The sequence below is a fragment of the Cryptomeria japonica genome, chromosome 3, assembly GCF_030272615.1.
Source record: "Cryptomeria japonica chromosome 3, Sugi_1.0, whole genome shotgun sequence".
Lineage (NCBI taxonomy): Eukaryota > Viridiplantae > Streptophyta > Pinopsida > Cupressales > Cupressaceae > Cryptomeria > Cryptomeria japonica.
Window position 1 is genome coordinate 848,621,565 of NC_081407.1, and position 144,179 is coordinate 848,765,743.

The 144,179-nt window shown below is 36.5% G+C and overlaps 1 protein-coding gene across 5 annotated transcripts; it reads left to right on the forward strand.

Moving 5' to 3' along the window:
- Positions 1 to 19,825: 19,825 nt before the first annotated feature.
- On the forward strand, positions 19,826 to 85,072 carry LOC131033633 (folate-biopterin transporter 1, chloroplastic). 5 transcript variants are annotated; one of them, XM_057964883.2, is made up of 10 exons: positions 19,826 to 20,250; positions 20,350 to 20,645; positions 65,062 to 65,321; positions 66,978 to 67,042; positions 67,147 to 67,309; positions 67,546 to 67,694; positions 67,903 to 68,163; positions 76,801 to 76,969; positions 77,094 to 77,186; positions 84,404 to 85,072. In XM_057964883.2, the coding sequence occupies exons 1-10, from the start codon at positions 20,201 to 20,203 to the stop codon at positions 84,719 to 84,721; spliced, it is 1,824 nt and encodes a 607-aa protein (XP_057820866.2). In that variant the 5' UTR covers positions 19,826 to 20,200; the 3' UTR covers positions 84,722 to 85,072. The 5 variants fall into 5 exon arrangements, with proteins under 5 accessions (XP_057820866.2, XP_057820867.1, XP_057820868.1 ...); XM_057964884.2 differs by having other exon boundaries at positions 19,826 to 20,228; XM_057964885.2 differs by having other exon boundaries at positions 19,826 to 20,224.
- Positions 85,073 to 144,179: the final 59,107 nt, after the last annotated feature.

The following is a 144,179-nucleotide window of genomic DNA, read 5'->3' on the forward strand; positions in this document are numbered from 1 at the left end:
GACCGGTAAAGAAGGACAAAGCAAGCAAGCAAAGAAGAACAAAAGGATGTAAACCAATATACATAGAGAAGTTTAATGCTACTGGTAAATGGACTTAGTAGATGGACTAGCATGTTTGATGGAAGGCCAAGTTGATCCACCAACAGAGAAGAGGTCAACAAGTATGAAGGTCCACCGATAAAGGTAGGTTATACCAGTAAGGTGAGTTGAATCAATAGTTAATCTTGGTTGGTGAATGATGTCTAATCGACATAGCAGACTGAAGATGATGCCAAACCAACATAGAAAACCGAGCATAGGTGGATGGCAACAAGGATGACGGGTGGAAACCAGGTGGCGAGCACGCAAAGGTCAGTGAAGTATTCATCGACATAGTAGTTTACAAGTAGGTCTACTTTAATGAAGAACCCACAAATCTTGGGAGGATGGCAGAATGTTGCGGCTCGAGGAAGACAAGGTGGCAAGGTGATTGAATTGACCTTGTAAGATGATCTGATCTTTGTACTCATTTGCCGAAGGAAAAAACCAAGCTATTAATGGCGATTGACAAAGCAACGCAAAAAAGCATGTCGTAGACATCCAAAAATAGAAAACACACATTGAAAAGCGAGGAGATGGCGGTGTTGTTTGGTATGATGCATATCATTGTTCCAAAAAAGCAGATCTGATCAGATTTGATACAGATTGAGTTGGTGAAGGTAAAACCTAACATGACACCGTTTGAATGCTGCTTGTGGCAGGAACCCTCACAAATAAATATGTCAACTTGAGACTAAAATTAGTTGATGCTAGATGCAAGGTGTGAGAGGAAAGAGAGCCTGAGCAAGAAGAAAGACTATCTACCTAAGAGTTATTTCTTAGAGAGTTAGAGTGTGTGTTAGCAGGTTGAATCGGTGAGAGGGTCTAACTGGTAGAGACAGAGTAACCGACAAACTGTTAAAATCTTAACAGTCAAGTGTACTAGTAAGGAGTGATTGGTTAGGAAGGCATCCAAGTGTGACACCGTGAAGTGTGAGGCTTAGAGAGAGATAAGAAAGGCTAGGGGTAACCGTTAAGTGATCAAAAAGAGTAATATGACAACCGACAGTGTGAGAACTAGTGAAGAAGAAGAGGTTGTTAACCGACATACATTCGTTGATCAAGTGTTGCAGAACTCATTTGCAACTAGGTGCTATCATTGTATTAAAAGTGTATTGCATTATATTACACCGAGTTGGTGCTTAGTGCAGGGGTTGGTGCTCCTTGGGTTGATACCCTAGATCAGTAGGGGTTGATGCTCTTTGGGTTGGTGCCCTAAATAATTGTAATATGTTGTTTCATTGTGATGTTGGATTGGAGAAGTAGAGTCCATCAACATTTCTCACCGAGGTTTTTCCCATATTGGGTTTTCCTCGTACATCTGGTATTGCGGGTTATGCATTTGTGTGTTTGGCTCTTTTGATATCCACTCTTATCTGACTGGTTTGATTGTTTAGTGTTTAAGTTGTTAACCGGTACTCAAGGATTGGTTTAAAAGGAAAAGATTTTAGGAACCACTGATTCACCCCCCTCTCAATGGTACATTGTGTTCAACAATTGGTATCGGATCCTAGGTTCCCAGTTGAACAAATATTTCTCTAGCTTGAATAGATTTTGGTCAAGGAACACAATGGCAAGGAATAAGTCTGCCTCCTCAAAAGCTCCCATGTTTGATGGATCTAACTATGCCTTCTGGAGTAGAATAATGCAGACCTATATTTCCTCTCTTGGTTTTGATGTGTGGATGTCTGTCAAGAATGGGTATACTATCCCTATTGTTCCTCCCACTGATTCGAATGCTAAGAAGGAGTATGAGAATAATGCAAAGGCTAAACATGTTATCTTAAGCGGGTTGTCAGATAATAAGTTTGTCATGGTTATGCACTGTGCATCTGCCAATGAGACTTGGGATAAATTGTAGAGATTATTTGAAGGAGATACCAAAGTCAAAGAGGCCAAGCTACAATCATTAAGAGGTCATCTTGAAGGCATCAAGATGAAAGATGAAGAAAAGATTGCAGGCTACCTTCACAGAGTAGATGAAACTGTGAACACCATCAAAGGACGTGGAGAAGAAATTGTTGATGAGATTATTGTCAACAAGGTACTTAGATCTCTCACATCTAAGTATGATACTAAGTTTTCTGCCATAAAGGAAGACAAGGATCTTAAGACCTTCACAATGGATGAGATGTTTGGATCTCTAACAACCTATGAAATGAGAACAATCAATGAAGCATCTTCAAGGAAAGAGGCAGTGCTCAACTCGACCAAAAAGGGCAAGGAAGAGGTTTCTCATAAAGGATCCAGTGAAGACTCGGATGCAGAGGTAGAAAAAAATGTTAGAAAGCTCAAGAGAGGATCCAACAAGTATAAAGGAAAGTTACCACTCAAATGCTTCAATTGTGGTAAAGTTGGACACTTTGCTGCAAAATGTCCTTATAATGAAATCGATGGAGATGAGCAAAGAAGTTTTGGCAGACTAACCGGTAAAGACAAAGAAAGGAATGTTTACCGGCAAGGAAGAAGAGGCTACCGGAAGCAGAACAACCTATATACTATTGAAGATGATGCCACAAACGAAGAAAGTGCATCAGAAGATGACTACCATGAGAATGAAAGAGAAGTTAATCTCTTTATGGCACTAGATGAACCGGTTGGTGAAGATGAGGAAGAAGAAGACATTGAAGTCGAAGTGGATCTAGAAGGTGAGCTCATAAGTGATCTTGAGGAGTTAAGTAAGACAAGAAGAGAACTCAAGAAGGTTAAGCTTGTTGCAGCAGAAGAACAAGGTCTCTTGAAGCTATCCTTGGATAAGTCCAATCAAGTTATCTCTGACTTAAAACTCCAGTTGGAAGAAGCCAAGAGGATATGTGAAGTTACATCCTCTAATCTGTTAAAGAAGGAATAGGAGCATCAGGATCTGGAAGCAGAAATAGTGAATCTCAAAAAAGAGCTTGAAAAGAGAAAGGATGAACTAAAAGTGAGAAGCAAATATGAGGGTAGCACAAAAGCAATCTAAAGATACCGGTGGCTTAGGATTTGAAGAAGGACAAAGTTCAAACAACAAAGATACATTCGGTAAGGAGATACAGTTCACTTCTTCAAGTGAAGGTGAAGAGAAGAAGACATTCACAATAAGAAAGGATAGCGGTAAGAAGACTCATGCAGAAGCTGTTAGAAACCGCCACACAAACCGCTATACACAATCAATGAATCGAAGGCCACACTCAATGTACCAGAATGTAGATCTGAGAAGAAATGCAAGGGTTGATCATGAAGGATTAACTAGAGTTAGAAGAATGAAAGGAAGACCCCCGGTGAGACAGACGTTTGCAGGACCAAGGCTGCTAAATTTTGTAATGTCGATCGTACTATTTCATGCTTCCGATATATATATAAATTTTTACACCGTTCATGGTATCGGGTGGTAAAGCGATTCTCAAACAAGTTGCACTCCTTCCGATCGAGTAAGTAAATGGTGACTAGTCTATATACTGTGGTGAGAGGTACGTAGGGAAGAGATGTGTCTTCCCACGTGGGAAGACATATCTCTTCACTACGTAACCCCTCATCCACTTATATAGCATGCTGACATTAAGAAGGATGGACACACCGAAATTAATAAGTGTTGTGCATCTTCAAAACACGCTATAACAAATAAAATACAACTTTCAGATCATATCTCCATCTCTTCTATTTTGATCACGGAATTTTGAAAGAATGTAACATGGTATCAGAGCCAAGTTAAGGAAGATCATATTAAAATTTTGTAACGATCTCATAAACTTTCACCAGGCTCTTACTAAGATCACATTCCCATAATTCTAATGGCAACCGGAGTTAGGTTTGAATATAGATTAGATGGAGCATCAAATTTTGTATCTTGGAAATTTAGGATCATGCTTGTTTTGAAAGAAAATAAATTTGACTCCCATGTCAAAAGTGAAATTCTTGAACCCTCCGATGATACAGAGAAAATTCAGTGGAGCAAAGACAGTGAGAAGGCCCTTAAGATAATTGTGGATTCAGTAAGAGACCACATTGTACCAGTTATTTCTAAATATCAGACGGCCTTTTAGATGTTCAAAGCACTAGCTGACATTTATGAAATCAACAACACTAGCAGGGCTCTCACCCTAAAGAATCAACTACACCATATAAAGATGAATAAAGGAGAAATAGTTACATACTATTTCTTGAGGATCACTGAGCTTAGGGATCAACTATCCACTATTGGACATCTAGTAGACAACAAAGAACTTGCTATGATGGCCCTAAATGGACTTCCTACCTCATGGGAATCGTTCATTCAAGGAATCAGTGCTCATTCTAAATTTCCCAAGTTTGATAGATTGAAAACCGATTGCATTCAAGAGGAATCTCGGCTTGTCACAAGAGGAATAAAACAAAACAATGGTAATGAAGATATTCAAGTTCTAAACTCTAATTCCCACGAGAAAGGAAAGAAGAACTTTAAGAGAAAGAGGGACAACAACTCAAATGGGAAGAGGTCTTCAAAGAAGCAGAGAGACATTTCTGAAGTATAATGTTTCAGATGTGACCAATATGGGCACTATGCAATGAAGTGTCCAGTCAGGATCAAACAACAAGCTTCAATGGCAGAAATTAAGAAAGGGACTAATTCTAAGAAGCTAGTCTTCTACTCAGCCCTCTCTAGTCAAGTCACCTCCAGTTTCAACACATGGGTGATTGACAGCGAAGCATCTTGACACATCACTGGATTTCGTGAGCACCTAGATACACTTATGGAAATTTCAAATGAAGAAGTGACTATTGGTGATGACTCAAATTATCCAGTTATGGGAATAGGAACCTGCAATATCAACCTAAAGTCAAGCATATCCCTACAACTAACTGGAGTTCTATTTGTACCTGGTATAAAGAGAAACCTTGTCTTAGTTTCGGCACTTGAAGATAAGGGTTACAGATTAACCTTCATGGAAGGAAAGGTACTTGCTTGGCCAAAGAACTCCACCATCAAGAAAGCCCACTCCATTGGAGTAAGACAAGGGAGTCTCTACAGACTTTGCACCACTCCACCTCTACCCTTGATTCATGAGATTCCAAATTCGAATGAACTTTGGCATAGAAGATTAGGGCACCTTCATTTCCATGCCCTACCTAAGATAGAGAAGATGGTGATCAGCTTACCCAAGCTAAGTCAAAAATCTTAAGGAGCTTGCAAAGGGTGTGCCTTGGGAAAGAATACTAAAGGGTCTTTTAATTCTAGCAACAGAAAATCCAAAAAATGTATTAGAATTAGTTCATTCTGATTTATGTGGACCCATGTCTGTACCCTCATTAGAGGGATTTTTATATTATGTAATATTTGTAGATGATTATTCTAGGAAGACCTAGATATATTTTCTGAGGTACAAAGAGTCTGAAGAAATCCTTTCTGAATTTAAGGAGTTCAAAGCTCTTGCAGAAAATATGACAGGTAAGAAAATCATAACCGGAATACACTTCTGATATGTTTAAATATTATTGTATAAATGCTGGGATTAAGAGGGATTTAACCGTACCTTATAACCCACAACAAAATGGGGTAGTTGAAAGAAAGAATAGGACTATAGTAGGAGTTGTTAGGGCTATGTTGTTTGACCAAAATATAGAAACCTCATTTTGGGCTAAAGCATCTAGGACAACTGTGTACATTCAAAATAGATGTCCTCATTCTCTTCTTGACAATAAAACCCCTGAATAAGCCTTTACTGGCAACAAACCTGACATAAGTCATTTCTTGATCTTTGGGTGTCCAGTCTATATTCGTGTCCCCAAAGAAAAGAGGTCAAAGTTAGAACCTTCTAGAAAGAAAGGATTATTTGTTGGGTATGGTGAAACCTCTAAAGCCTACAGAATATACATACCTGTTCAAAGACAAATTGAACTAAACAGAGATGTCATCTTTTAGGAAGACATAACATTCAGGAGGTCCAAAAGCTCTAATGAATTAGAACACCAAGATCCTCCTACAAGCTTGGATGAGGATTCCACCCCTGAGATTCAGAGGGAGACCCCTGAAGATGCTGAGCATGAAGTTCAAGGCTTACCTTTAGAAGAAAATTATCCCGAAACTAGGAAGAGACCACTTTGGGCTAAAAAGATGCTTTAAGAAGCTGAAAATTATGTTGCTCCAAAGGGGACCTTCAGAGAAAGTAAGAGACCTAACCTATTTTCCATTTATACTGCCTTGATGAGTGAGATCATTGATGCAGAACCTTCCTGTGTTGGAGATGCGCTCAAGCATCAAGTTTGGAAAGATGCTATGTCAAAAGAGTATCAGTCAATTCTAAAAAATGATGTCTGGGATATTGTGCCTAGGCCTAAAGGCAAATCTGTGGTATCTTCTGTAGTCACATAAATCTGTCCACTTAATTAAATGAATATTTAATATTTATTTGATTATTTAACCATCAATTAATAATTAATTAAATTAATATTTAATTAATTCATCTTAACCCTCTTCTCCTATTAATTAAATAAATTATTCAATTTATTTGATTTAATTCACTTAACCAAATTCATACCATTAATTAAATAAATAAATCATATTTGTTTAATTAAATCTTCTCTCATATTTAAATAAATTAATATTTATTTAAATCCCCCAAAATCTCACCTCTCACATTTAAATAAATTAATATTTATTTAAATCCCACCTCTCACATTTAAATAAATAAATCATTTATTTAAATCACCTTTATCCTCCACCCACTTGTATTTTCCTACAAAAGCAAGTTGCACAATTATTTTAAATAAATAATTTATTTAAATCACTTTTATCCTCCACCCACTTGTATTTTCCTACAAAAGCAAGTTGCACAACTATTTTAAATAAATTATTTATTTAAAATCCTATTTATCCTCACCCACTTGAAACCTTTAATGGTTTCCCTTAAAGTATTCAAACTTGATGGCTTTAAAGTATTCAAACTTGATGGCTTCCTTCTATAGTCTTCTTAAGACTTTAATGGTTTTCCTTAAAGTCTTCAAGCCTTTAATGGTTCCCCTCAAAGTCTCCAAGCATTTTAATGCTTTATCTTCCTTTTTCTCATTTAAATAAATTAATATTTATTTGAATATTTATCCAAATACAACTTGCACACATTTATTGAAATAAATGAATTTTTATTTTTATAAAATCCTATTTTCCCTCACCCACCAAATCCACTTGCAAAATCTAATCCCCTTCTAGATTCTTCTAACTCCTTCCTAATTAGCCTAATCCATCCCCTAATTATTGTCACATTCCTAAGCAAAATGGAGTCACTTCTCAAAGCCTAAAAGTCTTTGATAACCATTAAAAGCTTCCAACCTTCAACCACTAAATGGCTCAAAGTCTTTGATAACCATTGAAGGCTTTCAACCTTCAACCACTTAATCCCCAAAGTCTTCAAAAACCATTAATGGTTAACCCAAACCCTCCTACGTGGTTAAAACATTTGTTTTGACTCAACCTCTACCCAACCCAAGGGTCTCATCAAGCCTTTAATGCTTTGACCATGATTATCTCTTAATCATTTGCACAAAGGTTTATCCTTGCATTAACTCCTAATCCAGTGGGTAATCCTAATTTAGGCTTGACCCTTACCTTCTAGATAACCATGAGGTCTCCTCAGGCATTTAATGCCTCCAACCTCTTCTCTCAACCCAATCTTATGTTGACACTTGTCATCATGTTATTGGTGCCAATTGTGCACATGGATCCCCAACTTTCAAGCTTGACCCTTGATTAAACCTTTCAATCCTGGCCATCCATTGCTCCATTTTTCCTATAAATAGAGCCCATTCCTTCATAATCCAGATCCTGAAAACTTGTAAGCATTTAGACTATAGCCATTTTAGAGAGCATTTAGCATAGCATAACTAAATCTTGTCTTTTTGGTAAAATCAATCATTTTAGCATTAAAAATAGCTTTTCATTTCATGTTTGGAGCTATTCTACAAATCTCAATCCTCCATAAGCATCCATAGTGCAAAAAGCTGCTGAGAGCTACACTATTTTGGAACTTGGAGAGGAGAGGAACAAGGGAGAAAGGAGCTAATATCATGTTAAGAGATAGTTGGAGATATCTCATTGTCTTACTTCTTTAGTTAGATTCATTAGCATGTGTTTTTAGTATCTCTCTTGGAATGCCTTCATTTGTGTTTAGTTTTTGATTGACTAACGCTAACGTCTTGTGTGTTTTGTGTTCTTTGATCATAAACTAACCTTGTGCCATTTAGGAGGGCATCATCTTCTAAATGGCTCTTCAAAATCAAACATGCAGCAGATGGCAACATTGAGAAGCACAAAGCAAGGTTTGTTGCTAGAGGTTTCTCACAGAAAGAAGGTATTGACTATGAAGAGACATTTTCTCTTGTTGCCAGATACACTTCTATCCGAGCAGTTTTGTCTATTGCAGCATCTAAAGGATGGAAAGTCCATCAAATGGATGTTAAGACTGCTTTTCTGAATGGTAAGATTGAAGAAGAAGTTTATTTGTAGCAACCTGAAGGTTTTGTAATTCATAAGGTTGAATCACATATCTGCAGATTAAAGAAAGCTCTATATGGATTGAAACAGGCCCCTAGAGCATGGTATGAAAGAATTGATCACTATCTCTTGGAATTAGGGAGAATGAAGCAAATCCAAATCTCTACTACAAGGTAATCAATGGTGAATTATTAATTATTATTCTTTATGTTGATGATCTACTAATCACAGGAGAGGATAATTGTATTTCTCAATGTAAGAAAGAATTAGCCTCTGAGTTTGATATGAAAGATTTAGGAATTCTTCACTACTTCCTTGGATTGGAAGTTTGGTAGCAGGCATATGGTATAATCCTTAATCAAGGAAAATACACCATTGATATACTCAAGAGATTTGGAATGATGGATTGTAGATCCATGACCACACCTATGGAGACAAATCTGCACAAACTAAAGGAAGCAGCTGCAGAATCAGAGTTTGCAGATCCTACCCTCTACAGACAGATTATTGGATCTCTGATGTATTTGGTAAAAATAAGACTTGATATATGTTATGTTGTTAATGCACTAATTCAGTTCATGTGTGAACCTAGGGAAATACATCTTGTTGCTGCAAAACATATTCTGAGATATCTTCAAGGAACTATTGGTTTTGGTCTTAAGTATAAACATGTAGACCTTGACCTACATGGATTCACTGATTCTGATTAGGCTGGAAGCGTAGTTGACAGGAAAAGTACATCAAGATGTTGCTTCAGTTTAGGATCAAGAATGATCTCATGGATATGTAGAAAACAGTCTTCAGTTGCTCAGAGTTCTACAGAAGTTGAATACATTGCAACCTCCATGGGAGCAAGAGAAGTAGTATGGCTTAAGAAACTGCTTGTGGGACTGTTTGGTCAGCCCTTAAATCCTACCATCATCTACTGTGACAATCAGAGTTGCATCAAGCTTTCAATGAATCCAGTATTTCATGATAGGTCTAAACACATTGAGATTCCTTATCACTATGCTCGAGATATGGTGGAAAGGAATGTGATCCGATTTAATTATATTGGTATAGGTGATCAGATTGCAGACATTCTTACCAAGCCTCTCTCCAAGATCAAGATTGAACACTTTAAAGATAAACTTGGTATGGTTGAAAATGTTATTTAATTTTGAGATAGAGTCTCATTTATTCTGATATACTACTATATTTAAAGATGTTTAGTGTGTAAACTCTTTTATTTGTCATGTGTGTGACTCCATGACTGCATGGGCCTTCTGTGAACATTATTGAAGGGTGATGACTTTTTCAATAATGAACACTTGTTTCAAATTGATATTGTAAGGTGACGATTTTACAATTATCAATTTAACTATCTTGATGGATATCATGTGACTTGATATCTGTGGACATGTCATGATAGTATATATATCTCTAAGACATTATGGTAGATATTTGTTGGTTGATATCACTAAATAAACCATAATTATGATAGAGATCTTCATGATGAATATTATAAACATAATATTCGTGGACATGCCATGAAATCATTATCAGTATGGTAGGCATCATGTGACTTGATGCCAGTGCACATACCTTACTTGATAACTATGAGTTATGGTGAGTATCATGAGACTTGATATTCATTGTTGAACCATATCTCTGAATATCACTATGGTGTGATATCTCCTCTCTTCACAATCAATGGATGAATTGTGATGTTTTCTCTAAAATTTTGTAACGTCAGTCATACTATTTCATGCTTCCAATATATATATATATATACATCGTTCATGGTATCGGGTGGTAAAGCGATGCTCAAACAAGTCGCACTCCTTCCGATCGGGTAAGTAAATGGTGACTAGTTTATATATTGTGGTGACAGGTACGTAGGGAAGAGTTGTGTCTTCCCACATGGGAAGACACATCTCTTCACTACGTAACCCCTCATCCACTTATATAGCATGCTTACATTGAGGAGGATGGACACACCAAAATTAATAAGTGTTGTGCATCTTCAAAACACGCTATAACAAATAAAATATAACTTTCGGATCATATCTCCATCTCTTCTATTTTGATCACAAAATTTTGAAAGAACGTAACAAAGGCAACCTAACCAGTATGTTCCAAACTTTCATGGTTATTGTTACTGGTGTAACAAATTTGGACATAGGTTAGCTGATTGTAGATTAACAAATAAGCCCACTATGAGTTATGAAAGTAAAAATCCATTTAATGCACTCTGGGATATGAATGTTGTTTGTTATCAGTGCAATGGATTTGGTCATAAGAGTTTTGAATGTAGGAAGACTAAACTAATGTCCTACAATAGTTTTAAGGATTCATCTTTCAATGTAAATATGAAATGCTATAACTGTCAAGAGTTTGGACATATAGAAAAGCTTTGTAAGAACAGGAAAATCAAATAGAAGAGGATAAATCCTTATCAAGAACCAGTAGCTAAATTGGAGCACAAAATTGCAGCTGATAAGAAGAAGAAAACTCAACCGATTTGGGTTGAGAAATAAAAAGACAAAGCCTACAAGCTAAAAGAAGAAATATATGGGTTGTAGACAGTGGTTGTTCCAACCACATGACTGGTGATAAAAAGAAATTCATCAAACTTGAAGACTGGAATGGTGGCTTAGTAAGGTTTGGAGACGACTCATCTATCAAGATAAAGGGGAAAGGTACTCTAAATATTGATGGGAAACTAAAAGCACGTGATGTGTATTATGTGGAAGGTATGAACCACAATTTGCTAAGTGTGAGTCAGATGTGTGACAAAGGTTATAAATTCACCTTTGACTCTACTGGCTACCAGATAAAGAAAGAGATTTTTAGTCAGATGGTAATGTATACAATCTGAAAGAATGTTTTGAATCCCAATGCATGTTGGGACAAGTGGATGAAAGCTGGTTGTGGCACAAAAGATTAGGCCACATAAATTTTGATAATCTAGTTGCAGTAAGCAAAAAGGGGTATGTAAGAAATATACCACTAATTATCAAACTGGTGAGCACATTTTATGATGAATGTGTGAAAGGGAAGCAGAATAAAGTGAGCTTCAAGACAAAAGAACACAACACCTCAAGATCAACTAAAATTGTACATACAGATCTGTGTGGTCCGACTAGGACAAGAGCTCTTGCCAATGAAAGATATTTTATGCTCTTCATTGATGACTATTCAAGAATGACATGGGTCACTTTCCTACAAGATAAATCACAAGCATTTGACAGATTCAAGATCTTTCGGAAGATGGTAGAGAAGGAAAGTAGGTGCAAGTTGAAATGCCTAAGATCAAACCGGGGTGGAGAGTTCACATCAAATGAGTTTGAAGGTTACTATGAAAGACATGGAATCAAAAGGCAATACTTAGTCCCCAAGACACCACAACAAAATGGTGTGGTAGAAAGGAAGAACAAGACAGCCAAGGAGATAGCCAGAACCAAGTTAAATAAGGCAAGTTTGTCGGACATGTATTGGAAGGAAGTGGTTCATACTGTTGCATATACCTTGAACCGGGTTCAACTAAGAAGAAACAACATAATGACACCTTATGAGCTATGGTATGACCAGAAACCATCAGTCAAGTATTTCAAGGTGTTTGGAAGCAAGTGTTTAATCAAGAGAGATATGGATGGTTTAGGTAGTTTTGATTCCAGGAGTGATGAATGAATCTTCCTTGGTTACTCAATTGACAACAATGCCTATAAAATCTATAACAAAAGACTAAAATGAGTCATTGAGAGTGTGCATGTAAGAGTTGATGAGGATATGCACAAAGGAAGACAAGCACAAGTGAATTGGTATGATGATTCTGATGATGAAGAAGAAGAAGCTCAGTCAGACAATGAACCCGAAGAAGCTGCATCCAAAAAGGTCCCTAACTGATATGTGTAGATAAACCACCCGGAAGAGCAGATTTTAGGTAATAAGAGTGATGGTGTGTAGACTAGGAGAAGACTTTCCCGGAATGATGAACAAGTCAATTTCTGCCTCATGATTGAAGTAGAACCTAAAACATTCAATGAGGCTAGCGAAAGTTAGAAATGGATGGATGCCATGGAAGAAGAGTTGCAGTTGATTGAGAAGAACAAGACTTGGGAATTAGTCCCTAGACTGGAAGAGAAGAATATCATTGGCACCAAATGGATCGACCGAAACAAGATGAATAAACAAGGTAAAATTGTTAGGCATGAAGCTAGACTTGTGTGCAAGGGTTACTCTCAAGTAGAGGGTATTGATTTTGAAGAAACATTTGCACCGGTAGCTAGATTATAAGCAATTAAGATGTTTCTAGCTTTTCGGCCTACAAGGGTTATAAGGTATATCAAATGGATGTAAAATCTGTCTTCCTAAATGGAAATTTGGAAGAAGTGTACATGAAGCAACCAGAAGGGTTTCTATTACATGATGATGAAACCTTTGTGTGCCAGTTGAAGAAAGCCCTGTATGGTTTAAAGCAGGCTCCTAGAGCATGGTATTCAAGGCTGGAATAGTATTTGAAGGAGAAAGGATTTAAAAAGGGGAGTGCTGACAAGAATCTATACATCAAGGCAGATGGAAATCACATGATCATTGTGGTTGTGTATGTAGATGACATCATTTTTGGAGGCAATAAGGACACTCTTTGCAAAGATTTTACTGATAAGATGCAGTCAGAATTTGAGATGTCAACGCTTTGAGAATTGACATACTTCCTTGGTTTGCAAATATCACAGCTAGATAAGGGAATCTTTATCTCACAAACCAAGTATGCAAAGGATATGCTAAATAAGTTTCAAATGGAGGACTACAAACCGGTGAGTACCCCCATGGTGATCGAAAGAAAATTAAGCAAGAATGATGAATCATCGGTGGTAGAACAAACATTGTATAGATCCATGATAAGCAGCTTATTGTATCTTATTGCTTTTAGACCAGATATAGTGCAGGTAGTGTGTATGGTGGCTAGATTTCAAGCAACACCTAAGCAGTCACATATGAATGTCGTAAGCAGAATTTTAAGGTACCTGCAAGGGACACTCAATTATGGATTATGGTACCCTAAACAAGGGAAATTCATCTTGAAAGCATATATTGATGCTGATTGGGCAGGTTGCATTGATGACCGGAAGAGAACAAGTGGTGGTGAATTCTTCCTAGGCGACTGGTTGGTCTCATGGCAAAACAAGAAGCAGGATTTTGTCTCCCTATCAACTGCCGAAGCATAATACATTGTTGTTGCTACATGCTGCTCTCAGGTGCTTTGGATGAGGTAAACTCTCAAGGGCATACAGGTGGGCATCTCCGATCCTATTCCCATCCGGTGTGATAATTTAAGTGCCATCGACATATCAAAGAACCAGATGATGCATTCAAGGACAAAGCATATAGCCATCAAGTATCATTTTCTCAGAGAGAAGGTTGAAGGACATGAAGTAAAGATGGAATATGTCCCTACAGGAGAACAAGTGGAAAACTCTTTACCAAACCATTATCGATAAGCACTTTTGAGTACTTAAGACTCAAGTTGGGAGTTGTATCACCTGCCTCATGCACTTAAGTTTGTAAGGAGAAATATGGTTCATGGGGAGTTCATAGCATTATCTATATCTCTTGAACCACATGCTGATCATAGGGAAATTTTAGGGTTGTATGTCTCAATATCGACTGTAATCACTAAGAGAAGATTTGACTAAGGGGGAGATAAGTATGAATCAAAGGGGGAGAATGAAATACCCTGACCCTTTTTCATTGTGTCAAAGGGGGAGAAATCTACTGGTGTGAAGATTTGCAGTGAGTTGACATCAATGCCAAAGGGGGAGATTGTTGGCATTAGGTTGTCATTGATGTCAACTGGTATTGCATGGTCATCGGTGAGTAAGTAGTGGTGACCGGTATGGGTGAAGTAAGACATGATGATGTCAATCTATATGTGTAAGTAGACATAAAGGTATGTTATCAGTACATATGAAATGCATCATTGACAGGTAAAACAGGACAAAGCAAGCAAGCAAAGAAGAACAAAAAGATGTAAACCGGTATACACAGAGAAGGTTAATGCTACCGATAAATGGACTTAGTAGATGGACCAACATGTTTGATGGAAGGCCAAGTTGATCCACCGATAGAGAAGAGGTAAGCAGGTATGAAGGTCCACCGGTGAAGGTAGGTTATACCGGCAAGGTGAGTTGAACTGGTAGTTAGTCTTGGTCGGTGAAGGATGTCTAATCGACATAGCAGATCGAAGATGATGCCAAACCGACATAAAAAATCGAGCATAGGTGGATGTTGACAGGTGGAAACCAGGTGGCGAGCACACAAAGGTTGGTGAAGTATTCATCGACATAGTAGTTTACAAGCAGGTCGACTTTAATGAAGAACCCGCAAATCATGGGAGGATGGCAGAATGTTGCAGCTCAAGGAAGACAAGGTGGCAAGGTGATTGAAATGACCTTGTAAGACGATCTGATCTTTGTACCCGTTTGTCGAAGGAAACAACCAAGCCATTAATGGAGATTGACAGAGCAACGCAGAAAAGCATGTTGTAGACATCCAAAAATAGAAAATGCACATTGAAAAACGAGGAGATGGCGATGTTGTTTGGTGTGATGCAAATCATTGTTCCAGAAAAAAGATCCGATCAGATTTGATATGGATTGAGTTGGCGAAGGTAAAACCTAACACAACACTGTTTGAATGCTACTTGTGGTGGGAACCCTCATAGATAAATGTGTCAACTCTAGACTAAAATTAGTTGATGCTAGATGCGAGGTGTGGGAGGAAAGAGAGTCTGAGCAAGAAGAAAGACTATCTGCCTAAGTGTTATTTCTCAGAGAGTTAGAGTGTGTGTTAACAGGTTGAACTAGTGAGAGAGTCTAATCGGTAGAGACAGAGTAACCGACAAACTATTACAGTCTTAACAGTCAAGCGTACTGGTAAGGAGTGATTGGTTAGGAATGCATCCAAGTGTGACACTGTGAAGTGTGAGGCTTAGAGAGAGATAGAAGAAAGGCTAGGGGTAATCGATAAGTGATCAAAAAGAGTAATCTGATAACCGATAGTATGAGAACCAGTGAAGAAGAGGAGGTTGTTAACCGACAGACATCCGTTGATCAAGCGTTGCATAACTCATTTGCAACTAGGTGCTATCATTGCATTAAAATTGTACTACATTATATTACATCGAGTTGGTGCTTGGTGCCCTAAATCAGTAGGGGTTGGTGCCCTAAATCATTATTATCTGTTGTTTTATTGTGAGGCAGTATTGGAGCAATAGAATCCAACAACATTTCTCACCGAGGTTTTTCCCATATTGGGTTTTCCTCATACATCTGGTGTTGTGGGTCATGCATTTGTGTATTTGACTCTTTTGATATCCGCTCTTATCTGATCGGTTTGATTGTTTAGTGTTTAAGTTGTTAACCGATACTCAAGGATTGGTTTAAAAGGAAAAGATTTTAGGAACCATTGATTCACCCTCCTCTTAGTGATACATCGTGTTCGACAGAATGTATCACCTTCAAAGCCTTTCACAATTTGACTTTCACACATTAACAGTCTCAAATTTGCACATATCATTCACATTCGATTCTCATCAATTCACACACTACCCCATACACAACTCACACATTCTGACTCCTTAAATATGTGATAGATCATCAAAAATCTGATTGAGGGTCGACCATGAACAAAATAAAGATTATTACACAAAATAAGTCACCTAGACCAAAAATACTTAAAGTGGTCCACTCCAATAGAAAGAGGGGACCTTAAAGCACCATAATACATTCTTCCACGTCGAATCCAATGAATTGCACACACCAACACATCTTCCAAAGTCACCATTAAACAATAAGGCTTAACACTCAGTCCGTCAAAATACATCTTCCAATGCAAATTACCTAACATGGATCTCTACCCAACATGGTATGACTCATAGCAATGTTCTAACTCAACCTTGAATGCATATCCAGACCAAAAAGGTATGATCCAAATAAGATAATCCAATCAGACACATCAAACCATAACATAATTGAATATACCAAGCATAATCCAACACAACTCACTTCCAGAATAGAAACACCACCAAAAAATGAACTGAGAAACACTGCATGAACCACACAATCATGTCCATGAAACAACAACACAAGGTTCAACATATTTGGAGGCCACCAAAGACTTTTCAAACTAGTTTGATAGACACCCTTATTGCCAGAGAATGATAACAATCAACTTCTGCACTCCATAAATCATAATCTTTATTATCCAAAGGAATGCAAAACATTCTACCAATGAGACATTAAATATTATTTCCTACATATGTTAAGTACTCTTTCCTGCATATTGAACTTGGCACAACCAACACCAAAGCATCAAACTCAATAGCAACACCAAACACTAGACAACGAAACCTACAATACTACAGGATCATATCCAGACCAAACTCCATCTAGACAACCAAGTTTGACATCAATGACAACCAAACTTAGATCCAAACTCAGATGTCAACCAAATAGCTCAAATTTCCAACACATCTCATGAACCTAATATATAAGAAATATAATTCATGAAACTATCAAACATTATTACAAAACCATGAGCTAAAATCACCTAAAAAAGTGGCACCCAACTTATCTCCAATTCAAGATGTCATATGATTGTCAAAGTACAAACCAACATGTGTAACTCCTTTTTACAACTCATTTATGTATCCACATTTTTATATCTCCCATTTTTGGAGACCCAACTTCCAAAGGCCATAACTTTTGATTTGGGAGTTTGACTAATGAACCGTTTAAAGTGTCGAGGAAAGCTCATGAAGTGCTCTATCAAGCCATAACCCACTACATTGGTCATGACTACTTTTAGGCCCCAAAAATGCCTCTAAGACCTTCAAAATTGACCTTGAAACATTCAAAAATAAAAATGTTAATATCTTCGAATCTAGACATGATCTTGCAACTAAACTTTTCCAACATACTTATTATCCAATTTGTAGCTTTGGGGAAAATTCTGGATCAATCTGTGCTCAAATGTAAACTTACTATAAATAGTAACCTTATGTAAATGCAAGGTTGATACACCATTTTCCTAACATATGCAATGATCAATTGTAGAGTGTTTTGGCCTAAATTTTGCCCACCCTTTTGCTCTTTTCCCTCATCTTCTGCCTAGTTGCTAATTTTACATTATATCATGCTTCCAAAAATCTTGCCAAGAAGAGGATTGATCATAATAGTATGGTAGTTAGATGGGTTATTGATATTACCACTTTTAAAGAGAGGGATGACCACACTGGTTGTCCACTCCACTGGAAAGTCATCTTGATTGACGTAATTGAATATTCTTTTAATGTGAGGGGCAGAGGTCTCAACTCCCCATTTAAAAAAAATTAGCTTGTAGCCCATCTAAGTCATGTGCTTTACCACTCGCTAAATTCTTTATTCCTTGTTTGATATCATCCATTGTGAAGAGTTCCATTGATGTTTTAACTATGGGAGGGTATTCTTTCTTGTGTATTTGCTTATATAGGAGCCTTGCATATTCTAACCATTGAACATCTATGATATTATGTTCAATATGCTATAGATTTTATCGTAGTTCCTTCCAAAAACCTTTGGGATTATGTTTTCTAAGAGAGATTAGCTCCTTCCTTCTTTCATTTGTACACACTCTACTTTTTTGATTGCACCAATCTTCCACATTTCTTCTTGTTTTCTTTGTTAATCCTCTCTCTTTTAGTGATCTCTTGGCTGCTTGATATTCTTCTTTGTACCATGGGTTTGCTGGTAAAGTGTTTGCAAATCCCTTATTGGTATGAGGCCTTTTGCATACATTTAAAGCCTTGTAAATTATTGAATCAACGAATTGCTACAAATATGACCACCCATCTCATTGATTGCTTTATCCTCTATGTTATTTTTTATACCATGAAATTGTTGCTTAAGAGCAACACTAAAACCATTTTCTTTATTCATGAGGATTTTACCCTTGAGAAGGGTTTTCTTTTGTGTGTGGTGAACTTGTTTGTTGTGTTGACTTATTGGAGAATTGCCTAACTTAACAAGAAGAGGCAAATGGTTAGATTTCATCTCGCAGTCCCTAGTATCCAACTCCAGCAATCTAGAAATAAAACCCTGGGAGCAAATTATAGTCATCACACTTTGACCATTATAAGTTTTGCATTTAATATCCCTTGAAGTTGGCCAATCTCTCATGCCATTACAAATGACCATTCTAAACACACTACAAAGCCCTAATAATTGTGCTCCAAAGTGTGCCACACTTCCATTGCCATACTATGATGTTCTTTCCCAAAATTGATATCCATTTTCCTTCAACCATAAAAGATTGTTTTCCTTTTTTTCTTCATTATTCACTGCAAAGATTGATTGTTAATGGTTCTTGCATTAAAGTAACCCATTAACACTATTTCTTGAGATGTAATTAATATAAATATATTTTTTTAGTAAGACGTGAATCTTCATTTTCTAAATTTCTCATCAAAATAAAATAATGAAAGTTACTCCATTCTCTTTATTTTCAGCTATCTCTATTGTTTATTTTTTATTTGAGTCTTCTTTTCAAGTTTTACCAATTTCATACTTTCATTTACTAACTTAAGGGAAAAGACCGAGTAGTTGAGCGCGTTCCAATTCTTGTGATAGAAGTTGTTGATTTAATACCCCATACTTGCTGATTTAATGTCCAACTTTTGTACACATTGCACCAATAGTTGTATGATAAGTACCAATAATTGAATGAAATATACTATTTGTTGTGAAAAGTAACCAATCATGTGATGCCACATCAGTTGCACAAGTATTGGGGCCCTTTTGCACACCTATTGGTCTCACTTTTTTTTTGGGCTGTTGTGGACACCTTGGCAAAAAGCATGCTAATGTGGCATTACATTTGATGATGTGACCCTCAAACCTTAGTTATAAGCATGGGACTTGCCAAGTAAGCTGCTGTAAAAAAATTGGAGTGATTTGAAATTTCCACGCAAGATTTTGAGAAGCACGAAGTTAGGATGCACAACTAGTGGATCCTTTCCCCTAGAAAGACACGGACCAATCTGAAAGTTACCCCATTCCAGCCATTTCTATTGTTTATTTGAATCCTCTTTTCAACTTTTACCAATTCCATACTTTCATTTACTAACTTAGAAAGGCAAAATTTGCTAAATTTGCTATTATTAGCCTTGTATCAACATGACATAGCAGCTGATTGTTATATTTGATTTTGTTTGTTGTCTGGAACAATCTACAATCTGCTCCTCCTGTTGAATTCTATTCTTGCAATTTGCATCTTTTTTCAATAAAAAAAAATGGTTGACATTGACTGGTATCCAAGCCACTCGGTTTTTTCCCAGAGTAAAATTTAGTTTACCACAAAATGGAATATGAAGGGCAACTAGGTAGACACATAAAAACAAGCCAAATCCCTAAGAAATAGTCTGTCGCGGCGATCTGGCAGAGTTGTTGTCAACGAAAGATAGTCCCAAGTACGATGAAACTTTCTTATTACTTCAGGGAGTTGAACACGGGACCACTCACTACTCAAATTGCAATGTTTTCGGCAGAAAGGCTGAATTTTGTTTGGGGTTTGGGTCCTTTAACGAGAAAACCATGACCAATCGTTTTGTGATAGATCAAATGTTGTATTGCTGGCTGCAATGTTGAACACGTACTCGACATGCATGCATTCCATGTAAACACCGTGGGTATGCTGCTATGTTTGATTTGGTAATAATTTGTTTATGTATGTTGCACCATGACACCGTGGCTCTGCAATCCAAATCCTAAATGTCGTCCTTATTTTCCTCTCTTGTGTGGGTTTTGCAGTGAGGCAGGAGGATGCCCAAAGACTAAAAATCCAATTTTGGGTGTCCGTAGATGTCAGGAAATTGGAAGTTATTTAAAGATATTTAAAGTAATTGATGGTAATAAGATTTACTCAGTTAAAAGAAATTTACTCCGGAGGTTGGAATCGGCCATGGCCGTCCATATTCAAATGCCCCTTAACAGCGCTAGTAATAAATTTCTGAAAGTAGAAGAATATGATAGCTCGGTTCAGATTGATGTTGATGCTCGTGCTCCTGGAACTTCGTCGAAAGGGAATTCGAGGCTTCATAGAAATGGTAAGTTTACGGTGGATTGTTTTGAGATGACTTTTAAAAAGAATAAAAAGATCTTTTTCCAAAGATGTTTTTGTTTTCTGTGGGTTTGAAATTCATACATGAAAGAATCCGGGATGGAAAATTATATAAAGTTAAAGGAAATAAATTTCCTCGTGGGTTTTTAGACCAAATCGGCGTCTGGCTTCGCAGCGAACTAAACAACACCTATTATCCTTTTATTGTGGCTGCCGTGGGTTGCATTATTGTTGTTTGACAGCAAGGTGTGGATTGGCTTAGTCCGGAGCGGGTTTATTACTACGCGCGATCACTCAACTCGGAACAAACCCCTATATTCTTAGAAAGACAACCCTCTGAACAAATTTTTTGATTTTGCTTTAATAATAACTATGGGATGAAATCTCTTTGAATTTACAAGCCAATTTATGTATCCCTTGGTGACTGCACTCAACTGCAGCTAATAAAATGCACTTATATTGTCTCATGATTTTCCAGAATATATTCTACATGTAATATCCTGCAACCTCACTGAGTCATATTTCCTTTTGTATTGGTAAATTCTCTTTACATAAGTTCTTCGGTTTAGATGACACTCGGGTATTTCTTATGTCGAATTCACCAAGGAATTACACCCGGCCTTGCCTGTTAGGTAAGCCACACTCAGAGTTGGATGTGATAATTTTAATTAATTTAAAAACTCAACAACATTTATACATTAATGATATCAACTGTCCACAATTCATAATGTTTGTCTTGCTTTGGCGCATCAATGTTTCGGATGTGATCCATCATCAGAATGTAAGAGAGCTAAAGCAAGAAACATTGATGAAAAATGGCTTTAAAATATTACTAATTCTGAAGCATTTCCTTATTGATTTTTTTTTTTTGGAGTCAGCTTCATGATTCTCATTACAGAGAGTGAACATAATATTTTGTTGTTAGAGCACCCGAAAGGATGTGACTGCTACATGAGCATTATCCAAGTTTCTTAGAAAACAACTGCTACAGGAGAATTATCAGAGTTTGTGTTAGAAAATGACTCTTCTATGCAATCATCATTCATATATACAGACCTTAAATGCACAGAATTAAGTGCTGAAACTGGAAAAATCGACAAAAGGTTTGACATTCTAAAGACTTTTTGACATTTTGTTGCTTAGAGATAAATTAAAATTGGTCTCTGGATATGTTGGGGCCGGTTGCCACCATGGGCCTACCCAGAGCAGTGCAATGCATTTCTAGCAGTAGCATAGGACTGTGTATCTATAGATGCCAAACTCTGGGCCACAACTAGTTTATGACATTACGTATCAGATTCATTAATGATGAGATTGAACCAGTGTATTCATTCTATCATGTAATACATTTAATTTCGTATAAGTTCGTCAGTGTATTCATTCTATCATGGAATACATTGAATTTTGTATGAGGTCGTCAGTGTATTCATTCTATCATGAAGTATATTGAAGTTTGTATAAGTTTGTAAAATTCTAAGGCGCTGTTTCATATGACAGACCCCAATATGTAACTTAGATTCTGTAGAAATTTAGTTCAGGTCTCATTTAGATTAGTTGACCTTGTGAATCATTATGTTATAAATACAATCTAACTTAAATATTTATATTTTTTTGTGGGATATTTAACTATGTATTCAGTAATCAGACCCATATCCTAGAATGGGCAAGGCGAGAGCATATAGATCTTATGATTGTAATCTGTCATGAACTGTTCCTCATTAACTACTTTTCTTGATCGATATGATAGTAATACAATGATTTATATGATAACTTTGTAAGCATCTTATTTGAAGCATAGTGTTCGATTTATGGTTGATATAACAACCTCTTTATCTATACTGCTGATCTAACTTAAACATGAACATATCGATTTGAATTTTGTAACATAACTTGGTTAATTATAATTGCGTTTTAAGGTTAATCTTACTTGTTAATAATTCCTGAACGGCTTAGTAGAAGGGCAGCGATCTCCTCATGAAGGTTCATATCCCTTTTAATCATCATGTCCCTCTTGAAAGACACAGCCCTTGGATATTTTTAAATAGGGTCGATCCTACCTTGCAAGGGCATCAAGGAATAAACTGGATCGATGATTGAATCAATCAACAACACTTCAAGAGCAAAGAAACACTGCATATTGTTGAACAATTGTTGAAGCATTCAGTCAACCATTCGAAGGCATAATGATAAGTCTGCAGTTAGACAGTAAAAGGGAAGGTGACATGCATGCATATAATACTCTATTAGCTTGACAGCATTTCTGTAGCATTATGGTTATTTCCATACAGCATATTTTGGATGAGCATTAATCATGTCCTCAGCATTGTTAGTATTATCTTATATAAACCTCAGCGATAGTCCCAACTACATCTCTATAACATTATCTTCATGCTAGTAGTAATGTGTACATTTTCCTAAGAACATCACCTTCCTCACAGCAATACTGTTAAAGCGATATGGGCTCGGTATCTTAGTGTCATTGTCTGAAATCATTCTCCCATTACTTTGATAGCATCTAACATCTTGTTGAGGCTATAGGATTACAAATCGGTTTCAGCCGTAATCTATTAGAGATAACAAACATAAAGTGTCAACATCTCTGCATTCTTAATATCATAATATTCTGTATGAATAGATTCTCAGCACCATTATTAATCACAGCATTAGGGCTGGGTATGCATTATGGAACAGTCCATCTCTAATATATTTTAGATGTAAGCAAATGTTGAACCTCATCATGGATGGAAGGGGGAGAGATAGATAAGAGGGTATATAAGGTTGCCATCTAAGTAGGATGCCTTGGGTGGATGTCAAAAGTACTGCCACTGAGGCCAAGAGGGTCAAAGCTTCGCCCTTGGGCTTGGATTGGACAAGTTGAGAACCCCACTACGATCTCTATGCCATTCCTATCAGATGAGCTATTAACTATAAGAGATGGGGCATGGATAGGGAAGCAAGACAAGCACCCTACTAAGTAGTATATCTCGGGTGGATGTCTAAGTCTTGCCACCGGGCCAAGAGGGCCAAAGATCTACTCTCGGGCTTAGTATGGGTTGGCTTGGTCAAGCCTACCATGTCGCTATCTCTATGCTCAAAATATGTTTGATAGTAATAGTAACATAGGATATATATTTATATACTTTAGCTAACTATAACAATGTCATTAGTTTTATATGTATATATGTATGCACTTGTGTTTTCTATGTGATGGTTGGAGGATTTATATTCAGGAGCATAATGAAGAAATAACTACTTGTAAGTCATTTCCCTGACCCTAATTTATGGTAATTGTGATTGTAGGGTTTCATCTAGGGTAAAAACTAGAAGGGGACATTACAAAGCTAGATAGTATGGCTTGCTGATTGAACATCTCTCTTGAATATTAGCTACTTGCAAATGAAGGAGAGGTGATTCTCAAATAGTCATACAAGAAGAACTAAGCTCATGAATAATTTGCCGCATGTTGCCATGTAGTAATCAGAAAAGGGATGGTCTGGAAATGGGAAGTACAGCCAGCAATATTTCTTCCAATCATCCTCAAGCTCTTCAACAAAACTTTTTGCAAAATGATAACAAGCACTCCTAAAAATCCACACTTCAAAGCATGTCAAACATCTTCATCTTTGCAACACCAAATTGAAACTTTGATTGAAGCACAATGGTGATCTTTGAATGAAATTACTCAAGTAGCTAGGGGGTTTTTATTCGTGAAACCTACATCTCCAAATGGGTATTTGTCCTCAAAAGCTATGGAAGAACTTAGGTTCATTCCAACAAATGTTAGCATTCACAAGTCTATCTGCAAAATCGAAATGAGGCTGCTCAGCCTCCTTTTATAGCTTTTTGGAGGGAAGAATACAATTACAAATTATAATAATTCATTTCTACACACACAAAGGCATGTTTGAAACAAGAATAACATTTTATGTGCAAAAGGCTCCCTTATCTCTTGTAGTTGGCCACTTTTGAAGCAAATAATCTTTTTTTATTTTCAAACTAAGTTATTGGGTTCGACGTTGGGAGCCTGGATGCAGGTCCGGGTTTGACCCAGGTTTGGGTCCGCTCTCGGTTCGGGGTCTGGTTCGTTGCGTTCGACAGTCATAAATTTTGAACAGTAAAAAAATTCATTGATCGGCAATTTATTAATAGCAAACACCTTGCTCCTTACCGAAGCCTTCTATGGTGGAGGATATGCTGTACACTACTCATAATGTGGGTGGGAGGGTGTAGGAGTTTCTGTCCCCGTCCAACTATTATTTCGCGTCGTCACATAAATCCTCATCAATCGCTCGGGTTCCGCTGGCCATTTTATATTATATCATATCTAAGTTACCAATTCAGGTTTGGATTCGGGTACGGATTCGGCAAAAAAATAAAATTCTTGGGTACGGGTTCGTCCGTACACACACACACACACATATATATATTTTAATTATATATATATATACACATATTATATATATGTTCAATATATACAATCCATACAAAAATAAAATATACAATGTGACTTTCCATACATAAATGATAAATCCATAATTGCCAATGCCAATAAATATTCATATATTGCAAATGTAATCAGTAAACTAATAACTAAAGTCTAATATCATATTCATAATTTGCAAAGAAGATAATATTCAAGTTTCAAGTCTTTTTTAAAAAGTCATCAAGGGGCGAATTAGAGTTTTATTATAAAAAAACTATTTTAAAAAGTTTTTTTTTATTGTTTTTTTGACGCGTGGGCCCTGTTTTTGGGAACCCATGGGCTTGGGTTCATGCGGGAACTCCTCTCCTGGGTTCGACCTGGGTTCCACCCGGGTCCTTCCTAGGTGGCCGGGTTCCCTGTGGGTCCTGCGTTGCAGAACCCACAGGGAACCTGACCACTTGGGAAGGACCTGGGAGGAACCCAGGGAGAACCTGGGGAGAACCAGGACCGGGCAAGAACCAGGACCGCAGGACCCACAGGGAACCCGACCACCCGGGAAGGACCTGGGTGGAACCCAGGTCGAACCTGGGGAGAACCAGGACCCGGACCCAGGCCAAAAGGGGAAGAACCGGTATCTTAGTATCATATTATATAATAATATTGTATATTATTATATAATATACCATATATTATATATATAAGAATATTATTATATAATATTATATTATATAATAATTTTCTTGTATATTAATGTATATATAATATTATTAAATAATAATATTGCATATCTTTATATATATATATATAATATCTTTATATATATATATATTGATTTTGTACTAGCTAACCCAAAACGAACCCAAACCCCTTTTCAAAATTTTGTCGAACCGACGAACCAGGTTCTTGAACCCAAACCAGTGCTCAAACCCGAACCGGCAACTTTTTAAATGATATTACAATTAAGTTATCACTTAATAATATAACATCATAGTCACTAGGAGACGAGTGTACTTTTGGAGATGCCAGAGATTGGTACTAGTATTGGTACGGCTAATTTTCAAAAATAGGAAAGGGGGTGCTTGGAGATGCCATTTTTTTAATATAATCTAATAATTTGCAGAAAATATCATGACATAGATCTTTGAAAACAAGAATAGTAAATAGTAAAGGCAATTTCTGTCTAGACCATTACAATGATAGGAAATCAGTCATACAATTGTTTTTGCCCCTCTCAGAAAGTCTACGTTTTCAGTAGATCCAATCACTACAATTTTGCATGGATTTTTGTATCATCCAAAACATCAGCATGAAACATTATGCATTCTTATTTTATTTATTTGCCTTCCTTTTTTGCCTTTGAATGTGTTTTGCCCTAAGTTTTTTGGCAGGAGACATCAATTTTGGGTTGGGAGACTTCAGAGATGGTGACCAAAAGAACCTTGTGCGTTGGGAAGTTTTTGGTACTGGAGACATGTCTTTGGGTTGCCATGTGTAACATTAAAAACTTAAGTGAACAATTAATTTTTTTCACCCGAGTTGTGGAAAGCATTGAAATAACATTAGAATCCAACCTTGGCCACACCAAGATGAAACCGAAGGAGGGTGATGATGATTGGAGCCAATTAGGTGACTTACTAGAAATAGATGGCCTCTGTAAGAAGTTAGGAGAACACCCCAAATGTCAGAAAACACTTCTGAAAGTGTTGTGATGCTCCACATTGCCAACTGAGCTAATTGCCATAAATAGCAACCCTGAAATATTGAATTTTTGCCCTACAAGAACTTTGGACTTCCCTTTTCCTTACTAATTAGACTATGGGAACTTAGAAAATAAGCTGTCACCAAACTGAGTATGCTTGAGAAGGGGACATTACAAGACTAACTATTTTGAATAGGCAATTACCAAATTTACATCTACTATGATTCCCTTAGCCTTACAGTGCGCAACAAAAAAGGAAACCTATTTTAAATGATCGACAGTGCAAGTGAACCACAAATTAACTATTATACTTCATAAGATTTTCTACATGACAGTTTTGTATCCGATAAAAGCAATAGAGGTACTTCGTAACATAATATTATTTTGGCCTTTGGGACTTTGCATCTTTCACTTTTTGGTATTCCATATTTTGGTTATACTTATTTTTGGTCTAAAGACCAAATTCTTAGTGATAGTAAGTTATATTCCTCCATATTTGGGGGAATAGTAAATTATAGATGACAAAGGAACCAGACCCTTGGTGCAATCATATCTGCTGTATAGCAAGACTAGGGTTATTTTACAGGGATTAACCAGTTTTAAAATACCGAATGACAAGAAAAGAACATTAAGTTCAAGAGTCCTACAATTAAGCTCCTCTTCTTCAAAATTTTTCTGTTGCCCCAACCGAACTAAGTAAACTTATTCAATCACTGTGGGGGCAGAAACACCCTTTTAGATACTGAAACAAAATGCCCCTTGGAGCCATTTGAAACATTACGCTTTCCAATTTGGCATGTTTCCATTTGGGTCAGATCTCTCAACAGAATCTAAGGAGGAAGACCCATTAAACTTCCAATTGCAAAAGGCTTTCTTATTCTATTGTGGTGGGGGAGGGGCTTTCAATTTATAGATAATGCCAAGGTGGAAGGTTTAAATGGAAGAGTTCTACCCATTTATGTCCAAATATAATAATTCATGATCAGAGGGAAGGTGGCACTTTCCCCTATTGAATCGTGCATTGTTGGGGCTTGGGCTTCATTTTTCAAATATAAATAATTATTTAGAAGGGTGTGGGTTATGTAATTTTAAACCCTAGGTATGTTAATCAGATTTATATAATTGATTATGCCCTAGGTTGTAATCAGATTTGCAGTATTTTATTAGGCCAACATAAATTAAATATGCCCTAGATTGTAATCAGATTTGCAGTATTTAATAAGCCAACATAAATCAGAAGTAAAACAGTAGACAAACAAGCATACCCTGGGAAAACCTCCAAGGAGGAAAAACCCAGCATGAAAGACCCACAGGTCAGATTATATATTCTCCTCTTAAATGCACAATTACAATACTTAGCTTCTCTGTCAGATCTGATCTATTTGTGTAGCAGATCTGCTCTTTCTATGTCCTTCAAGTTGTACAACACCACCTATGTCATCTTGCACAAATTCGCACAAGTCTGGATGAATTCGCCTCCTTCCTTATTAATTCGCACCTTATTAGCAGAGCTGTTTTCTCATTTGCTTGTAGAAAATGGATGAATGTGTATTGACTTGCAAAATGTCACTTATTTATACACATCTTTTACTCCTTGAATGCAAGTCGGCCTCCTTGGGTTTTTGGCGCCAGTAAATTAGATGGCGTGTATTTAGCATAGCGTGGGTATTGGGTTGTGCATATGATAGGGTCACGTTACCCTAGGATAGGGCCCGGTCCTAAAGGGGGTTCGGATTTTGCCTTAAGGCAATCCGAACCCATACATAACCCTAGTTACAAACAACAGGTTACAGTGATCTATCTGGATGGGTTTTACCTCTCCCATTAATCAATGATTTTTCCCCACTATCATCATCTCAAAGCCTTCCATTTGCCTTAAACCTACCTAGAGCAATTATTTATAACTAATTAGAGTCTTGAACCTTTTCACATTATGAGAGAAATAGAGCGAGCTAGGTGTAACACATGAAGTATTTAGTTTGACACCGTTCATAGGTATATTCTTATTTAACTGGAGCGTTGCAATTGAGATTATATTTTTGTGTAATTGATATGTTAAAACAAAATGAGTTAGCACTCTATTTACTTTGAAGACTATACAAATGACATAAAATTATCTAAAATGGGATAATTACACCTCTCTATAAAGAATGGCCTTGACATCAGCATTGCATAATTACTAATTTGAACATAAAAGGATATCAGTTCCTTTAGCATCCTCCAAAATCACTGCTGTGAGCAGATCCAAATTTCTGTGTACTTATTTATGGTCCTCATGACTCTGCACATCTTTTGCATTGTGTAATGTATATTGAGCCATGTTGGCCTCTCTCTTTTTCCAGCAATTCAAATGTGTATATACACATGCTAAGATTATTGTTTGTATCTGATTCTACTCTATTATATTTAAAGTGATTCTTGTAGTGTACAGGCACCAATATAGCATTTTGTTTCTCTTATTTTTGTGTGCTCTACTTGCTTTGAGTTGTTTCTTTTGGTTCTCAACTTATGTTTCATTTGTTCCTTTGCAATAATCTTCATAATTTCCACATGGTATCAATAATTAAAGTATGACTGACTAAGATTTTAGTCAAAAGGAGGAGAAAATTGTGATTCCAACATCACAACACTTTCATATCAATTCTGTGGAATTTCGGTCTACAGATTGCATATGGTCGGAATTGTCGAAGTCTAATTATAGATTTGCAAAATTAGCAAAAAAATAGCAAGGGTTCATTTTTTTGTTCATTGCAAATCTAGATCAAAGGATTTCTGAAGATTGGAGGGTTATGGATGTATATCAATTGTGGCAACCTATGCCCAAAAATCTTAGCCAAGTTGAAAATCAAAGGGAGACAAAATAGAGAGAAACCATGGTATTCTCACTCTTGCAGTGGTTGATCAGTTAAGATACCATTTCATAGAAGAAAGTGATCCCACCAAACCATGGAATAGGTTCAAGAACTCATTTGGCCCCAACAACACTTCTCAAATCAACTTCATATCCTGTTGCTTGATGAGTATAATAGTGTTGAAGAATATATCTCATGTCAATAGAATATATGCTGATATTTAATTTTCCAGAGGACATGATAAGGACTTGAGTGTGCAAACACTTTTCTCAATAATCTTTTGCTTAAATATGAAACTGTGTATGCAATTTTCATGTGTCATGTTTATATTGAGAGGCCTATTGAGCCCTTGGAAGCTTGATTGCATAACCTGTAGCTTGTTGAGTATAACGGTGTTGAAGAACGTGTCTCATTTCAATAGAATATATGTTGATATCCAATTTTTTCTGGAGGACATTACAAGGACTTTAGTGCGTAAACGCTATTTTCAATAACCTTTCTCTTGAATATGAAAACATTGTATATGTGTTGCCTTTATATTGAGATGTCTACTGAGCCTTTAGCAAATTTGTTAAACTCTCAATTCTGTTACAATCTTAACCATGGAGCTTTGGGAAGTTGTGTTTAGCCAGTTGGGCCCATGTAGTGTGGCCGTTTGAAATACTTATAGGTACCTCTTAGAAGGACTTAGATTCAAGAGTCAAGGCTTAGGGAAGTATTGCCCTAAGAAGAAAAGGTGTGGCATTGCAGCAAAGATCATGATGAGAGAGAGTGCTGATAGAGAATTTGGGTTCTAGAGTGGCACGTTAAGCAAATCAGTGGAGATAAGTTTCTGGTTAGAATTGACACCACCTTTCTTGCTATTTCCCATCCCTGGATTTCTATAGAGTGGCTGATTGAGTTAGAATCAAGTTGACATATGACTAGCCACAAGAATTGCTCTTCAGTTACTCTTGTCTTCATTAGTGTGAACACATCACAATTGGAGATGATTCAACACTCACTGCCTCTGGTAGTGGGTAATTCTCCATTGGCAACACAACTTTCAATGAGGTATGTCAAATTCTAGCTATTGGTCCTAACTCATTTTTTGGTATCACATAACACTTATCAATGAAAAGGCTGACTTCTGGCTGGGCAAATGGGTTATCAAGGATATAGATAATGGTTACAAGGTCATATCCGCAGGATGTTGCAATAAAGTAGAATAGATGTACAGACTAGGGGGAAAATCCTTTGTGTAAAACATTAGAGTATGCAATCATGGTTGCAAGGATGTATGACATAAGCTCTCTTTGGCATCATAGGTTGTAACACATCAAGTTTGGATCTATGTAGTGTTGTGACGTTTTCACACATTGCCCCATTGCAAATGGGGGACCCCCACTTATTTGCCTTTTAGGGTAGATGTTTTCCCTGGTTGCCTTGGTTTAACAATTATTCCCTAGTGTTTGCCTTTGCTAATGAGAGAGTGTCATGTCAAAATGTTGAAAGGATTTTAATTAAAATGGTCCTAATTGTCAAGTTGCCTTAGAGTTTTGATTTATTCTTGCTAAGTGTTGAGTTTCAATTTTGCCTTGAAATGCGAGCGAAGATATTAAAAATGTTGCAATTTGGTGTGAATTTTGTGCATAGGTGCTAAAACTCCCTATAGGAGCTGTTTTTCCACTCCTAGGAGGTGAATTAGGTCAGATGTGCACAAAGTCTTGATGGACTCCTGTTTTCCCACTCAAATCCACTTAAAATGATGAATGTCCTGATGCATAATGATGAAATTTGATAAGTCCAGGCATTTTCAGTGCGAAAATCATCATAGTCTTGATGGAAAACATGAAATTAAAGTCCATAAATGATGTGTCCTGATGGAGGATGTTTTTCCCTTGAGTTTTAGGACTTTGCCCCGTTGGAGCGTGATTTTCCCCACTATTTGTCTTGATGAAGGTCATTTTTCCTCAAGAGTCCTGAACTGTGTCTTGATTGACCACATTTTTCCACTTGAGGGCCCAAAATTTGACTAAGTGCTGGAGTTTGTCCCGATGAGGTACGGATTTCCCCGAGGATGGAAAGTGAAGTGTGATGAAGTTTTGTGTGGACAAAATTCCTTGTCCAGACAGGGATTGTTTTTCCCCAATGCCAATTTATGGAATAAATGGAATTCTTGTGTCCAGATGGGGATTAAATTTCCCCAAAATGAGATATGTGGACAAAAGTGACGAAATGAACATGATTTTGGTGTGTAGATGATCCACGTTTTTCCCCAAGGTGATTTTTTCAGGACAATGCAAGTAAAATGACGAATTCTAACTGTCTTGATGGGGGTCGATTTTCCTCAAAGTGGAATTTTGGGACAAAGTTAATGAAATGAAGTGATTTTGTGTGTCCAGATGGGGGTCATTTTTCCCCAAGTGCCTCCTATGATGAGTTATGGTGAAATTTAATGGAAATTATTGTCCCAATATGGATCGATTTTACCCAGCTGGCTCAAATTTAATGCAAGTGAAAAGGATTTAATGCCAAGTGTGCCCAAATCTAATTGTTTTTGCCTTGTTACAAATTATTTAATACCCAACAACAGTTATTTAATGATAAATATGTGATCCCAAGGCAAATTGATTTTCCTCCAGGCAGTATAAAGGCAAGTTTTTATCCCACATTGCTTGTGTGGTGAAATATCAAGGCAAAAGCATGAATAAGTATGCCCAACTAGCATTAAAATAATATTATAAGTGTGCTGATGTGACAGTTTGAAGTGTGATTGGGGGCAGATTGAAGATTCCAGCTGGGCGATTTTTGCTTAAGTGTCATTTTGATACCATTGTTGAAGGAGAGTTGCAGATTGAAGAGGGTGATTTGCCCAATCATGCCTAGCGCCACCATTGGGGAGGAGTGACAATGATTTTGTGTGGCTGATTGTGCCACAATTTTTGGCGATTTGGAGGAACTCCATGTTTGGTGCCATTGCTGGGAATCATTGCAATTTTGTTTAAGTGTTTGCTGGGTGCTATTGTTAGAGAGTTTGAACACCACTTTTGGGTGCCATTGCTAGTCATTGCTGGAACATCGCATTTCCAGACTTATACTTCATTTCCAGCCATCCTTGGTGAAGGGTGATTTTGTCTAGACACTATTTTTGAAGAATTTGAGGGTGTTTTGTTTGGACACCATTGATGGTGTAGGTCTGAAGCATCATTTTCAGAACTATTTTTAAACTGATACAACATTCCCAGCCACTTGTTAGTGCCTAGGCGTGGCCATTTCTGAGCTTGGAGGGGTGAAAAAACTTAAGTGCAAGTGTATGGCATGGCTGTGACCATTTCCAGCCATTAATATCAATCATTTTCTGAGTATTTTCAGACTTTTAGAAGGCATTTTCAGACATTTGGAGGGCGTATTCAGACTTTGTCCTCAGAAAACTAGACTTTGTTATAACTTTGATATCTGAGATTTGTCATTTTCTGAGTGTTTTCAGACCTCCAAACTCAGAATTCAGACCTGAAATGTGTTGGGGCAGCCAAGATCATCCATTTTCGGGGTGTATTCAGACTTCAATATCAGAAAATCAGATTTTGATACACCATTTTCAGAGTGTATTTAGACCTGGGTATAATTTTTTGAGCTTCAAATCAGTCATTTTCTGAGTATACCAGGGTGTCTTCAGACTTGGTACTCAGAAATTCAAATCTGAGACAACTTTCCAGCACCAAAATCAACCATTTCCAGGGGTGTCCTCAGACTTTATATTCAGAAATCAGACCTGAGATTGCATCAAACAGGCCATTTTCTGAGTTTACATGGGTCTCTTGAAACTTATTTATTGCAATCAGACTTATCCTAAGTCTGAAAATCAGGTTTTCTGAGGACAAGTTTTCCATATTTTGATCAAATCTCTTTTAAGATTATTTGAAATCAAGACCTTAATTGATTTTGGAAGATTATTTGTGAGGACAAAGTGAGGTACATTAAAGTGTCCTGGTGGGGTTCAAATTTCTATTCCATCAAGTGGTGATCAAATCGAACAAAATTTCAAGGACAATGAGTCCTGATGGGGGTCGGATTTCCACTTGAGGACAAATTTACGAAGGAAGAGACAAAGCAATTCGAATGAAGATCAATAACAAAGTTGTTCAGATAGGCATCAAATTTCCACCAAGTGAAGGAATGGATAGGGATAATGCAGATGTTTTGAGAACTGATATGTCCGTATGAGGATGGATTTCCCACCAAGGTTGAAATAAAGTTTATCACGTGTGTTTGATTTAATGTTTGTTTGTTCTTGCAGGTTTGCTCAAGGAAGGAAAGCACGATGATCAAGGTTTGAGGTGAAAGAGGATGCAACTTGCAGGGATACCAAGGGCTCAACACTTAAAGGCAACAAATGCGGATGGGAAGACCAACATTTCAAGGATTGGAAGAGGATTTCAAGACAAGGATTTCCACAGGTAAAGATGTGGACTAAATCAAACATGAAGAGGACTTCACCTTGATGGCGAGCAAATGAAGGAGGGCAAGTTCAAAACATGAGCACAGGGGATTCCACATTATGAAGAAGGAATAACATCAAGGAATCTCAAAGTCAAAGAATGTTAAGGATGAAATGCAAAATATCACAAGGAATTCCAAGCATCATGAGGAATGTTCAAGGATAAGTTAATCAAATCTACAATGCAAGCTGAGGTGGTATTCCAGTCACCATTCGTTCAATCAAAGGGTACCAAGTCAACTTTCATTCAAGGAGGGAATAAGTGACACATGGCACTGCATCAAATATTATTTATCTTACTTACCCTCATCTCTCATTGGTCATTGTAATGGTGGTTGTAACAAACCCTAATAAAGGGTTTCTATCTTTCAATCTTGGCCATTGATTGTGAGTCAATCTGAGCCATTCATTGTAACGAGCTATCTATATAAGGCTTAGTACTCTCATTTGTAAAGGTTAATAGAAGAATAGTTAGCAGTAGAAGAGTAGAAGATAGTTAGTAGTTAGATCATTGGAAGTTAGAGTAGAGTAGAGTAGGAGAAGAAGAAATTGTTGCTTAGGCTTGTAAATGAATATACTCTTTTCATTGAAGATATGGTGAAATGTGTTCAACAAGTTGCATGGTTTCCAATTCTCATTTGCTTTCATGTTGATTAGATGAATGAAAGGAATTGTGAATGACTAATGGTGAAATTCGTTTATCCATAGATTCCATACCACTAGCTTCTTGCTGATTGTAAGTTCGCCTTGTGTGGTCAATTGGAATTTTATGTGAACTTAACTCCAATTATTGCCTGTCCATTGGTATGCATTGTCTTGATGGTATTGATGTTGATGTAATAATTTGAACATCATACATTTACCTTAGAAGATTGCACTAGCTTTGTGGAGTTGTTCAATGATGTCAAAGCAAAGCCTAGTAGAGTCTCACCAAGTCATCCACTACATCCAACATTCCTAGGATTAGATTAGACTCTCTAAACCCTTTCCTTTTGATCTTTCTTTGTTAGATGAGTTAATCCCACGTTCTTGCAACGTCCAAGTATTCAAGCATTCATGTACAACGTAAGTCCCCTTGTGATTCCAACATTATACATCAACCATTGAGCTTATCCACACGTCAAGACTTGACATTTCAGAACCTTGGAGTTGTCTCATTTGATCGCGAAGCATAGCATTTGAGAGACTTTGTTCAAGAGAGGATAAGATACCTTCGTATTTTATTCTGTGTTCGATTGCGCATAAAAAACACATCAACATGTAGCACGTAAGCATGTATGAAATGGTTTGAAGTATTCTCTCCATCCAACCTTCAAGTGGAGTAGACAAGCAATGCATTTTGGAGAAACACCATAGAGGAGAGTTTCCAGAGATCTTAGCTCATAGAACCTCTACTCCACTTGAGCTCATTCATATAATGTTTGTGGATAGATGAAGATACCTAAATTCTTTCAAGCCACATGTTTTTTGACAGTCACTGATGATGGCTCTAGATTCCTATGGATCTATTACATTAAGACCAAGGTTGAAGCCTCTCGTAGGTTTAAGGACTTCAAGGCCATGGAGAACCTATCAGATAGGATAATAAAATGTCTTAGATAAGATGGGGAGAGTATATTAGCATAGAGTTTGAACCATTCCTTATTGACCATGACATAACTCACTAATACATGGTATGCTACACCCCACAACAAGATGGGTGTCTAAGATGAATACTACATTACAAAGGAGGCAGTGCGTGAACTCATGTAGCTTTGGACACTTACTTCACAGATTGGTTTTCCTTAGTCAGCACCAACGATCATCCAAAGTGATAGTTTGAGTGCCCATTCAAATGATTTGCAATATGTCAAGCACTTATTTCAGGATGCATATTTCCTTTGCTAAGCAGCTTGTTGACATCTTCACAAGGCTCTTTGTAAATATTTGTTCCTGAATCTTTATGCTAAAATTGGACTTTGAAGTTCTTTTCTGGGGGGACGATTCAGAGTAAGGTAACAATAGACCAACAATCAATCTTGAGAGGGATGTTGGAGTGTATAATGTTGACCCAGATTTTCTCGTAAGGGCTACCTATCTCTATGTACTTAATTATGGTACATACGACCTTGCATTTTGTAATCTAGATTGAGCCTTGTCAGCTTCTTTTTCTTTTGACTGATGTAGATGTGTATATATAAACATGCTAGGATCATTGTTTGTATCTCATTCCATTCCACTCTATTCAAAGCAACATCTTTTAGCCCGTAGTTACTAATGCAACATCTTATGTTGCCTTCTTGTTTAGCATTGTTTCTTAAGGTTCGTAGCTTATGTTGCATGCATTTTTTCTGCAATAATCTTCATAATTTCCTGAGACCTTACCTTGCTGAGTCATGCGACATTTGTTTACTCCTTTATGTATCAAAGACTATTGCATGCATAAATGAATATAAATAACATTGTGTTATAGATAATGTAATAGAAGTATATGAAGTTTCTACACGAAAGTAGATGAGAGGTGATCAGCCAAGGATCAGTCAACTTGCCTTGACTACAAGAAAGCTTGTTTAAACTTTAAAGCACTTGAGAGTTACCAAGTAGAACACAATCATTGACAAGTACTAACAATTGACTCTCTAACAATTACACACAAGCTAACAAGTAAATATACATAGTTTGACACAATCAAATTAACAAAGCCTTACAAAGGTATTTTATGCTAACCACATCATCCCCCCAAAAACAAAAATCAAATTTTTAGTCAACAAGCATAGAAAAACAATATATCAAGTAATGTCAAGTAAACTTTTCTAAACTTCTGATGGTACTATAGAGGAAGGGCCTTTGGGTTGATGATTCCCTTGTGCAACCACGCCAACCTGATTATAATTGTACCTTCCACAACGAATGAATGTTCCATAATGAAGAATGGATTGGTTTCTTCAGCTGGAAGTAGAAAGAAAAAAATATGAAGTATACCCTGATCATCAACATTGTATTGGTTTCTTCAATTGGAATTAGGAAGGAAGAAATATGAAGTATACTCTGACCATCAGCATATCTAGAATGCAGGTTATTGTATGGAATATGGATATTGAACCTGCCAGCAGCCATGCAACTGAATGGATTGTGCTGGAGGACCATACAAACAAGTAGTCAAGTCTGAATGTTCACATAACTTCGAAAAGGCTTCAGTAGGTTGATGACTGTTCTGGTACTTTTGGCATTGCAGATATATCCCATTAAGACAACCTTATTCAATACTCCCATATTCCATAAATGTGCCTTTTCCCAACTTACCAGCTTGTTGCAAGGATTCCTTGTTTTTGCCAAATGTATAAGAGAGAGTATTCGGCTGAAATAGGAGATTCATATGTTATTTCAACACTAACAGACAAGGGCTATACATCAGCAGTAAAGTGGTGGAATCTCCAGACTGTATAACAGGAACAGATAGAGCATATTTCACAATGGTCCTCTGAAGGCTAGAGGACCATACAACAGACTAGAGAAGAGTGTATGATAAATAATTCTTTTCTAGAATTTGTACACCACAATTCTCTAGCAGGAGTCATACAGTCCAAGACTGAATTGTCTTCAATGACTCTACAATGAAGAGACTTTGCTGCGTTTGATGTATGGTGAGTCCAATTGAGTGCTAAGTGTATGACAGAAGAATAAGCTTCTATCTCAATCATTTTTAGCATGTTGTATGGTGGAGTCCTTTTTAGCCTGCCATATGATGCGGAAACTTGGGAATTAACTATCATAAATTTTAATTATCTCTTCCCATGATTTTTGTATGGTAAAGCTATAAAACTTGGCCATACTGTAGAAAATGAAAAAATTGTTTGCCATGCTTTTGGAGACCATACGGTGGAAAGAATAGTTAGGTTGGAGTAGCACATGGTTGAATATTTTACTTTTTTTTTGATCTTTTTGAACTTTATAATTTATTTTTGATGCACTCAATTGGTTGTACGTTTTGGAAGGAACTTTATGATAATTATTTAATTTCTGTCATTGCTTGTAAATAGTGTAGAAATTAGGAACTTTATTTACTTTCTATGTTTTCCTTTTTTCCCAATGTGGGTCCCATATTTTATTGTTCTCTCCAACTTCATTTCTTTTCTTTTCAATTCTTTTCTTTTCAACCCGTTGTACAATACTTTCCCTTTTTTGCTATTTTCCTTAGAAACTTGTTTTGTTCTACTTCAATGGTGTGTCCTACTGAGTTCTTGTTGCTATCATATAGGAATAAATGTCTGAATGGGACAGGAACTTTGTTTTAGTTGCTACCATGTATTTTGGGGAGAACCAGCTAGCTCTAGGTTTGAGTGGTGTTTCACTCCTAACTACGACTTCTTGATTTTTCAACATTAGTTTGTTTGGATCTTTACTTAGCTTCACCCATTCTGTAACATTCATTACTATTAGCACAAGTAATTGTAGGCGTCAACTCACATTTTTTTAATTTCATTGCTTTGAGTCATGTGTTCATTAATTTTGTGATCTTTGCTTTGAGTCATGTGTTCATTAATTTTGTGATCTTTGCTTTGAGTCATGTGCCTTTTTTGGAACATTGAAGTGAATTATTTTTGTCTTTCGACTTTTGAGAATCAATTGGTAAGAGTGGACCATGTACATCCAACACACATGAACTGCTCAACTTTTTTGAATTGCTCATGTTGCTTCAACATCAAATGGTTGCTTGTTGTCATCTCATAGTCTTTGTTCCTCATCATTTATCTCTGTAGATTCAATAAAATTGCTGTTTGATAAAAATATTTTGTAGTCCTTTATTTGCTAGCAAAACAAGCTATAAAGTGAGTTTGTTTCATCATCCAAACACAATTGCAATTCCAAGATTCTTTTAGTGCTTGGTTCCATGAGACCGTGATCATATTCATAGTTCCATGGGGTTTTGGAATGGAGGGATTGGAGAGATGAAGGACCTTGGTGTGGGGGTGGTAGTTGTTGGTGGTTTGGGGGCTCTAATAGCAATCTCTAATAGCAAAGGTTGGGTAATTTCATTCTCTATCCAAATAATCAATTTATGACTTTAATGGATGGGGTACAATGCTTGGACTAATACAATATGAAAATTTGAAACTTATATGCAATTCTGAAATCAAGTTGCCTTAATATGGACTCACCCTGATTAGATTCATTTCTTTATGATGCTGAAATTCAGCTATCATATCATGCTTAACAATAGTACCTTATGTGAACTTATAAGAGCAATAATTAAAGCATAACATCATCAGAGAGATAGCAGCAAAGAAGCACAAATTAGCAACATAATAGCATCACATAACATAGGATTTAAGTGGAGAAACCCTTGCAGGGAAAAAAAGCCACCAAGAAGAGAGGCCAAGTATGCATTATTGTCAAATAAATGAGATTACAATATATATACTTCCATTCTCCTTTTTGCTTCCAACATGGCATTATCTGTGTACTTGTGAACAACCTCTTTGTGCCTCAACCTGTCCTTCTTGTAGAGTATCTCTACATTCAGCCGTTCCTCTTCAATTCTACGTCAAAGGAGCTGTTTATATAGACTTGCCAAGAGCTCTAAAGCACCCAAAAAGGCACCCAAAGATGGCTTTTCATACCAATCTTCTCCAACCCCAGGATTGCTTCCTTGGAATGTGAAAAGGCATTGGTTTTGACTTCAATACTTCCTTTCAACTTGGGTGCCCAAATATGGAAGATAAACATTATATTAAATGCAATAAATCATGAAATACGGAGCGACACTTGTTGCCTCTTCCAAATGCCCACTTGGAGAAGCCCAACAATCACTCATTTTTCCTCTTCACATGTCATTGACCTTTTCACACATCGCCACATTGCTAACAGGGACCCCCTCTTTTTTCCTGCTTTCTGCATTGTTAGGTTAGGGTTTTGGCTGCTTAGTGGGCAATTTTGTGTTTCTCGTGCCTGAGTCTCGGAGTTTTGATCATGTCTAGTGCCGTTTAGAGTTTTTGAGGTTATAGGATCAAGTGCATGAAAATTGAGATTTCTAAATGGTCCTAGTTTTGTATAAGTGTTGACCCTTTTGGAGTGTTAACGTGTTTTTAAATGTCATCGGTGATTTTAAGTGCTAAGGTGTTTTCAGACCTTTTGGAGTTGTTTTCTCGCTTCTAGAGAATTATTCAAGTTGACTTCACACTTTATCCCGATAATGTTTCTTGTGTTACACTCTAATTTTTGATAAATTTGCCCAAGTCCAGTTGAGTTTTATTGAAATTTGAAGTTTCCTAGTGATTTTGAGTGGAAAAATCATCATTTTCCGGATGAAAATCCATATTCTAAGGGTTAAAAGGTCAAAATTCCATACTAGAGGTGCTTTTCCCTTCATATTCCTGACTACCCATGGTTTTCCCCTCTCAGAATCTAGATTGGACATGGATTTCCCCTGAAATCCATACTTGCTCCATTTTCCCACCACTGTGAATCCATACTAGGGTCATTTTTCCCCTGGAAGCAATAAAATTTGACTAAATGTTAGACCCACGTTTTTCCACCTGGGAGGTATGGATACGTTGCGGATGACGTTTGCATTGATTCCACACCTAGGTCGATTTTCCACTAGGTCTTTTGTGACAAGTTTTTGAGGATTTTTGTCCGGATTTTCATCTAGACTCGACGATTTTCCACTGTGAGCATTTTGATGATTTTGAGTCCGGATTTTCATCCAGACTGAGGTCGTTTTTCCACCAGAGGGGTATTTTTGTGTGATGACTTAATTTTAAGTAGAATTTTTGATTCCACACTTATATCGATTTCCCCCTAGCCCCATTTTTATGCACGTTTGATAATTTTGAGTCTGTATTTTCATCTAGGCTGGGATCGATTTTCCCCTAAGGGGATATTTGATGAGTTTTAAGTGATTTTGTGAGGATTTTTAATCCTTCCTGGATCGATTTTCCCCAATTGGCCCATTTTTGATTTAAATTGAAATATTTTAATAAATGAGCCCCATTTAATTGTTTTTAATAAAAGGCGATGATTATTTAAAAAATGAAAAACAATTAATAAATGATTTGCAATAAGCATTTAATGTTTTCAACCTTCTAGAAGCAAATCAGTTTTACCCAAGCAAGTATAAGAGCAAGTGTTTTATCCCACATTGCTTGTGTGGTAAAGTTGATGATTAAAGCAAGTTTAAAGGGAGGAGTCCAGCATTATTTTATTATTTGAGTTTGCCAAGTGTGTTTGTGCAAAGGTGATTTTCTCCATAGTTGGCGATTTTGGAGCAAGTGTTCAAGTAAAGTGATTGATTGAAGACTCTTCTTGCTGCCATTTTTTCCCATTGCCATTCCATTTTCCAGCTAGGCGACATGATTGGTGGCTGCCATTGTTGATTGAGTGCCACGATTTTTGGTAAAGATAGCGATTTTGTGCAAGAGCGATTTTTGTGTTTGGAGCTTCTACCTCCAACTTGGACAATTTTTATTGATGCCGCCATCCTTACTTGCTGTTCTCAGACCTAAGTTGGCAGATTTGAAGGCCATTGTTGACATTTTCAGACTTGTGTGAGGTGATGCCATAGCTGGAAAATTTCGATTTTGGTTTGGTGCCATATTTTGGTGGATCCCTTCACACTTGGTGGCTGCCATTGTTCCTACTTGCTGTGATTACTGCAGATATTAATTCTGACGCCATTGCTTCAACTAGTTCGACCTCCATTGTTGGCTGATCATCAATTTTCAGACCTAACTTCTATTGCCCAGCCAACCACAACTATAGCAATTTGCATTTGGAGACATTTTGGAGACATTTTGGGATCAATTTTCAGACCATTGGAGGGCTGTCTCAGGTCTGCAACTTTGTTATTGGCTGCTTGTCCTCAGAAACTTATCTTTTACCAGCCATACCTATGCTCCCAAGTTTGATTGTTTTCGTCATCAAGACTGATTTTTATCAAGTTTGTGCATATTTTTGAATGATTGCAACTTGTTTTGAGAGGTTAATTTATTAGTTGCAGGTTGTCCTCAGATTTGTGACCTCCATTGTTGACTGCGAAAGGTGTCTTCAGACATAATTCTTTGTGAAAACACAACCTTTCACACCTTTCCCTAATCACTCTTGATCCGGTATACTCCTTTGCACTATAATTTATGCAAAATTTCTAAGTATAGGGAGGTGTTGATTTCATGAGGGTTTCGTACCCTAATCGTGTCACATTTTGTATTTAAATTGTTAAGATATACTTAAGAGTGTGGACTATTTTCCTGATTTCATACCCTAATTAGCCTAAATCATTAAGAAGGCAGGAATCCTATTAAGAATATTACATTTTTCCTAAGTTCTAACTTCAAGCTTCGTACAGGTGTGATGTCGAAGTCCGGATTTAAGGAAAGAAGAGAACAACATAAGATACTAGAGACTAGATTCTATCTAGAATCCAAGATGTCATCCAGATGGAAGGAGATTACGGATACAAACATGCATTTCTTGAGCCTGAACCTGATGCGACAGTGGATGTTCGGAGTCGGAAATCAGATTCCTTCCCCAGCGTATGTAAACATTATGAAGAGTGGTATTTTTCAAGCCGCTGGATTTCCATAGTCCATACAATGCAGATGCAGAGAGCTTATCCTAGAGTGCGCATGATGTTATGATCCTTGCTCGTGAATGATCAAGACCCGTAAGGGCGTTGTCATTGCCTACCTTGCCGAGGATGCGATTGCTGAAGTGTTTGGAATCCCACGTGGAGCAGATATGAAGAATGCAACTAAGGATGAATATGAATAGCGGTACACGAAGAAGATGGATGCATGTAGGAATATAATAAACAAAGAGTGGATGATCGAGCCTAGGCTTCATCATTCCAAGGCTCCCAAGACACCCATGTGCACAGACTTCAAAGAGGAATATAATGACTTAGTATTCCTTCTTAACTGAGTGATGGAGATGCCGTAGGGTGCAATATACGATGGATGGATGTTCTACTTCATCCAGGATTGTCTTAGAGGGACGTTGATAAATTGGTCTAGAATCATAAGTGACAATCTGGACTTTCAGCTGAGGAGTGTAGAGCGGTCCCAGTCATTTGCCATGACTTCCTACTTGGTATACCTACTTGCACGGTTTGTTACATACAAAGGATTGATATGCAGAGGTGAAGTCGGGAATGGACAAGGACAATTCAGGAGTCATGAGTGCTATCCCCAGCTGAACATATATAGAATTAAAGACTATAAGAGAGTGAATGACGTATTCAGAATGTACATCACGTGGATGCCGCGAGGCGGAATCCACAGAAGGTTGTACAAGGAGGCAACAGAGCTAATAGAGAAATATGGATCGTGGTATATTCAGTTTCCCACTTTCACGTACCTTAGGATTCATGGGTTTCAATCCGAACCCTACAGGCTTCCTAGGTATCCTTCCGACAGAATGATCTTGTTGGAAGTGGTGAGACAACTTCTAGAGTTTGATTCCATTCAGAGAGAGAAGCATAGGACAGGCATGACATTCCCTATTTTAGTTGGGAAGATGTTGGAGGTTTGCCAGTTTGCCTTAGCCGCCAGCACTGTGAGTGAGGAGCTTGCATTCTATCGATTTGCAACCTTCAAGAAAAGAGAAAGATTTGATCCAGATAAGAAAGTTGGAAGGATCGGGGGGAGAAGTTCATCCACAAGGTAGACATAGAAGATTATTGGGCCAACCTGATGGACGAGCAGGTAGTGAAGAGACGAATGTGGTCCAGAATGTCAGTGGATTTCATGAGGAAGTGTGGACTTATCCTCATTCCTGATCAGGTGTTAGATGACAGTGATCATACACATCCACAGTATGAAAATGAAATGAAGAAGGCAATCTTATTGCCTAATTGGTCAGAATCAGAAGATATTGATTTGAATGTATTGATGAGAGAGGTCTTGAGTTTCTCCCGTACATGGGTGGATATTCAGATGAATAAGTTAGTTGATATGGGTGTTTCCTTCACTTATGAAAAGATGAAGCCGGAAGAATCTACTTCCGAAGATGATCAGAGGACTATTAGTGATGTCAGGATTCATGCAGATGAAGAGAGTCAAGCTTCCAAGAGAAGGAAAAACACGCTAGGAGGAGTCAAGGCCAGAGGGAAGAAGATTGAGGAGGTCAAGAAGAAGAAACAAAAGACTATCATTCCTTCACCACCTCTCAGTGTCTCATCAATTAAGGAAATTGAAATAACAGAATAGAATAAGGAGACCCAACAATGTTCCAACACAGTGATACTACTAGAGAATATTCAGGAGTTACATGCCACAGTGACATCTACTCCACCAAATGAGAATGATGATCAGCCGGGATCCCCTACTGTCCTTTTGGAGGTTAGTTTGGGAAATGAGATATATGATTTGACTAGGAGTAATCCTGATGATGATGATGATGTTATCTCAGCATTGAGAGGACTTGATTGAGATACGTGTCTCGATGATGGTATGGAGATGGCCGCTATTCCTGATTGGCTGATGAAAAGTATGGAAAAAAGTAAGAAAATGATAGAGGTACAGCCTATTGATAACATTGATGACTACTTAGCTAGGAGTAATAAGGAGAAAGAACCTAAGAGAGTTGAGATCTTGTCACACATAGCTAGAGATGAGACGGGAATGCGGATTGCACAGGTGACTGTTCCTATTGAAGGTGTGACAGTGGACATTGCTACTCGTATGGATTTCCAGATTACTTCAGTTGCCCTTGGCCGTACTACAAGAGAGCAAGAGTTTCAGGAGGTTGGTGATAAACTTAAGGCGATTAGAGGTTAGATAGAGAAATTGAAGAGAAGGAGAAGTACAGAGAAGAGAATATCAAACTTAGAGAGTATATTGCGGGGATAAGGCGTGAGAATCCCACCCTTATTTCCCTTATTGCGGTTGATCATGGACTACATTCACACTATGAGGCAGCGAGAGATACGCTCTCGGAGGTGGAGAAGTGGATTGAGAGTGCAAGAAAACAGGTGGATGATTTCCTTACTTAGTTCGTCCAGGCATATGATAGGACAACAGGGCTCATGTTTAGAATCCAGTATTTGGAGGGAGTTCGGGAAGAATTCCGGCCTATTCAGGAAAAGACTATTCCACGCCTCAGAGCTTTGAAGAAGATTCCCAAGTCCACGTTGATCAGCGAGAACATTGTGCACAGTGAAGACAGATACGATTTCCATGGCTGGTATTGTTCATTGGCCGTGAAGAAATCAACTTATGAGAACGCCCAACTGAGTTGTATAGAGATGGAAGGATTGATTCAGGACATACAGATGAAGATCCTTGCCTCAATTGAGGAGTTATTGGGTGTTGATGTTAGTGATGCTAGTGGTTTACACTTAGCCGAATTAAGAGACAAGATGAAACTTATGTATTTTTGTCAGTTGGACTCTTTGAAGAAGAGCCAGATAGATGATTTGGTCTCTTTGTTGATTCATGTTCATACTTCGCAGAATCTCATGCTTGATTGGGAGAACACTTTGGACGCTTGCTCGACGTGATTGATTTGCAGCAGGATACCTTGCCCAACATTTCCATGGAGGAGTTAGATTCTGTATTGGCTAGATTCTTGGAGTATGCTAGGAGAGAGAGGGAGATGCAAGGAGGAATCCTCTAGAAGATTCCCTATTTGATGACCAGGTATCTTTTTATTGGGCCATATGTTGGTGGCACCATTTTTGATGTAAACCCTAATTAGGACAATTCTAGGGTTTTGTTGGCATGATCTTGGCCCTGGATTTAGTTTTAATCTTGGCCATCCATTTTGTAAGAGACTCTATATATACCTCCTTGTCTCTCATTTGTAAGAGAGAGTTTTTGTAGAATTGTTGGTATATGCTGCAGCTATTTGAATGTAAATCATTGTTCAATTGTTGGTGATTTTGCTCTTCAAATGTTGTCTTTGCATTCATGGTTCTCAATTCCTCCAAGTTAGATTAGAATTTGTTTTCATGTTTATTAGATTGAGTGAAAGATTTGTTGAATATATTTGTGTGGAATCCTTAATCCATACCACTAGCCTCTTGCTGCTGGTAAGTGCGGCCTGTGTGGTTGACTGGAAATTTGAGTAAGCTTAACTTCAACTATTATGCGTCCCTTGACAAGCATCAACCCTGATGGTGTCAACGTTTGATGGTGATAGTCTGAAAATCCTTGAGTATACCTTAGACGATTGCACTAAGCTTGTGTCAATACCTGTTTGTGAGACCTTGCCTAGTTTGGTTCCACTAAACTTGTTCATCATTTCCTACATTCTTAGGCTTAGAATAGATTTCATGAACCCTATTCCTTTTGCCCATTTTTTAGTAAGAACCAAGTCCAGAACTACATTGCTAAATCCTAAGTTGTCAGCATACCTATTTTGCATATTTCATGATCAAAGAAGATAATGCTAACATTTGTGTAAGTCCCCAAGTGAACACAACAATTCACATCGACCATTGAGTTACCCACTCATGAAGACCCGACATGTAGAAACCTTGGAATCATTTTAGTTGATCTTACCCTTAGCATCTGAGGTGATTTTGTTCAAGAGAGGGTAAATTAATTTGGTATTTTATTCTGAAATGTTATGTGCATAAAACACACATCAACAGGACCATGCCATAGGATTTACAAGGTAGATGGCTCCTTAGTCCTAACATTTTTCCACTTGACGTCAGATAATGCAAATACACCCATAGGAATCTCAAACAAGGGAAAAACATTCCTTAGCCAATCATGTACCACTTGAATCTGTAAATTGATCAAGGCAAACAAAGTCTACCTATAGTACTTCACATAGAGGATGTGGCTAAATCCTCTATTACATAGTATCAAGGAAACATGCAATGATATGCAAATCTTACAAACAAATATGCTTCAATACCTATCACCACTAGTCTCCATAGCTCTCCAAGTTCTTCACACTCAATAATGTGAATACAAATGTCTAGGAAGAAGAACAAGGCCAAAGAGATAACTTATAAATCAAATCACATCCTTGTTCCACACTAACATGTATGTGTAATGTAAGATCTCTTCACTACCCCAACTTGAAAGGATGTCAACATCTAACATTCAAAAAAAATGAAAACATGGCAGTGAGAGATATAAACCTTTCATACTGAAGGTAGATTAAACAAACCAATCATTCCCACAACAAAAGAAATATGCCTAAAGCCACAAACCATTTCTTTTACCTCTCCAAATCAGTTCTCAGAACTAGATCTATAGCTTAAGACCAACAAGGAGAACAACGAAAATCCATATAACCATGCATCTTCTTCTTAAGAGGTCCTCAAAATGTCTATATTTAGGACTAACTCATATGAGAAGACATGGTATGAAATAAAGAATTCAGATGGGCAATACCTTTCAGATCATTCACCTGCCGTGGAGACCAAGAGTGGGATACAACATTATCATGTGCGTACAACACCAAGCAATACAAGCTTACAATAAAAGAGAATATTATCATCAGGTCCATAATGGATTCACATCTATAATTAAGTGTAGGCTCCTCGGTCTCTTTGCTAAAATGCTCATCAAAGAGTAACCATCTCAACATACGATCTCATTAATAAGAGATTTCTCAACTTCACCCAAGTCTCTCTAGTCTCCATGAGCATCCACTAATCAATTGATGTTAACTTCAAATGCAACCATGCAAAATCATGAAGCTCCAAGCAAATGATTAATACTCAACCAAAGAGAAAAAAAAGACCATTGCCAAAGTTCCAATTGCAGAATTAGGAAATATCATGACATCATGATCTAACATCGCCTCTTAGGAGATTGTATGCTTCAAATGAACATATCATAAACCAACACCTCATCAAAGACTCAAGAATCCTTCATGGCAAACCAATATGTCAACATCTCCAATTACAAGAAGATAACCATCCATTACTAAATGATGAATCCACATCATTACCAAAGCTCCTAGTGAATCATGTAATCAAGGTTTCCAAGCATCGTGATAACCATCTCCTAAATGAAGATCCTTCATGGCCCCAACACACTCAAAGAACTCAACAACAAGAGCTCCCGAAGGGAAGAGTACAAACATGATATCCAAATCAAGAAGATACAACTGCCATACATCCTTTGTCAATAGAACCAAAGATGTCATTAAACTCTCACCGCAATTTGAAGGTAGAATCCAAGAGCTCCCTATGACACCAACAACCATTGCAAAAGACCATCCATCTTCTAATCAAATATCTTAGATTATCCATGGATCGCTACACATTGCAACAACATTTTAGAACCAAGATCTTGAAACAAAGAAGATAGAACACATTATGTAACTGCATAAAGCTCCCACTGAAAGTGATACCAAGTTATATATGGCATCATGACCAATATCATTCCTAGAACTCCAATGAAAGTGAACGAAGCTCTCATGTACTAGAAACTATTGCTAAAGATTCAAATGAATTTTATTAGGTACTCCCACAAAATCCTTTTATCATTGCAATCAACATACCAATGTAATAATGATGACCAACAATAAGGCCCACCAAACATAATTCTCATTAGACAATTTTATAAGATCTGCACATATGCAATATATCAAAGGAGAAGTACATAATTGGTGCTTTAATCTCAAATGACCGAAAAAAGAATCAACCCCACATCAGTATCATGTAGTATGAGATAATCAGACATAACATGTGGATTTCCAAGACTCCAACACCAAGATCAACGCTATATCTGATTAGCCAAACAAACTCACATAGGACTAACCATTGTTCATTAAGAACCCTTCTAGCAACCATGCAAGCTTGTAACCGTCTTCATCCAAAACACCTTGAATGTAGACTTACCATAGATCTACATACCATAGATTTTAGTTAACATGTAAAACTTGTAAACCATCTCTGTAAATTTGAAATTGGCTTAAACATCCAAACATCTATTGGAACACATTTGCTGTTATGCCAAAAGATCGACTTGTTACCACGAGAGGCTATTAGTCGATGTCCCAAATCCAAAGGGGGATGCTAGCGATTAGTCCATCAAACCCCCCCCCCCCCCCAGTATTATCCGAGGGGATTTGAACTCGCAACCTTGCTCTAATACCAATTGTTGGAACACGTTTGCCGTTATGCCAAAAGATCAACCTTTGAACACCCAATACATATGCCGGGGATAAATGGATCCTGAGGAGGCTATTAGTCCATGCCCCAAATTCGAAGGGGGATGGTGGTGATTAGTTGAACAACATCCACATCAAACATGCCACTGGAATGGAATAGGCACAATTCTACAAACCAACATCCGAAAAACAAGAGAAAAGTGCAATCCAACACAAAAACCAAGTTGTATAGGAATTTATAACATGTGAAACATATTAGCTCCACAACTCACAAAGAGGTAAGTGGATCATCTTCCAGTGCTTTCATGTAACCAAGGGCTGAAACCATGAACCTAATATAGGCACTCCATTCTGTTGTCCAAATAGCCGGTGTTTCTCCATGTGACTAGGATGTCACAGATACCCCTCCAACACGAACACCTTCTGACTACACATGACCACAAGGTAAAGGAACAAAACCACCAAACAAGAGGATACCCATATTGTAAAACAAGAGCTTTGTGCTGCTAAAGCATAACTAACTCCATAAAGATCCACAATCATGAGCTTCCAATGTCCGACATAGATTACATTGACAATATACATGGCTTCCAATGTCACAGATTTGTAATACAAAGTTAACTCACTGAACATCCATTGCAGCCTCATAAGCCTCCGACAACTCTTAATTCTTTCTAACAAATTCCCATAAGCTTGCCAAGCTAAGAAATGAAAAATAGAGGAATACCTAGAACCAAGTTAACCTTTAGCATTGATACCAAATGTTGTGAAATATATAGGCAATACCAAAGGTTGGTAAATTTCAATCTCTACCCAAATAATCAACTCATGACTTTAATGGATGAGATACAAGGCTTGGACTACTACAATATGAGAATCTGAAACTTATATGGAAATTTGAAAATTGAGTTGTTTCAATACGGAATTACGATGATGAGATCTATTTTGTTATAATGCTAAAATTCTGCCACCATATCGCCCTTAACAACACTACCTTATGTGAACTTATAACAGCAATAAAGAAAGCATAACGTCATCATAAGAGAGCAACAAAGAGGCACAAATCAGCAACATAAGAGCATCACATAACATAGGATTTATGTGGAGAAATCTTTGTGGGAAAAAAATCTACCAAGAGAGGCCAAGTACGCATTATCATCAAATCAATGAGATTGCAATACATTCACTTCTATTCTTCTCTTTGCCTCCAACATGACAACACCTATGTGTTTGTGAACCTCTTTATGCCTCACCCTATCCTTGTCCAATAGAGTAACTCTACATTCAATTGTTCCTGTTCGATTCTACATCCAAGAAGCTATTTATATAGACTTTCCAAGAGCTCTAAAGCACCAAAAAAGGCACCCAAGGATGGCTTTTCTTTCTAAATGTCTCCAACCTATTGTGACCATTTCACACATCGCCCCATTGCAAATGGGGACCCCCACTTTTTTCCACAGCTTTCTAGGTTAGTTGTGGAGTCTTCTAGCTATTAGCCTTTCATTTGAAAGAGGTGTAGTATCTTAAGTGGCTAAGAGGTAATCAAGTCGGGCTCTCTCTTTAGATGAAGTGAGGTTGGTTAGTTTTCAAGGCTTACAAAGTGAATGTTTTCTTGATGATCATTTCTTTTGATCATCATCTTGCAAAATCAGAAATGAAATGCTAAATTTTGCTTAGGCAAATTATTTTCAATGCTTGGGAAGATTGGCAGGAAGTCCGAATCATCTCACGAAAAAGCTCAAGAAAATGAGTAAGTTATCAAAGTTAAGCATTTTGGTCATTTCCTTTGACCCCCCAAATGTGTCACTTAAGATTTCCTTTGATTGCCTAGATCAGCGACTTAAGCATTTCCTTTGCCCTTCCAAGGCACTGACAACATTTCCTTTGCCCTTCCAAGGCATTGACAACGCTTCCTTTGCCCAGCCAAGGCATTGACACCACTTCCTTTGATTGAGTTACTTCCTTCGACATTGGAAATGTTGCAACCTAAGGCATAATCACTTCAACTTCTCCCAGCACTGCCAGTGGCTTCTCAAGCCCAATCACTCCCATTTCTATCTCCCTCCATTTCCATTCCCTTCCATCTTTCCATCTCACTCCACATCCCTTCTATCTTCTCTTCCTTCCCTTCGCCACCTTCTACTTCCTTCCTTCCACCCCCCTATGCCTTCACCACATTCTTCTCCTCTCCATCTCCCCTTCCATTTCTACTTCCTATCTTCCATTTCCATCTCATTCCACTACCTTTCTTCCCTTTCATTTCGACTTCCTCTCACCTCCTCACATTCACCCCCACTTCCTACCTCTCTTCCATCCCTTATACCTCCCAACTTCTCTTCCCTCTAACCCACATCTCACATCTTTTTACCCCTTTTACTTCCCCTCATACCCTTACACTACCCACCTTCTTTACTACCCTTCATAAACCGATCATATCCTAGTCTATCCCCCATAATTCCCTTCTTGCCACAGAATCCCCTTTATCCCTTATGCCTCCCCATTCCCCGACACCTCCTTCATCACCTTCCCTTAGCACTTCCCTTTCCTAACCCCTACCTACCATGCCACTTATCCTACCTCCACATCCCTTCCACCTTACCCTTGTGGCTTCTCCTTACCATTCCCTTCTTCGCGCGACACCCTTCTACCTCATTGCCTTCAACCTCCCTTTCTACTACCATGCCACATTAGTTTGGGCCCCACAAACTTTGGAGTGGAGAGTGAAAGTTATTAAAGACATTTACAATGCCACCATAGGGGCCAAATCATTGACATCAGCACTTCCTTTGGTCACCAAAAGGAGCGACAAGCATTTGTGTGATTTCCATTGCCATGTCAAAAGTGTGACATAAGGAATTTGATTATTTCCTTTGACATATGACAAGTGCGACTTAAGGGATTTGTTTACTTCCTTTGCTATTTCAAAAGAGTGACTTAAGAGTGAGCGACTTCTTTGACTATCCAAATCAGCGACATAAGAGATGAATCATTTCCTTTGCCAATGGAAAAGAGCGATTTAATATTGTGCGATTTCCTTTGCCCCTTGAAAAGTGCAACTTAAGAGATTGGACATTTCCTTTGCTATGCTGAACGTGCGACGTAAGGTTTTGAGGCTTTCTTTGCTATATCAAATGTGCGATTTAAGGAGGTGAGATTTCATTTAGGCAAGGAAGAGGTGCGATTCATGTAACAGAGGTGCTAAGTTGCATTCAAATTTGTTTCAAAGTAATTTAAGGGGCAGATTGGAGTGCGAATTGAAGGAGCAGACATGAAAATCAGGTCTTAAGCGATGGAAATCAGACATGAAGTGATAAAATTTAGACATAAGAACGGCAATTAGAACATCATTTCACACCATTTTAGCATGTATGTTAGATTAGAAAATAAAAAAGGGGTGAAATTAGTATATGTCAAATATTTCTAGTGTGTTTGATTGTATCTCTGTTTGCGTTGCAGGTGACTGACAAAGAGAGTGAAATGGCAGGCTGCAAGCAACATCAAGGCAAAAAGTGGTGATCAACATCAAGCATTCAAGGAAAGACTTTTACATAATCTTGAATTTCCTCTGGAAATCCAAGAAGCATCTCTAATACAAAGAAGTGATCAAGAAAAGGGAAAGAGGATCAAAGACAATCAAGACGAAGGATTCCAAGGTTGGAAAGTGAAGCATATCCGAGACAAAGGAGTTTCCACACAAGAGAGGAGAATGCAAGTGATCAAGACATGATATAGTTTGAGAAGACTTAATCAAAGTTAGATGATCGACTTGAGTAAAGTCATCATCACATCAGGTGATTGGAAATGTTGAGTATCAAGAGATATGCCTCATTCATTTACAACGTGTGATGAGTTACAAAGAACAAGCTAAGGTGGCACCCAGTTATCACTTATCCAATTATGTTATTTCAAGCTAAGGCGTCTAGGTTCAATGTGTTAGTTCCCCTTTAAATTTAAATTCAAAGGTGTTGTTTTAATGTTTGTTTTCCCTTTTGAACTTAAGTAATTGAACCTTGAAAAGTTCAAAGTTCAAGTTCATTACTCGTCTTTAGTTTTGCTTGTCCCCGCGGCTTTGTTTTATGATAGAGGTGAGCGCTCATGTTAGAAAATTCTTGTTGAACCTGAACCTTTGAACCATTTTGGTTCAAGGTTCAAGGTTCGTTGTGCGTCAGTCCTGTCTTGCTTGTTCCCTGCTTTAAGACCATTGAGGCTGTTGTGTATTACAATTGTTTTCTTTCTCGTTGAACTTGAACCGTTGAACCTTTTCAAACTCAAAGTTCAAGGTTCAAGGTTCACAGTTCACCAGGTTCAGCAAGGTTCAAGGTTCACAGTTCACCAGGTTCAGCGAGGTTCACCAGGTTCAAACAGTTCAATCAGGTACGAAGATGCAGGTTCAATAGTCAAGTTCAAAATATGAGCAGCACATATGATTTTCAAATTCTTTTGTTCTGATGAATACAGAAAGGACAGTAAAATGGCCATAACATATGTTTCTGTCATCACAGAGGTTATGTAGCAATTGGGCAGTGTATAATTTGAATATTTCTATACAAAACGATGCTCAAATTGTGTGACGGAGTGTTTACACCAATAATGACGAACTCCAGTAGTTTGTGGGAAAAGATTTGTTTGAAGCATAGGCATTGTTCAGTCGATCTTTTCATGGCAGTTTTGATAATACTCAATTCTGTTAATCATAACTTTCGAACTAATCATTATTCTGTCAATCGCTCCGGTCAAAACGTGAAGAACTAGGTTTGCGAAAACATATCAAAAATTGAGCCGAATCCAACGGTGAAATTGTGATTTATGGTTCTCGTATTGAGACCCATTTTAACTGTCAATGGTTAATGCTCGATTTATGATGACATCCTCAGGTTGTGACAAAAGACATTATTTGGAATAAGTGATAGTGGGCTCAAAGAGGGAAGATTAAACTTTATCTTTCATCTCCGCTATTCATATAGTTCTAATTATTAATTTGCTTTCATAATACTATGGAAAAATATTTATAAGCAACATTATAATGAAAGTAAATCTTCAAAAAGAGGGAGTTATCAGGAGAGAAAGAAAAGATTAAATAAAAAGGAGATTAATCAATGATATTTTCAAGAAACGGTTATGTAAACCGAAACGGAGTCTTTAAAAAGGAGATTTTCAGTGGTAAAGGGGGTTCTTCTTTTTTCCGGAAGTCTGGGTGCTGAAGGGAAGGAGGAAATATTTTATATGAATGTAGCAGGGATAGAGGAAAAGATTGGTTTTTCTTTTTTTTAATTCTGCATAGCTTGATTTTAGGTGCAGGGATAGAGTGATAAGTTGGTCACCTTTATTTATGTATTTGGAATAAGGATAAATATATTTTCAGATCTATTGGTATGGACATTTTTTTTTTTTTGATTGAGATTGATCTGTTGGTCACTTCAATCACATTCCTTGTATTGTTCCGTTCTTTCTTGTCAAGTATATGTGTGTATTGCAAAATCTGTAGGTTTTGTACATTCATATATGTAGAATGAAATGTTAAATTTTCCTTTGTTCCTACGCATATGAGAAGATCAAATAGATGGTCTGTGTGCTATTTATTTGTTTCTCTCTTTGTTATTTAAATCCTGAATCGCATTCATGCCATGTTGATGGATGAGTGTTAACATGTCTTCGTGTCTTTTGGTCAAAGACATTCATATTTTTAATTCATTGTAAATATTTTAAGGAGGGAGCTGTACCTCTCAATTCAGAGGAAGATTATCAATTCAATGATAATCTATCCAACTGTTCGTGCTCTTTGTCCTTTATCCCGGGCATTTGGAGTTAGTATGTGTATGTATTTGTTGAAGGACAAATCTGTTCACTAACAGATTTTTGGCAACTCTGCTGGGGAAATCGGAATCAAAAATTAGTGCATTTTCTTTCCTCAGATTTTTAGATTTATCTTTGATGCTCTGCAAAATGGACAAGGTTAGCAAATGACAAACAACACAAGACACAAGAAATCGTTAGTGTTAGTCAATCAAAAACTAATCTAAACAGGCATATCAAAAGAGATGCCAAAAACATGAGAGAATATTTAACTACAAAAGTAAATATTATGAGGCATCTCCAAATGTCTCCTAACATGCTCTTGGCTCCTTCTCCCTTGTTCCTCTCCTCTCCAGGTTCCAAAATAGTGTAGCTCTCAGCAGCTTTTTGCACTATGGATGCTTATGGAGGATTGAGATTTTAGTATTTTGCTCCAAATGTAAAATGAAAAGCTAAAATACTAGATGCTATTAAAATGATTGATTTTAACCAAAATAACAAGATTTTAGTTTGCTATGCTAAATGCTCTCTAAAATGCCTATAGGTTAAATGCATACAAGTTTTTAGGATCTGGATTATGAAGAAATGGGCTCTATTTATAGGGAAAATGGAGCAATAGATGGTTGAGATTGAGCAATCTCAACAAGGGTCAGGATTGAATGATTTTAAATCCATGTGAGGGCTTTCATCCCAATCTCAGGATGACAAGTGTCAATGTGAGATAGGTTGAGAGGAGAGGGAATAAACATTAAATGCTTGATATGACCTTGGGAGTTAAAGTCAAGGTTAGTTGAATGAATAAACTCTTTATTCAAAGAATAAAGCTTTTATCCAATGGATAAACTCTTGTGCAAATGTAAAAAGGGATAAACATGGTCAAAACAATAAATGTTTGGGGAGACAAGTTTGAAATAACCATAAATGGTCATGTAAGAGCCATTAGTGGTCTTGGAAGACTTTGGGGGTTAATTTGTTGAACACACAAAGCATTAAATGCTTTTCAAAGACTTTTGAAGTCTTTGAGAAGTGACTCCATTTTGCTTAGGAATGTGACAATAATTAGGGGATGGATTAGGCTAATTAGGAAGGGGTTAGAAGAATCTAGAAGGGGATTTAGGAATGCAATTGGATTTGGTGGGTGAGGGAAAATAGGATTTTTATTAAAATAAAAATTCATTTATTTCAATAAATGTGTGCAAGTTGCATTTGTAGGAAAATGCAAGTGGGGGGGGGATAATGATTTAAATAAATGTTTTTATTTAATTTATTTAAAAGAGGAAAAGGGGATTTAATTAAATAAATAGATTTTATTTATTTAATTGATTGTGAATTTGGTTTAATGAATTAATTAAAATAAATTGAATAATTTATTTAATTAATAGGAGAATATTTGGAGATGAATTAATTAAATATTTATTTAATTAACTGATGGCTAGTGGATTTTTAATCAAATAAATAGCGAATATTTATTTAATTAAGCTGGACAGATTTGTGTGACTACAATCTCAGTGCAGGAGATTGGCGACTCTGTATATAAACATCATGCTCAAAACAAGAGCGATGAGAAAAGGGAAAAGACCAGATCCTTCGATCTTGGAAATTATTGAAATAGATGATAAAGTACTGTATGACTTCTTGGAGCATTACAAAGAAAGTATTTCTCGTGCTGTTAGAAACAATATAAGTGTGGAAGATGATCATGCATCCACTCTTCTATGGAGAAGTCTTTGCGTCAGATTTCACAAATTAAAAGAATTGAAAGAAAAGACAAGAGTTTTGCAAGTTTATGCAAGGAAAATATTGCAGCTGGAAGAGGAGTTAAGGGATAATGATGATGAAGAAGCTCTTGTTGCTCAAAAGTCATTCCATTCACAAAATTGCACAGTCTTGAGCGATCAAAAAATCCAACCAAGAGAGCAATTGAGAAAGAAACCTACTATTGAAGAAATAATGGCTGAAAATGACCCAATGCTGCAATACCTCTGGAATGCTTATAAGAAAAGTATCTATGAAGCTAAAAAGAGTAAAATAGATCCTGCTAAAGATCACAAATTTGCCTTGCTGCTAAAAAGTGTGTATCAGAGGTATCACAACCTCAAAAATCATGAGAAAAAGACTATATCTGTTGTAGAAAGATTAAAAGAAAAATCAGAAAATGAAGAGTCAATTTCTTATATCTTCTCGAAAAGAGATCTTGAGCCAACCTTGGTCAAGACGTCAAAGGCTTGGAATCATGATCAACAGCAAAGAGAAAGGTTACGGCAAGCTGAAAGTGAAAAGCATGAAATTTCTTTGTCAAGTATCCGTAACGGGGAAAACGAATCATCATGAACACCCGTTACAAAGCAAGCTTTAGCAGACAAAGATGATCAAGAAAACAATAGAGAAGTTGTGAGCCTGGAAGGTGAAGATATGTTGGAATCTTTCTCTTCGCCAGAAATGGAGACTTTCAATTTTGAGGCCAGTGAAAGTGGACTTGTCCCAGAAAATTGTAAAGATGATGATTTTCAGATTAACTTGCAGCCAGAATATACAACTTTCAGTTTTGCACAAGAAAGCAGTAAGAATGATTCTTCACATTCAGAAGTTCTGAATGAATGTATGTTAGAATCATTTCATTTTGATTTATCAGTTGAAGCTTGTAACGAAGATAAAGAAAGATCATGCTTGGTTAAAGATTTGTCAAAATCTGAAAATGAAGGTATAACAGAAATATTTGATGTAAATGTGGGACAAAATGATGGTCAGATCGATAGAATATTGCAGCTTCAAGCATTGTTGAATGGTTTGGTTGACACTTCTTTTTGTGAAGAAGTCATAGATCAATTTTTATCCTCCCTTGAGCAAGAAGACTTCGCTGCAAAAGACTCAGGTATAAATTCTTGCTGTGCTTCTGTCCTGGATAGAGAGTTTTCAGATTTGATGAATTTTAAAAAGGATGAAGTCTTTCAAACTTATGCTGATCCTATGCTTGATGAAGTTTCCCTTTATACCAAAGGTGATGCAAATGTTGAAACTCCCTTTGAGTATGATGATTTTCACATTGAGAATAGTAAGAATAATGCAGCCATTTCTTTAGAAGTTTCTCAGCATTTTAATGTACAATTAAAGGTGGAGCATTCCTTGAATAGTACTATACAAGGTAGCTGAGAGAATTCAGAAATTTTTGATGAAAGGTGGCTTTTTGGCAATGAGCATTTGCACAGGTTATTCCTGCACACTATTGGTTTGACTGCTGAAAATTACTTTAAGAATGATGGTCTTAGCAGTGCAAATTTTAAAGAAGCTGCTCCCCTTTTTCTAGAAAATCGTGGTCATTTTTTTTATCAATTAGAAGGAGAAAATTGCTTGAGTAATAATATGCAAGGAGCTCAGGATGATTCAGCAATTTTTGATGATAAGTGGTTATTTGGATCTGAATACGCCTACATGTTATTACTGCACTCCATAAATCTGAGGTCCAACGTTAAGAGAGTCGCAGAATGGCAGGTATCTCTAGCTGCATCAAATGGCTACAATCCATTATTTCGGAAAGGTGCCTTTTTCTCACAACCGGTTAATGGATTTGCATGATTAGTCTTGTACATAATCTGATAAGGTCTTGTGACCATGTACATATTTAGTCTTTTTGTTGTGCCGTAGGCTTAGATGTTTTGGCTTGTGGGTTTGCCTTGCTCCCCTCCGCCCTCTGCAATTGTCTCTTTGTGCTCTTCTTTGTTTTGACTCTGTTGCCCAATTGCTAGGCACTAATCTCTCCCAGAGACATTCTGGATTCTCCTAGTCCTTTACAGTTCTGGTCCCCAGTCAGAGCCAATGTTAGTTCCCCTTTAAATTTAAATTCAAAGGTGTTGTTTTAATGTTTGTTTTCCCCTTTGAACTTAAGTAATTGAACCTTGAAAAGTTCAAAGTTCAAGTTCATTACTCGTCTTTAGTTTTGCTTGTCCCCGCGGCTTTGTTTTATGATAGAGGTGAGCGCTCATGTTAGAAAGTTCTTGTTGAACCTGAACCTTTGAACCGTTTTGGTTCAAGGTTCAAGGTTCGTTGTGTGTCAGTCCTGTCTTGCTTGTTCCCTGCTTTAAGACCATTGAGGCTGTTGTGTATTACAATTGTTTTCTTTCTCGTTGAACTTGAACCGTTGAACCTTTTCAAACTCAAAGTTCAAGGTTCAAGGTTCACAGTTCACCAGGATCAGCAAGGTTCAAGGTTCAAACAGTTCAATCAGGTACGAAGATGCAGGTTCAACAGTCAAGTTCAAAATATGAGCAGCACATATGATTTTCAAATTCTTTTGTTCTGATAAATACAGAAAGGACAATAAAATGGCCATAACATATGTTTTTGTCATCACAGAGGTTATGTAGCAATTGGGCAGTATATAATTTGAATATTTCTATACAAAACGATGCTCAAATTGTGTGACGGAGTGTTTACACCAATAATGACGAACTCCAACAGTTTGTGGGAAAAGATTTGTTTGAAGCATAGGCATTGTTCAGTCGATCTTTTCATGGCAGTTTTGATAATACTCAATTCTGTTAATCATAACTTTCGAACCAATCATTATTCTGTCAATCGCTTCGGTCAAAACGTGAAGAACTAGGTTTGCGAAAACATATCAAAAATTGAGCCGAATCCAACGGTGAAATTGTGATTTATGGTTCTCGTATTGAGACCCATTTTAACTGTCAATGGTTAATGCCCGATTTATGATGACATCCTCAGGTTGTGACAAAAGACATTATTTGGAACAGGTGATAGTGGGCTCAAAGAGGGAAGATTAAACTTTATCTTTCATCCCCGCTATTCATATAGTTCTAATTATTAATTTGCTTTCATAATACTATGGGAAAATATTTATAAGCAACATTATAATGAAAGTAAATCTTCAAAAAGAGGGAGTTATCGGGAGAGAAAGGAAAGATTAAATAAAAAGGAGATTAATCAATGATATTTTCAAGAAACGGTTATGTAAACCGAAACGGAGTCTTTAAAAAGGAGATTTTCAGTGGTAAAGGGGGTTCTTCTTTTTTCCGGAAGTCTGGGTGTTGAAGGGAAGGAGGAAATATTTAATATGAATGTAGCAGGGATAGAGGAAAAGATTGGTTTTTCTTTTTTTAATTCTACATAGCTTGATTTTAGGTGCAGGGATAGAGTGATCAGTTGGTCACCTTTATTTATGTATTTGGAATATGGATAAATATATTTTCAGATCTATTGGTATGGACATTTATTTTTCTGATTGAGATTGATTTGTTGGTCACTTCAATCACATTCCTTGTATTGTTCCGTTCTATCTTGTCAAGTATATGTGTGTATTGCAAAATTTGTAGGTTTTGTACATTCATATATGTAGAATGAAATGTTAAATTTTCTTTTGTTCCTGCGCATATGAGAAGATCAAATAGATGGTCTGTGTGCTATTTATTTGTTTCTCTCTTTGTTATTTAAATCTTGAATCGCATCCATGCCATGTTGATGGATGAGTGTTAACATGCCTTCGTGTCTTCTGGTCAAAGACATTCATATTTTTAATTCATTGTAAATATTTTAAGGAGGGAGCTGTACCTCTCAATTCAGAGGAAGATTATCAATTCAATGATAATCTATCCAATTGTTGGTGCTCTTTGTCCTTTATCCCGGGCATTTGGAGTTAGTATGTGTATGTATTTGTTGAAGGACAAATCTGTTCGCTAACACAATGTACCTAAACTCATCCAACAAAGAGATAACTACCACATGGGCACACAATCCTTTGCACTTACTGTCGTCATCTATTGTTCAATTATTTAAGGAAGGACTTGTGTCCCATCAAATTGTAATTCTATCATTGGTCAAGCATTAAATGCTTTGTAATGGGTGTAACAAACCCTAATTAGGGTTTTTATCTTTCGGTCTTGGCCATTGATTGTGAATCAATATGAGCCACTCAATTGTAATAAGAGCACTATGTAAGGCTCCACTTCTTCATTTGTAATGGTTAATAGTGAGTAGTCAATGGTTGCCAAGACATTGTTGTAAGAAGCATGTAAACTTCATTGAAGATATGGTGAACTCCATGTGTTGATTCAACACATGATCTCTACTTCTTATTTGTTTTAATGTTGGTTAATTGAATGAAAGACTTTGTGTATGATCAATGGTGGAATTCATATATACATACTACTAACACCTTGCCAAAGGTAAAGTGCCTTGCATAGTCAATTGGATCCATCTTAACCAAATTTAACTTCAATTATCATTCCTTCATTGATATGCTTCACCTTGAGGGTATCTATGCTTGTGGTGATTTGAAAATCACAAGCTATCCCTAGAAGATCGCACTAGCCTTGTGGAGATGTTCGTTGCATTTCAAAGCAAAGCGTAGTTGAATTTCATCAAAGATTGTCCATTGCTCATACATTCCTAGAGTTAGATTAGCTTTCTCAACCCTCATCCTTTTTTCCTTTGTTTTAGTTAAAGTGAAATTCCACATTCCAACGACATTCAAAGCATTCAAGCATTCAACATAAGTCCACCTTGGGATTCCAGCAATATCACATCAAACAACTAAGTCTATCCAAGATCACATCAAGACTTGACATTTGAGAACCTTGGAGTCGTCCCATTTAATGACGCAGCTTAGCATTTGGGGAACCTTTGTTCAAGAGAGGATAGAATACTTAGTATTTTATTCTGTGTTGCATAGTGTGTAAAAACACCATCAACACAACCATTGCCTCCTTGCAATGCGAGTGGACACCAGTTTTGGCTCCAATACTTTCCCTCCAACTTGGGCGCCCAAACACAGAAGATAAACATTACACTAAATATAATATGATACAAAGAGACACTTGCTGCCTCTTCCAAGTGCCCACTTGGAGAAGCCCAATGGTCACCCATTTATCCTCTTCACATGTAATTGATAATCCTATTCTAGAAGTCCACATGTGGAAAAAATAATATTAAATAGTCATGTCCACAAGTTACCTTTACTGTTGCTAGTGGAACCCTTCACCCCTTATGAATGTATTACAAACAATAGTGAGAATAAATATTACCAATTATTTTCCCAGTTTCACCCCTTATGAATGTATTACAAACAATAGTGAGAATAAATATTACAAATTATTTTCCAAGTACACTTTAAGCGCATAAGGACACTTTTCAAGGATGTTGGAACCATGACATAGGATTTACGAGGTGGATGGCACCGTAATCCTAGCAAGTGTGGCTAGAAAGCACTTTAATTGATATCTTTGGTTTGTTTGCTTGTTTGTCATCCATACTAATACAATCTTTGCAATGCCTTAAAGGATCTTTGAATCCATCTCCACCAAATGCTGGCAATTTTTTTCTTTTGACATTGGGAATTGTTGTTGGGGTCACCATCGCTTGATGTAACTGTTGTGTCTAAAACTCTATCCTTAGGAACTTTGATTAGGATGTTCCTTTTCTCCTTGGGTAGTTTTGAACATGTCTGAACTCTCAACCCTTACAAATATTTTAGAAGTTCGAACAACTTTAGTCCGACCTTCAAACTCTATTATTTCTACTACAACCTTCATTCTAGGCATCTTAGGCCTGAGTCATCTTTGATCTACCGTTCTTTGATACCTCAATGCTAGCTGTCATATGCTTCTTGGTCTTTGTTTGCCAAAAAGTCATTAGATTCCATTTCACTTTTAGGAGATTTAGTTATTTCCTCCAACCGAACTTGGTTTGCTATATTGATGCACACTTCTTGAGGTTAGGGGAAGATGTCTAGTTATCTTCACTCACTCTTCCTTCATATTGCTGTTTGACTTTGACTTTTGCTTTGAGTCGGGTTTTGGCTTTGAATTTGCAGTGATGGAGCCTCTTCGGTTGCCTCTTGTAGTCTTCTTCACTATATTCGTTCTACCCATCGTCTTATCTTTTGGTATTGATAATGTTATGCTCTATTCTCACCTTTTTTGGGATCTAAGGGCATTAATGACTTAAATCTTCTTTAATGCAATAGTGCCAATATTTACTCCTTTATTTGATAAGATTAGTACATACACAAATGAATATAAAGAACAATGCATACAGAACTAAATGATATCTTTATGCATATGTAGTTTTTACACAAAAGTAGACCAGATATGATTAGCATAGGATAAAACTTCTTTCCTTGACCATGAGAGGCCTATTTAAAGTACGTGATGGTTGGCAACCAAAACAGAACCATTGACAACTACTAACAACTGACTCCTAATAATTACTCACAAGCTAACAAGTAAATGATACATAGTCATATACAAACAAATTAACAAAACATTACAAAGACAGTTTATGCTAACAACAAAATTGAGGTCTATTTGTCTAGGGCAAGTATGCCCAATTTGAAGTCCTAAGGGTTCCACTTAGAACATAAATTAATCAAGGATATGGTTAGGAATCTAGGATTGTGCATGTTAGTTTGCAGTAAAACAACAGGAAAGCATCATGTATTGTCATGCTAGGTAGAAATGCAAAATTATATGTAATCTGACCAAATTTCTTGAAAATCTCTAATTTTTCTAGTATCTAGGTAATGGCCTGAATTTAGTGATTTTTCTTTCAAATTAACCCATAAGAAACAGGCCACTGCCAACTGTTTCTTTGTTTAGCAATCTTCTATTTAGTTTTTTCAGTCTAATCTAGCTCAATCATGATTTTATCCTTGGGATTGTTTAAAATCGATGAAGTTTTATTGTCTTTCTTATATGGTCTATATAGGGCTCATGCTAATGATGTATGCGAGCTATTCCTGCTAATGAACTCGGGAGATTCTTCACTCTATTTTTGTTTTATTGGCACATTGAGAGCAGTAGGACCCTCAACCCTCAGCCTTTGGGACACAAACAGGGGCCTGAGTCTCTAGATAGGAAGTATTACACTCTCACATGGGACAAATGGGGGACCACTCTCTAGAAAGGAAGTATTGCATTTGCGTATAGAAGCTTGCTCACTGATTCTTAGGGGGGCGTTGGAACCTGGGTTATCATTGTGGTAGTGCTCCAACTTGACCACTTAGCCACTCTTGGACTGAAATACTCCTCTCTTGAATGCCCCATCATATATACATGATGTTTAGTATTTAACATCCCACTTAACTATCCATATATATATATACAAAATTTTTTATTTTACCATCGGACTTAAGCACCTGCACATGACAATAAGATGCAAGGCCACAATTTAATCATATGCACACAAGCTAGTAGCGGAGACAAAGTCAATCCAGAATGAGTGTAGATCATCAGCAAACTATGTCCTGTGGACAGGTGTCTCTTAATGTCCGTTACTGCTAGGCATCATCAATATTGGAATCTAACTAACTTTATCTTCATTTCAAAACTTTTATACGAGATTGTATGTAATTTATATTTACAAATTTCTAATCTTGCAGGTGTCTTGTGCATTCAGTTTGTAACCGGGTGACAGAATATAAACATTCTACTGACAAAATCAAGAAATGAATATGAATGCTTATTATTATATTATTCAAATTCTTATTTGAGTGTAGCTCCAGGCAGGATCTAACACGAGAGACATTGTGAGACTGCTTTTAGCCAATCACCATATCATTGCTGTGAATACAGAGAAATTTATTCAGGTGGTTGCACTACCAAACCATTGACAGTAATAGTAATAAGCTACATATCTCCTACTAACAATAATAACCACATGACTAATCATCAGCTGTTCGCTTCTAATTCCATACATAAATATAATTATATGTTGTATAAACATTGTAAGTATCCTTCAACAAGTAGTATTCAACATTGTTTATGATTATACAATGTGCAAATAACAAAAAAAAGGTACCATAAAAGACTCAGCAGAAATTCTGAGCACTGTCTTTGTGGAGGTGACATTTCAGGATTGTCTTATATGTTCTGTTTGCAGCTAACTCAGAAGGAGCCATGTGAAGCATTTGGTTACTAAAAAGTTATATTTTGCAATGCTGTTGTAATGCATAATGTTTTGTGTGGATAGAGTTTCTTAATGAAATTGCAGTAAAATTATCATATCCTGGTTGCAAATATGCTTAGGTTCATTTATTTTTCAAAATATGGAACATGCTTTTAATATGTTTATTGTTTTGATGTATAGGTCTAAATGGCTCAAGGAGTCAGCTTAGTTTGAAAAATGAAGCCATGGGGACAGAAACTCATTGTGAACTTGGTTCCTGTGATGAAAATATTTCACACAAAAAAAGAAATGTTTTCAGGGCAATTAAGCTCTTTGGTGTGGATATGTCACCTGATAACATTGCTATTGCCATGGTCTATTTTGTTCAAGGTGTCTTGGGCCTTTCACGTCTTGCTGTGACCTTCTTTCTGAAAGATCATCTCCATCTTGATCCAGCAGAGGTATGTCATGACTTCCAAGTTTCCCGACTCTGATGTATGCCTTTGTATATGGGTTATATGGGTTGTATGTGTTGCATTTTTTCTTTTGTGATTCTCTCAACCACGGGGAAGATATGGTCAAAATCTTGTTTAGCTGAACACGGCTGTCTTATATTTCTGTTATCAGTGTTCATATATGAAATTATGTTGTCAAATAAATGACATGGACACTTTGTGTGTTGGCCTAGAACTCATTTTTTAAAATGTGATAATACTTGAGATCTTGCTTCTTTAAATTGGATGATCATGCAATATACTTGTTTAATTGTGAAAATAGACGTACAGTATAATTTACTACTGTTTGGACAATTTATAATGTCGAGTATAAGCTGCATTTCAAGCTAGATTAATTTCACATAAAGCTTTTAATTAATGTCTAAAAGTTTTATCTACCTAAAGATACCATCCTATACAGTATCCTTCTAAAGGGGTAAATTCCTGTTGATTGTGATAAATAAATGGTAAAACGCAATGTTTGCACTTTGCAATACATTTGGAGCCTAATATGCCAATATTTTGAAAGTTCTTTAATGTCTAATAATAGTTAGCCCAGGTAGCAGCTGAAAAATTCCTGTGGAAACTAAATCATCAAATTCATTCTCCTTTAGTTGTTTCCCTTTTAGCATATTTAATATTGAAGATGCAATTTAAAGATTTTTTTTGAGTTTTTTTAACATCAAATCAAAAGGTAAAGAACAAAATATTTTACAGGCTGCATGATTGAACTGTAATGATGGATTATTCTCTCAAATGCTCAAAGTACTATGCAAACGACTTTGATATTGCTTTCAATTCCATTGCAGGAATAAAAATCATCATTCTGTTAAACAAGTAATTTTAGGGACAAATGTATAAAAGCTTTAGAGTGTTACAGATGGCACCATGGTTGCTAGTCTTTTGGTCCACTTTCTGTCTGGGAAGGGTTGCTGGGTATGCAGACATGATGGAGAAGTGAGGTTTTACTTTCATAGACAGGAAATGTTTTATCTAATGGTCGAACCCTATCTCTTATCTGTGATGGCAATTACCTGGGTTTGCAGGACTGCATTCATTCTGGGTGCAGCTGCTTTGGTAGCACACACTGGGTGTGGTATCATATGGCAGGAGTTGAAAAGCTAACCTGGTGGTTTAGGTTCACACTTGGAGTACTTAGAAATTGGGCCAAGTGTTTGAGCTCTGAGTGTCACTAGCTCAATTATAAAAACTTTTAAGAATCTTTTCTAATTTTCTGATTACTAGCTAAATTATCAACTGTACATGGCAAAATGTTGCAAATACTTAAATTTCCCATAATATGTGTGAGGATAATAATTTTTGGCTGTACGATTGCATTATTACAAAAAATGATATTGCACTGATGATAGGATTTACTTTTAGGTTTTTTTTGACAAATCATTTTTGTATGTTTGTTATGTCAGTATGTTTTGGCAACTGGCAAAACTATGTTTGTCTGATGATAACCTTTTGTTTTGAGTTCTTAACTGCAAATAGCAATAAGAGGATAAAAATTAAATATTTCTTTATATCTGATTTAAATTTTTTAATAATTAATTATGCATGTTTTAGTGTAATATTTTGCCACATTTGACAGTTTGCTTGCTATTTATCAACCTGCAGACAGCGGTTATATCAGGAATATCTGCTGCACCATGGCTAATCAAACCTCTCTATGGATTTGTCAGGTCTACCAAATTCAATAATTGCTTTCCTATTCATCTGTAATTTGGCTTATATATTTTTGAATATTTGGTGCTGAGTTGTCTTACAAACTTTGAGCTTGATGCAGTGACTCCTTCCCACTGTTTGGCTATCGAAGAAGGTCATATCTTATATTGGCTGGGCTTTTAGGAGCATTCTCCTGGGGTCTAATGGCTACCTTTGTTGATGACATGTTTGGAGCTGCAGCTTCTATTTTCCTTGGTTCATTGTCGGTCGCCTTTTCAGATGTTGTAAGTACTAAATCTAGGCAATGCCAATGAGTGTCTCATTTTGATTGATAGTGCAGATTTCTAAATTCACCTTTCATGCCTGCAACTGAGAGACTATATCATGATTTCAGGTTCTGTCAATGATTTTTTATTTGATTTATGTGAATTTTTCCTTTAGAAAATAACAGGTGTGCATGTGCTTCCCAGAACATTTGTGCTTATTTAATTTTCCTATGAAATTAAATTACTTATTTCAGGTTGTGGATTCAATGGTTGTAGAAAGAGCCCGTGGTGAATCACAGAATACCTCAGGTTCTCTTCAGTCTTTATGTTGGGGTTCTTCTGCTGTTGGGGGTATAGTGAGTGCTTACTTCAGTGGCTCACTTGTGGAGGCATATGGTGTAAGGTGAGCCTGGTAAATTTTATGAAGCATTTATTTGGGGCAAAAAATGCGCTAGAGCCCATCAAGATATTTAATAAGATTGTCATTTGTTAAGCATCAAGACATCTCTTCTACATCCTATGGAAGGGAAGAGTGTTTTGCAGATTTTTATTGGTATTATCAGAAGACCAAACAATCAAAATCTTCAAAATTAAGAATGTGTTTTTTGCAGGTTTGTTTTTGGTGTTACGGCATTTATGCCTTTAATGACTTCTGGTGTTGCTGTTCTTGTCCGTGAACAACCATTTTCAAGTTCAATGCTATTTACAGGCCCAGAAAATCCTAGAATCAATCTGGGTGTTCTTGAAAGTGCGAAAAAGCTTGTTCTTCAATTGTGGGGCACTGTCAGACAACCAAACATCTTTTTGCCTACTTTGTTCATATTTTTATGGCAGGCAACTCCACAATCAGATACTGCTATGTTCTTCTTTACGTAAGTTGTCAAGGTGATTAGAATATGCTTTTGGAATTGACACTGATGTAAAGTTTAAATTTTTTACAGATCTCTTTGGTTTCTTCCTTCCTGTACTTCTCCTTCTAAACCCTTTTTGCCATAAGCTTAGGATTGGAGATCCTATACTTGGATGGGGATTGATTTATAAGCCACAATCTATACCTCCTATCTAATATTGAAACTTGTTTACCATAAAAATGACACGATTTATGCAGATTACTATAGTTCTCTAAAGTCTGCAGCTTTGAAACTACATTGCATTTTAGAAGAATTTACCTGACTGCAATAACATCCTCAGAACAAAGCGGAAATATTTAACAACCAAAAGGTCTGTTCTCTAATATTTTTCTGATGAATTTTTTGTACCAGATTGCTAAGAGATTACTTTTCATGCAAGACGGGCAATCTTAACGCAACTATGTCACTTTAAGCTAAGGATATGGCAATGGGACCTCAAGCTATCAAAAAACTCCACTTTTGAAAGCTGAAAATATCACAAGAACAATACCCATTTAAACAATTCTATGATATCTGTTTCTAAGTTAAGAAATTTAAAGAAAAAGGGGTCCAACTTGTCACCAAAATATTTGTCAATAGACATTAGACCATATCAATTCTTTTTTTAATACCCAATTAATGCCAATTTCAAGCCTCCTGGTGTCCCTTGAGTCCCATAATTTATCCATATCACCAAGAAGCACATGCCAATGCTGAATGCCCAAAATAAATAATTTCTGAACAAGTTTTGGCAGAGAGACCTCAAGCTACAGAGAAAATTCTAGAACTCTAGAAAATTCAAAATTCAAGAATGTCAGCTAATAAAAAAAATCTAAAACAATTCGACGTAGTCTGATATCTTCTCCTAAAAGAAAAGAACATGGTGTCCAGCTTGTCCCCATAATATCTGTACAAAATTTTCTAGACATCTAAAACTGATCTCAGGCTGCTTGATATCATTAACAATCCATCAAACATCCACTGCATTGACCAGCATGGTCCAGAACATTTCAATGAATGAATCACTTCATCTTTGAAAAAATGAAAATTTCAAGAGAAGAATTTCGTTGATGTTTCAGTTCTGGATTATGGGCTTCAAAGGAGACCTGGAACATTCAAGTTTTCTCAATACATCCTTTATTACAATTATTGACTGTGAATGCTTAAAATATTTAATCGTTTCTCGCTTATAACAATTCTGGTTATACCCAGGTATTATTAGAATATTTAATTATATTTTAGTCACCTATATTTAGTTCCTTGTTTAATGGTCATTTAGCTTTTCAGTTAATTAGCTTTTAAGCTTTATTTAGCATTTAGCTTTTTCTTTTTAGTTAATTAGCTTTTAAGCTTTATTTAGTGTTTAGCTTTTTAGTAGTTCACTTTAAACGACTTGTTCTTAATTTAGAATGTCGTCTTTGTAATCTCTTTGTATACGCTTGTATATTGTTGAATAGATTATCTGATTATTGAATCATTCATTCAATTTATTTTTCATGGTATCAAAGCGGGTCAATGGGATTCTTTAAAGTGGTGCGAAATTCATGGCCTTCATTCTGGAATATTTTCTAGATTTTTTTTTTTGTTTTTTTAATAAAAAAAACGATTTTGCTTTTTTGAAGGCTTTTTGAGAGTTTTTGGTTTGTGGGCAAATTTCTTTGTGCTGGGCAGCAGTCTGAAAAATCTGATGATGACCCAGTTGAGGTCTCGAAAGACCCACCAATAATCTGCAACCAAAATAAAATTTCGACTTGAACTGAAGGGTCAAAACCCTAGTCGAAAATTGCAGAAACCCTAGGAAAATTTTCAATCTGCAAAAAAAACTCCAGGTTGCAGGCCCAAAAATCTCCATAACTCTAAAAAAAACATGAACTGCTGCCCAACACAGAAATTCGCCCACAAACCAGAAACCCTCAAAAAAATTTCTAAAAAGCAAAATTGTTTTTTTTATAAAAAAACAATAAAAAAAAATCTGGAAAATATTCCAGAAAGAAGGGCATGAATTTTTATTAAAAAATTCGCCAAACTTTAAAAAATCCCATTGACCCGCTTTGATACCATGAAAAATAAATTGAATGAATGATTCAATAATTGGATAATCTATTCAACAATATACAAGCGTATATAAAGAGATTACAAGGACGATGTTCTAAATTAAGAACAAGTCGTTTAAAGTGAATTACTAAAAAGCTAAACGCTAAATAAAGCTTAAAAGCTAATTAACTAAAAAGCTAAATGACCATTAAACAAGGAACTAAATATAGGTGACTAAAATATAATTAAATATTCTAATACCCTCCCTTAATGGTCATTCTATCTACTAACTACCCTACAGAAGACACTGTAGGTCTTTTGATCACAAATGAAAAGAACACTCTACTGCAGTGGAGACCCTCTTTGGATCTGAAAAGTGTTAATGACCAAGAATACCAGAATCCATCCAACCTGACTTTGGGTAACCAAATTGAAACCTGAAAACATGATTTTGAGGAAAATTGGCAAACCCTTTTGTAGAAGAGTATCAACTCCAAAACTGACTGCAAGATACCACCTAAGTTGCCGGTACGGGTACGGGTACGGGTACGGGTACGTGGGTACGGTACGCTGGTACTGCTTTTTTTTTAGGGGGGGCCTGGGTACGTCCGGGTACGTCCGTACAAAAAAATGTAAAAATCATAAATATATACATATATACACTCTAATAAGTAGAAACAAAAATTAAATTTAGAATCCCACATATCATCCATATGCTAAACAAAACTTGGAACTATCATATATGATTCATATTGATATAACTATAAGTCTATAACAAAATTACAAACTTTGAATGTTATGATAGATATCGAATTCATTGTTCACTGGCTCAACCGTTCAACAATAAAATAACGCAACTAATAATCAGCAATAGCATCATATGGGTCACTAGGAAGATCAAGATCAACATCATCATTGACATTAGATGATGTAGGTAGAGTACTGGAACCACATGCAGCCTCACTGCCACTTGCACTAGCAGCACATTGGCTATCAGACTCCCCAGAAAGTAAAGATTGTGTGGCAGCTGAAAAATCCAAATCAGTTCGCTCTGGATCTACATCCCAAAACTTTGTGCTCCCATCCTTATACTCATTTTGTTTATGAGTAAGAAGGCGCAAGTTTGAATGCACATAAATGAGCTCTTCTGCCTTACTTGCTGCCAGTCGGTTGCGTTTCACTGAGTGGATAAAGGAGTATGTGCTCCAATTTCGCTCAGATGAAGAGGAACTAGCAACCTATTGAATAATTGACACAAAGTGAGAGGGTGACAATTATAAAATAGTAAAAAATCTAAATTTAGAGAGCAATAAAAATTAAGAAACTTACTTGCGATAAAACTTTGATTGCAAGAGTTTGAAGGTTTGGTGATGTATGGCCATTGAGGTACCACCAAGCATGAGAATCCTTTTTATACTTGTCACGGAGAGCGGAAACACTTTGACCATTGGAGGCTACAAAATCAGCAAACTCACTTGTCATTAAATCCTCCATTTCAGAATCTGGGAAGAGTTTAGTAAGTGCTGTCCTACACCCTTCACTGACTTCTGAATCTCTATATGGTGGTACCCTTGATGGCTTAGCAAGCATTTCATCACTATAAAATTTGGGAGTCAATGCAAATGCAAGAAGATGTAGTGGGGTGGTCATTTTGTTCCACCGCTCAACACAAATTGATTGAACCTCTTTGAAGAAAGTTTCTTCGGGATCTTGCTCTTTTGCATTGATGATGGCTTTCATTTTCTCAATCATCGAGTCAATGCCATCATATACCTCTCCCAAACATGGGTGATCCATGTCAGTATAACGGATCATACTCATGATGGGCTCAGTGAAACTCAAAAGATATTCCACTCGATCCCACCAAATGTCATCTAGGATCATGCGCTTTACATTTGCTGCCCTTTCAGTATTGGATTGCCTCCATAGGGACCAACTTTGACTAATTACCATGCTAGCAAGTGGCTGTCGCACCTTCACAAGTCGCCTCAAGACGATTGTGTTGGATGCAAATCGGGTCTCGGCAACCTATTCAAAAATTAAAAATAAAAATTAGAATACAAAGAAGACATGATAAAAAAATAAAAATTAAGTAACCATCAAAGTGAAATGTAGATTTTAAAAATTGAAGTGTTTCAATTACCTTTAGCAACTCCAACTGTGAAAATGATCTGAAAATGGCCTGTGACATGTTATGGTTTGTGATGAACATTTGGATCTCTTCAGCCTCAACATAAATTTGTTTGATCCAATCTATTTTCCTGCCTATCTTTTGTAGCATGAGGTTGAGAGAGTGGACAGCACAAGGTGTCCAAAATATGTGTTCAAACCGTGTCTCAATCAACATACCTGCAGCTCTACAATTCTTTGCATTGTCCGTTATTACTTGGACAACATTTTGAGGTCCCACATCCTGAATGCATTGTATAAGGATGTTAGCAATAAATTGTGCATCCTTCACCTGTCCCTCACAATCCACAGCTTTCAGAAACATTGCCCCTTTAGGGCACACTGCAATTACATTAATTAATGGCCGATTTTTGGTATCCTTCCATCCATCTGAAATGATGGACACCCCTGTTTGTTTCCATGAATTTCTAATGGGAGCCAATGCATTGTCTATGTTTTTTACCTCCTTTGCTAGTAAGGTGCTACGCACCTTCTCATAACCTGGCCCTGTGTACCCTTGTGGAGCCTCATTTACCTTTTTCAACATATCCTGCCAATATGGTGATCGTACCACATTAAATGACAAACCGTTTGCATATAGACATCTTCCAACGGATTGATCTGCAATCTCTCTAGCATCATTCTTAAATGCTCTCTCTAATGGTCCCTTGCTTCTCTTCACAATAACAGGGTCTTCACTAATTGGGTCCAAGAATGGGTGGCTCTCTACCACGATATCAGGAAAATCGCTATAAGATGGAGAAGTAGGGGGCCTCTTTGATTTACTTCCTCTTCCTGTCAACAAAGGATGGTTTGAGGCACGACCAACTCTTGCATCTGCTTCCTCTTGCTCTCTAATATATCCTGCTATTTCTTGAGGTGACATCCCATTTCCATTCTTTCCTAGACATGGTTTGATTCCTTGTTGGGGAATGGCACAAAAATGGGCTTTGACACGACTGTAGGAGCTAGTTTTTTTCGTACTACAGAAGTTGCATATCCATAAAAATGTTCCACCACCTTTTACTTGGTCTATTATTTTGACATATTTCCATAAAGGTGAATTTGGGTCAGTTTTGAAAGTCCGTTGAGGAGTAGAGCTACTAGTCGTTGCCATTATGATTTCTACAACAAATTAAAAAAAAAAATATTAATATTTAATATTATATATTTAACATTTAGCAAAATAGTTTTATAATTTATTATTATAGTTTGAACTTTGTTTATTTTAAATCACTTAATAGTTTGTTAAATTAAAAGTTAAAAAAAAAAACCTAATATAAATTAAAAATTACAATTTTCGATTTTTAATTTTAAATAATAAAAGTTATAAAACTATTTTAATAGGTTCATAATTTATTAATTATTATTATTTTAAATATGAATAATTCATATTTAAAATAATAATAATTAATAAATTATTAACCATTAAAATAGTTTTATAGTTTTTAGTCTTTTATTATTTAATATTAAAAATCGAAAATTGTAATTTTTAATTTATATTAGGTTTTTTTTTTAACTTTTAATTTAACAAACTATTAATTGATTTAAAATTAATAAATTCAAACTATAATAAAAATAAAAAATTTAACAAACTATTATAAAAATTTCGAAATTAACAACCTACCTGCAAGCTCGAAATGGCGCCTCCCGTCTTGGCTCCTTCGCGCGTCCTCTGCCGTGGCTCCTTCGCGCGTCCTCTGCCGTGGCTCCTCCTGTGCAACCCGCAACCCGTGGCGGCCTCCTCCTGTGCAACCCGCAACCCGTGGCGGCCTCCTCCTCCTGTGCAACCCGCAACCCGTGGCGGCCTCCTTCTGTGCAACCCGTGGCGGCGGCCTCCTCCTTCTGTGCAACCCGTGGCGGCCTCCTATGTTTTCGTGGCTCCCGTGCCCTCCTCCTGCGCTTTCGTGGGATGTTTCTTCTTTTTTTTTTAACTTTCGGGTTTAAAACGATGTGAAAAAACCTTCGACATTTTTGCACGTGCAGATTCGGCAAAAAAACCCTACGGAATCGCCACGTCTACATCGGATGTGTCGGGGTTCGTGTCTAAAAACGCGGATACGTTTCAGGTTAAAAAAAACAGTACCCTGTTCGAATCCACAGGGATTCCATGGCGAATCCGAATCCGGTACGTATCGTATCCGGATTTGGGAGCAAACTAGGAAGTACCGGTAACTTAGGATACCACGATTGCAGATGTTCGCCCTGGCAGGTGCGACCCAAACTAACTGCAACAAAGCACGATTTTGAGGAAAAAACCGTCAAACCCTGAAATAGGAACCCTCGGAAAGGGAATTTACGATTTTGAGGAGAAAATCGAAAAACCAAGAAATCTGAGGTTACAAATCATCGTTTTTGTGGAAAAAAACGGTAAAACCCAGATAACTAAAATCTTACGCAAATATCGCGGATTACAGATGAGATAATTTTTAAGGGAAAATTATAAACCCTGTGAACAATTTTTGAGGAAAAAATCATGAAAACCCTCCCATGATTTTTTGTGGAAATAATCAGAAAACCGATAGACAATTTTTCAAGAAAAAATCGCGAAAACCTTGGGACCTGTAAGACGAGGTCTGGCCTAAATCAATCTAATCAAGGCAACAATATTCAGATATCGTGAACATGCATTGTTTCCAGGTGTTGTGGCAGCTGTTGAACTTTCGTTTGTGTTCCAACATGATGCTGGTCAAAGATGCCATCACGGAAATCGAGGTTGATCGAGGTCAACCTAGTGAAAGCATTAGATAGAAGAATCTGATTCAAAAATCAGAATAGAAGCAGCTGCACAAAAAATTTGAAACCCTGGAGGAGAATGCTGGCACAAAATTCGAGGCACAGAAAACGAAGCACCCCCAAAAAATCTGAGACCAACCCAGAAAAGGTCTCAGGGTTTTCATGATTTTTTCTTGAAAAATTGTTTGTCGGTTTTCTGAATTTTTCCACAAAAAATCATGGGAGGGTTTTCACGATTGTTTCCTCAAAAATTGTTCGCAGGGTTTATAATTTTCCCTTAAAAATTATCTCATCTGTAATCCGTGATATTCGTGTAAGATTTTAATTATCTGGGTTTTACCTTTTTTTCCACAAAAACGATGATTTGTAACCTCAGATTTCTTGGTGTTTCGATTTTCTCCTCAAAATCGTAAATTCTCTTTTCGAGGGTTCCTATTTCAGGGTTTGATGGTTTTTTCCTCAAAATCGTGCTTTGTTGCAATTAGTTTGGGTCGCACCTGCCAGGGCGAACATCTGCAACCTTGGTATCTTGCAGTCAGTTTTGAAGTTGATACTCTTCTGCAAAAGGGTTTGCCGATTTTCCTCAAAATCATGGTTTCAGTTTTCAGTTTGGTTACTTAACGTTAGGTTGGATGGATTCTGGTATTCTTGGTCATTAACACTTTTCAGATCCAGGGAGGGTCTCCACTGCAGCAAAGTGTTCTTTTCATTTGTGATCAAAAGACCTGCAGTGTCTTCTGTAGGGTAGTTAGTAGATAGAATGACCATTAAGGGAGGGTATTAGAATATTTAATTATATTTTAGTCACCTATATTTAGTTCCTTGTTTAATGGTCATTTAGCTTTTTAGTTAATTAGCTTTTAAGCTTTATTTAGCATTTAGCTTTTTCTTTTTAGTTAATTAGCTTTTAAGCTTTATTTAGCGTTTAGCTTTTTAGTAGTTCACTTTAAACGACTTGTTCTTAATTTAGAACGTCGTCCTTGTAATCTCTTTATATACGCTTTTATATTGTTGAATAGATTATCTGATTATTGAATCATTCATTCAATTTATTTTTCAGATATAACACCTGTTGTAAAATATTACAAATACTTGTAAAATGTTTTTATTAGTTCAAGTATTCAAGGTCATGTTTGGTACAGGGATTTAACTCAAAATCAAATTTTTCAAATTTGATTGGTCAAAAATTGCAAGGATTCCATAAAATATTGGTGCAGAAAATCAGAAAATTGACAAATCAATAAGGGCTCCAATAATGGAAAAATCGACTTGTAGAATTGTGATTTTTCCAAAGAATAATTTAAAAAAATAAATATTATCGTTTGCTTGTAAACAATTACTGAACTTTTTGGTGTCGATAAGCACCACTCAAAATTGCAATCACTTTAAAAATTCTGAACTAGTCATCAAGATTTGCTAGTTATGAACTACGCTAGAGATGTCCATTGTCTGCTGAACCTGTTTATCTTTGAGATCCTCTTTTACAATAATATTAACCGCTACATCTTATTTTTTAGCTTTTGATTGCAACTAGCTCATCACATTTTATCTTTCACGTGAGTCACTAAGAATCTTGATTTTAAAGTTTTTTTCAGTTGTTTATATGGTGAAATTTTGCTATTTTAACTAGCTATTAAGGAATTAGCAATGTTGGTGACAGTATCATTATTTGTATTTCAGGACAAATAAACTGGGTTTTGGGCCAGAGTTCCTTGGTCGTGTAAGGCTGGTTACATCAGTTGCTTCATTGATTGGGGTTGCACTTTATAATGGTCTCTTAAAGAGTGTACCTTTACGGAAAATATTTCTCTGGACAACCCTTTTTGGAGCAGGTCTGGGCATGACACAGGTATTTATAGTTTGAATACTAACAGGAAATAGTGTAAGATACAGACAACCTAAAAGATGTCAATTCCTCTTTTGCAAGAATCAAATATTTATTGATAGAAATGGAAAACCCTGGCAATGCTCAGATCATACTCGTCACCGGCATTAATCGACAGTACGGTATTAGTGATGAATGGTTTGCAGTTGGGGATTCCCTAATTCTGACAGTCCTTGGTCAGGTAAAACATCTGGCCTTACTTTTCTGAAAAAATACAACAGTGCCAGTACTTTCATTTTTGGGTGCATATCTCTGGTCCTTTGCTAAAGAAGGAAATTCTTTTATTGTTTTTTACTTCAATTATTATTTATTTGGTATAGGATCAGTGACCTAAGTGAATTCCATAAATTCACTAGTTCCCAATTTGTGGAATTTTGTGTATAAATAGAGAACCCATGCTTGCTAGATAGATATACTTTCCATGGGAACCTAGTCATTATTACCTACCCTAGCAACGGAATTCTTTCTTGCACTTAAGATTCCTCATCTCATGGATCTGATTTTTTGCCTGTGTTGAAAAAGTTGAAATAATGGATTGTTTATATTAATGTTGTCTGAAAAGAAATGAGTAGAAAGATCCACAGTATAGTTGCTACAAGTACTAGGTAAAGCTTTGCTAAAGGAACTACTTGAAGTCATTTCAAGTTGGGGTTAATGAATTGGGCAAGAATAAGGAATATCTTAAAAGTTTTAATTCTAGTGAATTTTAGGTGTGCATCGGCCACTCAGCAATGCTAAATTTAAAAAATCCTTTTCTTAACAGATTACAACAGAGTTTAGAATGGTTCACATTTAGTGGGTGCCATGTTTAGTAAAAAATGATCATCTCAATTCTGTGCTGAAAATATGTAAGAGGCTTTTGTAGACACCTTTAATCATTGGTATAATGTTTTTGACATTAAAGAGGCTGTTGGACAACCACACTTCTGTCAATAACTTCAAATTCACAGTCCACAATCATAACTTGTCCTTTCTTGTAACACTGTAGTCCAAGTCAAAAAATGCCACCTGAAATTTCCAGTGCCAAAAATTTGTAAGAGGCTTTCCTTTACACCTTTTATATCCATTCCGTGCTGAGTTTTTTTAAGAGGCTTTACACCTTTTATCATTGATATGATATGCTAAAAGAGACCGTTGGACAACCACAGTCACTGTTCTATCAGTAACTGCAAATTCAGTCCATAATCATAAACTCATCTTTTTTATAACACTGTAGACCAAGTCAAAAATGCCACCTGAAATTTCTGTTCATGACTAGGATTCTCTATGGGTGAAGCTTATGGTGGTCCAATAATGAACTAAATCTGCGATGGCTTGATTAAAAGTATGCCAGTTGGAAGTTCTGTGGTCAAATTTCAACAAAAAAAGGTAATTAAAAGTTCAAGATCAAAGAAGCTGGGGATTCAAAATGTTCCACTGTTGTAGTAATCGTGTAGTAATTCATTGAATAATATTATAATATGCCTTTATGTCAGCAGAAATATGTATGGCAGCCTGTAAAAGATAGAAGATAAACAAATACAGTTTGCAGAAATAAAAAAGATGAAAAACAGAGCACAAAGACTAAACACCAGATTTTATCGTGGTTCGGCAAACTTAGCCTACATCCACACTGAGAGCAGAGGTCTTTTATTATATCAACAAATTACATATTACAATGATACAACAGCAGCTTTAAATAAGCTTCCAACTACACCGGAAACTGAAGAGACACGGTTTTGGAGGGAAGGCAATGATGTCCGTTGGTCTTCATCTTAACAATCTCCCACCTGATAGCCAATGGATGCTGCTATTGATCAGTCATTCCCCTGCTCTTCCTGCTGATTTACTTCTTCTTTACGAGCCCAAGAGAAGTCCTAGCACTTTCGAACTTCTCCTTGGACACACTTTTAGTAAAGATATCTGCCAGGTTGACATTTGTGTCAATTTTAACAACCTTCAACTTGCCTTCTTCAACCATATGACGAACAAAATGAGCATGCACATCAATATGTTTAGAACGTCGCTGAGAGGAATGGTTATGAGCCATAAAAATGGCGCTGCGACTATCACAAAACATAACATAATCGCTTTGTTGGTATTTCATTTCACCAAACAATCGTTGCAACCAGATCATTTCTCTCGCACCTTCAGAAAGAGCCAAATACTCAGCCTCTGCAGAAGAAAGAGCAATAGAACGTTGCAGCCTAGAGGCCCAACTAATGGCAGCTCCAGCAAACATGAAGACATAACCAGTAGTAGACCTCCGTTTGTCTAAATCTCCGGCAAGATCCGAATCCGTGAAACCTTGTAACTGAACATTGTTGCCACCAAAGCATAATGCATAATCTGAAGTTCCTTTTAGGTACCTCAATATCCACTTAACCGCTTCCCAATGAATCTTCTTGGGATTGCTCATGAATCTACTCACAACTCCCACCGCATGAGCAATGTCGGGACGTGTAGAAACCATAGCATACATAATGCTACCAACTGCTGATTTGTAAGGAATTTCTTCCATGAAATCCTTGTCTTCTTGTGTTTTTGGGCACAAATCAGAAGATAACTGAAAATGAGTGGCAAGTGGGGTAGAAACAATATTGGCATCAGCGATATCAAAACGATCAACTACTTTGTCAATGTATACCTTTTGTGACAAAGTGATCTCCTTTTCTCTATCTCGGGTGATCGTCATGCCAAGAATCTTCTTGGCTGCCCCTAAATCCTTCATAGCAAATTTACTTGCCAATTTAGTTTTTAACTCACCAACAATTCTAGAACTTGTACCAGCTACCAACATGTCATCAACATAGAGAAGAAGAATGACGAATTCACCATTCGGAAGTTTCTTGTAGTAGATACACGGATCAGATTCACATCTTATGAAGTTATGTTCAATCATGAAAGAATCGAACTTAACATACCACTGCCTCGGGGCTTGTTTGAGCCCATACAAGCTACGTTTTAGTTGACAATAGAGATGTTCCTGTCCTTTTTGCACAAAGCCTTCAGGCTGATTTATGTACAATTCTTCATTAATGTCTCCATGTAGAAACGCTGTCTTTACATCAAGCTGTTCCAACTCAAGGTCCCATACAGTTGCGAGTCCTAAAACAGTTCGGATTGATGTCATCTTCACAACTGGAGAGAAAATTTCAGTGAAATCGATCCCCTTTACCACCAATCTGGCTTTGTAACGCTTCCTACCTTCGCCGCCTTCTTTCAATTTATATACCCACTTGTTCTTAAGTGGTTTTTGATTTGGTGGAAGGACAACCAAATCCCATGTGTTAGTAGCTTCAATCGAACTCATTTCTTCTTGCATAGCACCCTGCCATTTATCCCAATTTTCATCCTTCATAGCTGCTTGAAAATTTGAAGGTTCTGTATATTCAGATAGCAATAAAGTGGGCTCTGCCTCTTCAGCGAAGAGAAGTTCACAATCAGATAATTTGGATGGAATCTTTCTCTGTCTACTTGATCTTCTGATATTCCCTAAATCAATTTTAACATCAGCTAGGTCTTTTTCTCTTATATCCCCATCACTATGTTCTTGATCTTTTTCAGATGGTGAATGCCTTTTATCAGAGGATACAACACCTTTCTGCACCCTGATGTTTTCATCATTATGACCATTATCACCTCTACTTTTGCGCTTATGTTGGTCAATATTGCAAATTGGAGAGTCAACAAATGGCTGCATACCAAGCTGTGAGTCACAGACAGGGAAATAACTTGTAGGCTGCGTATTGAACAAAGACTGTTGCTGCACTGAAGACATACCATCATGCCACCGTGTAGTATCCAAACCTGCTGAAGTGTTATGAACAGCAGAATTATTTCGAACAGAATAATTATTTTGAACAGAATTTCCATTATTACATAATTCTGGCAAATGTATGTATTCATTTTTTGAATTGTCATGTTTCTCCAATCTTGGAAATACTGTCTCATTAAAGACAACATCTCTGCTATGGACTATTCTCTTTCCAACGGGATCCCAAATTGATCTTCGCCATAGCCTACGAAGATGCCTCGCTGTGATTTAAAATCCAGCTTTGTCCTTTTTTCTTTAGGGACATGAACATAGGCTTCACATCCAAAAACTCGGATGTGTGAATATGAAATCCATTTTCCTAACCATTCCTCTTTCGGAATACCGAAATTCAACCGTGATGAAGGACTCTGGTTGATTAGATACACAGCTGTATTACAAGCCTCAGCCCAAAACTCCTTGCTTAAACCAGCATTTGAGAGCATGCACCGTGCTTTCTCAAGGTTGGTTCGGTTGAGTTTTTCCGCTGCCCCATTCTCTTGAGGGGTGAACGGAACAATTTTAATTCTTCTAATGCCATGATCTGCACAAAGGTTATCAAACTCCAAGGAACAAAATTCACCTCCATTATCCGTTTTTAAACACTTTATTTTGTGACCACTTTGGTTTTCAACAAGTGCTTTGAAAATTTTGAATTTTGAAAACACTTCAGATTTACGGGACATCATATAAATCCAAACTTTTCTAGTACAATCATCTAGGAAAGTAACAAAATAGTTTGCGCCTCCATAAGAGGTTACCTCCGTAGGTCCGAAGACATCCGTGTGCACCAATTCCAGCGGTGTTGTCTTCATGTCGTGTCCATTCTTCAAGAAGCTGACCCGTCTTTGCTTCCCATGAAGACAACGTTCACAAAACTCTAAATTTGCTGATTGTAGACCCGGAAGTTGGTCACGGTTGAGCATCACCTCAAGGCCTTTCTTGCTCATGTGACCTAACCGTTGATGCCAAAGGGCTACATCGCTTCCCACAATTGTCATAGCAGCTCCCACCTCATCAATGGTTTTCACAATGTAGAGATTACCTGTCTTGTCTCCTTTTGCAATAGCTAAGGAACCCGTGGCTATTTTCCATGTGTCCGTGAGTTTGGTTTTAAAGCCTTGTGTATATAATTGGCTGACTGAAATCAGATTTCTCTTTGATTGAGGAACATGTCTAACATCTTTGAGCAATAATTTGGCTCCTCCATCTAGATGCAAGACAACATCACCTTTCCCAATGATTTTACAAGTTTTGTTCTTGCCCAAGTATACTTCTCCACAATCGCCTTCTTGATAATTTGTGAATGCATCCGTGAGAGAGGAAGCATGAAAAGAGGCGCCAGAATCAATTACCCACGAATCAGATTTTGTATCAGTTGTAGCTAGTACTAGAATCCCATCATCTTTATCATGGACTATGCTTGCTTCGCTGTCCAATACTTTGTCTTGTGCCTTCTTGTACTTTCTACAGTCTTTCTTGACATGACCAGCCTTCCCGCAAAACCAACAACCGCCTTCTCTTCCTCTAGACTGCGATCTTCTAGCTGATTTGGACCTTCGATAGTTATTATTTCTGCCTCTATATTGGCTTCTTCCTCTATTTTTGGTGCTCACCATTGTGAGAGCATCACCAGATGAGGGCTCATCATTCTTCCTCCTTAAATCTTCGGAGAGGAGTGGCTGAAACTTCATCAAAGGCCAACTTCTTGGAGCTTGATGCCGTAGTGCTTATGGCTGTCACAACTCCATCCCAGCTGTTTGGTAGAGAGCATAAGAGAAGAACAGCTTTATTTTCATCGTTTTGAGTCATTCCAACCGAATTCGCTTGGCTGATCAAAGTGTTGAATTCATTAATATGGTTCGCCATTGCGCAACCTTCCTTCATCTTGAGTTTATAAAGTTTCTTCATGATGAAGACTTTATTTGCAGCAAACGCCATAGCATATGTTTTTATCAGTTTATCCCAAACTTCTTTTGTAGTATTCTCCTCTGCAACATTGAATAGAACATTGTCATTCAGCGAAAGAAAAATTGTTGCCTTGGCTTTTTCATCAAGAGTCTCCCAATCTTCGTCTTTCATGGTAGAAGGCTTCTTTGATTTTCCTTCGAGCGCAAGTTTGAGGTCTTGCTTGATCAGCAAAGATTGCATCCGAATCTTCCATATTCCGAAATTCTTTCTGGAAAATTTCTGCACCTTCAAATCCTCCATCTTCAGGAAATTCAATTACCAAATTTCCAAACAGCTGTGCACCCAGCTCTGATACCAATTGTAAAAGATAGAAGATAAACAAATACAGTTTGCAGAAATAAAAAGGATGAAAAACAGAGCACAAAGACTAAACACCAGATTTTATCGTGGTTCGGCAAACTTAGCCTACATCCTCACTGAGAGCAGAGGTCTTTTATTATATCAACAAATTACATATTACAATGATACAACAGCAGCTTTAAATAAGCTTCCAACTACACTGGAAACTGAAGAGACACAGTTTTGGAGGGAAGGCAATGATGTCCGTTGGTCTTCATCTTAACACAGCCTGGGAGCAAAAATATTTGGCTACACCCTCATGGCTTATTGGATTATGTACCGAGGAAGCTGGAGCGAATGTGGACAATTATTATACTCTTAAAATATTAATTTTAAAATATATCAGATGGAAACAATCATAGTAGCATTCCATTTGCATGACATTGACGTGGCATGTCAAAAGTGTGGCATGTCAAAAGTGTGAACGGAAGTTTAAAACAGGAGAAACCTGGCAAGAGCCTGGGAAACTGGAAAACAATATAAGATTCATAAAAAAATAAAGAATTTTTTTATTTTTCTATTTTATGTCAAATATAGTGCAGATATTAGAAATAAACATAGTACATTAAAAAAATTCCAATTATGAAAGAAGAGTTTTTTGTAAAAAAGCTATTTTACTTTCTTCTAAGAGGTTTATGTTAAAAAAAAAGCTCATCCTAAAATCTTCAGTGTTAGGGTCATGGAGCAGCCTTTAGGCAAAGCCCGAAATTTTTAAAAAATCAACTCTCATAAGGATATAAATTGAGAGAAAAAGCCTGATTAGTGTCCATTAAAAAAAAACAAAAACAAAAAAAAATCTATCAAAGTAAAACTTTCCAGTCTTAATCCTAGCTTTAATAGTAAGCTAAGATTTTTGAGTCTTCCCTTCAATTTTTCTAACCTTAAGTGAAAAAATGAGCCAAAACAAGGATAGGCATACTAAAACTTAACAGAAACATGTTTTGAAAAGTTCGGGAAATGGCATGGCAAATGTGGTGGGTTATGATTAGTTGCGAGTTTTTGGAGTGTAATGCCACTATGGGAACAACATATGATTTGTAAACTGCTACGAAACATAGAAAAAGACGATTTTTGCATGACAATAAAGGCATATTACAATAAAATGTAATAATTCATTGTAATAGAAGTGGAAGTAGAAACATGTTTTTTTTTCAGTGTCTATGCTCTATAACATGTCATTGTTCTTTAAGGCTTTCAAAATGCCTAGTGGGGGGTGGCAATTTTATTGGTTAAGAGAGTTTTCTACATTTAAAAAGTTCTTGAAAGGATTTCTGACTTAAAATTTTCTATTTCAGGCATCGTTCATGCCTGTATTGGTACTTGCTGCAAAGTTATGCCCTTCAGGTATGGAAGCCACGCTCTTTGCAACTTTGATGTCAATTAGTAATGGGGGCAGTGTCACCGGAGGTCTAATTGGAGCAGGCCTCACAAAAATTTTGGGTGTCACAAAAGATGATTTCACAAACCTAACACTATTGTTGTTATTGTGCAATATGAGTTCCTTGATTCCTTTGCCCCTTCTTGGTTTGTTGCCTAAAGAAAATGAGTTGGATGCTGCAACAAGCGACTCGGACAAAGCAATGCTTGGTATTGAAGAGAGCAAATTACAGTAAAACAATGAACAATTAAATTTGAAGAGAATTCATTGTTTAACATTAGGAGTTCAACCTTTGTATCGTCAAAAGCCAAAGTCTAATGCTTTCAAATTAAGGTTTTCCATAGATTTCTTTTGAATCTTTTACATGTCTTCAAAAGTGAGAGATGTGCATGTGGGATATCATTTGAATCTTTGGGATTCTCTCGTAGTGGGAAGGTTTTGCAACATATCTTTTTGGCTTATGTAGCTACGGCTTTGAAGTTTGAAAGAAAATAATTTATTGGACATTGTAGTAAATACCATAGACTGTAAAAATTGTTTTGTAAAAACAGTTACGCCAACAAAAAATTAACATAATGTTTTTTTCCTTAGTTCTCACGATGATGCCTAATTTGAAGGTTTTCATCTTTTTTGTGCTCAGTGTCATGTCTTGCAAGCTGTCTCTAGCTTCTGGCTGTTATCTATGTAATATCTGTAATTTATGAACCATTTACAAATGATGTCAAATCCTTATGAGGCGAATTTGTTCCACATTTTCCTAGCACTGTTATCCCAGCTCTTTTTCTTTGATTAAAAGATACTCTCTTCATAGTACTGGTTCGTTTCTATCTGTAACTCGAAAACAAAAATAAATTGCTACCTTTATAGACAAAATTGAAACTTGAGATTAGTAAGTACATTGAAGTTAGGCCGAAAGGTTTTCTATAATGTTAAGTACCGTCTGTTCTGCTGTTTGAACATATTGTGGCAGGTTCGAATCCCAAGTGTAGTGAAAGCATTTAAATTGCTGTTTACTTTGGCTTTGACTGAAGTCCATTTTTACCCTTGTTTTTTTAGGAAAATGATACGGAGATCATTCTTTAAACTAAACTTTGCTATTTCAAACTGATTTCAGATCACTGTAAGGATTGTGTGTTGAAAATGCAGGGGAAGAGCGAAGAGCATCAGTAGTTGTTATAATTCCAAAAATCAAACACTCCTTGCACACCAACCCCTCAATTACTGATTTAAAAGAAATCAGAAAAAAACAAACAAATTAAAAGCCCATTAATAAATTTCACATGTACTAATAGCCATCCATTTTTTAGCATTTTTTATCATAATTGGCCCATGTGCACCTTTATTGGTACTCATAGCACACGACTACGGGGGCATTTATGCATAAGTATTGACAATTTTAAGTGCACGGTTATTGGGTCATCTATAAGCAGGTATTGGTTGACACTTTGAAATGTGTGTTTTTTTGACCCTTGTGTGCATAATGGATCCTACAATGTGCATCGTTAGTACCCAAAAGCCAAAACGATATCTGTAAGTAGTTAAGTAGCATGCGGTTTAAAATCTGTGGGTGCATGAAGTTAGCTATAACAGCTACTGGTATGCTTCCCCTATAAACAAATCAATGTTTTTGTTGAATTGAATGTAATTTTCTGAACAAGATTACCTATTTCAAAGTGATTATTTTTGAAATATGATTTGAAATACATTTTCCAAAATAAAAATAAAAGCAACAAATTTTAGAAAATAGTTTGATATTATTACATTTTGAAACAAATTAAAGAATATTCAACAAATGAGCTATCGACATTTCAATTTTTTTTCAAAATATGATTAAGCAAGCAAGGATTTCGACGTTAACTATGCTTGTTTTCAATAATGTGAACCATACAAATATGAGACAGTCAAAGAAATGCGAGTAATGCGTTATAACTTATAATTCTAGTCAAATTTATTATTACTTGATGAAAGAGGGTATTCTAGGGAACCCACAAATATTAGGCAAATTTAACATATTTATAGGCACTCCGATTTGTTAGACAAAAGATATAATTATGTTCGATAGGCCCATATATGACCAAAGCCCAAATTTTAACCAGCTTTAGAAAAGTCTTCAAATATTCAACAATGAAGTTCAAGGCAATCGCGTGGTTTGGCTTGAGGGTTGTGCCAATTGTGGGTTTTTGAGCGTTAGACACATGGGATGTGTGGCATTAATTCCTCATCTTTGTGATGATTCTATCCCATTTCCACTCCATTTATATAGTGGAATATGATGTTGTTCTCTCGTTGCATAGCTATATATTTTTTTGTTTTGTTGCCACATAATAGTTGTATCATGTGTCAATCACACACAACAAATAACATTGGTGCTTGCTAGATATCTTATAGATTATTGCGCCAAAAAAATGTTAATCTAGTTGTAGGTTTTCTTTGGGTTATTCTTTTAGGGAATCACACTTATGTCAGAGCCTAGTTGTAAAATTAGGACCTTTTGGGTTTTGTTTGAGTTTTAGTAATTGATCTTTTCATACATTGTAATCATGTAGATTGGTGTGTTGTTGGAGATTTCAATGAGGAGACATTGGTTCCTTTTAGATATTTGTAAATTGATACACAAGATTAGTAGCTAGTTCACTTTTATGGTTTCTATGTGTTATTTTATGGGCATCCAATTAAAACATCAAGGGTTTTGTTTTTTTTTAGTTTGTTTTTAGTAGTCAATCGTTTAATACTTTGTAATCATGTAGGATGTCGTGTTGTAGGAGATCTTAGTAGAAGCCTCTAGCTTATTTTATCATTCTAATCGAGGCCATAGTTGCTTGAGATTTTGACAATTGAGGTAGTTTGGAAAGATGATCCACCATGAATGGACCTTGGACTATAAATTGTACACAATCTTGATCAACTAGTTGTTCAAGTTGGATTGATGCTATACAATTTGTTTAGTGGGAGAGTTTTAGAGAGGTTGTGGAATGTATATAACACTTGACCATAGGCCTTGTTCTGTTTGGTATATCTTGTAGCATTTTCATTCTAGTATTTGCTTGTTTCAAGAGATCTTGTTCTCTTCCTTGGGTGGCACCTAGGTAAGTTGGAAATTAGAGGGGCCTTTTGACCTTGTTTACATATTGGATAGTTAATCCTTATAGAACAGTGAATGAGTTAAGCTAAACCTATGTTCTAACTCTTAACATCTCTTTTATAAATTCAATTGGACACCGTGTTGAGAAGTAGTTTTAAAATTGAATTGAATCACATGGCATATTTTTTCATAGCTTTTTGAATGTATAATAGTTGAATATGATATAATGAATTATTTGTGTAACTTTTCTTTCCTAGAAAATTATTTAGTAATGTTGCGAGAAAGAATTGAATGATTTTAATGGAAATTTGTATTGTAATTAGAGGAAAAATGATTTTGTTTTATGTTGAGGTCAACACTAGAATGCATTTCTTGTATTTGTGAAGATGATCTTTGTAATTAATCATTGGGCACTAAGTGGTTATGTTTTGCTAGTTTAATATGTTTTTGACTAATAAAATTTTAACCCTAGGTGTTCAAGAAGATCTCTTCTTGTATTTTTTTAAATTCAAAACAAATTAGATTTTATTTTAATTTTCAAAAACAAAATAGGTGAATGGAAATTGTAAAGACCTTCAACAAAAGATTGAGAAAGAAGGGGTAGAGAATAGGTTGTAGGATCATATCTGGAAAATTTAAATAGATTTATGGACTTTGATCTCATGAGTGCTTTATATTTGGGCAATAGGTGTTTGTGTCCTTTGCTTTGATTCGTCTAAAAATATTAGGATTTTCTAGAATTATTTTTCTAATCTTTACTATGTGTATAGAGTTTTCATGACTACATTCAATATTGAGATATTTGTGGTAGAGCTTATAGGGAAAGGAAAAAGTAGTTTGCTATTGAGAAATTGCCTTATTCAATACCTTGTATTATTTTGGCCTTAAAGAGTAACATATAAAATGTTGGAGTGTGTGAGGTTCTAGGTGGGGTGTTCGAAGTTATGGGTACAAAGGCTCAATGCTTAATAATTGAAAACTAGGATGATTGTTGCACTAAAATGCTAAGTACAAGTGGTTGGATAAAAGAAAGAATATGAAAAATTTAGCAACAAATTCAGAGGATTATGTTAAGTTGAGAGAAAATTTATATCTTAAGATTTGAGATAGGAAGAAGATGGGAAAATTATTTTTTACAAGAGCTAAGGGATCTCTATGATAGGAATAAGCTAAGCCATGGAAGATGGTGGAAACAATAGAGGAATTTAAGTAACAATAGTGTAGAATAAAAACAAGGGAAAGCTCTAAAATTGGTCTTCATTGGTAGAACTCAACATTTCTATATAACTGTGCAACTTGAATAAATTACTATGGAAGTGTTTAAGAACCAAGAAGACAAAATGGGGGAGAATATCCAATGGTGATGAAGACCCAAATTTGAGATTAAACATAGATGCATTTGAACTTAGACACATAAATGCGCTAAAAACTAGGGGTGTTGGTGACTTGATAGAATTAAGTTTTCAACTTTTAGGCCTTGGTAGAGGATAAGTTTTTTAGGGATTTTCATGCGTTTTACATATATATGATGAGCATTTTTGCTGAATGATGACTAAACATGAATAAGGGGATAGATGCCGAAAGGAGGGAAAAACTGTGAAAATTATAGAGTAGGAAATTTTCAATTTTCAATTTTACTTCCACTTTAGCGAGTTGATGGAACTATGCAAAACAATATTATGAAGTAAGCTAAATTACACAAATTATTGATGTTTTAAAGAATATTGTAAAAAAATAAATATCAAAGCTCATACTCTTTGTATTTTCTTTTTTTCTCCTTCACTTCAATGTATGGTTTTAACCTCCATTGCACACAAGGAAGAAAATCAATAGTTATTGTATAAAAGCAACCATGTTAATGGAAACAAAATTAAATATTTAAAGAAGATCACACAAACTTCCAATTTATTATATCTATTGTAGTAGCACTTAAAATGAAAGAGAAATATTGAGGTCCTTGTAGAAGCACATAGAATAGGAGTAAAAATAACAATTTTAAATTGAAACTAGTAGATTTGGTTGTCATAATCATTAAAGCATAGGGGAAGGGCTAGGCTCGATATAAATATAGAAATTGAACATTTCATTGTCATGCCAAAGGCTTTAGTCTAGACCCAAAAATAAAAAAAATGGTTAATGTTATCACTATTGAAACAACAAAGGAGGCTAAGACAAGTAAATAAAGATGTGGTATTAGTATCAAGCATAGAAATCTGTATAAACCCATTAAATTGATTGACAAGAAAAGACAAGATGATCAATTTAATGAAGAGGGGTACGAGCAAAAATGAATAATTGTTAATGTATAAGTAGAATATGATGAAAATGAACTTGAAGAATTTAGGTAGAATGGTAGAGAATGTTTTGCTCTCCTTAAATAGATTGTCATATTACCCCTTACGGAATAAGCAAGAGAGAATAAGGAAACATGAAAGATACGTAGCATGAGTAGAAGAGCATAAGAAAAAGGGGCAACCCGTTGACATATTTCCCCCACAAATAGTATTGATAAAATTGCACCCAAGGAAAGGGTGGGGAATAAGAGAAAGGAAAAGAATGTTCAAATGTAAAATTTAGGTTATAAAATAGAAAAGAAATAATTTATGAATTATTGAGGTTATTTTTGGCCAAAATAATCATTTTAGGTTGTTTGGTATTTGTTCCTTGATGCACAACACATAGATGTTTTTGAGCTTTATAATTTCAAAAAAGATCCGAATGACTTCCTACATCAAAGATATGACCTTTAGAAGTTGGTGCTCCCACATTGGAAATGTAAAACATCTATCACATAAATGGGTTGTATACACTTGTTGACTTACTTATGATGCTGCTATGACATGTCATTTTTTTAAATAGAGATAATGAAGCCAAAGTGGAGCACCCAAATTGTTGAGTGGACTATGATGAACTTATGGTAGGTGGAAGAAATACGCCATGTTTAACATGTGGACCTATCTTGAGATTTGGCTGCCACATTTGGGTGGTTTTAGCTCACGATTTTTTGGTTACAATTTGTTGGTTTCATGTATTTCTTCTCTCATTTATTGGGTGTTTGAGATGGAGGTTTTGGTAATGAGTTTTTAGGGCTCTATTATTCTACCAAAATTACCTCAAAACTCTATTTGGTGGTACTCTTGTAAACAATTAGGCTTTGCATGCATATTGTAACCTTTGGTTACTAAGTAATACATTGAGTTGCTTTAGAATGTGGATTTGTTCTTTTTAAAATGGTGCGTTGACAATTTTTCTTGCTACCCTCAATCCTAAAAGAAAATATAACAACCTGGACCATGGGACTAAACATCTAGGTCACATATTTGATCCTATCCATAGATTGAGGACAAGAAAACACAACGTGACAAGGCTATACGAGGCTTCTTCACTACGAGCTCCACAAGACTCAGAAGGGTATTCCTAAATTTAAGCTTGAGAAAATGAAATTTATTCCATAAAATGAACTACAAGCTTGTGGTTGTGGACAATTCTCAAGCCTATGGGCAATAGGTGTTCATATTACACCATTTCATTGCACAATCCCATTCTTCTTGAATAATACTTGAGAACATATAACTTATATATCTCCATTTCTAACATGTAAAAGAACAAATAATGACATTCTCTCATACTCTGCTCCTTTGTCCTTTATACACTATGGAGATATTAGAACTGAAATAACTTAAACAGGAAAATAAAGAACACAAGGGAAATGCGATTTTGAATATTCTGAATGTTTCCGAGTTGAATCTTTGAGGTTTCATGGACTAGTGCCTAACCCAAGGTGCAAAGTCAAACCCACGTCTAAATGCAAACATAAAACAACAAATTGCTTCAATTAGTGAGCTCCCGTAGCATTAATGTCTGACATCAATGCAACCCTTACCGTTATTACAAAAATCATTCTTATAAATCCATTTAACATATTCCTAAACCCACTGTAATGTGTATGTCGAAATTTAATATCTTCCTTGAAGAGAGCCCACAAATAGAATTACACATTCATAAGAGAATTGCAAAGACGAATAACAAAATCCTTGATATTATTATTCATGTGAGATCAAGAGATACATTATGGAGACAATATCTGTAATATTTCTCATGGCATTTTGTAAACTAATTGATATTACTGAAGGAATATTTACATTCTTTTCTGTGAATGATTCCTTATTTGACTTAAACACTGCTACTCTACCCTTTACCAAAGAGTATGAAATTTCCTCTAGAACCCAAAACCCCTTCTTTTAGCCTTGGAATTCCTTTTTATAAAAGAAAGGAATGGAACAAGCTTCAGGCTATTTACAATGCATGTTTTCATTTGACACACATTTGTTTTACATGCATGGAAAATAAATATTCCCAATATGTAACCTAAAACAGAAAATGACCACTTATCAGACTATGCGCACTAGAAATCATCCCGGTGAAGAATAAAATATTATTGAAGACCAACTGCTTGAGCCGTGCCACTATCACATTGTTGATGACATTGGGGATGCAAGATTTTCACTATACAAACTAGAAGAGGAGCTCATAGATAAATGTTGTAATCGTAATAGGGGGTTCAACTTTAGCTATCAATTTTAACTAAATGAGCTCTTTGCTTGAGTCGATTCTCCCCTATCCTCATCGTTCTTCTCCCCGCTCCCTTTGCCTCCTAGTCATCAGACGATGAAGGGATGAAGGTAGGTAGCTTTTGAAAGGTCTTTTGTAATTGTAGCTGCCTTTCAATATCCATTTAGCTACCTTTCAATATCCATTTAGCTACCTTCTGCATTTTCAATATGCCTTTAGCTACAAAGCAGTTTATTGTAACATTCTCCACCCGATGCCATTGAACTTATATCTTATAAATACACACTCTGTTTCTACACATGGGTACTCCATTTTTGAAACTATTCTCGAACAAGTGGAGAGGGAAATATTTATAATGCTGCTTGACCAACTCCTTAGTCACAGATGTAAGAAAAAACATGACACTTTAAATTCAGAAGATTTAAATATAGCCAAGCATATTGTACCATGCACATAAAACATCTTTTCTGCTTTTTGTCCTTTAAAAGGATTAAAACTTATCCGCTATGATTACTTAACCACTAGTTCAATTCTTTCTTCAAAAGCAATCCATCATCCGTACCCATGTAAAATTTCATGTTACTAAAAATTGGTGATGATCTTCTGCAAGCGATTCGTCGGGATCTTCCTATTTTTTGACCATAAAAATCGCGTTCCTGACCAAATACATTGTCGCCGCTTTTTGCAAATTACCCTTCTAAATCTTATATGTTGATCCGGAAGCATCAATGACCACTGACAAGATTTGAATCTCGTTGATTGAGAGAAACTTCATCTTCTGAGAGTCGTCCAAGGTTTTACTGAGTATATTCAATGACTCTCGATTCAAATTCACCAACCCTCTTCTTCCTTTCTCGAACACTCATTGAAATCCCCTAAGAAGTCTCAGTGGGACCTGAGTTTTCCAGCTGGATCTCTTCATCTGTTGACATAATACTTTCTTTACCATTCACTTGGGAACTCGACTGAGAGAGTGAAAGCCTCTCAATGAGGGTCGAGTTACTCCTTACGTCACCTTGCTACTGCTCTTAGTAGACACTCGCCAAGGCACAGTGAAAGACCTCACTGAGCTCAGAGTGCTTTGACTTTCGTGCTCATCATTAAGACTTGGGACTCAGCAAGGGCTATGAAATAGCTCACTGAGTGCCTGAGTTTCAAATATTTGGTACCTCTGCAACAAACACACCACTCAGAGCTTGATGAAACAATTTCCTTCATTTCACCGAGTGCCGAGCTATCCCTTGGAATATCGCTAAGCCGCTACATCGAATGAAACTCAGAAGTTCAGCAAGGCATGTAAAACATCTTGACGTGTGCTAGGGGTCATTAAAACTAAGGCCGACTTGAAAACAACTTAAAGCACATGTACTAAGTCATGTCCCTAGGACATCGTGGGAAAGAGGCCAAATACAAGGCGCGTGATATCAAAACATTATAAGGGGTGCAAAAGACTTAGAATAATCACATGCTATGGTTATTGACTAAAGTGAAAGCGCTAGGACATGGGGCCGGTGGTGAATGATTAGAAACCCATGAAAAAACAACTTAGGCCAAGGGTGACTAGGAAAATAAGTAACTAATAAAAAATAACACCCGCCAAAAGAATATTTGAATGCACTTTAAAACAAAAGCGAGGTTTAAAACTTAATCGTAAGGCATTTTACATGAGCATTTGCAAGGGCACATCAATGTGCCTTATCCTGATTTTCACATGTGCACTAAAAAATTATTCTAAATTTGAAGGTGCTAACAACATATCAAGGATTTTGTTATTCGTCTTTGCAATTCTCTTGTGAATGTGTAATTCTATTTGTGGGCTCTCTTCAAGGAAAAGATTAAATTTCTACATACACTTTACAATGGGTTTAGGAATATATTATGAATTTATAAGAATGATTTTTGTAATAACAGTAGGGGCTACATTGATGTCAGGGATTAATGCTACATGGGCTCACTAATTGAAGCAATTGGCTATTTTTTGTTTGCATTTGGACGTGGGTTTGACTCTGCACCCTGGGTTAGGCACTGGTCCATGAAACCTCTGAGATTCAACTTAGAAACATTAAGAATATTCAAAATCACATTTCCCTCGTGTTCTTTATTTTCCTCTTTAAGTTATTTCAGTTCTGATATCTCCATAGTGTACAAAGGACAAAGGAGTAGAGTATGAGAGAATGCCATCGTTTGTTCTTTTATATGCTAGAAATGGAGATATATATAATTATACGTTCTCAATATTATTCAAGAAGAATGGGATTGTGTAGTGAAATTGTGTAATATGAACACCTATTGCCCATAGGCTTGAGAATCGTCCACAGCCACAAGCTTGTAGTTCATTTTATGAAATAAATTTCATTTGCTTAGGCTTAAATTTAGGAATACCCTCCTGAGTCTTATGGAGCTTGAAGTGAAGAAAGGCTTGTATAGCCTTTTCATGTTGTGTTTTCTTGTCCTCAATCCGTGGATAGGGTCAAATATGTGACCTAGATGTTTAGTCCCATGGTCTAGGTTGTTATATTTTCTCTTAGGATTGAGGGTAGCAAAAAAAATCAACATGGTGTTTCCCTATTAAATCATTGTGTTACAATATATTGATTTTATGTTGCTTTGTTTCTTTGTTTGTGTTTTTTTTTGTAAATGTATGAATAGTTTAAGTTTCACACGTACCTTTTCTCATAGATTTAATGAAGGAAATGTATCCAACATCTCCATTTCCTTTCATTTTGTATCAAATACCAATTCCATTGGATTCTAGGTGTTAGTGACAAGGGTTTTTTTGTACTAATCTTGGACTGAGTGGGAGTTTGCATAGAAAAATATATTGTTTTAGGAAAAATGATAGGTACATCAAGGATATAAATGGAGTTCTCAAAAATAGACTTTGAGCTTTGGAAGCTCAAGATTGAGGATATGTCTATGGATAAAAGATCTATGGGTTGCAGTATCTAATCCAAAGCTATTACAATAAAATAAATTTTTTGAGACATATTAGATTGAAAAGTTAAGGGGTATCTCCTAGACCAACAGGGTAGCCCAACAAGGACCACGAACCAACAGAGGTGAAAGACCCATGTGGGTCCGATACAACATCGCAAGGCATGAAAGACCCGTGTCAGATGTCCACGAGCAACACACACACCAACGAGAAACTGGATCCGCGAGCAGCACACGCCTACGAGAAATAGGGTCCGCGAGCACACCAACCCAACATGGGTCAAGCATGGTTGGTCAGTTCACGCATCCGCCAAGATCACTTGTATGTCCTCCAAGATCAACCGCCATCAATTTCGCCTACCAAGGTGGGACCAAACCAATATATGAACATATCGCTTTGGTCCAAGCGGGGATTTGAACCTTGGTTGCACCATAAACAATGCAACCATCTCACTGTTACACTAACAGGTGATCCCCAAGATAAGGGGTTTGTTAGACTCAATTTAGTTGATTCAATATTTCTAAATGTGCATTAAGAGACTATCACAAAAGTTGATTGAGATTTTTTAGGTTAAATCCTTGGTAAACAAGACTCATTAGAATTAATCAATATGCCTTAGTATAGATGATGCTAGTTATGTGGACAAATCTAAATGCTCTTAGTATGATCATGATCTAGCTGCATTCTATTGGAATGAAAATAAACAAGGAAGATTGGTGAATGACTTTTTTATATTCTCTACCATATTCATTGGACTATCTTGCTATTGTTAGATAGTTCAAATAACCGGAAGACAACTAAGAGGGGGGGGGGGGGTGAATCAGTTGTCACCAGATTACCAGAACCTTAAGCAATTAAAACTTTAATACCAGAACCCAAAAGATCAATACCGGAATGCATAAACCAAATACCAAAATAGCAGATAAACCAATTAAGCATAAACAACAATAAGAGAATAAATACCATCCACATGACACCAAGATTTGTACGTGGAAAACCAGGTAAAGGGAAAAATCACAGTGGAAAGCCTACTCGCAGTCATATAATACTTCTGCAGTAAGTATGTGGTTACAATTGAGGGGTCTACACTTGCAGGAAGGCCAACAACCTAGAGCACACTGCTCATCACAAAAGGAGTCTCATTGACTACATAGAAATCCAGACTACAATCCGGAGGAAAGAATGAATTGCAAAGATAACATCTCCTATGCCTGAGTACAGTTCCGGTTAAGCTCAATACCAGAGGACTAAATCCTCTCACATAAACCCAACTTGATCACCAATGATCAACCAAATCCTTTGCCTGAATGATTATTACATTATTCGCTCCTATTACATATCCATATCCCTTTTCTATATTTTATGATCTACAATGAGATCTTACATCATATATATACAAACCCTCGACCACAAACAGTAAGGTCGGCCACTAGACAATAAATCATTTACATAATTATAAAACATGTCGGTCTGAGACAAAACAAATAACGTCCAACCCATAACACATCCTGGAAACACATCGAGAAGTCCAGTCCACACGTTACATTAAGCCGATCCATAACCTAGATAAATCGAGACCCAATTTAGGTCCACACACGCTAAAGCAATGATCCCAATCAACCAAGTCTCGAACATGATCACCATCAACATCCCGAATCTCCACTAGAAGCCGCACCAACACCACTTATGCATAACATCAAAGATCTTCAACAATGCTCTGCCGGTGAAACCCTTGTCGGAACAACAAACCAAGCTTGCCTGCATACATGATAGCATCCGATCACCAGATCAAAACCAACTGATTGAACATGAATCTGAGTAGCATGAATAAGCCAATTCCATAAGCCAAACATACTGGAGCATACCAGATCAACATGGTCTAATCCAACCAGAAACCAAACAACCTACCCGGACCAGAAGGATACCGGTAAAGTGTTGGGAATATGCCTCTAATCTCCTGACCAATGTCAGGGTTAACATCGCCTATCAGGTTAGCTATATTGAAGTTCTGCTGATATCCCAATGAAGTCGCCTTCGGTGATCAGGTCATCATCGGCTATCGGAGGAACAAGATGTAAGTTATGCCGATGACCGATGGAACCTCTTCCTATGTTCGGTTATCGGGTGAGCAAGTTGGGCAGATCAGATGGTGATCAAGAATGATCCGACGACTATCGCTATACCGTGATGGGAAGTAGCTCATCGGTTTATTCCCCCGACTTGGTGACAAGGTGCACCCGGGTCTAGGAGGTGAATCAGAGGCTGACACATGGCTGGCCCGAGCGGCTCAAGTGAGATAACGGGCGAGAAGATCAGGTTGATCCAACGATGGTCATTATGTCGCGATGGGAAACTGCTCGTGAGTATATCCCTCGTGACATGGAGACCAAGTGGTGGGACCCGACAGGAGAATGGCTAAGGTGAGTTAAAGGCAGAGCATATCGAAATGATCGGACGACGATCGCAGAAGATCCGACGGTGGTCGCTAGGTCGCGATTGGAAATTGCTTGTGAGACTTTCCATTGCGACCCAATGACAAAGAAGAATTCAGGGCGGATATTGAGGTCGTGCTAAGATGTTAGGGCATGGAACCAGAACCAATTAAGGGGTGCCACGTGGCGGAGCACATAAAGAGATCAAGGAAGAACGAACGACTGAGATTGCTTTCGGTGATCAGGGCATCATCAGAGATCGGAAGAACTAGTTATTTGTTATTCTGATGGGCCGATGAGGTCATCTACTGGTGATCAGAGATCAGAGTAACTTTTGAGTAATGTTTCCGATGGGCCAATGAAGAAATATCCAACTGTGGATGGTCGCCCGGACCGAAGTCCAAAAGACTTGTAAGCGGACACATGAAATGTTTCTGTCGGTGTATTTGAATACGAACCGACCCGACTTCCGGATGAATTTGGGATAATAGGTTTTCCACGAGTTCATGGATGGATAGGCTGTTACTCGACGGTTACAAGGCCGGTATACAAACTAACAGAGGAATGTTTGGTCTATATATAGGTGGTCGAGGAAGTAGCCGATGCGGTGGAAGTTGAAGAAGCCGAGTGGAGAGGTGTCTGCATGTGGTGAGAATAGAGTTTGAAAATAAGATCTGAGAATTTATTGTAACCGTGTTGTTTATTGAATAAAGGAATCTTCTTAGTGGTGGGTTTTTTTAACCGTAAGGGTTTTCCCACGTATATCTGGTGTTCTTTTGTCTGTGTTTATCTTAATGTATTGCAAACTAAAATTAAAATACTCCCTTGCCTGATTATCCCTTTAGAATTGACGATAGGAGAGCGTATTCCACACTTTGCTTTCTTTATATAAAGCAGCCAAAACAACTAGTGTTGACATCAATGCAACACATACTCAATTCCTCCAAATGGCCAACAATCTCCCCCTTTGGCATTGATGGAAACACTAGATGTGAAAAACATCCAAGTGCCAAGAAAATGCCAAACAAGTCTCCCCCAATGGAAGACATCCAATAAACTCTCCAAGATGATATGACAATGAAGTTCTGAAACAAAGACCAAACTCCCCTTGTGAATGATATCTCTGTAAAGCTCTGTTTTTCACATATATCTCTCCCCCTTTGACATCAATGCCATACATTTGACATAAATATCAAAAACAAAAATCACTGAATCACAAGGCTAACTACTCCCCCTAAGAAATAGCATCCCCACATCAGTCCAGAATGAATAATATCTCTGATAATGCATACTGGACTGATGCCAAATAGCATCAATCAGTTTTCTGCTGGAGGGGAAGGAACCCCTAACCTGTCTCTGAGGTACTCAAATGATTCTTTAGGCAAAGATTTAATGAAAATATCTGCAATCTTCTCTTTAGTGTTCACATAAACCAGTCTAACCTCATTTTTTTCTACCTTCTCCTTCAAAAAGTTATACTTGATAGATATGTGCTTTGTCTTAGAGTGAAATACCACATTCATTGATATGTCTACAACAATAGAGTTATCACAGTGAATAACTACCGGTCCAATGCAATGTACTCTAATGTCCTTCAACATTTGCTTCATCCATAGAACTTGTGTACAGTAAGTAGGAGCAACAACATAGTCAGCTTCGACAATAGATAAAGAAGTACATGATTGTTTCTTACTGATCCATGAAACCAACTTCTTTCCAAGAAAAAAAGCTCCACCAGAAGTACTTTTCTGGTCATCAACATCACCTGCTCAATTTGCATTTGTATATGCACATAAAGTAAAGTCATCATCCTTAGGGTACCATAAACCATATTCAGATGTACCTTGCAAGTATCTAAATATTATTTTCACCGCACTCTCATGATTTTCTCTAGGATCACTTTGAAATCTTGATGCAATACAAACAACATTCATTATATCAGGCCTAGTCTGAGTCAAATATAGCAGACCTCCAATCATAGATTTGTATCTTGTAGGATTTACCGATGCAGATTCATCTTTCCTTGACAATTTCTCACTGGTAACCATAGGAGTACTTACCGGTTTAGAATCTTCCATACCAAATTTATTCAACAACTCCCTAGCATACTTAGTTTGACAAATGAAAATACCTTTATCATTCTAAGTAATTTGCAAACCTAAGAAAGATTTCATTTCCCCAATCATAAACATTTCAAATTCTTTCTCCATATTTTTAGAAAATTCCATGCACAACTTATCTTCACCTCCAAAAATGATGTCATCAACAAAAAATTTAATAATCAGTATATCATCATCATCATTGACTTTATAATATAGATTACTATCAACATTACCCTTAGTAAAACCAAGCTTCAAAAGATATTTCTCTAACTTTGCATAACAAGCTCTAGGTGCATGTTTCAATCCATATAAAGCTTTCCTTAACCTACAAAGCATGTCTTTATCATCTGAAAGTGAAAAACCATTAGGTTGCTCAATATAAACTTCCTCATCAAGATCCCCATTCAAAAATGCACACTAGACATCCATCTGATAAACCTTGTAGTTTTTATATGCAATATAGGCAAGAAATAATCTTACAACTTCAATCCTAGCTCCATGTGCAAAAGTTTCACCATAATCAATTCCTTCCTTTTGAGAATATCCTTTATAAACCAACCTAGCTTTATTCCTCACAACTTGTCCATCTTCATTTAATTTATTTCTAAAAACCCATTTAGTTCCAATAACATTCTTATTTTTAGGCTGGGGAACTAAAGTCCATGTGTTATTCTTCTCTATCTGATCTAATTCTTCTTCCATAGCTTTCATCCAACATTCATCTTTACATGCTTCAATTACTGATACCAGTTCAACTTGAGAAATTAAACATATCTCATTAGCTGCCAATCTCCTTCTTGTCATCACTCCATTGTTCTTATCCCCAATGATTTGATCTTCTGAATGATTCAACCTTACATACCAAGGAGTCTTCTGATTCTCTATTCCTCTTTTCGGTTCTTCAGTTACTGTTGAATTTTCTAATACTGCTGGAGTAACTAGTTCAACATTCTGTTCTGGTAAAGGTGCTACGAGTTCAGTCATGATCATTTCCACTGCTGGTTCTTGCTCATAAAATCTAATTTGACTTCTATTGTGCTCATCCACCTTGACATTAGCACTCTCCACAATTCTCTGCAATCTTTAATTATAACATCTTTATGCTTAGCTTTCATTAGAATAACCAAGAAAAATTCCTTCATCAAATCTAAGATCAAATTTGCCAATGATATCATCTCTCCTGATATAACATTTACTACCAAAGTTTATGAAATACTTAACTGTAGGTGTATCGCCAAACCATAATTCATAAGGTGTCTTACCGGTTTCTCCTTTAATATGTACTCTATTGAATGTATAGACTATTGTGCTCACTGCTTCTCTCGAGTAGATATGAGGTAGATTAGCTTCCATCATCATGGTTCTAGCAGCATCCAAGATAGTTTCGTTCTTCCTTTCCACAACTCCATTTTGCTGAGGTGTCCGGGTAGCAGAAAATTGTCTCCTTATACCATGCTTCTCACAAAAGTTATTAAACTCACCGGATGTGAATTCTCCACCATGATCTGACCTCAAATATTTAATCTTCAATCTTGTTTGAGTCTCAACTTTAGCTTTAAAGAATTTAAACTTTTCAAAAGCCTCAGATTTATCCCTTAGAAAAGTAACCCACATCATTCTAGAATAATCATCAATGATTAGCATGAAATATCTATCACCTTGAAAACTTTTAACTCTAGTAGGGTCACACAAATTAGTATGAATAAGATAAAGAACATCATTAGATTTGTCTTGTATACTCTTAAAAGAGGTTCTGACTTGTTTTCCCGTTTGACATTCTTTACATACCAGATTATAGGGCTTCACAATCTTAGGTATATCTCTATCTGCCTTAGTTGAACTGATCTTTACAATGCAATCAAAATTCACATGACATAGCCTTTATGCCATAGCCAACTTTCATCAATTTGTGCAATTAAACATGTCTTCTCACCGTAATTCAAATGAAATATATTACCTTTTGTCCGAGTACCGGTTGCAATCTCCAATCTAGATCTATTAATGATTTTGCATTTTCCATTCTTGAATAGTAATTGAAATCCCTTATCCACCAATTGCCCTACACTCAAAAGATTATGCCTTAAACCTTCAACATAATAAACATTATCAGTATTGTGCTTTTTATCCAATGATATAGTTCCTTTTCCTTTGATCATACATGCTTTTTCATCTCCAAATCTAACCAGACCGCCATCAAATTCTTGCAAAGATAGAAACTTCCTTTTATTTCCAGTCATATGATGTGAACATCCACTGCCAATTACCCATTCATCCTTATCTTCAATTTTAGCAGCAAGTGCCTTCTCTTCAGGTACATTTTCTTCCAGTGCCGGAACATATTCATTGATAGCCAGGAACACCCATTCCTTTCTATTGCCGGAACCACTAGCAGAGTCTTGTGTCGGTTCATCATCAGAATCGGTCAGACCTTCCTCATCCGCTATGTAGCTTGGTTTATCTCTTTTTTCCCTGTACTTATACTTGTTCTTATATCCAGGGTTAGGCTTAAAAGATCTTCTAGCTCTCTCTTCAAATCTTGAATTCCTTTTAGGACATCTAGATGCAAAATGACCTATCTTATTACATGCAAAATATTTAAACGGTTCTTTTCCTTCATACTTACTTCCTATCGGTCCTTTAGGTACTCTTCTAGCAAATAGGGCTTCAACTTGCTCAAATTCTTCATCTTCTCTCTTCATATCATCCAATTCTTTTGCATACAAAGTTCTCCAATCTTGCTTGCCAATTGATGATGTAAATGCATGAAAAACAGGTTCAAACTTCACAGCTCCAGAGGGTCCAAATTCTTCAAGTTCAAAAGAAGATAATTTCCAAACCAAGGTATCTCTATTGACATAAATATTAGCCATTTTTCTCAATTCATTAATTGCAGTAGCCTTCATCTTGTAAGCCGGTGGCAAAGCTCTCAGAACTTTAGAAACTATTTCATCTTCACTCAGAGTTCCACCACAACATTGAATTCCCATAACAATCTCATTTACCCTTTTCATGAATGCAGTAATCCTTTCATCTTCTTCCATCTTCAAGTTTTCATACCTCACTTGGTAACCATCAAGTTTAACAATCTTAACAGTAGGGTCACCTTCATTAAGAGTCTCCAACTTGTCCCATATAGCCTTTGCTGATGATTTGTCAGTTAGTCCCATTATTTGTTGATCAGAAAGTGCACACAAGAGGGCTTCTCTTGCTCTACAATCATTCTCAAGCTCCTTATCCAAGTTTGCCGAAGGAGGATTGCCAGATGCTGGATTAAAAGGAGTAACACCATTCTCTGTGATTTCCCAAATTTCCTTACCAAGATATCTCATATGAGTCTCCATCAGAATCTTCCAAACTCTATAATTTATTCCATCAAGTCTAGGAATATCTCTTTGAAAGATAGCTCCAGATAAACTAGATGAATGTGAACTGTTAGTCGCCATAGGATCTTCCTCAAGCGGTTAAGCTTCTGTAGAGAGGACCAGAGCTTTGATACCAATTGTTAGACAATTCAAATAACCAGAATACAAATGAGAGAGGGGGGGGGGGGGTGAATCCATTGTCACCAGATTACCAGAACCTTAAGCAATTAAAACTTTAATACCGGAACCCAAAAGATCAATATTGGAATGCATAAACCAAATGCCAAAATAACAGATAAACCAATTAAGCATAAACAACAATCAGAGAATAAATACCATCCACATGACACCAAGATTTGTACGTAGAAAACCCAGTAAAGGGAAAAACCACGGTGGGAAGCCTACCCACAGTCATATAATACTTCTGCAGTGAGTATGTGATTACAATGGAGAGGCTTGCACTTGCAGAAAGACCAACATCCTAGAGCACACTGCTCATCACAAAAGGAGTCTCACTGACTACATAGAAATCCAGACCACAATCCGGAGAAAAGAAGGAACTGCAAAGATAACATCTCCTATGCCTGAGTACAGTTCCAGTTAAGCTCAATACCGACAGACTAAATCCTCTTAAATAAACCCAACTCGATCACCAATGGTAAACCAAATCCTCTTCCTGAATGATTGTTACATTATTCACTCCTACTACATATCCATATCCCTTTTCTATATTTTATGATCTACAATGAGATCTTACATCATATATATACAAACCTTCGACCACAAACAATAAATTAGGCCACCAAACAATAAAGCAATTACATAATAACAAAACATGTCGGCTTGAGACCAAACAAATAATATCCAACCCATAACAGATCCTAGAAACACATCGAGAAGTCCAATCCACACTTTACATTAAGATGGTCCATAACCTAGATAAACCGGGACCCAATTTAGGTCCACACACGCTAAAATAATGATCCCACTCAACCAAGTCTTGAACATGATCACCATCAGCATCCTAAATCTCCACTAGAAGCCGCACCAACATTGCTTATGCATAACATCAAAGATCTTCAACAATGCTCTGCCGGTGAAACCCTCACCAGAAGAACAAACCAAGCTTTCCAGCATACAGGATAGCATTCGATCACTAGATCAAAACCAACTGCCTGAACATGAATCTGAGTAGCATGAATAAGCCAATTCCATAAGTCAAACATACCAGAGCATACCGAATCGACATGATTTAATCCAACCAGAAACAAAACAACCTACCAGGACGAGAAGGATACCGGTAAAGCAACCAAAACAACTAGTATTGACATCAATGACAAAACATCAATGCAACACATACTCAATTCCTCCAAATCACCAACAATTATAGCTATTGGAAGCACTATGCTTAAGTTGAAAATAGATGTGGTGATGGAAACATTACATTTTAAAGACATTTGAAGAAAGAATTTTGAATCTATCATTGATTTGAGACCATTTTTTTATAGAAGATAGAAAGAGAAAAGCAAGAAAGGAAAAAAGTGACAAGTCTAGATGCATTAGATGATGTCTCTTTTTCCACATGACCTTACATTAGAGTTGGTTTGGAAAATATGAAGAATATGATGGTGGAAAAATGTACATCAGACACAACTCTCATATGAAGATTTTTGGTAATGGAAGAGTCCTAATTTGATTTTTTAATGGACATGTGAAGGGGATAAATGGTGTACTACACATTCTTTATTTGGCATGGAATCTACTTTATGTAAGTGAACTTAATTATTTAGACGTGTAGGCTACTTTATTGAGTTGAGAAAGCAAGATGGTGAGAAGGGCTATAGTGGTTATTGTGGGTGTTTGTATAGGTACTCCATTTCAACTAGATACATACATGGTTCAATGCAGTCTCTCTTCTATACCTATAGTGAAGAGATCTATAAATCTAAACCTTTAGTATTAAAACAAACAACAAAGAGAAGTGTTGTATACACTTTTGATGATCATGCTTTTTGGGTACCTAAGGGTTCTCATGCTATGGAGACTAAGCTTCCAACCAAGAAGACAATGTTATGGCACTAGAGGATGAGTCACATCCATTAGAAGGGTCTGAGGACCTTGAAAAATTAAAAAAACTTTGTTGAAGGGTTATATGATTGTAATAATAAATTTGATTTATGTGAGGATTGCATATATGTAAACATAACCACATTTAATTTTACTCTAGTTCCCATAAATATTTTGTAGTGTTGGGACTCAATACATCTAGTTATATTAATGTTGCTTCTGTATCTAAACATATATATTATATATTTTTCACTGATGACCATAGTATGAGATGGGCTATTTCCTTAGAATTATATCTTAAGTCTTTGGTTGGTTCAAAGAGTTTAAGACTCTTTGGAGAGAATTAGATTCATATAATGATTAATATTTTGAGGACTAGGAATGACAATGAGCTTTTTTATAGGATATTGTAATAGATTTTGTAAGGATCATGAGATATAGATACATAAGACGACTTTTTACACTTCTAAAAAAAATGGAGTTGCAAAAAAATTTGAACATGATGTTGATGGAGAGGGCTAGGAGCATGTTAAGTGGATTTGGATAAGAACACATTTTTTGGGTAAAAATAGTTGTCATTGTTAGGAAAATGGTGTCTCAACCTCACATTTACATAAGGTTTCTAATTATGATAAGTTTACATCTGAGCATGGATTGGTCCAATTTTTTTTTACCAAACCTACGGATTGGCTAAACAATCATGTTTATAAAGAAGAAAAAGAAGAAATTTGATTATGATTTTGAGTATAAGAAGGAAAATGGTGATGCATCTATTGAAGCTTTGGCCACTCGTGTAGGTAATGATGCATGGTTAATTGACTGAGGTGCATCTTTTCATATGACCTCTAATACATATTGGTTTTTCGAATATGAAGAGTTTGATGGAGGTAATGTGTAATGCCATGGTTCTCATTTAGATATTATTGGCCTTGGTAAAGTTACAATTAGGTTTCCTGATGTAGAATGTCCCCACTTTGGAATATAATTTAATAATAAATTATAATAATAAAATTAAAAATAAAAAATAAAAATAAAATAAAAATATAAAAATATAAAAATATAACTAAATATAATTAAAATTTAATTAAGTTAATGAAGGGTCAAAAGACATGAAAAGTTGTGACTCCCTCAAACATGAGATATAAAAGGGAGAAGAGAACCTCATTTGAGGGGGAGTAATTTGGAAATAAAAAGTGCAGATTTGATTTAAGTAGGAGGGGCAGACCTAATTGTGAAAGGTTGTGTCCCTTTCAAAGGGTAGGAATAATGAAGGGTTGCACTCTTTCAAAGGTTGCTAATGGTGAAAGGGCGTGTCTCTTGCCAAAGGGCATGCATGATAAAGAGGTGTGACCCATCCCTCACATTGAGAGATATAAAGGAAAGGCATGAATACAATTCCTATCCCATAACAGATAAAACAACAACAAATTTTCTCATATTCACAATAGTTAGTGATTACTATAAGTAGATTGCAAGATCTCAAAAAGGAGAAATATCTAAGAAGAAGATCAAACGAAATAAATAAAGAAAATAAGAAAGACTTCAGGCAGTAACCTGGTCACACAAACCTGGTACAAATTTCCATTGCCGCCATCATGTCTATAATAAAATTATGCACATTGGCAAATATAATATATCATTGCTCTCATAAGTATTTTTGTGCATGTTGAATATTAGCAAAATTTGAGGAATCCTTGTTGATAATATATTGAATTCATATATGTAGAATAGTATCGTGAATCTGTTCTAGAAATTTTATGCGTATAATCGGAGAAGAGGAATTATAGTGAGGAAAACGATGTTGGGGTTATCTTGTAGGCACGCCACCTCATGGTTTAAGACCGGGGAGTCCCATGAGGCCAAGTGGGTACAAAGGTTCCACCCTTGGGCCTATGAAGAATAGACTTCTTGGTCATCTTACTATAACAACCCTCATATGACCTTCTATCATGCTGGATGAATATGTAAACCATGGGTTATAGGACAGGTATGACAAGTGGAGGAAAACAGTGATAGGACGCCTCACTAGGTAGACCACCTCATTGATGGCATGGGCCACATGAGTTCAAGGGGGTTAAGACACCCTTGAGCCTAGGACAAAGGGTTTCTTGGGAACCACACTTGGTCATTCTATCCTATTCCTTTTCTATGACTAAGTTCTTTTAAAATGAATTCATGTTGTACTCAAATAAGTTCTTAGGATTTGTTATAATCATGTATTTTATAATTTTATATCTCCTAACTTATGTACAAGGAATCATTTAGAGTACCAGGTATCTCTAAATCTAATTCTACTCTATTTAGAGCATAAATTAGGTATCCATTTGTTGAGGACATTACATTGTTATATGAAATCATGAAAATTGGGGTTTATTGTTAATACTTATAAGTTTAGATGTTATTGTAACTTTTTACTCTATAAGTGATTATTAATATTATTGTAGGATCTAAACTAGGATTACTTTGAATCATGTATTACATTGATAATTTGTATAAAGTTATAAATAAATTACCTTCTTAGACTTAAGCCAAAATTGTTACTCTAGGGTTTGAATTAGGGAGATTTCAAGAGGGGACTTTGCATGATGGTAGAATAAAAAAGATTAATGGTGTGTTGCACATCGATGGACCTAATAGATGTGGGTGTGCTGGTGGTCTTTTCTAATGTAGAATGCAAAGTTGTTAGAGGTGCTATGGTGATTAGTAGAGGTATTAGATTTGGCACATTGTATAAGATGGATGCACACACTATTGAGTGTAATAGCAATTTTGTGAAAATAAAATCTATAAATACTTCCTTGGAAGAGGTGAGGGTTTTATTTTCAACAAACTATCATGGCTTTTGGGTACCTAAGGGTGATCTTTCTTTTGAAGCATTTAAGGAACTTGAAAAATAAAAAACATTGTTGAAGGTTTAAATGATTGCAATCTTGATTTTGATTTCTGTGAGCATTGTATTTATGGAAAACAAAATCATGTTCATTTTTTTTCGAGTTTTCATAAACCTTGGGGTATGTTGGATCTTATTCATTTTGATGTGTTTGGTCCTACAAGTGTTCCTTCCATTGGAGAATCTACATATTACGTTTCATTTATTGATGATTATAAAAAAAGGACATGTGTAATTTTAAATAGCAAATTTGAAGTTTTCAACCGATTTAAAAAATTTAATGTAATGGTTGGGTTGTAGACCGAATTTTTTTTTTAAGGATTGATAATGGTGGTGAATTTTTCTCTAATGATAGATTTAGTGAAAACTATAACCCAACCATCTTTTGCACTTTCTTTTTTAGGATCAGTCTAATCCATTGTTGCTCTTGCATTCATAGACAAAAGCCAACTTCATACTGTCCACAACAATTGGAGTTACAGAAATAATGAGGACATTGATGGACAAGGTTACGAGTATGTTAAGCGGTAGTGTAGAACAAAAGTTTTTAGCTGCAATTGTTGCCATTGTTTTCCATTTGATTAATAGGTCTCCTACATTAGCTCTTGTTGATAAAACACATATGGAGGCATGCTTAGGTCATAAGCCTTCATTGAGATATCTTAGCTAGTTTTTGGTTGTTATTCATACACACATGTACCAAAGGAGAAGCAAACAAAGTTTGAGAACAAGGTTGTGAAATGTATCTTCATTAGGTAAAGTTACGGTGTGAAATGATACAAGCTTTGAGATTTTTATTGCACAGAAGGAAAGATATAGTAGAAGTGTTATTTATTGAGAAACTAACCCTCCTGTTACATTGCAAACAAAACAAACTAAATAGGATGATGTGATTCAAACTCCTTTTACACCCCAGAAAGTTGAATCAAGACCCTTAGATAGACAAAAAATTCAGGAGAGATCATCTAGCTTTGAATCTTCAGAAGAGGGGGAAGAAATTCCAACTCAACATGTTCAAAGGTCTGCAAGACATAGACAACCACCTGAAAGGTATTCACCTGATGATTGGAGATGGATTTTTTCTTTGAATACTAATATGAATGAACCTAGATTTGTAGAAGAGGCATTAGGTGTGAATGATGCAGAATCTTGGAAGATTACTATGGATGAAGAAATGGTAGCTTTGAAAAAGAATGATACATGAGATCTTGTACCATTGCTTAAAGGACAAAAATCTATTTGTTGCAAATGGGCGTTCAAGAAAAAGATTGGTTTAGACATGGAGGCATTGACAAGTATAAAGCAAGGTTGGTTGCAAAAGGCTACTCTTAGGTTGAGGGTGTTGATTATAGTGAGATATTTTCTTTTATTGCAAAAAGATATTTATTAGATTTTTGCTTTCTATTGTTGCTACTTATGATTTAGAGGTTGAGAAAATGGATGCAAAAACTATTGGAGTAAATTATTATTTACTCACATTGCTTAAGTTTAATTTAGGCATATCATCTTTCTAGGTGTTAGGTAAGGTTTAATATTATTTACCTGCATTTAGTATTTTGTGCCAATTTAGTTGGCAGGTAGTTGTACCTACCCTCACACCTCATTGGTGCTCCCTTTCTCGCCTTTGCTTTATTAGCAAGACTTTTTTACATTGTTTGACATTTGATGTCAATTCATTCATCTATTGGTGAAATATATTTCTCTCTTTATGTAAAGGTTTATAGCCGTTTGTAGATCCTGACATAGAAGTGCATACTTCTACATGATATTAGAGCTGTCTTCCCACAACTCCTTCCGTATCTGAAGAGTTTTCACCAATCGATTTGAGGTCTTGGGAGTTGCAATTTTGCAATTTTACGATACAGGTACCATTTCATTTGGTGTCATTCTTATTCATATCATTTTCCATATTTCATAGACTGACAGTTCCTTGTGTGTGTGGTTGGCATTTATTGCTTGGGCAATTTTTCTAGTTTGATTCGTTGTTTTGAGGCCCGATTTGCATCCTTTTATCTAGTTATCGATATTACACTTAGTTGCATATATTGGAGTTGTTTTTACTGGTCAAACTTTTTTTTATTTAGGGTTGCAAGTCCTTTCGTGGGTTGACCCTTCATTTGTTGCAGAAGCTTATTTTTCCTTGATTGATGATTATGTTTGCCAGCTTCACCTATGGCGAATTGTGTGATGATTGCTTTGCATCATCCAAGACATTTTCATAGTAATCTACAGTTTTACCTTTGTTAGATCAAGTGTGTATTGAAATTTACTATTGATTTATTATTTGCAATTAAGGGTTTCACATATCAAACCTTTTGCATCTACGATGAAATTCCTTTGGTGTCTTTCTAGTTTGCTGATGCTTGGGATTCATGTTGACATCAAAGTTTTTGGTGCTTCTAGGTTGTGCATTAGACTTTGACTTTTTATTGGATTGGGATCTTCATAGGTGACTTTTTTTGTTGGTTCAATATCAATGAGCCATATTGTGGTTCATTGCCATGCCTATGTCTATTCCTTTTTGCTACGGAGGCGTTGTATTAGTTCAGAGTTTGTATTGCTGCTTGATCAGATCAAATATCTTATATATTGATGGTCACGAGTTCATTGCGAAGGCTGTGGTTTATGATTGAAGACCTTAGTATCGACTTGATGTTTGTGCCTTAAGATTGGCTTACATGGACTACGTTTTCATTGACTGACAGTTATTTATTAGACTTTAGTCTTATAAATTTTGGTGCGAAATATTTGCCAATAAGGGTTTGGAGATGTTCTAGCTCACACGGATTGTAGTCCTCCTTGTTCATGATGAACCTTTGTGACATTTATTTGACCTACATTGTGCTCATTAATCAGTGTGTGTTCATATTTTGGAAGTTATCTCATTTTTGTGATGGCTCTATCTTTGTATAATTCAAGAATTTTCATAATGGGTTTTACTTTGGAGTGGGGAATTATAGACTATGGGGCGATTTTATAATTGCTCATTTTTCCTTCCTATGGGGGGACCTTTGATTATATGTACATGATGTATGCAGTCCTTAGGGGGTGTGATTGAGTCCCCAATCCATGAATCTTGTTTCTTTTCTATCTTTTGAAGAGGAGTTTTGTCTCACAAGGTTTTCTCCTTTTCTTTGTTTGTGAGAGATTGTATTGTCTTTCTCCATGGGTATCTAAAATGGTTTTGTAGTTGGGACCCATATTGCATAATAATCTTCTCCCTAAGTTGCACTTATGGGGGCTATTGGAGTTAATTATTATTTACTCACATTGCTTAACATAGGTATAGGGAAAAAGCATGGAGCTGTGTCACACTTTGGGCCAACTGAGGGTTGTCTAGTTGGACTACCCCCGGGCTGTGTGGCGCCGAAATGGCATCGAAAGTCCGGCCGGATTGAGTTCAGCCGGACTGAGTTCGACCAGACTCCCTTAGTTCAAATGCTTCCATTAAAAAAAATGTTTTTAAAAAAAATTGTTAGAACTAAGGTTAGTCCGACCGAACTGAGTTTGGTTGGACTTAGTCTAGCTGGACTAGCCTATGTGTCATGTGACGTGGCACAAAAAAGGTGAAAAACTTTGTATTTCTAAATTTTTTCACTTATTCTCAATTTTTCTTCAAGAAGAATAAATTTTTCTTCAAGAAGAATATTTTTTTACAAAAATCGAAAATAACCCTTTTGTAGAGCTCAAAGTCACGAATCTAGACATAATTTTTTAATTATTTTGATTAATTTTAATATTTTTTATTAATTAAACATTGCGAGTAGCTTTTCAAAGTTTAAAAAGAGGCTAATTAGAAATTAAAAAAATATATTAAATGATGTTAAAAAAATTAAAAAAATATTTTTCACTAGATGAGAGAATCTTCTCGAGAAGGGTATTTTTTTTTGGTTAATGATAAATTTAATAGTCAAAAGGTGAAGCTGAATGAAAACTGTCAAATTTAGCTATGTTGGACTTCAAAATATTATAACAAGAAAAATATACATCAAAATTAATTTTTTTTTTAACATTGCATATATATGTTCTCTATTTGGGAAAAAAAAAAGTTTGTTTTCATTTTTTTTGGGGACGCCGACTAGAACCCCTGATTTTCAACATTTTCCAGCAATGATAAATCTGTCTTTGAATTTATTAAAAAAAAATCAAAATTTTTTCAATTTAAAAAAAAAAATAATAGACCTAAATTTCATTAATGTTTCTACTTTTGATCAATTTACATCATTTCAAAATTCAATTTAGAAATGTTACTTTTATGCGGTTGAAATTAAACACTTTTAGTTGTGTTGGCTGGTTCCTTTATAAAAGTGTGATACAGGTTTGTGCTTTTACCCTATATCATCTTTCTAAGGTTGAATACTATTTACCTAAATTTAGTATTTTGTGTCGATAGTTGGCAAGTAGTCATACCTACCCTCACACCTCATTGGTGCTCCCTCTCCTGCGTTTGTTTTATAAGCAATGCTCTTGTAAATTGTTCAAAATATCAATTCATTCATATTGGTCAAATATATTTATCTTTGTGTGAAGATTTATAGTTGTCTATAAATCATGACATAAAAGTGCATACTTCTACAAAAAATACTTTCCTTCATGATGATTTGGAGGATGATATTTATATGACACAACCAAAGCACTATGTGGTAAAAGGTAAAATTGATTTGATTTGTAATTGAAAAAATCTTTGTATGGCCTCAAACATAGTCCTAACATGTGGCACCAAAAATTTGATACACATGTGTTGAGTTTGGGATTTGAGTATTCTAAATTAGATCACCGTGTTTATTATAAATCTAATGGTGATCATTTCCTATACATTTCATTATATGTTGATGACATGTTATTCATTGGTAAAGGTAAATGAATGATTTCAAAACTAAAGTCTTAGCTTGTAGCTAAATTCAAATTGAAATATTTTGGTGTAGCTAAACACATTCTTGGGATGTAAATTAGAAGATAACGTGAACATAAAGCTATGACTAGGCTAGAGTATGTGAATTCAATTTTATAGAGGCTTAACATGTATGATTGTAGACCACTATGCGTTCCTTTTACTATTGCAATAAAGTTATCTGCTTTAGATTGTCCTACATCCTCATCATAGATATAAGACATGAGTAGAGTGCCTTACCAGAGCATAGTTGGAAGTTTGATGTATTTTATGGTCTTTATTAGACTAGACATTGCCCAAGCAACATGAGTTCTTTCTAGATATATGTCTAATCTTGGTAGAGTTTATTGAGACCCAATTAAAAGAGTTTTCAAATATTTGAAGGGTACCTCAGAGTACTATTTGTGTTATCATATTAACTTGATAAAAGATGAGATTTCCCTTGATATTTATGGTAATGTGGATTAAAATCAAGCATGTGGTATTAATATTAGTCAGATCCACTACTACTTTTGTGTTTACTTATTTTGGTGAAGGAATTAGTTGGATGAGTAAGTGACAAGTTGTGGTAGCTTTGCCCACTACTGAAGTTGTGTATATGGTAGCTAACCGTATTTGTAAAGAAGCTTCTTGGATTAAGAGAAGTTATATTCAAATATTGAAGTAAAACAAGGTATAGTGACAATTTATTGTGACAACAAGAGTGCACTCTTCCTAGCTAAGAACCCAACTTTTCATTCCAAGATGAAACACATTGATGTTCAATATCATTTTGTTAGAGATATTGGCAAGGATGCCAGTGCAAAGTTGGTTAAAGTAGAGACTTTGATGAATGTTGTAGATTCTTAACTAAGGTTGTGAGTGCATAGAAGTTTAGATTGCGTTTAAAGTCTATGGGCCTCATGGCCCCTTGCTATTAAATTATGGTGTAGATACTCCCTTTTATCTTGCAAGGTGTTTGACAAGTGGAAGATTGTTAGAAAAATGGTGTCTCAAACTTGCATTTACATAATGTTACTATTTATAGTGGGTAAGTGCACCAAGATGGGGGATCAAAAAGGGGTCTTATGATGCCAACTTTTTTTTTTTCCCTAAAATCAACAAAGTCTGAGACGAGAAAATAAAGATAGTTACATTCAAAATTTGAAGATGCGACAAGAACAAGAGTTGTAGTTCTTCAAATCCACTTTCCTAACTATTGATTTGTTTTGAAAATTATGAAGATTAAGGATTTAGAAAAGGGGGAGCACAAGAAACTTGTTCTATTATTTGAAAAAAAAGCATACATAACATCTAGTGCGCTCTTCCTAAATTGTCAACTTTTTTAATAACTTATAAAATCATTTTGGAGAGAAATTAGGTAACACCATTTATCTTATGCCAATTTTGGCTAATTTTTAATAAATATATTATTTTTACTAATTTTTGAAGTGGCACATCCTGAAAAATAGAAATTTGAGCATGCTCCCCCCTAATTTTTTGAAAACTAATCAAAAATATATTTTTTAATGTGTATAATGGATTCTAGTTTCTAAAAATGTGATTTATTTTAATATTCAATGAATGAGAAAAATCTATGCCCAAAATAACACATGTTAATTTTTGACACAAAATGGACACACTAACAAAAGAAACAAGAGATGAAAACCTTAACATAGTTAAAATGTGAAACAAATTATATGGTTGGACACCTAAGAGAGAGCTTAACATCATCAAGGTGCTTATCTTTGTTTGCATTGAAACACGTGCAAATCTGATTGAGAGCATGAAAAAAAATGTGAATTTTTTTCTTTTCAAAAAAACATGTCTCATGCCTACAATGGTCATCCAAGACGTTGGGTTGGGTGCCCAAGACAAAACCAAGCAAAAGGCTTGTTGTTTCCCAATGCAAACCATTTGAAAAGCACCAAATATGGTGACACAAAATTGAAAAAATGCATTCTTTACATTTGGTGAGCGCTAAATTTGGTGCTAGCCAAATTTGAAAAAAATAAATTTCCATTTTAAGTACAAGTCACATGTTAATGTCTTTTTCTTTTCTTATACTTTAAGTTACATTTTGTGTATATATTGCTAGGATGCTTGAGAGTGGTTTCAGATCTCTAGGAGTTATAATGTAGATTATAGGTTTTAGGTCATATAAATATTCAGACTCAGTCAAATTTCAGTAATTAGTATGCTCCTATCAACATTATTTCTCTCTCTATCTCCATTGTTTAGATTGTCACCTTTCTCCCTCTCTCTCCAATATAGGTTTCTTCCTCCCTCTCCATCCATTTCTTATTATCTCTCTCTTCTTTATATGGTATAGGGTATATAAATTTTTTAGGGTGATGGTATGATGAATCAATAACGATCCAGACAACTACTGAGAGGGGGGGGGGTGAATTAGTAGATGGAAAACTAACTAGACTTTCACCAAACTCAAAAAACAACCTCTCTAGTCAAACTCAGAACTAACTGGTTCAAACACTAAACTAAATACTGCAATATCACTGTCAAGTATACCGGTTGACTGTCATAATAGAATAACAGTAAAACAACTATAAAATTCTCAAAAAACTTTTAACGAAAACATCCAAATACTTTACTGACAAAGTAAAAGCACATTTCAAATTGCTGCCGGTCATCATATCAAATCTAAGTGGATTTAGCAGTTAAGCAAATTAACCATAGCAAACATAACCACAAAAAAATTCACCACTTGACACAATGATTTTGACGTGGAAACCCAAATGGGAAAAACCACGGTGGGGATGAATACCCACAAATATTCCGAACTTTTCTTAAGTTCGCCCTGTTAGGAGCCAAGCTTGTTAAAGCTTTTACAAAAGTCCTTGTTAAGATAGATCCTATTAGGGACCACCCAGTTAAGGGATTGACTATAATGTCCTACTAGAAGCAATAATCTGTTAGGAGTAACCTTGGTAGAGGATTTGAAATCCAAGCTAATGGATCACCTGGTTAGAGAATTTAGATAGCACTAAGCCTATTAGAGCTTACTCGGTTAGGGGATTTAACTATTGTAATTGTTAGAGATCAATAGGGGTTTGCTGATTTGGTAAATAGCACTACTCTGCTTGATCAGATCCTTTTCATGCTCCTATCTTCCTTTACACATACTGCAAATACATCTCTTGGTTCAGCAACCAATCACTCTTACACTTAACCAAAATTGCCATTACTACAACAAAACAACTCATCGACCTTATAAGCAAAATAGGACGGTAACACATCACAAACCTAAAATCTCATAGAGATTACAAACAAATCGGTTCAAGTATGACTATTGGATTACATAGCAATCATTGCACATCATTCAAGACAACCTCGACCGCTCCTTGATCATTGCTTCATTGATCCCTGTAACTCATCATGCGGTTTTCACTTCATGCAATGTACTCGCTCATTCCCAAGATAAAACTGTTATCTCTATACGCTAAAAACCATTTGAAACTCTTCAAATATAACATTCATACATGGCATAATTATTACCATTCATCATTTGATCATAAACCAATACAACCGATTCACCAAGCTCCATTGGTTAGGGTTTTGGCACATCAACAAGTAGGGTTACTGGTTGATCTCACTGCTTCTCAAGTAATACCGGTTTCCTTCGCTAGCTCACCTACCAGTTGCAAAACAACATCATTACCAATTACAATTGACATCAATGAAAACATAATAGTTCATCAATGCAATCTTCATGCAAATGCCAACAATCTCCCCCTTTGGCATTGATGGCAATACAAGTATCAATACCCTTGATTGTGATGATTGTGTATTGGAATGCTTGTTTATATTTTACCATGTACTCTCCTTCAACCAAGTCTCCATGTATTCAACTGGTAACTAGCTATAGATCTTCTCTCTATCAACCATATAGTTCTTCTACCCATAATCATGTAATTCTTCTCCCCCTTTGACAACAATGCCAAAGTGAAAGTAAAACATGCAGTGTCATTCTTCACTGTTCTACAACAACAATCTGAAACTTGATGCTCTCCCTGTGGAATATCTCCACTCTACACCAATCTTGCTACAAGATTCTTCAATTAACTCTGGGATTGATGTATTCCACATCTTGCTCAATTGACCTCATGTAGGGGCACAACCCCTAGCTGACTCTAAGATAATCAAAAGTAGTCTTAGGCATAGGTTTAGTAAAGATATCCGCAAGTTTCTCCTTAGTAGATACATGCTCCAATAACACATCTTTACTCTGCACTTTCTCTCTCAAGAAATGATATTTCAGCTCAATATGTTTGGCTCTAGCATGCAACACCGGGTTCTTTGAAATATTTATTGCACTGGTGTTGTCACATAAAATCTTTACTAGTTTTGTGATCTTCAACTTGAATCCTTCCAGAATGCGTTTCATCCAGATTTCCTGGATACAATTCATATACGCTGCAACATACTCTACTTTAGAAGTGGACTCTGATATACAACTTTGCTTCTTGCTTCTCCAAGATACAAGTCTTCCTCCAAGAAAGAATGCATCACCGGTTGTGCTGTTCCTATCATCAACATTACCTGCCCAGTCTGCATCTGTATAAACCTTCAAATCAAAGTTACCTACATATGGATACCATAATCCATAGTCAATAGTACCTTTCAAATATCTGAATATCCTTTTGGTTGCTATCAAGTGTGTCTCCTTTGGATTGTTCTGAAATCTGGCAACTAAACTAACTGCATGAGAAATATTCGGTCTGCTGTGAACAACATAATGCAGTTTCCCTATCATTGACCTATACTCCTTTTCATCAACAAATGTGGCTTCATCCTCCTTAGACAGTTTACAACCTGAAACCATTGGTGTCCCAACTGGTTTACGGTCACTCATTCCAAATGTCTTCAACACCTCTTTCACATATTTAGACCGTGTGATAAAAATACCACTCTTCATCTGCTGAATTTGCAATCCTATGAAGAATTTTATCTCTCCTACTAGAGACATTTCAAATTCACTTTTCATCTCATTTGCAAAGTCATCACTCATGTCATCATTGCCTCTAAATATGATATCATCTACAAACACTTCACTCACCAGTATCTTATCACCTTCAGATTTGAGATATATATTGCTGTCTTCACTGGTTCTCTGAAAACCTATCTTCATCAGGTGTGAATGTAGCCTTTCATACTATGCTCTCGATGCTTGCTTCAAACCATATAGTGCCTTGTGCACTTTACACACCATATCCTTTGCATTAGTCAAAACATAACCATCTGGCTGCTCAATGTATACTTCTTCTTCTAGTATTCCATTCATAAATGCTAACTTCACATCCATCTAATATACTTTGAATCCCTTATATGCTGCAAATGCAAGTAGAATCCTAACACCTTCCAATCTAGCAACTGGTGCAAATGTCTCACCATAGTCTTATCCTTCTTCCTATGCATAACCTTTGCATACCAATCTAGCTTTGTTTCTGACTACTACTCCATCTTCATTTAGTTTATTCATGAATACCCATTTAGTACCTATCACATTATTATTCACCGGTCTGGGTACTAGGGTCCATGTATTGTTCTTCTCAATCTGGTCAAGCTCCTCTTCTATAGCTTTGATCCAGTGATCATCTCCAAATGCTTCCTTAGCAGTTCTAGGCTCAATAGTGGAGATCATGCAAGAATTCTCTTTAATTCTTCTTCTGGTTAACACTCCAGCATCTTTATCTCCAATAATCTGGTCAGGATTATGATTGAGTTTCACATACCTTGGAATGACATGATCATTATCTTCAGGTTCTTCTTCACTATCATCATCTTCTTTTGAATCTACCTGTTCTGGTTGAACTGGTACTACAACATTCACTTCATCAGCTTTTGGTTCCAAAATTTGGAATGTAAGGTTAAACTTTAGGACATTCATCCACTCGGACATCAACACTCTCAATGATTCTCTGTGTTTGGTTGTTGTAAAATTTGTAGGCCTTACTCTTGGTGGAGTAACCAAGAAATATGCTTTCATCACTTTTAGCCTCAAACTTACACACATAGTCACCTCTCTTGATAAAACATTTACTTCCAAAAATATTAAAATAACTGAGATTAGGTGATCTACCATACTAGTATTCATAAGAAGTTTTATCCTTACCTCTCTTTACCAATATCTAGTTCATAGTGTAGACAACTGTGCTAGCAGCTTCTCTCCAGAACGTTTTTTCTACTCCTCCTTGTATTAGCATTGTTCTAGCAGCTTCAACAACTGACCTATTGTTCCTCTTTACAATACCATTCTGTTGTGGTGTCCTCGGTGCAGAAAGCTATCTCTTAATTCCATTGTCTTCACAATATCTAGTGAATTCCTCTGAAGTAAATTCACTACCTTGATCAATCCTTAGACACTTTATCTTCTTACCACTTTCCTTTTTAGCTAAGGCTCTAAATGCCTTGAAATTACTAAAGCCTTCTATTTTGTCCTTCAAGAATGTGACCCACATCATTCTTAAGCAGTCATCAGTGAAGATCATAAAATATCTGTCACCTTGAATACTTTTAGTCCTTATGGGTCCATAGAGATCTGTATGAACCAAATCTAACAAATTCTGTTGAGAAAAATTTTCTCTTAAAAGTTGAGGATGTCATCTTTCCCAATTGACATTCCTTACATAGAGCATTCACCAGTTTGTCCAACCGAGGCAAACCTCTTACCGACTTGGACTTACTAAGTTTGATAATGTTATCAAAATTTATATTACAAAATCTCCGATGCTAAAGCCAACTATCATCTACTTTAGCAATCAAACAGTTGTTGACTTTAGGATTTACATGAAATAGGTTACCTTTTGTTTGCTTGCCAGTTGCAATCAATTCACCTTTGTTCCCATAGATTTTGCACATTCCATTTTTAAATTCCAATGGTTAACCTCTGTCATTGAGTTGAGATACACTCAAAATATTGTGCTTTAATCCTTCAACCCAATAGACATCATCTGCACTGCTCTTTCCATTAAGAGAAATGGTTCCCTTTCCTTTTACCATGAAGGGTGAGTCATTTCCAAATCTCACAACTCCTCCATCAAATTCCTTCAAAGTAAGAAATTTACTCCAGTCACCGGTCATGTGGTGTGAACAACCACTATCTATGATCCAATCATTAGAACTATCCATGTGAGAAGCTAATGCCTTCTGATCAGATGTCTCCTCTTTAATGGCAACACAGTCAATGTCTTCATTAGCATCTCCCTCAGATTCCTCATCAGTGATACCACCATCAATTGCAATGAGACAATCTCTTTTTCCTTTTCCTTTGTACTTCTTGTACTTCTCACGCTTATGCTCATTGTCACCATTAGGACAATTAGCTGCAATGTGTCCAATCTTGTTACATGGAAAACACTTCAAATGTAATTTACCTCTGTACTTACCGGTACCTTTGGGTAACCTCTTGGCCAACAATGCTTTAAGTTCGATTAGACTGTCTTCATCATCAACTTCTCTACTGGATCTAGATTCATTGCTGTTACTGACATCTCTACTTTTCCTCATAAGTGGGTTAGAAACTGGAGCTCTAAATTCAGATTCATATTTATGAGCACTACCATCATAACCATTTAATTCAATTGCAGTAAGCTTAGCAATGATGGAGTCAAGAGTTACCTTAGTTTTATCAATAGACTTTAGCTCTTAAATGGCTGCAACTCGGATAGCGTATACTGGTAGAAGGGTTCTCAACACCTTACTAACCACTGTGACATCCTCCACTTTACCACCAACACTCTTGATCTCACCAACTATCTCCTTGATCCTTTGACCATATTGTTGAATATTCTCACCTTCAACCATCTGCATGTCATCAAATTTACCTCTCATACTCTCTTCTTTGGCAATCTTCACATGCTCATCACCGCTATAAGTTTCCTCAAGTTTCCTCCACACCTCATAAGCAGTCTCTAGACCATGGACACCAACATACTCTAAATTAGACAAAGAAATGATAATGTCCTCCAATGCTTGATTATTTTCTTGTTTCTCTTTCTTTTAATTATTAGACATAGTTCCACTAGGTGCAACATATTGAGTAACTACATGTTCCCAGTATTGACTACCTAGACTCTTGATATTGATTTTCATTCTACCACTCCATATTAGGTAGTTTTTCCTCTTACACTTCAAACCTTCTTTCTTCATCACGTTCTTCAAGATCTTTACCTCAAGCTATTAGGCTTAGACTCTACAGTACCTAAAATGCTCTGATACCAATTGATGGTATGATGAATCAATAAGGATCTGAACAACTATTGAGGGGGGGGGTGAATCAGTAGATGGAAAACTGACTAGACTTTCACCAAAATAAAAAAAATGACCTCTCCAGTCAAACTCAGAACTAACTGGTTCAAATAGTGAACTACAAACTGCAATATCACTGTCAAGTATACCGGTTGATTTTCATAACAGAATAACATAAAAACAACTCTGAAATTCTGAAAGAATGTTTTAACCAAAACATCCAAATACTTTACTGACAAAAGTAAAAGCACATTTCAAATTGTTGCTGGTCATCATATAATATCTAAGTGGATTTAGCAGTTAAGAAAATTAACCATAGAAAACATAACCACAAAAACATTCACCACTTGACACAATGATTTTGACGTGGAAACCCAAATGGGAAAAACCACGGTGGGGATGAATACCTACAAGTATTCTGAACTCTTCTGAAGTTCGCCCTGTTAGGAGCCAAGCCCGTTAAAGCTCTTACAAAAGTTCTATTAAGAACAGATCTTGTTAGGGACCACTCGGTTAAGGGATTGACTATAATGCCCTATTAGAAGCAATACCCTGTTAGGAGTAACCTTGGTAGAGGATTTAAAATCCAAGCTAAAGGATCACCTGGTTAGAGGATTTAGATAGCACTAAGCCTGTTAGAGCATATCCGGTTAGGGGATTTAACTATTGTAATTTTTAGAGAACAACAGGGGTTTGCTGATATGGTAAATAGCACTACTCTGCTTGATCAGATCCTTTTCATGCTCCTATTTGCCTTTACACATACTGCAGATACATCTCTTGGTTCGGAAACCAATCACTCTTACACTTAACCAAAATTACCAACACTACAACAAAACAACTCATCGACCTTATAAGAAAAATAATAGGTCGGTAACACATCACAAACCTAAGATCTCATAGAGATTACAAACAAATTGGTTCAAGTATGACCGTTGGATTACATAGCAAGAATTGTACATCATTCAAGACAACCTCGACCGCTCCTTGATCACCGCTTCATCGATCCCTGTAACTCATCACGCGGTTTCCACTTTATGCAATGTACTCGGTCATTCCCAAGATAAAACCATTATCTCTACGTGCCAAAAACCATTTAAAACTCTTCACATACAACACACATACATGGCATAATCATTACCGCTCATCATTTGATCATAAACCAATAGAACCGATTCACCAAGCTCCATTAGCTAGGGTTTTAGCACATCGACAGGTAGGGTTATAGGTTGATCTCACTGCTTCTCAAGTAATACCAGTTTCCTTCACTAGCTCACCTACCGGTTGCAAAACAACATCATTACAACATCATTACCGGTTAAAATTGACATCAATGATGACATAATAGTTCATCAATGCAATCTTCATGCAAATGCCAACATAGGGTATAGGTTTTTGAGAATAGGGTGTAGGATATAGGGTTGAGGGTAAAGGGCTTAGGTTTGAGGTTATTGGTGTAGGGGCTAGGGTGCAAGATTGATAGGAAAGGGTTCAGTGTACATATAGTGTGGATGACATTGCTTTTTTTGATACCTCCCTCTATCTCTCCCTCTTCCTTTCTCTTGTATCTCTCACCTTTCTCTCACCTCTCTAGGTCTCTCCCTCACTTTCTTCCTTTCTCTCTCTCTATCTCCCCCTCCCTCCTTCACTAAACCACTTGTTTTGATACCTCCCTCTCTCTATCAATCATTAGAAAACTGTTTCTGCCCCAGACCTAAGTCAACCATCACATGGATTGTCCCAGGCTGATATGGAACTAGAAAAAGTCAAGAAAGGAAAGTGAGGCTCTTAAAAAAGAGTTAGAGAAAGTAGAGATGAAAGCTGCCAAAGAAGAAATGAAGAGGAAGATCAATTTCCTAAAATTGTCGACACAAAATAATGCCTCATATGCTGCTGGCCCATCCAATATTTAAGGTGTTTCTAGTTCAGGCCCATAGGCACAACAAATTGATAATGTCCCTAGCCAAAATGTCCAAGGTTTTAGTTCCGCAGTAACTGTCAATAAAGGGCAAGAGGGTCAAAATACTTCTCAAAACATAACTCAACCCCAAGTTTCTAAGATGCAAAGCACTGGAACAAATACTGGTAGCCAGAATACCGGAGTGCAGTTTCAAAGAATGCCTATCCATCTAGAAAGATACAAACAGTTGCATTTGGATGGAATCCCTGGTTACCCTAACCAAATTCCAGATGAATTGAGAGAAAAAATAAGCAAGTTTGCAGGACATAATGTTATAACAATAGAGGAACATATAAAAGCCTTCACTAATAAGTTAAATGACTATGAGGCGAAGCATGAGGATGTAGTAATGAAGCTATTTATGCAATCTTTGACAAAAGATTCTAGAGATTGGTACATAGGATTACCTATTGCAAGCATTAGTTCTTGGGAGGAATTTGAAATTTTTTTTAAGGAACAATATGGTGATAAGGTTAATCCAAGTTTTATGCTGAATGAGTTTAATAACATAAAGAAGCTACCTAATGAAGCTGTAAATGATTTCAACATTAGGTACTATTTATAAATTGTTTCAAGTTTTAAGGTTGGAAGAAAATGTTTGTCTAACAACTTATTTCATTGCATTTGATGAAAAGATAGCATACCTTCTTAGAGATAAAGATCCTCAGACTTTGAGAGATGCATTCAAGATGGTAGTTAACATTGAGAGAAATAGAAGAGATTCTAGTAAGCTTGGAAGAAGAGAGGATCCTAAATTGTTTAAGAGTTCTAAGGAGAAAATAGAAAAGTTTTTAGGCTCAAAATCTAAGGATGAAGGCAAATTAGACAGGGTACTTAGTACCTTGAAAGATATCAAGTATAATGTTTCAAATAATGAGAAAGGTAGTAGACAGAAAAGGCAACAATTTAACGGGGTTAATAGACCTCCAAGATTGCAGAATTACCCTTATAATACTAATTGGAAAGATGGTAAGCCGATTCAACAAAATAAGAAGACTAGGCAGGAGCAACATACTCCTGACCCTTTGCAAAAGCGTACAACAAATGTAATTGAGGATACTCCATGGTGTATTTCTTGTCAATCTCCACATTCATCTGATCATTGTGCAGTTGCACAATTGATTGATGCCAATGAAGAATCATAAGAGGGTGAAGAGAATGAAGTGTTTCAGAATGATAATGTGGATTGTTTGATGATTACTTCTTATCTGGAAGAGGTAGATGGATCTTTAGATAATGAGTCTCAAGATTTAGATGTGGATGATCATAGGCAAAGGACAAAATCATACCACCAACAAGTGTTTTCTGATGAAGAATGTGATGTTGATCACTAGAGGTGCAATTCTCAATAGGGTGAAGATATAGTGTCATTAAGAAGGTCTTCTGATAAGGAAATTGCCAAATTAACAATTTCTATGGCTGCCCAAGTAAAAAGGAATTACCATTTGAGAAATAGGACAATAGGGGAGGATCAAGGAAAATATTTTGGTCTTTTCATAAGAGAGTCCAAACATAAGGGTAAAGAAGTGAAATAAGATAATAAAAAAGATGCAGTCAAGATAAAGGAGGTATAAAAAAACCATGGGTTAAGAAGGCCGAGGTCTCAAAACCTAAGGAAGAAGCCACTTCACTAAAGGTGAAGACCAAAGTGAGTGAGAAGTCTGCTAAGCCTGTTGGAGAGGACTTGAAGCATAAACAAATCAATGAAAACAACAAATTAAAGGAAAGTGAAGAAAAGCTAGGTCTGTCTCATGTTTTACCAGATTATACACCTGTAGATATGTTGCAGTTGTTTTCTCAAATTACTGTTAAAATCCCTTTATTAGAGATGAGGAGAATTGATGACCACAAGGAGAAGGTCGTGGCCTAGGTCAAAAGTGCTTTATCAGTTAAGATTGAACATGTAAACAATTCTCATGATGTGAAGGGGGAAGGAAGTGAAACTTAAAAGAAAAAAAAGAGTTAGAGGGAATTGTGTCACAAATTCTCCAAATGTATCTTGAGAATACAGTAAAGGAGTGCTCAGAAAATGTTCATCCTTTCTTTTTAAGTTTTATTATTAATGGAAAAGAGTTAAAAAATTGCATGATTGATTCTAGGGCCTCAAACACTGTCATGCCCATAAAAATTAGGAAAGATATGGGTATGAATGTTGATACTATTCAAGGCAAATGTTTTTCTATGGATGCAAGGTAGGTACCTATAATAGGGACTATCAAAGAATTGCCTTATAGGCTTGCAACATTCCATGAAAAGGAATTGACAATGGATGTTCTAGTTGTAGATATTCCACCTCAATATGGGATGTTGTTATCAAGAAAGTGGAGTGATTCTATGGGAGGAAGTTTGCGGTGTGAATTGTCTTATACAACTTTATGTATTGATGACAAGCATGTGAACATTTATAGAGATCCTGGAGTACCACATATGATTGAGCATGACCCAGACAAGAATATGACTTGTTTTATTGACACTAACATAAATGCCTTCAGATTTGAGGATATTCTAGGAAAGGATGAGGAAAGACCTGCACTACTTGATAAAGAAGTTGAGAATTCATTAAAGGATGTGAACATTTGGACTGTGTACTTTGATGGAGCTAGTTCAAAAGATGGTTCAGGTGTAGGAGTGATGTTAGTGTAACCTCATGGAAAAACATTTAAATTTTCTTTCATGTTGTCTGTCACATGCACACATAATGTGGCAGAATATGAAGCATTGTTATTGGGGTTGAGACTCATAGAGAAACATGGGACAACGAAGCTTAAAGTTGTTGGAGATTCAAAGTTAGTCATATCCCAGGTTAGATCCAAGTATGCATCAAAGAATAAGAGATTGAAGTAGTACATAAATGCTGTATGGGCGAATTAGAACATTTTGATGCATTTGGTATTGATTGGATACAAAGAAGTCACAATGGAGTGGTAGAAATTTTGGCTAACATAACATTTAGGCCAGATGATATAACTTTCATAGCAATATCAAAGGTTGAGGCTATGACTAGACCATCAATTCCTGATAATATTTAAAATTGGCAAATTTTTAATGACAATGAAGATATCTTGAGGTTTCTAAACTGTATAGATAAGTATGAAGGTCAAGAAATTAATTTCAGTTCTTTTATAGAAACAATAGATGGAGAGGAAATAATTTTTGGGAATGAAGTAATTTAGTTGAAGACTAACAAGATTCCAAGGTTTAGTTGTATTGGAAAGAATGTTTGATCACCAGGACAAGGCAAAAGTCACAACTACTGCTCCACATCCTGAAGAGTTGGAAGAGATTAATCTTGGAACTAAAGGAGCACCAAGGAAAGTATACATTGGTAGGAAAATGTCACCCAAAGTCAGGAAAATGTTGACTGAATTGTTGAGGAAATACATACATGTTTTTGCATGGTCATATGATGACTTGAAGGCTTATCGAGAAGATTTATTCCAACATGAGATCCCATTGAAGGAAGGTGCCAAACCTTTCAGATAAAAGAAAAGACCAATCAATCCCGCTTTATCACCCAAGATGCATGAATAATTGATGAAGTTGAGAGATATTGGTATTATCAAGCCTATTAGACATTCATCATGGGTGTCTAACTTGGTGCTTGCAAGAAAGAAGAATGGAGATATCAGGTTATGTGTTGATTTCAGAAATTTGAATGTATCTTCATGAAAAGATAATTATACATTACCAAATATGGAAGAAATGCTACAAAGAGTCACAGGCTGTGAGCTTATGTCAATGATGGATGGATTCTCAGGTTATAACCGAGTAGTGGTTAAAGAATCAGAACAATACAAGACAACATTTACAACACCTTGGGGGACATATGTCTATGTAAGGATGCCATTTGGGATTACCAATGCATGAGCAACATTCCAAAGAGAGATGGATGTTGTATTTTCTGATATCATTAATGTGTTTCTAGTAGTATACCAAGATGACTTGACAATTTATTCAAAGAAGGAAGATGAACATTGTGAGCATTTGGAGAAATTTTTTAGCAGAGCTTTGGAATATGGTATTTCTCTAAACCCAAAGAAGTGTATATTTGGAGTTACTAAAGGCAAATTGCTGAGCCATATTATGTCAAAAGATGGTGTAAGGATTGATCTAGAAAGTATGGCCACAATTGATAAAGTACCTAAGCCAAAAATTGTAAAAGGGATTCAATCATTCTTTGGGCAAGTTAATTTCCTAAGGAGGTTTATGACAAACTTTGCAGAGATAAGTAGACCAATTTCCAAGATGTTGAAGAAAGGATCAAAATTGGATTGGGAAGGAGAGCCAACCAAGGCATTCCAAGACATAAAACAAGCTATTAAAGATGCTCCTATATTGAAGACTCCAAATTACAACAAACAAATGCAAATATTTTCATTTGCATCTTTCCATACTGTTACAGTTGTGTTATTGCAAAATAACTCATAAGGTTTTGAATAACCAATTGCATTTTTTATCAAGTCATTACAAGCTGCAGAATTGAAATATGAAATAAATAAGAAGCAAGAATATGCACTAGTGAAGTCTATTAAGGCTTTTAGGAGCTATTTAATGGGAGCAAAAGTAATTGCTTATGTTCCTAGTGCTGCAGTAAAGGATATCTTCACACAAAAAGAAGTATCAGGAAGAAGGTGTAGATGGATAAATAGGATCCAAGAGTTCAATATTGATATTCAGATCACTAAGTTAGTGAGAGGTCAAGGATTGGCAAAATTAATGGCTTTAAGTAACTTGGATACCAATGAGATAAATGTTATAGAAGAAGAACACATAGCTTATCTCTATGATATGGATGGTTGTGAGTGGTATAATAATGTAATATAGTACTTATAGAAAATGAAGTGTCCTGAAAATATGAATGAAAATGAGAAGATGACATTGAAATTACTTTCTATCAAGTACATTATAGTAAATGGAAAGCTTTGGTGGAGAAATATAGAAGGTGTACTGCTGAATGTGTGAACCAAGACCAGGTTAAGGAATTGTTGTTAGAAATGCATAGTGGGTTTTGTGGAGGACATTATATGGCCAAGACAATTGCACACAAAGTGTTAACAATTGGGTTTTGGTGGCCAACAATGTTTAAATATGCACACCAACTAGTAAAGAAATGTGATGCTTGCCAAAGGTTTTCTGGGAAGTTGAAGTTTTTCAGGGAACCTGCCACTAAAACCAGTTGATGTACAAGGTCCATTCTAGCAATAGGGAATTGGTTTTATTGGGGAGATAACATTTAAATAAAGTGGTGGTCATTCCTAGATTTTGGTGGCCATTGACTATTTTACAAAGTGGGTCAAGAGGCAATTCCAACCAGGAAGGCAACAAGAAGGGTTGTGATTGATTTTATGATGAGTAATATATTCACAAGGTTTGCATGCCCAAAAAGAATAGTATCAAACAATGCAATGTGTTTTAGGTCTGAAGAATATACAGTTTTTTGTGAAAAACATGAGATTCAAATATCATATTCATCACCTTACCACCCACAAGGCAATGAGAAAGCATAATCGAGCAATAAAAGCTTGATGAAAATCATGAAGAGGATTCTTGAAAAAAATAAGAAGGCTTGGGACTCAAAGCTAAGACTAGCAATTTGGGAAGACAGGGTAATAGTAAAGAAGGCAATAGAGTGTTCTCCTTTTGACTTAGTATATGTGATACATGCAAGGTTACCCCAGAACAACCTGATGGAAATGTACAAGTTTTTCCAAGCTTATGATGATATTGATAGTGATATGCAATTGAGAATTGATTCTCTAATTGAGTTAGATGAAACTAGAAGGGGAGATCATGCTAGAAATGCTAAGTTGCAAATGTAGGTTAAGAACCTATATGATAGAAGAGCAACTGCGAGGAGTTTCCAAGTAAATGATTTAGTCTTGATGTGGAATGCCAGATCAAAGGAAAAAGGAAAACATGGGAAGTTTGATGCTATCTAGTTAGGCCCTTATGTGCTCCAGAGTAAGTGGGGAGAGGATTCTTATTTTCTCCAAGAGGTTAACAGTGATATTCTTGAACCGCCAGTTCATGGACAGTTCTTGAAACATTACTTCACTTGAAATAAGTTTTTCCATGAACAATAGTGGTAGGTCCTGTACATAGTTTAGAGTAGGTTTTTTTTCTATTGGGTGGTCTTGTCCAAACTTTTCCCTTTTTGGTCTACTCTGTAAGTGATCTACTTCACCTGAGATTCTGGATCCTCGCTTCATTCTAAAGGAATGAATGTCCCCAACTAGAGCCACTGATAGGACTTCAAAATATGTCTTGCAAACATTTTTGGTCACCTGGTAAAACTTGTTTATCTCTGGCTAAATTGGGTCTCTGATGTGCCTTTTATGGCTTAGGGTTTAGGGTTCTCCTTCATTTGTCAAGATTTTGTTTGTAAAACCTGAGCATATTCTATTTATTCGTTACCTTTTTGAGTTAAAAAATGACTTTGGTTCATTGACTCGTTGGCGGGGCCATGTTATGTCCCTAGGTTTTTACTATGTACCCTGGTCCCTTTTAGTTTTTAATTTTTCCTAAGTCTTGGTTTGCGACTTAGGTATCCTGTGGTTGATTTTTCTTCTCGAGTGCTTTGTGTTCTTTGCTAAGTGTCCCCAAAATGCCATGAAGACATTTGCTGACCATTCTATTCAGTCTGACATTGCAGAAAGATACCATCTATCTCAGAGTTGCCATATGTCACAAAATGGATGGCTGAAACAAATGTTAAATAAGGTTTTTTAATATTTAATTTTGTCAAAGGTTAGAAAAAATAAGATAAAGATCGGCCAGCTAAAGGGTGTATCTTTTTGCATGTGCTGAAAATGGACGAAGATGTTTTAAAAGCCGATCAAATGGTGCTCGAGCATTAGCGGCCTAAGCTAAATGGTCGCCAAGCGCACAGATTAAAGATTGTCTTGATTAGACGGTCCTCACGATCCTGCGATTAGAAGGTGTAGGGGCGTTAACCACCGTAGAATCACAAGATGATGCCATGTGTCCATGTTGAGAGGTTGGAGCTGAAGGTGGGGCCACAGGGATGAGTTGTAAGGCAGAATGATGCAGATTTTTCTTAATGGACTAAGGTGGGGTCATATGCCAACATGTATGTCAATGTTAGATTGACTAATGAAGACTGTTCAATTTGCCAACATTGAGGTAGATCTACAATGAAGATTCAAACTCATCTCAAAAATATTTGGACTCGTTTCATCGCTCGCGCAAGAGGTAATGGTGGATGGGACGTTGGTCTGCCAACATAGGTAGATTAAAAGAGAAAATTCTGCCAATTTCCAATTACTAGAGGCATTCAAATGAGAGAGGAGAGTGTTTCGAGAGTTCAAGGAAATTGTTGCAAGTTTTTGAAGTGCAAAATTAGGGTTCACGGTGTGAAAAAATTGTAAGTCAAAGATGTAGCCTTCTCTGGTGAATTTCAAATTTACAAGCATAGGGATTGATTTCAATTTGTAGGGAAAGTGTTTTGATACGAACCAGGGTGGGGAGTTTGAAGTAGAATTTTAAAGTCCTAGTTTATATTGTAGTAGCTGCGAGATTTTCAAAAGGGCTTAGTTCCCTGTAGAAATTAAATCAAGAACCCTAGGTTTTCATAATGGTACACCAAAGACCACACTTTGGTAATATTGAATATCAAAGGAGGAATTCTATGACACCTTCTTGGACCAATTGAAGTTGTCAACAAATGATAAATACCAAGGGCAGAGGTTTGCACATGGATAGACCTTGGGTGATGGTTTAGTTGACAACACTTATAAGATATCAGATGCAAGGGTGCCTATGTCACGACTAAGCATGTTCAAGTTGTGTTTTGGTCAGAAGAAGTTACCAGCCCCATTTTCACAAGCATGGCAAGAAGAAGCTACCAGCCCCATTTTCACAAGCATGGCAATATGATTTTGGGAAGTTAGTTGTACCTATTGTATTCATGGATGTGGACTTATTGAAAGAAGTGGTAGATAAGTATGACCCAATCTCAAGGGTTGTGAGGGGAAGAAAAGGAGAAGTTCTATTAAGCATCCGAAGGGAGGAGTTTAAGGAATTTTTTGACTTATATGAACCCTCTGCATCCCTGGAACCTATTGATTTGGAGGAACTAAAGAAAGAATATGAGAAGACAAAGTATTTAGTCAGAGCAAGATTGCTCCCATCTCATTTGGCTAAGGTGGGAGATACTCAATATTATATTGGCCCAAGTGCTAAAGAGCCTTTTCTAATTAATGCCTTTGCACATTATTTTAAGGCTACCCTTTTCACACTATGTCAGATTTCAGGTTTCCACCCAAGCACAATAATCACAAAATAATACATGCACATGAGGATTCAGATTCAACACCCCAATTTTGTAATGAGTTTCTCCATACCTTGCAGACAAGATACATGAGGGGTTGCTACAAATTAAAAATGGTGACACTAATACTTCATTCTACTGGTATTCCATGCTTTTGTACATGATCTTGTACAAAATTGCAGATTTCTTTGTAGAAGAAAGGGAGTTGAGAAGGGTGGTGGATGGAGAAAACATGCCAGTACAAGTTTGGAGCATGGATATGTCACGGGATAAAAAGAATGCGAGCTATATAAGATTTGACAATTACTTCACATCCAGGCTTAGGGCTCGGTTGATAGTAAATCCACCAAGGATTCCAGTGGAGTTGTATGATTTTTTGAGGTCAATGGAAAAAAGGCCACAATTGAAACTTGAGCATAACTGGGGGGATATCGGTCTTTATTTTGTGAGTACAGTTATAAGAGTGTATGGTTTTCATGGACATTCACATGGGTTGCCTTTGAATGTTTCACTTAGACAAGGATTTGCAAAAGTTATGTGGCAATAGGGCTACATATATGAAGATGAGCTGACAAAGAGAGGTAAAGGCACCTTTTTCCCCGATTACACTATAGTCCCCTATTTTGTAATTCTTAAAGGAGGATGGGTCCATTTTGAAAAGTTTTTTTCTCCTTATTTCTTGAGAGTTAGCACAAAGAGGCACAGTGACCCAGAGGGTTTTTATGCAATGTTTAGAAAAAGAATCAAAGGTACCCAAATGCCTCATTATTTCAATTTTCCAGAAGACTTGATAAAGAATGAATTTGATTAGGATAAACAAGAGATCAGAATAGAAAGATGGATGACTTATAAGAAGTTGCTGGATAAATTCCATATATTGGATCCAAAGTATGATCCATTGAAAGAATTCAGACCATTTTATAAGAAAATGGATTATTTGATAGGAAATTTTGATGAAGTTATGTATGACCTAATGGATGAGGTGGAGCAATTGGAGATAACAAGAGGACAAGAAATAAGAGAAGAACCTCCAAAATTATTAGCTCAACAAAGGCCACTATCAAAGCCTCCACAACAAAGGCCCCAGAGTACAAAAATCAACATCACCACTAGAAGGGGAATTAAAGGAGGAGAGACCTGTTCACATGCCTCCAAGAGGGAGGGTTATTTACATAAGAGTAAGAGATGAATGTGATAGTGAAAAGGAACAAGAGATAAAGAGGAAAGGGAAGGGGATAATGAAACAAGAAAAACCCTTTGAACCTCAACATGGGCCTCTTAAGGGGGTAATTATTAAAGATGTTGAATCTCTACCTGAAAGAATCCTTTCACCTCCTCCTTCACCTCCTCCATCTAAGAGGTAGAAAACTGACAAGCCTGAAGAATAGCCCGAACAAGAACCATAGGAGGAGAATGTGATCATTATTACTAATGAATAGTTGGAGGTTGGAATCCCATCTCCACCAAGGTCATTAGATTGGGACCTTTCTCCACCGAACATAGAACGAAAATCCATCCAGGATACAAGGAAAGAGTCATGTGACAAATTCCTGGAAGATGAGACATATGTTCACAACCATACATTTTTACAGTTGGTCTGGACAACTAAAATTGAAGAGTATAAAAATAGATGTGTTGAGAAGAAGGACCAAAATCCTGATAGAAATGATAAGGAAGTTGAAGAAGAAGTTAAAAGTGAAATTATGAAAGAATTTAAAGCCGTCACTCCTATAGAGGGAAGAAAAATTATTGACCAAACATGGGTATTAATTATTCTAGAATGGGATATTGCATATGCTGTAGCTTTTGATGCAATAAGGAAATATCAACAACCTTTGTATAATTCAGAGGAAGAAGTTAGATTGGCATTGCAAGGGTCTGCCTACAAGCAATAATATGCCACGTTGGTAATATGGTTGTTAACTAAAGGGGCTAGAAAGTCTGATTATAAAAAGAGCTTCAAAGACTTCAGTGGTGGAAGCAACTGACCTTATAGTGAATGTGGCAAGATTGACACAAGAAACAACTAATAGGGAAAAGGTAGATAAAGAGGAATACCAAAGAAAATATGAACACATATTTGTGGAATACAACAAAGTTTAACATAAGAATATTGAATTGGAAACTACAGTTGAACTACTACAACAAAAGCAATTAGAGGCCCCTCTTGATTTGCCCTATACATCTAAAACACCTCTAGCCACCCCCACTGAGTCAATTTCTAAGTCTCTAGTTGAAATTGAACCTTCTATTTCCGCATTGGAACCAATTATTGAGGAGCCTATGTTGGTATTTGCATGAAGATTGCATTGATGAACTATTGTGTTGTCATTGATGTCAATTGCAGCCGGTAATGGAAATTGTATTGCAACCAGTAGTTGAGTAAGTAAAGGAAACCGATATTACTTTAGAAGCAGTGAGATCAACCGGTAACCCTACCTGTTAATGTGCCAAACCCTTACCAATGGAACTTGGTGAATTGGTTGTGTTGATCTATGATCAAATGGTGATCAGAGAAGATTATGCCACATATGCATGATGCACGTGATACGTTTCAAAGTTGTTTTGGCGTGTAGAGATGCCTATTTTATCTTGGGAATGAGTGAGTACATTGCATGGAGAGGAAACCACATGATGAGTTACAGGATTCGATGAAGCGGTGATCAAGGAGTGATCAAGGTTGTCTTGTATAATGTGCAATGATTGCTATGTGATCTAATGGTCATGTTTGAACAAATTTGTTTGTAATCTCTATGAGATCTTAGGTTTGTGATGTGTTACCAACCTATTGTTTTTCCTCTAAGGTCGATGAGTTATTTTGTTGTAGTGTTAGCAATTTTTGTTAAGTGTCAGTGTGATTGATTGCCAAACTTGAAGGAGTATCTGCAGTATGTGTGAAGGCAGATAAGAGCATGAAAAAGATCTGATCAAGGAGAGTAGTGCTATTTACCAGATCAGCAAAACCCTGTTGTTCTCTAACAATTACAATAGTTAAATCCCTTAACCGGGTAAGCTTTAACATGCTTAGTGCTTTCTAAATCCTCTAACCAGGTGATCCATTAGCTTGGTTTTCAAATCCTTTATCGAGGTTACTCCTAACAGAGTATTTCTTTTAACAGGGCATTATAGTCAATCCCTTGACCGGGTGGTCCCTAACAGGATTTGTTCCTAACATGACATTTTTGTAAAGCTTCTAACAAGGCTTGGCTCCTAACAGGGAAAACTTCAGAATATTTTAGAATACTTGTGGGTATTCATCCCCACTTTGGTTTTTCCCATTTGGGTTTCGACGTCAAAAATAATTGTGTCAAGTGGTGAATGGTTTTTGTGGTTATGTTTTGATATGGTTAATTTTCTTAACTGATAAATCCACTTAGATGTGTTAAGATGACCATCAGTAATCTAAAATGTGCTTTTACTATTGCTAGTAAAGTGGTTTGATGTTTTGGTTAAATGGTTTGAGAGTTTCAGATTTGTTATACTGTTATTTTGTTATACCAGTCAACCCGTTAACTTGATAGTGCAGTTGCAGTTTGTAGTTCAGTGTTTGAACTAGTTAGTTCAAAGATTGTTTTATGAGTTGGTTTTTGAGTTTGGTGAAATTTTTGTATGTTATTCTATCTACCGTTTCAGCCCCCCTCTCAGTAGTTATCCAGATCCTTATTGATTCATCATATCATCAGCCTACATATTCAGTTGACCCGACCAAGGCTCAAAGGCTTGAGAAAATAAAGGAATTGGAGCACCAAATAAAAGACACTGAGGAAAGAGATGCCTTAGAAAAGGAGATAATGAATTCATTTTTGAGCCATTTAAATGAGAAGATTGATAACAAGTTAAACAATATTCATTCATGATATTCTTTGTTGTTTGATGCCATAAAGAATTTTGATAGGGATCAAGAGGTAGCTACACCATTATTTGGTAAGTGGGTGCATAGAGATAATGAACTAAAAATGATGTTCATGGCTTCCAAGTTTCATGCTGATAGACCTCAAGCAATTCAACCAACCTATTTTTTGGTGAAGTCATTACAAGAATTTCAGAATCTTCTAGAGAATCTAGAGAAGAAAATTAGAGAATTGATGAAGAATTTTAATGAACTGCAAGACACATTGTTGCCTGGGAATATGGAAGAGAGTTGAGATGTTAAACAATTGCAGTCACAGAAAGAGCAGGTAGAGAAGGTAATTAATTGTCAAGTAGAATTAATATGTGATAACTTTGATACATATATGCTTGAGGATAGTATGGATAAGATAATCAATACAGACACATTTTTTGAAACTTTTGGGAGGGAAGCCAACCAAGCAACCATTAAATATACTCCATATAGGATGAAGGCATATGAGGTTCTGAATTTTGAATGGTCATCAGAAGAGGAGTATAATAATTGGGTGAGAATGTACTTAAATGAAGAATAAGGTAGAAACAAACAGTTAGCTACTTACTATCAGGAATAACAACGTGGTTCCCAGTTTTGCCATTTTGTAGTGGTTACTACCTCAGGAAGTGAATCCAGAGCATCATGAGCCAACACCAGCATCATCTTCGAGAAATACTAAGAAGGATAAGAATAAAGAATGTTTTAAAAAAGTAGTTAGGATATTTTGCCACTAAGGATTATTGTTGTAACAAGAATCACAAGTGGTCCAATTAGATTGTGACGTGTGTTTTCTTAGGCCTGAAGCTTGTTCTCTCCCTTGTTTTATAAAAGGGAATTCATGGCCATGTTGAAAGGTCTTTTTTTGGTTCCAGAAGAGTCCTGGTAGAGAATCATAGGTGAAGTTGAGAACAATTTGTTAAGTCTGATACAAAGCAAATAGATAGAAAGTTTACTGTTAAATTCTGTGAAGTTGTTGAATCCTTGGAATGTATATTGTTTTTGGCAAAACTAGTAATTGAATTTAAAAGGATAAAATTCATATATATTTCTCTCCAATGTACAATTATGTCAGATTTTGAATGAAATAAATCAAGGGTTTCTTTTCATTCAGCTCACTGTTGTGGTGTGTGTAATTTCTAATTCATGCTTTAATCTAACAGATTAATTAAATGCTTGAATAGAAATATAGATTGATAGGACTTGTGAAGGGATTTCGACACAGATTTTCACGTTTGGTTACAAATGAGATTTATTGCAAGGCAATAATATCTTAGATCCATATACTATTGGTATTGAGTTGTCATTGATGTCAACGGGTATTGCAGGTAGTCTATCGGTAGAGGTATGTCATCCGATATGAAGAAGAGTGTACTGGTATGGTAAAAGACAAATAAGGTATTGAGAAGATTAACATGAAGGCTTGTCAACCAGTATGGTGGAAGACAAGTAGTTATTGAGACTATCAATGACTTCAACGGTATGAGCTGAGATGCATGTGTGTGTTAGCATGTTGAGTGGTAACCGGTAGAACATAAACTAGTCTAGAGGTTGGCTGCCTGTTTATGATGAAGAGGCAGAATGTTAAAGTAATAAAAAATCACCAGAGGTGAAGATGTGCTACTGGTGTAGTGTGCACTACCGGTTAGCAGGAGGAGAAGGTCTCACCGGTAAAGGCTTGTACCGGTATGAGTTTGCTGAATGTTCAAGCATAAATCAACCTTGTGTCGGTGAGTTGAGTGTATGACCGTTGTGATGCCGTGTGGAGTTGACGTGGAAAACATGCAAAGGTCGATGAAGCCTCCATCAACATGGTTGTTGAAACAACTAGTCGACATTAATGAAACAACCAAAAATCATGAGATGGTAACTGACTGATGCAACTTGAGGAAGAAAGAATGACAAAGAGATATTAGGGAGTAGTTCATGTCTAGATCAAAGCAAAGATATCAAACTGCAAGATGACCTCAAGAAGGAAACATCTGGATTGTAAATGAGTCGAAAGATTTCAAGGTAGAAAACCATGGATGAGATTGCTATCTTTAGCAAATATGCATTGGATAATGAAAAATGTGTACAGATGCATTCCTTGAGTACAGGTGATCAACCCAAGGAAGATTGGATCAGATCTCATGTAGATTTTTTTGGGTGAAGGAAACCCTAACCACCCCAAGTTTGAATTATTTCTTGGCGGGAAATCTCAAGTTTAAATATGATGACTTGAGACTATGATTGTTGTTGTTGCAGAGTGAAGACAAGTGTGAAATTGCTATTTGAGAGCCGAAGAGATAAACACTTGAAGTGTTTATGAGAGAAGAATTGATTGATAAGTAGAAGAAGAGTAAACCGGTGTAAGGAACAACCAGTGGAGTGTGCATTGAACACAAAGGTGACAAAATAGCAGAAGCTATGCTTGATTAAGAGTGATTAAGTGTGAGTTAAAAAAGAAAAGACATTGCGACAGGGGATTTAGAAAAGTGTTGAGCAAAGTCAAGTTGCAGAGTGGGTGGAGAGAATACAGACTGGTAAGGCTGAAACCGATAGAGGAGAATATTGTAAGGTTGTAAAACTTCTTTTGCAACAGTGATTTCATCTGTATAACTAAGTTTCATATTGTTTTCACTAAGTTGTAGCTTAGTGCAGGGGTTGTATCTCCTTTAGGTTGTAGCCTATAAATTGTATAGGGGTTGGTGCTTCTTTGATTTGGTGCTCATAAATTAGGGGTTGGTGCCCTAAATATTGTAGTCGGAGTTTCATTGTGAGGTTGGATTGGAGCAGAAGATCTCCAACAGCTATTCTCACCGAGGTGTTACCCACATTGGGTTTTCCTCATATATATTTGGTGTTGTGTGATGTATTCTTATGCATGTGTTATGTTAATGTTTTAGCAAGTCCTTTCACACACTCTGTTTGCATTGTTTAAGTCACTGGTTAGCACTCAGTTTGTTTTATATATCACCGGTATCTCCTTGTTGAAGGAAAAGAGTTTAAATCACTGATTCACCCCCCTCCTAGTGATCCATTGTGTCCAAAAATTGTTATCAGAGCATAGGTACCCTATTTTGTCAGAAGCATTCTCTAGCTTGGGTAGATCCTTTCAAGTGTTCACAATGGCAAGAAATGAATCCACCTCCTCAAAAGTATGCCTTTTGGAGGAGAATAATGGAAACCTATTTGTCCTCTCTAGGTTGTGATGTATGGATGCCGGTTGTGAATGGGTATATAGTCCCTAATAGTCCCCCTACTGATCCAGATGCTAAGAGGGAATATGAGAACAATGCTAAAGTGAAGAATGCCATTCTTAGTGGGTCATCTGATAATGAGTTTTTCAAAGTTATGCATTGCTCTTCTGCCAAGGAAACTTGGGATAAGCTGCAAAATATATTTGAAGTCGATGCTAAATTCAAGGAAGCCAAGTTGCATACATTAAGAGCACAACTTGAGGGTTTGAAGATGAGAGATGAAGAGAAGATTGCTGACTATCTCCAAAGGGTTGATGAAACAACAAACACCATTAGAGGTCTTGGAGAAGAAATAAAAGATGAAGTGGTACTGAAGAAAGTACTTAGATCTCTTACATCTAAGTATGATACAAAGGTCTCAACAATTGAAGAAGCAAAAGATCTGAAAGTATTTACAATGGATGAGTTGTATGGCTCCCTAACTGCTTATGAGATGAGGACTACTGGTATTGATGCTGTGAAGAAAGAAGCTGCATTCAAGACTTCAAGAAAAGGAAAAGAAGAATCTGCTCATGATGCAACCGATGAAGACTCTGATGACATCATGGAAAACTTTATCAGAAGACTCAAGATAGGTTTAGGAAAATATAAAGGCAAGCTACCTTTGAAATGTTTCAACTGTGGAAAGATCGGACATTTTGTTGCTAAATGTCCTTATGGTGATAAGAATGAAGATGATCAATCAAGTGGTAGCAGATCACATAGTAAGGATAGGTAGAAAAATGTCTACCGACATGGTAGAAAGCCTACCAGAAGCAGAGAAGTCTTTACACATATGAAGATGATACCACATATGAGGAAAGTGCCTCAGATGATTGCTGCAGTGGAGATGAAGTTAGGGAAAATATTTTTATGGCTCAAGAGGTACTAGTATTTGAAGAAGCAAAAGAGGAAGAGAAAGAAGGAGAAGTAGACCTTGAAACATAACTCATTAGTGCCTTATATGAGCTAAAGAAAACAATAATATATTTGAAGAAGGTAAAAAGGGCTGCAACTGAAGAACACGAGTTGTTGGAGCAATCTCTTAAAGAGTCCAAGAAAGCTATTGCAGATCTAAAACTACAGTTGGAAGAGGCAAATAGGATGTGTGAAGTCACTAGTACTAGTTTGAGTGAAAAGGAAAAGGAACATTAGAATCTGGAAGCAGAAATAGTGAAACTCCGGAAGGACTTAGAGAAAAGTCAGGAATAAATAAAAGTGAGAAGCAAATATGAAGGCAACACTGAAGCCCTGGATAGGATGCTGAGAAAATAGAAGCAATCTATAGATACCGATGGCTTAGGTTTTCATGAAGGTCAAAGTTAAAATAGCAAAGAAACATCTGATAAGGAGATACAATTAACTTCTTCAAATGAAGGTGAAGAGAAGAAGACATTATAGTAAGAAAGGATACCGACATGAAGACATATGCAAATGCTGCTAGAAACTGCCACACAAACTAGTATGCTCAATCAATGAACCAAAGACCATACTCAATTCACCGACATGTAAAGCCAAGGAGAAATGAAAGTATTGATCATGAAGGATTCACAAGGGTTAGCAACATGAAAGGAATACCCCCAGTGAGGCAACCGTTTGCAGGTTCAAGACAACCTAACCGGTATATTCCAAATTTTTATGGTTATTGTCAATAGTGTAATAAGTTTGGTCATAGAATGGAAGATTGTAGGAAAATGAATGTCAACCCTAGTTTTGAGAGTAGAAACTCATTTGCTGCATTAGAAAGTACAAATGTCACATGTTATAATTGCAACGAGTTTGGTCACAAGAGTTATGAATGTAGGAGTAATATGCAAATGTCCTACAAGAAAGCATTGAATACATCTTATAGTGCTAATGTGAAATGCTATAAGTGTCAAAATTTTGGTCACATAGCAAGGTATTGTCAGCTGAGAACTGAGAAGCAAAAGAGAATTGTACCAGATGAGAAGTTGGAAACAAAACTGGAACACAAAGTGACAAAAGAGGAAAAGAAAGAAGAGAAACCGGTTTGGGTAGAGAAGGAGAAAAACAAGACAGAGTCCAGCCCGATTGTGTAGACTACTCTACATGCTGAAAGGAGGAATTTATGGGTAGTTGATAGTGATTGTTCAAATCACATGCCCATAGATAAGAAAAAGTTCATCAAGCTTGATGATTAGAATGGTGGTTTTGTCCGGTTTGGTGACAACTCATCCATCAAGATCAAAGGCCAGGGTACACTTAATATTGATGGTAAGCTCAAGGCTCATGATGTGTACTATGTGGAAGGTTTGAAGCATAACCTGCTAAGTGTAAGTCAGACATGTGACAAAGGGTACAAGTTCTCATTTGATTCTACCAGTTGCCAGATAAGAAAGCAGAGTACTGGTTAGGTGGTAGCATAAGGAAAGAGAATAGAGGGTAATGACTACAATATGAAGGAATGCTATGAGTCCCAATGCATGATGGGATAGGTTGATGAAAGCTGGTTGTGGCACCAAAGATTAGGCCATATGAATTTTGATAATCTGGTTAAGATAAGCAAGAATTGATATGTGAGAAACATACCTCAGATTATAAAACCGGCAAGCACATTCTGTGATGAATGTGTCAGAGGTAAGCAAGCAAAGGTCAGCTTTAAAACAAAAGAATATAACACCTCAAGACATTTTGAATTGATACATACAAACTTATATGGGCCAACAAGGACAAGAGCATTGGCCAAAGAAAGGTATTTCATGCTGTTCGTAGATGATTACTCAAGAATGACTTGGGTAACCTTCCTGCATGATAAGTCACAAGCATTTGAGAGATTCAAAATTTTTAGGAAGATGGTAGAAAATGAAAGTGGACACCGGTTAAAATGCTTAAGATCAGACCGGGGTGGAGAATTTTCTTCCAATGAATTTGTTGACTACTATGAGAAACATGGAATCCGAAGATAATATTTAGCTTCAAGGACACCTCAGCAAAATGGGGTGGTAGAGAAGAAAAATAAGACAGTGAAGGAGATGGCTAGGACTATGTTGAATGAGACGTACTAAATATATACGGGAAGGAAGAAGTTCATACTGCTGTCTACACTTTAAACCGAGTACAGTTAAGAGTGAATAGTAGAATGATTCCCTATGATTTATGAAATGAAAGGAAACCATCACTCAAGCACTTCAGAGTGTTTGGAAGTAAGTACTTCATCAAGAGAGATGCTGATGGATTAGGAAGTTTTGATTCCCAAAGTGATGAAAGAATCTTCTTGGGATACTCAACCAACAGTAAATCCTACAAATGCTACAACAAGAGATTGAGAAGGGTGGTTGAGAGTGTAAATGTGAGAATAGATGAAGACTCACATAGAGGAAAATCTGCACCGACACCTTACATTGATGATTCAAATGTTGAAAATGAAGAACAATCTGACAATGGACCAGTAGAAGATACACCAAACAAGATCCCCAACCGGTATGTGCAGAAGAATCATCTGGAAGAACAGATCATAGGAGATAGGAATAAAGGTATGCACACCAGAAGGAGATTATCCCGAGAAGGTGAGCAGGTAAATTTCTATCTCATGACTGAAGTAGAGCCCAAAACTTTTGATGATGCTAGAAAAAGTGACAAGTGGGTAGATGCCATGGATGAAGAATTGAGACAAATTGAGAAAAATCAGACTTGGGAACTTTTTCCTAGACCAGCAGACAAGAATGTCATAGGTACCAAATGGGTCTACTAGAACAAGATGAATGAAGAAGGTAAGATAGTCCGACATAAAGCAAGGTTAATTTTCAAAGGGTATGCTCAAGTGGAAGGTATTTATTTTGAAGAAACCTTTGCATCCGTTTCTAGGTTAGAGGCAATAAGAATGTTTTTAGCTTTCTTAGCCTACAAGGGATATAAAGTATATCAGATGGATGTGAAATCTGCTTTTGTCAATGGAAATCTTAAAGAATAGGTGTATATGGAATAGCCAGAAGGGTACTTGTTGCATGAAGATGAGATTTTTGTATGCCAGTTGAAGAAATCCCTGTATGGTTTGAAGCAGGCTCCCAGAGCATGGTATTCTCAGTTAGACAAATACTTGAAGGAGAAAGGATTCTAGAAAGGGAATGCAGATAGCAACTTGTATGTCAAGTTAAATGGAGACCACATGATTATAGTTGTTGTATATGTGGATGATATTATCTTTGGTGGAGACAAGGACATCATGTGCAAAGAATTTGCAGATTAGATGAAGACAGAGTTTGAGATGTCCATGCTGGGGGAGTTGTCCTATTTTCTTGGTTTGTAGATTTTACAAAAGAAGAAAGGAATTTTCATCTCCCAAACCAAGTATGCAAAAGACATTATGAAGAAATTTCAAATGGAGGACAACAAACTGGTAAGTACTCCCATGGTTACTGGTTGTAAGTTGAGAAAACTAGATGAATTACCAGAAATTGAGCAAACACTGTATAGGTCTATGATCGGTAGTCTGTTGTATTTAACAACATCAAAACTGGATATAGTACAAGTTGTTTGCATGGTAGCAAGATTCCAAGCTGCTCCTAAATAGTCTCACTTAAATGTAGTCAGAAGAATCCTCAGGTATCTGCAAGGAACTATCAGCTATGGCTTGTGGTATCCAAAGAAAGGAGACTTCTCTTTGCAGGCTTATACTAATGCAGATTGGGCAGGAAGTATTGATGACCAAAAAAGTACCAGTGGAGGTGCTTTCTACTTAGGAGACTGGTTAGTATAATGGCACAATAAGAAGCAAGATTCAATGTCACTATCTATTGTTGAGGCAGAGTACATATCAGCTGCTACATGTTGTTCACAAGTTTTATGGATGAAATAGATACTGAAAGACATACAGGTGGAGATACCCAAACCCATTCCAATCCGGTGTGATAACTCAAGTGCAATCAACATTTCCAAGAATCCAGTAATGCACTCAAGAACAAAACACATTGCAATCAAGTATCACTTATTGAGGGAGAAGGTAGCAGACAAGGAGGTCATTGTAGAGTATGTTCCAATTGATGAGCAAATTGCTAACATATTTACCAAGCCACTTCCTTTGGGCCCATTTGAGTATTTGAGACAAAATATGGGAGTTTTCCCACCATCTGCCAGTACTTAAATGCATAGGAGATTGCATGATTTAGGGGGAGTCAACTGTTGCTACTATCTTATGACTCTTGAATCATGATGCATGGACACAAGGGGGAGAGTGTATCTTAACTGAATGCAGTCAAAGGAGAGATTATTAGTGTCAGATTAAGGTTCCCTTTGCCATTGCTATCAAAGGGGGAGAGAAACCGGAAAAGAAAATGTTGACATAAATTCCAAAGGGGGAGATTGTTGGCATTGAGTTGTCATTGATATCAACTCATATTTCAGGTAGTCTACCAGTAGAGGTATGTCATCTGGTATGAAGAAGAGTGTATCGGTATGGTGAAAGATAGATAAGGTATTGAGAAGATTAACATGAAGGCTTGTCAACCGGTATGGTGGAAGACAAGTAGTTATTGAGACTATTAGTGATCTCATCGGTATGAGGTGAGATGCATGTGTGTGTTAGCATGTTGAGTGATAACCGGTAGAGCATAAACTGGTCTAGAGGTTGGCTTCCTATTTATGATGAAGAGGAAGAATGTTAAAGTAATAAAAAATCACCGGAGGTGAAGATGTGCTACCGGTGTAGTGTGCACTACCAGTTAGCAGGAGGAGAAGGTCTCACCAGTAAAGGTTTGTACCGGTATGAGTTTGCTAAATGTTCAAGTGTAAACTGACCTTGA

What these genes read in the sequence shown, in the direction of transcription:
- LOC131033633 (XM_057964882.2), top strand. Translation starts at nt 20,279, where the DNA reads ATGACACCGTGGCTCTGCAATCCAAATCCTAAATGTCGTCCTTATTTT. An exon ending in TCCATCTTGATCCAGCAGAG is followed by an intron (nt 65,322 to 66,977) that starts GTATGTCATGAC and finishes ATCAACCTGCAG; the next exon opens with ACAGCGGTTATATCAGGAAT. An exon ending in GTGGAGGCATATGGTGTAAG is followed by an intron (nt 67,695 to 67,902) that starts GTGAGCCTGGTA and finishes TGTTTTTTGCAG; the next exon opens with GTTTGTTTTTGGTGTTACGG.